General features: G+C 41.4%; 1 protein-coding gene, 3 long non-coding RNA genes and 1 other non-coding gene across 7 annotated transcripts; 1 reads left to right on the top strand and 4 right to left on the bottom strand.

Moving 5' to 3' along the window:
* Nucleotides 1-18,309: 18,309 nt before the first annotated feature.
* On the bottom strand, nucleotides 18,310-66,628 carry LOC140625648 (uncharacterized). Of its 2 annotated transcripts, XR_012024983.1 has the most exons (5): nucleotides 66,391-66,628; nucleotides 30,212-30,405; nucleotides 29,438-29,712; nucleotides 23,529-23,841; nucleotides 18,310-21,990 (listed from the first exon to the last, which is right to left on the bottom strand). It is a non-coding gene; the product is annotated as an uncharacterized lncRNA (long non-coding RNA). The 2 variants fall into 2 exon arrangements; XR_012024984.1 differs by lacking the exons at nucleotides 29,438-29,712; nucleotides 30,212-30,405; nucleotides 66,391-66,628 and adding an exon at nucleotides 25,510-25,648.
* On the bottom strand, nucleotides 35,276-35,379 carry LOC140625942 (small nucleolar RNA U13). Its single transcript, XR_012025206.1, has one exon. It is a non-coding gene; the product is annotated as a small nucleolar RNA U13 (small nucleolar RNA).
* Nucleotides 66,629-68,398: 1,770 nt separating the features above from the next.
* LOC140625649 (uncharacterized) lies at nucleotides 68,399-71,438 on the bottom strand. The gene is made up of 2 exons (XR_012024985.1): nucleotides 70,634-71,438; nucleotides 68,399-70,087 (listed from the first exon to the last, which is right to left on the bottom strand). It is a non-coding gene; the product is annotated as an uncharacterized lncRNA (long non-coding RNA).
* Nucleotides 71,439-72,615: 1,177 nt separating this feature from the next.
* Nucleotides 72,616-118,715, top strand: NAB1 (NGFI-A binding protein 1). 2 transcript variants are annotated; one of them, XM_072813103.1, is made up of 8 exons: nucleotides 72,616-72,752; nucleotides 82,690-83,527; nucleotides 96,323-96,456; nucleotides 99,235-99,286; nucleotides 110,252-110,341; nucleotides 111,960-112,119; nucleotides 114,076-114,189; nucleotides 116,205-118,715. In XM_072813103.1, the coding sequence occupies exons 2-8, from the start codon at nucleotides 82,709-82,711 to the stop codon at nucleotides 116,291-116,293; spliced, it is 1,458 nt and encodes a 485-aa protein (XP_072669204.1). In that variant the 5' UTR covers nucleotides 72,616-72,752; nucleotides 82,690-82,708; the 3' UTR covers nucleotides 116,294-118,715. The 2 variants fall into 2 exon arrangements, with proteins under 2 accessions (XP_072669204.1, XP_072669203.1); XM_072813102.1 differs by having other exon boundaries at nucleotides 111,957-112,119.
* Nucleotides 73,529-82,554, bottom strand: LOC140625651 (uncharacterized). Its single transcript, XR_012024988.1, has 2 exons — nucleotides 78,001-82,554; nucleotides 73,529-74,210 (listed from the first exon to the last, which is right to left on the bottom strand). It is a non-coding gene; the product is annotated as an uncharacterized lncRNA (long non-coding RNA).
* Nucleotides 118,716-126,697: the final 7,982 nt, after the last annotated feature.

The raw sequence follows: 126,697 nt of genomic DNA, 5'->3' as shown, positions 1-126,697 counted from the left end.
CAGTGGAAACAGATGCTCTTATCTTTTGTCCAAATTAAAACATTTTACTCACATTTTGAAGTGAATGAGTGTACCAATGAAACAATAGCTCCCTGGAATGTTTATTTGCCGTAACAGTGTCTGAGCTATAGCTGAAGCCAATAGGCACCCTGACAAGATTAATTGGCTGTGAATATGCTTGAACTATTCTGGAGCCAACACCAGAGATAAGGGCCGGCCCACTCGTCAGAGCCGTGCTAAGGACTCCCCACCCAGAAAGGCCAGCCTCTGCTACTCATGTGTGTGTGTTTCAAGATTTATTTATTTTAGAGGAAAGGAGACCAAGCAGGAGCAGGAAGGGCGGGGGGGGGGGGGGGGGGGGGGGCGGGGGGGGGGGGCGGGGGGGGGAGGGAGAGAGAATCTCAAGCAGACTCCATGCTCAGCACAGAGCCCAAGGAAGGGCTGGCTCGATCTCACGACCCTGAGATCACGACCAGAGCCAAAACCTAGAGTCGGACGCTCAACTGACTGCACCACCCCAGCACCCTTACCTATGTGTGTTTTTAAGGCTGCCAGAAAGGCTTTCCCCAAATCACCCTCACCTTTATGTTGCTATGCTTAAAATTCCAGCATTAATGAGTCATTCCTGAATCTTCTCAGTATTTATAGTATGAAGAATCAGAAATATGCTGGATTTTCTTCCATTCATGACAACTATTTTCATCTTTCCACAGAGTTCAGATTATATACTACATGTCGTGAACAGAGTCTATTCTGGAATATCACAAATCCACTCTTTAATAGGAAAAGTGAATATAATAGTGGGTTTCAATGAGTGCACAATTGAATTTGTGTTGGTATGGTTTGTTTTCTTTTGTTGTGTGGCTTTTTCAACATTATAATTGATGTGAACTCCTTAAAGGAAGGCTGAGACCATTTCTCCTTTTCATTAATCTCTCTGAGGTGTAGCACCATATCTGACATATAGTGGCACTCAGTTCATGACTGGAAAATTGCTTCCTGTCCCTAGTAATTTCTCTTGTCATCACTAAGACCTAGGGGCAATTTTATTGTACATTATTTTTTTTAAGATTTTATTTATTAAAAAAAAAGATTTTATTTATTTATTTGATAGAGAAAGCACACAAGCTGGGGGAGGGGTAGAGGGAGGAGCAGGCTCCCCACGGAGCAGGGAGCCTGACTAGAGGCTCAATAATCCCTGAGATCATGACCCCAGCCGAAGGCAGACCCTTAACTGACTGAGCCACCTAGGCACCCCATTCTACTTTATTTATTTATATGTTTAAGATTTTATTTATTTATCCATGAGAGACACACAGAGAGAGGCAGAAACATAGGCAGACGGAGAAGCAGGCTACTTGAGGGGAGCCTGAAGTGGGACTCGATCCCAGGACCCTGGGATCACTACCTGAGCCAAAGGCAGATGCTCAACCACTGAGCGACCCAGGTGCCCCCCATTTTACTTTATATATACCATTAACTTACTCTTTATTTTGAATATAACACTCTTTCCTTTAAATTTTCACAACACTGCCTCTGCTCTTTCATATATTCATCACCTTCTCTAGTATCATTTTTAATTTTAGAGCTCTTCACGGCTCATAAGGACTTTTAAGTTACAGCTCTCTATGATTTAATTGTATATCCTCACAAAAAGCAAGATTCCTTACATAAAAAGCTCCTTGCACAAAAAGATGCAAGCAAGGTGAAAACAATCAAGGAACATACACCTCCCTGCCCATCCTGCAGCCACAGTGGTGATACGATTGTCACTAAGTTTCTAATTGCTGGTTTCAAGCTAAAGATGGTAAATGACCCACCCCTAGGCATGTAGAGCCCAGAAGGGAGGACAGGAATAGATGAAATATCTATTTCAACAGATATTTGATGGAAAGAGAGTGATGAAGAATAAAATGTCCCAATGGGAGAGGAAAGCAAAATCAAAAGTGTGAAAATGGAGCATACTGAAGATAAGCCAGATATTTCACCTTGAAGAACCAGAAAGAGGCCGAGGACTTGAGGTGATGAGATTTGGTAGAGTGGGAGTGAATTGTCCCATGTAAAGCAGGAGATAAAATGAAAGCTGAAAAGGAAGTCAACTACTTACTTTGTACCCTCAGGCACAGAAAATCAGCAGCCACACTACTCCCAGGAGGAAATAGAAGGTTTATTTCCTCAGGCAAGGCATAAGTCTCAAAATTGAAAGTGCCCATAAGTATTCAGCACATCATTGAGAAGTGTCAACCACTGGGAATAAAGAATCCCAAAAGCTTCCAGAAAAAGAAAAACAAATGACTGTAAAGTAGGATTCAGTATGCATGAGACTTCTCAACTACAACGTTGGATTGGAAAAAAAAAAAAGAAAACAACGGAACAATGCCTTAAGAATTATGACGTATAATTTTTTTAAATCTCTAATGAAATATCCTGTCAAACTATCAAAGTTTGAGGACAGAATAAACACCTTGTCAGATACAGAAGAATTCAGAAAACTTACCTCTTCTGTATCGTTTGTAGGAAACTAATACAAGGAATGATATAGAAAAATAAAGGGAGGAAAACAAGAAAGAGAAAGGCATGTGATCTAAGAAACAGGGGATCCATCACACTTGAGATGAAAAGGGAACCCGCATGGTCGTTGTGAAGGTGATTTGGGTGCAGCAGCTCTTCAGAAGCTTAAAGAGCAACAAGTATCAGATTGATGCAAGAGGACAAAGGGCTGCAGGACAGATGCCTCCAAGAAAATGGAGAGATTTAAAGAATCTTTTATAAATATGGATGTATTAAGAGATTTACATTTCTGGAAGAGAATAGGGTAATTCTTTTTTTTTTTAAGTTTTTTTGTTTTAACTCCATTGTAGTTAACATACAGTGTTATATTAGTTTCAAGTGTGCTATCTAGTGATTCAACAATTATCTACATTAATCACTGCTCACCATAAGTGGTACCCTTTAATCCCCATCACCTATTTCACCCATTCCCCCTCCCCTCTGGTAACCATCAGTTTGTTCTCCATAGGTAAGAGCCTATTTCTTGGTTTATCTCTCTCTTTTTTCCTTTCTTAAATTCCACATGAGTTAAAAAAAAAATTCCACATGAGTGAAATCATATGGTATTTGTTTTTCTCTGATTGACTTATTTCACTTAGCATAATAATCTGTAGCTCCACCCACTTGCTATAAATGGCAAGATTTCATTCTTTATGGCTGAATAATATTCCATTGTGTGTGTGTATATATATGCCACTTCTTCATCCATTCATCTATCAATGGGCCCTTGGGCTACTTCCATAATTTGCTGTTGTACATAATATTGTTATAAACATGGGGGTGCATATGTCTCTTTGAATTAGTGTTTTTGTGGGGGGTAAATACCCAGTAATTACTGGAATGTAAGGTAGTTCTATTTTTAACTTTTTGAGGAAACTCCATACTGTTTTCCACAGTGGCTGCACCAGTTTACCTTCCCACCAACAGTGCACAAGAGTTTCTTTTTTCTCCACAATCTTGCCAAGACCTGTTGATTCTTGCATTGTTGATTTTAGTCATTCTGATGGGTATGAGATGATAACTTGTAGTTTTGATTTGCATGTCCCTGATGATGAGTGATGTTGAGCATCCTTTCATGTCTGTTGGCCATCTGGATGTTTTCTTTAGAGAAATGTTTGTTCATTTCTTCTGCCCACTCTTTAATTGCATTATTTGTTTTTTGGGAGTTGAGTTGTATAAGTTCTTTATATATATATATATATATATATATATATATCTTATATATAATTCTTATATAATTCTTTATATATATAATATATATATAGCCAAATATATATATATATATTTATTTAAAGATTTTATTTATTTATTTATTCATGAGAGAGAGAGAGGCAGAGACACAGGCAGAGGGAGAAGCAGGCTCCCTGTAGGGAGGCTGACGTGGGACTCAATCTCAGGTCTCCAGGACCACGTCCTGGGCCGAAGGCGGCGCTAAAACACTGAGCCACCCGGGCTGCCCTATATTTTGGATAATAACCCTTTTTCAGATATGTCTACTGGCAAATAGCTTTTCCCATTCCATAGGTTGCCTCTTAGTTTGGTTGATGTTCCTTCACTGTGCAGAGCTTTTTATTTTGATGTAGTCCCAATAGTTTATATTTGCTTTTATTTCCCTTACCTCAGGAGACACATCTAGAGAAATGTTGCTACAGCCCATGTCAGAGACATTACTGCCTGTGCTCCCTTCTAGGATTGTTATGGTTTCAGGTTTCACAGTTAGGTCTTTAATCCATTTTGAGTTGATTTTTGTGTATGGTATAAGAAAGTGGTCCAGTTTCATTCTTTTGCATGTTGCTGCTTAGTGTTCCGATACCATTTGTTGAAGAGACTGTTTCCCATTGCATATTCTTTCCTCCTCTGTTGAAGACTAACTGATGATATAATTATGGTTTTATTTCTGGATTTTCTATTCTGTTCCATTGATCTAGGTGTGGATTTTTGTGCCATTACCCTACTGTTTTTTTTTTTTTGTTTTTTGTTTTTTTCTTGTTGTTGGTTTTTTTTTTTTAGTATCACACTGTTTGGATTACTACAGCTTTGAAATATAACTTGAAGTCTAGAATTGTGATATATCTCATTTTGTTTTCCCTTTTCAAGATTGCTTTGGCTATAGAGGGTCTTTTGTGGTTCCATACAAATTTTAGGATTGTTTGTTCTACTTCTACGAAAAACACTGTTGGTATTTTGATGGGGAATGCATTGTATGTGTATAGATTGCTTTGAGTAGTATAAACATTTTAAAAATATCTGTTCTTCCAATCCATGAGCATGGAATGTCGCCATTTTTTTGTGTCATCTTCAACTTTTTTCATCAAAGTTTTATAGTCTTCAGAATAACAGTTCTTTCACCTCCTTGGTTAAGTTTATTTATGAGTATTTTATTATTCTTGGTGCAATTGTAAATGGAATTGTTTTCTAAATTTCTCTTTCTGTTGCTTCATTATTAGTGTATAGGAATGCAACAGATTTTTGTACATTGATTTTGTATCCTATGACTTTACTGAATTAATTCAATTATCAGTTCTGGTAAGTTTTTTGGTTGGAGTCTTTAGGGCTTTCTACATACAGTATCATATCATTTGCAGATTGCAAATGTTTTTCTTCTTCTTTACCAGTTTGGATGCTTTTTATTTCTTTTTGTTGTCTGACTGCTGTGGTTAGGAATTCTAGTACTATGTTGAATAAAAGTGTATATTATATCTTCATTATCCATCCATGTATTTACGGACACTTGGACTATCTTCCATAATTTTGCTTTTGTAAACAAGGCTGCAATAAAAAAATATAGAAGTGCATATTATCCTTTTGAATTAATATTTTTGTTTTCTTAAAGAATTACTTTTGATAGGTACATTAAAAAAATAAGCATTCAAATAAAATGAGGTAATCATCAATTATAGGAATTCCAATTTGTACCTAAAGAAGCAATATAATCATAGTAGGTTACATGCCTCAGCCTTAAATAATACTTATGTCATCTTGATCATGTAAAAACTAATCAATGATCTGAGAAAAACATTATAATATAACTATATTAGGAGAATTAGAGGAAAGCATAAGGGACTAAATCCATATCTTTCCTAGAAGAGAGTCACAGATAATATAGGAAGCTTTGAAAAATCAAGAAATAGCAGTAGAAATGTGGAGATAAGTACCAGATGAAATGGCTGAAAGAGTTGAGTGTGGTTGCTTTTAAGAATGGAAATAGAACCAGATCTTGCAGGTTAGAAGGGACAGAGGCTGCTTTTTTCTCCTGTAGACTCTGAAGAGATATTTAGCTATTAAAACTCTGTACATTTATAACTTAGATAAAAGTACACAAAATTTCAAAAAGAAAAATGATGATATAGTCATATTGTTTTTGAGATATGGAGGCAACCATCCTAAAAGCTAAGGAAAAGTTTGAAAGTGGTTTCCTTTGAAGGAGCAGAACTAGATTTTATTTTCACTGTAAGCCCTATTTGGTTTTTTAGACTTGTGAGGAGGCTACATTGACGAAATATTTTAAATAAAAACAATTCATTTGCAAGAATAATTCCAGGCATGTAGACACTTAGGAAGAATTTTGAATTTTAGCTCTGCTACTTGCTTAAGTTCCTAATTTTTAAAATCTGTAATGTCTTCCTTACAAAGGGTAAGGAATTCATGAGAAAACACATTTGGAAACTCCTGATAGATTGAAAATGATCAATAAACATTCCCTTTTCTCCTCTCACAGATAAAACCAAGTTTTCAATAGTATCAGCTCATTCTTTGAAACCTCTCTTTCCTGGACTCACAAGGACCCTTCCACTCACTACCCCTTGGATGCAAAAGAAATAGTGACATGTGCATAATTAAGCCATTTTTTAAAAATCCTAAGTGAAGAGGTGCCTGGATGGCTCAGTCGGTTAAGCCTCTGGCTCTTGATTTCAGGAGTCATGATTGATTTCAGCTCAGGTCATGATCTCAGGGTCATGTGACAGAGCCCCATGCCAGGCTCCACACTCAGTGGTTTCTCTCTGAGAATCTTAAGGTTCTCTCTCGCTCTCTCCCCCTCCTCATCCTCCCCCGCACACACTGTCTCTCTAAAAAAAAAAAAATAAAAAAAAAAATAAAAAAAAAGTAAAAGATCCTAAGTGAAATAAGAAATGCCCTTTGTGTAATCTGACTAATCTTACAATCCATCCATTATTTCAACAATAAAGTGCAATATATGGTTTACCCACTTTTCTGGAGCCCTAATGATTTTTGAATGGGTTGCAGATTCAAATTTTATCTAATAGTAAATAGAACCAATCTGTCCATTGTAGAATGACATTAAAGCTGGGCTGTGGTGAACAGATTAGGAGTGAAGGATCGAGAAAATGATCCTCATATTTCTTTGGGGTAGGCAGGGCTCCTGGGTCAGTAACCTCTGGCTAAGACTAGCCTAATCGTTTCATATAGTACAGTACAATTATTATGATTTTTCTTTGAAAGCCATGTCATGAAAAAGGTTGGGAAGTACTGCCTTAAACAGGTGCCATAAAAATACAATATAAGGATGGACAGTCATTTAGGTAGTCTTTTTTCAGTTGCTTCCTTATTAAGTTAGTAAGAGAAGTAGTTAAATTAACATGTCTTTAAATGATTTTCTGTTGCCCCCCCCAATTCTGAATGGAAATTACTTAACATTATTAGGTTTATGTAGGAGTTTGGATTATTAAATTTAGCTATAAGTAACTTACTAGAGACTTCCAAGATAGTCATTTAAACAATTAGATCTTTACTCTGTCCTGTAAAAAGAATTCTGTAGAAAGTTAGCCCAAGGCTAGCAAGGTGGCTTCATCATCATCAAAGATCTGGAGGCTTTTAGCTTTTGGTCTTACACTGTTAAGGCATGAATCTCAGCTCAGGGAGTACAAACAAGCACATCCACACTGCAAAAAGTAGGATGAAGGAGGAGAAGAAGAGTGTGCCTTTTTCCTTTTATGAAGACTTCCCAGAAGTTACTATCCTATTTCCATTTAGGTCTCATTGTGAGGACCTTAGTCACATGACCAACATAGCTGCAAGCATGGTTGCAAACTGATCTTTTAACTAGTTGGCAATACGTTGAGCTTAAAACGAGTTTTATGAGTTAGAGAAGAATGATTATTTGATAGGCAAATAACAGCCATCACATGTTTTAGTAACTGCCATGTAATTAATTTCAAACAAAAACCATCTGTCAAGTAGTTTTTTTTTTTTTTTTGTCAAGTAGTTATTTAATATATACTGCAAGAAAGGCTGACATAAGCATTAAGGAAGACTAATTAGCAAATTCATTATCTGAAGTCTTGATTACTTATTTTTTCTGGATTTAATAATTCATGATTAAACAGTGTAGCTGGGGATAAAAACGCAGATTCTGAAGTAGACTGCCCAGCTCCCATTTATTAGTTGTGTGACCTTGAGAAAATTGCTTAAGTGCTCCGTGTTTTTACCTAAAATGAAATCTTTTTCTTTAAAATTATACATAGTTATGACAATCTGATTCTCTATTAAGAATTTCCAGGTGTGCAATATTTTCTTGATCTTACATTTGCAGACACTTACAAAATGGTGATTCTTGGAGTGAGACCATAGGGTTTTACTTGAGTTAATAAATATTATATTGCATAGTAGTGTTAAAAAAGACAAAGGTGGGGCACCAGGGTAGCTCAGTTGGTTGAGCATCTGACTCTTAGTTTCAGTTCCGGTCATCCTCTTGGGATTGCTCCACACTGAGCACAGGGTCTACTGGAGATTCTCTCCCTCTAGCCCTCTTGCTCATGCTCTTTCTCTCTTAAATCAATCAATCTTTTAAAAAGAAAGAGAGAGAGAGAGAAAGGATTTAGGTATTGGTCAAATTGAGCCATATTTGGTTTGTCTCCTTTCTCCTCCCACTCTTTTTTTCTTTTTTAAGATTTTATTTATCTATTCATGAGAGACAGAGAGAGAGGCAGAGACACAGGCAGAGGGAGAAGCAGGCTCCAAGCAGGGAGCCTGATGTGGGACTCGATCCTGGGTCTCCAGGATCACGCCCCGGGCCAAAGGCAGCGCTAAACTGCTGAGCCACCCGGGCTGCCCTGAGCCACCTGGGCTGCCCTCTCCTCCCACTCTTACTTCTTCCTTTTAGTGGACTGTATTGATGATGGCCCACCCTGACAGCCCCATAGTCGGCTGGTCTCCTATTGCCACAGGCCTGTACAGATTCTTGCTATCCTTATTCCCACCACTACAGCATGCCTTGCCCAACTACAGTCCTTCCAAGTCATAGTCCCTAATAATTGCTGGTTGTTTAAAAGTATAAATTGCCCAGATTAGGGCAAAAATGTCATTTATATGGGTATCCCTATTATTTTCTGGGTTGTTTTTTTTGTCCCCAGATTTTCTTCAAACATTGCCACAAATATGAAAGGATCTATTTTCCTTTTATTTATTTTTTAAAATATTTTATTTATTTATTCATGAGAGACACAAAGAGAGAAGCAGAGACATAGGCAGAGCAGAGAGAGAAGCAGGCTCCATGCAGGAAGCCTGATGCTGGACTCAATCCCAAGACCCTGGGATCAGGACCTGAGCCAAAGGCAAATGCTCAACCACTGAAATACCCAGGTGTCCCCCCTATTTTCCTTTTAGAAAAACAATCTTTAAGTGAAATTTTGATGATTAGTTGCATTAAAACTATGCTAAAACACTTTCTCATCTTTTTTTAATAATAAAAGTATATTAAGGAAGTTTTAGAAAAATAAAAATTTCATATTTCCATTAACATATGGTTTTCATGTTTGGTCCTAAGACAACTGCTTCAGTGGGTGCCATTTCTTTTCTAGTAGGAAGGGATAAATAATCCATGGAGGGGGTTCCTGGGTCAGTTGGTTAAGCATCTGACTGTTGCTCTCAGGGTTGTGAGTTCAAGTCCCATGTTGAGCTCTACATTGGGCTCTATGTTGGGTGTGGAGTCTACTTTAAAAAAATAAATAAATGAGGCATGGAGAACATGTACCCCAGTACTTTTCTGGGTAAGAGTGAGAAACTGCATACATTCTTCCTGCTTCTATTCTATTGGCAAGAACCTACTCATATGGCGATACCTGGATTCAAGAGAGGCTGGGAAATGCAGTCCATAGCTGGGCGTCCCTCTGACAGGCTAAAATTAGAGGTGGGGTTCTATTACTAAAAAAAGGAAGGAGAAAACAAAGATGGAGCATATTAGTCTTTGTCACAAATTCATCACATACTTGCAATACAGTAAAAACAATTGTATTTTGCTTTTTACTTAACATTACATCAAAAGCTTTTTTTATAGGGATCCCTGGGTGGCGCAGCGGTTTGGCGCCTGCCTTTGGCTCAGGGCGCGATCCTGGAGACCCGGGATTGAATCCCACATCGGGCTCCTGGTGCATGGAACCTGCTTCTCCCTCCGCCTATGTCTCTGCCTCTCTCTCTCTCTCTCTCTCTCTCTCTCTCTGTGACTATCATAAATAAATAAAAATTTTAAAAAAATTTTTTAAAAGCTTTTTTATAAAAATTAATTAATTAATTAATTAATTTATTTATGAGAAACAGAGAGAGAGAGAGAGGCAGAGACACAGGCAGAGGGAGAAGCAGGCTCCATGCAGGGAGCCCGATGTGGGACTCAATCCCGGGTCTCCAGGATCACGCCCTGGGCTGAAGGCAGGTGCTAACCTGCTGAGCCACCCAGGCCGCCCTCAAAAGCTTTTTTTTTATGTCAGTACGTAATCTTCATAATTATAAAGCAACAAATGGCATAACAATTTATTGAATGTATAATCAATAAATTCTTTAACTCTTCCTATCAATGAAAATGTAGATTCTTTACAATTCTTCACTGTTATAAACAATGTCACAATAAATCTTTCCATGACTATGATTTCTTCATCTTATTGAGATGATTCCCTTAGGATGAATTCCCGGAACTAGGATTACCAGGTCAAAAGAGTGTGTGAACAGTCTATGATTCTTAATGTTTTCATTCCAAACTGGTTTCTGAGAAGGCAGTACCAATTTGTTCCCAAAGGAAATGCGCACATTTTTTTTCTATGAATGTGGAGAGAGAGACATAGTCACATATCCTTGGAGGTAGGATATTTTCAGTTTTGGCTGGAACGATCAGGAGACAATGGTTAGTGTTTTACCCAAAACATCATCCAGCAAGAAACTTGCAGAGCTGGGATTCAAACCTGGTGTACTTCTTCCCACTTTTATCTTTCTTCCTTGTCTTTGGAATTTTGGGGCATTATTTTATTATTATCATCATCACTATTTATAGCTCTGTGTGAGTTTCTCTACAATCTTTATGAAATTTGCATTTATTCCTGCAACAAAATCTCTATTTTCTTAAACTTGTTGCAAGAGAAACAGAAATTGACTCAAAGATTCAGTAGCTTACTATTCAAGCCCCTGCTGGTTCCCCAGAAGAAACCTCATGAACCCCAGTAACTTTTACATTTTTCTTGGCTTGATTTTACCTGAGAGTAGTTCCGACTTACGTGTTTATGAAAGGAAAAAAAAATGGTTTTAAAATTGGAATGAATGAGTCAGATTAGAATGAGTTAGATTAGATGAAGCAAATTCTAAAACCTAACATTTTTGGACTCTGTCTCTTTTTCTTTCAACAGCTTAAGATATAATTCACATACCACACAATTCAACCGTGTAAAGTTACAATTCAGTGGCATTGAGTATATTCACAGAGATGTGCATCCATCACCCCCATCAATTTTGGAATATTTTTATTATCTCGAAAAGAAACCCCACACCCCTTAGCTGGCACTCCCAAGCTCCCCTCCATCCCCGACTCCGCCCTCCAGCCCTAGGCAACTACTGATTTACTTCCTGGGCTCTTCCTCTTTTTACAGTGGCTCCCAAATGTCCGAATGTCCGAATGTCCGTTTCCCACCAGCTCCAACAAATGGTCCTTCTCTCCACCCATCTCAGCCCCACTCCCAACTCAGCAAAGCTGAGCTCAATTATCTTTAATTCCAAGCTCAAATTCTGAAGTATCTGGTCTAATAAACTAATTTTTTTTCTAAAACCCTTTTTGCTTTACTCTATTAAACTTAGAATTTCCTTGCAATGTAAAAATGTAAATCTTCATGACTTTATTATCCAGTTTGTGGAGCTTTCAAAAGCTTTTGTCTTTCGTTGTTGTCTTATGAGTCATTTCACAGCTTGTTAGTACCTCTAACTCTTTGCATGAAATGGTCAAGTAGAGATTAAATTAAAATTGCTCTCTTATATGACTCTGTTTTTTAAAAAGTGTTGGTTAGGAGAAAAGCAAAACTTGAAATTAATGGTTAAAAAGAGTATTAAGGAACATCTGTGAATTTTAGTGACTTATATTCACAATTACTATAGGGAATATGTGATTTACTTTTTATAAAGGTCATTGCCATGGCAAATTATTGACAACTTGTTGATTCAGGTTGTATTTATTACCATAAGACTCTTAAACTGTTTGAATCATAAGGATGAAAACAATGATTTCTAGAACTAGCACCAACTTCCAAGGTTTGTTGACGGAAAGTAGTCCTGATGCTGATACATTTTACTGATGTTAATAAAACAGGAAGCAAGAAAAGGAGGTTAAACATTGGCAGGATGGGAGGCGGGAGTTATTCCCGAGGAGGGAAGAAATTAATGAAACATGGGAATATGCTTACACACCCCTGGTGACAACATTTCTTCGACGTACTGAAACTAAAGGGAATTGGCTAGTTTAGGCGGGGGAGGGTCTGATTCTAGTCTCTACTTGGGCTGACTTGCTTTTTGTGTTCTGGGTACGTGTGGTGGCAGCAACCTCTTAGCCTCCGGTAACATCCATCCAGCGATAAACGTGAAGCCTGGACATGCGAGTGTGGTGGGCACATCCCAGAGACACGAGCTGCACTAGGGTGGTCGGGCAGGAGAGGCCACGCAGGGAGCAGGGTCGAAGGACAAGGACACTCAAAGGGCGGTAGCAGGTGCTTTATGAGCAAAGAGGACTCGACCTACCTTCCCTCTGCTCAGTGAGCTTTGCACAGTCTCGGTCTGCCCTTAGAAGGGCCCTGTTCTCACGGAGCTCACCTTCAGCCCAGGCTTATTCAGCAGCTACCACACCAGCGTCAGTCCCGGGCTAGCAACTGTGAGGGACACCACACATGGCAGGAGTCCCCGCCTCGGGACTGCGGGGAAGGTGCACCGTGTCTGGGAGGCAGAGTCCGTGTGTAGACCGCGACACGGGTGGGGAAAACGGGGACAGAGATGCAACGGGGTAGAGGCCTCGCGCCAGTAGCTTCCTGAGGCCGAATCTATGTGAGGACGTTGCTCTTTGGAAAGCAGAGATTCACTGATTTCCTTGTTTTGTTTTTTAACCTGGGAAAAAAATGATCAGAGCTGCTTCTGGCTATTTATTCATATATATGTGTGTGTGTGTAGATGCATCGCTCTATATATGTATGTATTTGTCCCTCTGATCTCATCCTTCCTGAGACGGTGCATGTTCAGTGAGGAAAGAACCGTATCCGTCCTGCTTAACACCCCGCGCGGTGTGGCAGGCTATGCTTAATATTTAGCTCATGTAAACAGCAGCTGTTATTAAAGATTCATGTGTTCTTAGAATGGGAGAAATAAAGGACCCCCATTGTTCTTAACATTTATTTAGCTAAACTAGAGAAAAATTCCCCTCTCCAAGGAAAAATAAGAAACCCAGGCAACGTGGCATATCATTTGCCTAGGAAGAGCACTTCTAAATCCCAGGGGAGCTGTCAGGTGCTCTGCATCACGGAAACACTATAAATCCCTATGTTCTATATTCCATTGATTCAGCAGTTTTTTCAATCTTACATCTGCAGGTAGATTCCAGGTGATTAACATATATTTAAACTGTCTAAGGCTCTGGTTAAACAGAATCAGTCATATTCCCATCTTTTACCGTCCTCTGTGTCATCTGTGGGTCTGGGCGTCCCCTGGCCCCAAGGCACTTGCCAGAAGGAGCAGGTCGCCAGGGATGCCCCATGGGTGCTCTGCGGGGAGAACATCTGCAGGGAGGACAGGGCAGCCCGGCCCAGAAGGAGGGAGGAGTGGTGGGGGCTACTCTAGAGCCAGCCTGGCTCTGCCGGGGCCTGGAGAGGGGAAACAAGGGTCCCTGTAGTTTCCAGACCCAGGGTGCACGGCCGCCGCTTTCCACCCTGTGGGCCGGGCTGGGGGAGAAGGCAGGCGGGCCACGCAGCTGCCCTCCCTCCTGCGAAGGCTCCAGACTACAGGGCTGCAGAGCAAGATCGCAGCACCGGCATTTCCCAGGCCCAGGCAGCAAAGTGGGGTGACCTGGGATCAGGTGAAGGAAAATCATAAAATAAAGGGAAACACAGGAGAAATGAGCCGAAGAGGACGTCGGGTGGTGGATACGGGGCTCAGGTGGGGGCGAGGCTGAGGGCCTGGGACAGAAACCTGGCAGTGCCTGGGTGTGTGTCTGAGAGATGGGTGGGTGTGTTTGCAGGGGAAGTTGTGGGGGCATGTGTGCATGCACAGTGTACGGTAGGGAGGGGTTTTATTGATGTAGGAGTGGGAGGGTGTGTGCAGCAGGGTGTGGAGTGCGGGGGTGGAGAGAAAAGGGTGAGGAGCAAGGAAGGACTTTTATGGAATGCCAGGAACACCCGATCCACAAAGGCAAACTGCCAGCTGCCAGACAGTCAAATCTCCTTTATGGGAAGGGATCAGCTCCCCGCAGTGGATTTTGTTTTTTTTCTTTTTTTTTTCTTTTTTTTTTTTTTTTCCGCAGTGGATTTTGGCCACAGAATGTGTGCCAGATGTTTGACCCATGAAGGGAGGAACATGGTTTCTGGGTTTTTACCACACCCTGATCCATGAGCTTTCCCAGGGACCAATGTTTTTGCTTGGGTATTATGATAGTGTTGGTTTTGGAGCAGCCTGGCTTGGCAGACAGTTGAGTGCACAGAACAGTAAATTAGAAAGAAATACTTTCTAGTCTTGATTTCATCATGTGCTTTTTTGATGGCCTTTGGAACCCTACTATAATATCTCTGGGCTTGGCTCCAGATTTTCCTTGTAACAAGGAAGACTGTATCAACCAGTTGAGGAAAATGTGATGTAGAATTAGTAATTGCAATGACTGAATAATTATAAAGACCAATGGATAACCAATTTTAATCCAGTAGGAAAAAGAATTTGTACCACTTAGAATTGTTCAAAACTAGAAGATACTGACATAGAAGGAAGTCTGTGTCATGTCATTAGAAGTCTCTAAACAGAGGAAAGATCACCAACTGTTGGGTGCGTAGGAACCCAGCAGCAAATAAGAGGTGTATCTGAGATACTCTGAAGAGTCATGCAAAAACTCTGAGATATTGTAATTCTAGAATTATACAGTACTTTAAGCAACACAGAATTATTTCAAACATTAAGGTGACTTGGATGTGAAATAACCAAGGTATTAAATGATCAACTGACAAAGACAATCCCTGTATCTTTAGACAGGCTGTAGGTATAGCCTAGAGACAGAGACTTTGAGGCCCAAGTCTTCCACAGTAGCCCCCAAATTAAATACAGAGAAGGCTATGCCATATGCCAAGAAGTGCTCAATAAAAACAGGCTAGAACTTTTTTTTAAAGATTTTATTTTATTTATTTATTTATTTATTTATTTATTTATTTATTTATTTGAGAGAGAGAGCAACCACATGTGATGCAGACTCAATGCTAAGTGCGGGGCCCTTGGGGTTGGGGGGCTCGAGATCATGACCTGAGCCGAAACCATGAGTCTGATGCTCAATGTATTGAGACACTCAGGCACCCAAGCAGGCTGGGACTCTTATCCATCATTCCTGAGTAGCCTCTGTTTCTATGGGCGATCCAGTCCACCTTCGAGTAGTACTGAAAGAAGGCTAGTAGTTCTCCTTTCGGTGATAAAAACTTTCAGATGTTCGCTGATCACCCAGTTGAGATGTGTGCTAGGTGCTTGGTGGAGAGACGGAACAGAAGTCTTCAGAGCTGCCTTAGCTTCCAAGTACTGTTGATAAGGTTGCTCAAAGGTTAATGTGCATTTTAATCACCTGGGGACCTAGTAAAATGCAGACTTTAATTCAGCAGGTCTGGGGGGAGTCCTAAGATTCTCTGTTTCTAAGAGATGCTGATGGTATTTGTCCAAAGACATCTCAAAGATGCAAGGCTGTAGAAGACGGCTATCCGGAATTCTAGGTACTCACATATTTTCTTGGGCAAGGGCACACAATGCATCAGAGGGACAAGATTCAATACCATCCCGTCGACAGAATTACAAAATCAATAGGATAAAAGGAGTGAAGCCTTGTGATGCCCTCTAAAAACCATACTTCGGCTCTTTTTACTGGCCCAAAATTCATTATGTGAGGAAGGATGAGATCTGTGTGGGCTAGACTGAGGTCTCCGTAGGTGGTGATAATATGACCTATAGGATAAATGCCAGTGACTTCTTGGGAATTCTACACTACACTGCCAAGTAGATGAAGTCGGACTTAGTCTGCTCTTACCAGTTTGTCTCTCTCTTAATCATCATTTGGTGTCACTCATATGGGGAATATAAAAAATAGTGAAAGGGATCATTGGGAAAAGGAGAGAAAATGAGTGGGAAATATCAGAAAGGGAGACAGAACATAAAGACTCCTAACTCTGGGAAACGAACTAGGGGTAGTTGAAGGGGAGGTGGGCGGGGGGATGGGGTGACTGGGTGACAGGCACTGAGGGGGGCACTTGGAGGGATGAGCACTGGATGTTATACCATATATGGCAAATCGAACTTCAATAATAAAATATGTATATACACATATAAAATAAAAAATAACATGACTTTCCCAAAATGGGAACTTGGGCCTTTTCTCTCAGGACTTTAACCTCAACTAATTTTCTTAATCTCCTATAAGGAATCAGAGGGTAAAGAATTGAAGGTGTGACCTTCCCAGGCAACTCTAGAATTTCAAGACACAAAAGGATAAGGTCTATCAGCAATATGTCAGACCCCATGGCAGGTATAAAAGTGTATTTTGATAGAGGGCTAATTTAAGCAGCCTTCTGCTTCCTCCCTGAGCCAACCTTGCGCAGGATGAAAGGAGGGGGGAAGTGGCCGTGTTAGGAGGAGTCCTGAGGACAGTCTCGTCCTAACTTAACAGGATTGAGAAGGTCATAGGGTGAAAGTCTTGGTCCAAAGGAAAAATATTTGAGGACGTGAATCAGCTAAGACGGTTAACCATTCTCTGAACGGTTACTTATTTTGCATCAATGAATGGGAAATAATTGGATTCCACCCTGTTTCTCACCTCAGATAGATAATAACTAATGTGATACCATATATTTTTTAAAGATGTTATTTATTTATTTGAGAGAGAGCGTGAGTAGGGGGAGGGTGGAGGAACAGGGGTAGTGGACTCCTCGCTGAGTAGGGAGCCTGATGCGGGGCCATGACCCTGAGGTCACGACCGGAGCCCAAGGCAGACGCTTCACCGACGGAGCCACCCCACGCCCCGTGCATCTTTACCTCTACCAGAAATGTAAGAATCATTTGCTTCAACCATTCACCACTTAGCTCTCTGGCAATACTGTCCATGCAGAACACGATTACAGTCCAAGAATTTCACAAAAAGTTCTCCAAGCAGGCAAAACAGATATCATTAAATTCACACGTGAGAGCTTATGAGGCCAAAGTTCTTAGTCTTCACATAATCAACGTCTCCCACTTAATGTCAGTAATTCATTACTGGAAATCAGATGTTCTATATAAACAAAGCTGATGGGAAGGCTATCGCTCATTATTTTAAATGGGAAAAATTATAACGTGTTACACATCAGCCCTTAGCCTCCAACAAATTTCTTCAAAGGTAATGAAAACAGTAAAATGTGTATAGTACATGTTATGATGTAAAGTGACTAAACTAGGTTTGCTGATCATCATAGTTTTTTTTTTTTTTAATTTATGATAGTCACACAGAGAGAGAGAGAGAGAGGCAGAGACACAGGCAGAGGGAGAAGCAGGCTCCATGCAGGGAGCCCGAGGCGGGACTCGATCCCGGGTCTCCAGGATCAGGCCCTGGGCTGAAGGCGGCGCTAAACCGCTGAGCCACCCGGGCTGCCCAAATTATTTTTATATATAAATGTATATGTATATATGTTCTATGAAGTTGGATATCAAAAACTAAGAGAGAACTCTACAAGAAAAATGTTAACTGGGGACGTGTTCGTGGCATACATCTAGTGGTACGCCGGCGTCTGCTTAGAGTGGTTCACAAGAACCAACTGTTAAATTTTCAGGAATTTAGCAAAGTGACTGATACCACATTGGTAGCTTAAAATTGGCCATGGTGGGACTATTTATACCACAAAAGTAGGCAAATGATAATCAGGGACTCCTCCCATTCCCATGAGAGCTGGTTGCTGAGCATTGACCAGCTGAGTTACCACTAAGACAGTCTATACAGTATTTCATCAAATGTAATAAGTGGGAACCCTGGGTGGCGCAGCGGTTTAGCGCCTGCCTTTGGCCCAGGGCGCGATCCTGGAGACCTGGGATCAAATCCCACGTCGGGCTCCTGGTGCATGGAGCCTGCTTCTCCCTCTGCCTATGTCTCTGCCTCTCTCTCTCTCTCTCTCTCTGTGTGACTATCATAAAAAAAAAAAATAAAAAAAAATGTAATAAGCTACCACTGGTTGTTGGGTGGATTCCAGGATTGTTGTAAGGATATGCTAGGTTATGTCATAGTAAAAATAATCCCCAAACATCACTGGCTTACACAATGAAAGTTTATTTCATGCTACAATGAGGGTCGCTCATAAGCAGATCAAGTCTCCATCACCTCCGTAAGAGGCTTCAGGGTTTACTGTGCAGAGAGAGAAATCATTTGAAAGTCAAGACCTGGTTTTTATATGCTCTGCTACCGAAATAACACAGGTCACTTTCTACTCATATCCCTCTGGCCAGATCTAGTCACATGCCACAACCACCTTTAAAAAGCACCTGGAAGTATAGGGAACAGATTACTTCAGCCCCCTCCCGCCCCGGGACAAGTCATATACACCATGACATTATACGTTTCTGAGGGAAAAAACCTACCAGCAATCAAACTATGACTTAAGGTTTTTCTTTTAACACAGAATGAGTTACTTGGACATAGATTTTTAAAAATCATTTATCAGGTAGCCCGGGTGGCTCAGCGGTTTAGCGCTGCCTTCGGCCCAGGGCGTGATCCTGGAGACCCGGGATCGAATCCTGCGTCGGGCTCCCTGCATGGAGCCTGCTGCTCCCTCTGCTGTGTCTCTGCCTCTCTTTCTGTGTCTCTCATGGATAAATAAATAAAATCTTTTAAAAAATCATTTATCATGCATAAAGGGTAAATCATTCAAAACAAATTGGAGTCTCTTAAATATTTATTATTTATTTATTTATTTATTTATTTATTTATTTATTTATTTATTTTAAAGATTTTATTTGTTTGAAAGAGAGCGAGAGCAAGAGAGAGAACATGACAGGCAGGGGAGGGGAGCAGAGGGAAAGGGAGGAGCAGACTCCCCAGTGAGGAGGGAGCCCAGCTCGGCTTGGGGCTCCATCCCAGGACCCTAGGTCATGACCCGAGCTGAAGGCAGATTTAACCAATTGAGCCACCCAGGCGCCCCGAAAACTTCTGCACATTTAGAAGCTGGCTCTTCTGAAGCACTTTGGATTCAGAGTCCTTGGTATCTCTATAGAGTATTAAACACTGTCACCAAGAACACAAATGAGGTGGCATTTCTTAAAAGAGTGCTCTATTCCTGTCCCTAATACTTGTTTGCAAACCACTGGCACCAATTATGCAAGTTTTAATTCTGGAACTTTATGGATCCTACTGGAAGTTGTTCATGGAAGTTTTCAGACAACAGGTTTATACTCCCACCTTAAATATCCTCAAATGACCTGTTGTCTGGAGCTTTGTCGTCCGGGTCAGCCTTGACAGGAACAACCGAGTCACTGTACTTCCAGCAAGCTTAGTTTTAGTCGACTAATTTCTCATGGATGCAGGCAATTGTGTCACAAATGCTGCTTGGCTGAGTGTGATTGTGAGAAGCTGTGGGTTGTAAGATGTGTCCTGATTTCAGAGATGTTGAAATATGAAAAATAAGATAAACAAAATAAGTGCATTTTAGAATCTATTAAATATCATACTTAGCTAAGGGGAGCTTGGACTAAAATTCAGCCTTAAAGATTTTTGAAAACTCGATGAGCAGAAAGAAGGAGAAAAGCTCAGTGAGTTCAAAGCTTTAAGAGTTTTTTTTTTCCTCTCAAGAGATGGCAGCTGGAATTCACTTCAGGGCAGAATGTTATTTTATTTGGAGAAAATAGTCAGAATGAGTCGTTTAGATGTTCAAACTTAAGCGAAGGCCTTGTTTTAAATTGGTGACTCTGAGTCGCTAAATATCTCTATATTCTAACTCAACGGCAAATGCCTGTTTTGTAATCTGCAGAACTGCATCTCTGCACCCTCGATTTCCCTTAGGTAAGCGTTTTCTTTAAAACATGGATTTAGACGATATTGAGCCTGAGAAGCATCACTTATTCACTTAGAGATTCGTGTGCATTCTTGTTCAGGAGCAAAATCTGGAGACTGCACGAAGGATGAGCATGCAAGACCTCGCGCGAGGACACAGACCACACAGAGGAGCTCGGCCCGACTGTTGAGGCCTGTGGGCAATATAAGGTTGAGTGATCCAGAATGTACTGAAGGTGCACCACCGTTTTGATGCATCACCCTACTGGGAACCACGGGACAAGCTCTGCTGCTCCGTCGTCTTAGGGAAAGCAGCAAGATACTGGGAACAAGAAGTGATGACTGGAGAAGTTGGCCTTGAACCGGAGGGAGGAAACATCTCCTTCCCATCTCTGGAGCTTGCCCGGGCTTGTGACTGGAGCTGTGGAGATCTCTGTCCTGCCTCTACCTGCAGCTGGGGTGAGCTGGGCGGGGTTGGGAACAAAAGAGGCATAAACTCAGAATGGGTCTGGGTCCCCCCTGGCTTCAGGGGTAGGCCCCTGTGCTTCTCTTCTGTTACTCCAACCTTCGGTCAAGCTTGTTAATAGTACAGCCTGGTCTCCAGCTGAGATGACAGGCTGCGGACCAGAGTGGGGCACTTTCCTCCGAAGTCAAAGAGGCGAGAGCAGCAGATTAGGAACGAAAGGGTTCTCCGCGGAAGCCCACTCACAGTCGTGGGAACAGAAGCCTGGAGTACAGGGAAGAAGATCAAAGATGCTAAAGTAAAGCACGAATACTCAAAGAAGTGCAAGGAATGAACACGATCGCTCCGAAGGACCGGTTACAGGAAAACAGTGCAGCCCATCCCATCGGACGCCCTGGCTCCTGAGGTATCCGCGTCTCACAGCCCAGGACGATATTGTGTGTTGGACGTGAAAACTCCAAGTTCTCAAATTAAGAGGTTAAGTTTGGCAAGCTCCATGTAAGATCACATCACGGTTCATGCCACCATCGAGAGAGACTTTTACACAATTTGTTAATGCAAAGAATATACTTAGGATATAGTAGCTTAACGCTCAGCTACTTGGAAAACTTGGGTGTTATGGATGTTGACTTTCTTGAGAAACCTGGACAGTCAGAGACTCGCTTATTCAATTCGTGGCAATGGCTCTGTAGGACATCAGTATTTTCCCTGAAAGCATTTGGAGACGTTCCCTGTGTGTTTCTAACAATGCTCTAACAGCTCATATGAATCTAACAAGCATGAATTTATCTGAATCTTTCTTTATCCTATTTATATTTGTGGACTACGCAACATCTTGAGGATAATGAGTTCCATATGTTTACTACCCACTGTATAAAGTAATGCCATCTTTTATTTATCTTTAAACTACTTTCATAGAATTTCAATGGGTGCCCTTGAGTTTTAGCATTCCAGGATTTGAGGATGTTCTCCTTCCAGGGCCGCAGCTCGCACAAATGGGGCTCTACGCAGATAAGAAAAAAGCGCCCCCTGTGGTGCTCAGTTTGGGAATGGGTGCGAATGGGTGCGAATGGGTGCGAATGGGTGCTCTGTCTTTTGGCTCCGTGTGGCCTCAGTCCAGGTTCATGGTTCAGTGAGTAGAACATGGCGGGCTTCAGGGCCAGTGTGGCCACCACCCGGCCCTCCTCCTCCCCACACGGCCGGGGCCCTGGCAACACCCGGCAGCGCTGGGCCTCCCCACACACATCCTCTAAGGGGTTGGCAGATTTGGGTAATAACCTCTCAGATGCTACCTTCCTTCCTGAGTACCTTCAGATGCTACTCAGAGGTATCTTGGTCTTCTCGTTTGCTCCCATGTCAGAGCTATTGACCCCGCTCAACTTTTCTTGGGATTGGGTCTCCAGCTGAGGAGCAGCACAGGCACTTCCCGCCTTCCCCTGGGGACCCCCTGGATCAGGTGAGAGTCGCAGGCTGGGCGCTGGGGTCGCTACAAGACAAAGGCCGGAGGAATAAGTCAATACAAATTCCATTTCCAGGGCACCTGCGTGGCTCAGGTGGTCACACGTCTGTCCTCAGCTCAGGTCATGATCCCAGGGTCCCGAGACTGAGTCCTGCATTGGGCTCCCTCACTGGGGAGCCTGCTTCTCCCTCTACCCCTCACCTCTCCTTGTGATCTCTCTCTATCTCTATCTCTCAAATAAAGAAATAAAATCTTTTTTAAAGACCCAAAAAATTCTACTTCTAGGGTTTCATATGGATAATTCAGAGATGATCATCTCATAATCATAGTTTAGATTAATTTGCCCTCACTGTCTGCTTGTTGCCCATATAGAGAGTTCCTGGAGACTTTTCCATTCCTTTTTTGGCGATGAGGTCTCTCCTCACTTCATCTGTATCAGCCCAGAGCTGTGCCACCTGTATCTGTCACTTTTTCAGATTTCATTCTCTATTTCCTTTCCAAAAATATATTCAAGTCCTAAGTAATACAAGAATTAGTAATAAGGATAATACAGCTTAAAAAAAAAAACCTCAAAACTGAAGACCATGAGTTTATTTCCCTTCTCCTTCAAACAAACAACCTCTTTAGACCAGTCGTCCAGTGCTTGACACTTGGTTGACACTCAATAAAAGAATGAATGACTAGATTCCCCTTAAAGTCAGTTTTGTGTTGGTTTCATTTGTTGTTCTATAGAAGCAACCTCTGCTGTCCACACTGGCAAGGCCCTCACTCCTTGTTCTACTCAGCGAACACTGGAACTTCAGTGACGCATGAGTTATGTAATTAAATCCTTCTAGTATGTTGGATATAGCACTTAGTCATCCAGTGAAATTTAATTTTCTAGCTTTCTTTCATTCCAGGTCTTCGTTCCCATATTTAAAATATATCACGCATTTCTAAAACTAACATTTCCATTTCAATTGTATCTGTAGATTAAATGCTTACCTATTTTCCCCACTTCTACTACAGAAGAGGTTTTCTGGGGAGAAACTTTTTTTTTTTTTTAAGATTTTATTTATTTATCCATGAGAGACACACAGAGCGAGAGGCAGAGACCCAGACAGAAGGAGAAGCAGGCTCCCTGCGGGGAGTCTATGCGGGACTTGATCCTGGGACCCCAGGGTCACACCCTGGGCCAAAGGCAGATGCTCCACCGCGGAGCGCCCCCCCCCCCACCCCGGGCGTCCCAACATGCCTTGATTTCTATTGTCCCTTCTACTCCTGAAATTCTTAGCTTCTTCCTCCTTTTGTGGGGATTTTTATTTTAACTTTTTGTAGCAGCTTGAAAACGCACTTATGTAATCATAAGCTCCCAACACCTCTCCACGTATATCATCCATAGAATGACATAAGCCATGGACTTCCTAGTCACGGGGTGTTTGAGTGTCGTTCCCATAGTGTTTGTTGCTGGAGATTTCTCTATCTGCCCCCTTGGGAGCAAAGCACTCACTTGCCCTTTGTTCCTTGAAAGGATGTTTATATAGCAAAAGCCTGGAAAGTGCGAGGTAGCGGGCATACTCACTGACCATTATGGAAAGTTCCGGCTCCCTGAGCTCAGGGTTCACCTCCTGCAACATAGCCTATTGCATGGGCTGACGTCGCCTCGTCTGTCCTCATCATCCTGTGGGGCTTGGGACTTGAGGAACTGATGCAAAAATGCCAGTGCTCTAGCTGTTGCTTTCGCTGAGCAATGACTCCTTCATCTCTGGTCTTTCTCCTCCATGTGTGACGCGGTGGCACACTAACGTGCTGGCTTGCAAGTAGGGCAAATGCCACACCCCGCGCAGTGCTTGACAGTTTTGGCAAAGCTGGTGGGGGTGCTGACAAAGGTACGGCTTCCTGGAAGAGAACAGAGGAGTGCCTCACAGGATTTGAGGGAAATCCATGGGAATCCCCAGTGAATGGGTTAAATGTTATGGCCAACTAGGAAGCAACTGTCTGTGTTTGTGTCTGATAATAACAAGGAATGAGCAAGGTGGCTGCAGGCTAAGTACCAGCAGGTAGTCTCAGAGACCATTTCCTGTCTAGTGCCTGCTTGCTGCTACCTCGCCTCTGGAGGGGGACACTTGCTCATCAATGGAGGTGCTAACCCCAGCCTCCTCCACTTGAACAGACAGTACTAAGATTTATCCTGGGTGGGCAGATGCCACCCCCTTGCAGACAAGCTACCTGGACATATATCCACACAGAGCATGAGAGGAAGGGAATTTGCTACGACCATGGGCAAAAACCAGACAAGCCATTAGAGCCACGCCTGGTCACTCGGGGGATGAGGGCTCGGGTTTGTAATGGTTATCAAGGGAGAATGTGACAGCTGTGCCTTCCTATAGCTCAAACCCTCATGCAATCTATAATGCTAAATCTAGACCCATGTGGAGATGACAATAGAAGGCCTCAGAATCTTTTTGCATTCAATCCTGGCTACTACAAGGGAACCTTGGCCTTCTTCGGGAGGTTTCTCTGAGACAGGAAAACACTTGTGGAAAACCACTTATGAAACACTGACTAGAATCCAGGCTCTTATTACTTTGGGTTGGGTTTATAATGTTGATGAATGAGAATGAGAAAATGATCTCTCTCTACCCTCTCTGACCTCAGCCACACTAAGGAGAAACCATTAGGGGTGAGGGCTGATGTTTTCTTATCCCACAAAGGAGGATTAAAGGCCATACACATCCATTTCAGTAAACCGGGGAACCTTGGAGTGAATTAAAACTTTTATGGCTCTGTTGGATACGAAAGCCTAAGTCACTATCCTACCTGCATGGGTGGAAGGAAAAGGCAAGCAGACTCACCTAATGGAGTTTGGATAGGGTTCCCAGTGGGGAAAGAAGACTAGCCTAATTTTGTGGTGGGGCCCTTTGAGCCAATTTAGTGTACTGTTGTTGCTGCTTCCCCATCTTAACGTCAAGAAGAATTGATGCTTGTACTTCTCTGTTCCCTAAGTCCTGAGAGAGGATTTTCCCCAACTGAGAAGAACCACGTGTAGAGAATGCTAATGTGACCCACAAGCATTTTCAGCGATGCCTAGGGAATTTAGGTACCCCTGGAGGAGCACTAAAAACATACTGGAGGCCTTGTCATGAGAATGAGACTGATCTTGCTCTTCGAGGGCCGGTGGCAAGATGGGCCACGTCTGTGAAGTGGGTTCAGCTGCAGTCACAGCAAATGGTACAGCTGGTGTAGTGGAAGCAACAACTGAATTCAGTTGCCCGCACGTGTGTCAGCATTTAGTGAGCGCCTCTACCCTCTGACGCCCTAGGCTAACGCCCTAGGCTTTCATTATATAATGTTCTGTCAACTGGCAAGTCAGATGGTTCAGTTCAACCACTGTGACTGCGGTATTATCATATCTCCATTATCAGAGGTTGAAAACCCTGACAAAATTCAGGGGCCTGCTGACTAAGTAGTTTCTTGAAACTGTGTGGGTGGATTCACATACTCAATTTTTCTGTCAGTCAAGGAAAAACTGCTATCTCTTTGACAACCTACCACCCGAAAGGATACCTGTATTGGATACTTTGAGCATTGGAGACAGCTGTGCTGCGTTTGGGGATTCTATTCTATACACGGGCTAACTTGCAAACCAACATCCTTCGAGTGGGGCCCGGATGAACAGGCCGCATCTGCAGCCACCTGGAGAGTCATAACACATTCTCTCAGTTGGGAACCCATAACTCTAATGACCCCTCTGAGTTACAAGTCGCTGTGACTGACAAATTTGTTAACTAGAGCCTCTAGCAAGAGGAGGCAGCCTCCACCCAGAGATGCTCCTTTAGGGTTTTAAAGTCATTACCTTCATGATACGATGATCAGGAAAACTCCCTTTAACAAATACCTACCAGCTTGCTACTGTGCTCTTATCAAAACTGAATGTCTGACCCATGGAGCCTTGTGATTCTCTGACATGAAAGTCCTAGTTTGGGGTGAGTCAACTCAGATTCAGTGATTAACAAAGGGGACAGGCCCAACAAGCCTCACTTGTCATGTGAAAATGGTATATTCAGGAGCATGACCAGCTTGGCCTCAACAGCTTCTAGGCTTTTACATATAAAAGTGCCTACTGTTTTGGGGGAAACTGTCCCCTACTAGGCCAGCTGAGGCAAAGTCATTGGCTCTACAGGGCCTTAATTCACAGCAGTTTCCCTCAATGCCTGGACTTGATGATGTCATTAGGCTGTAACCCGGTGTTGTTCACAGGACCGCCATGGTTGTTCATTTTCAGTGCCAGTGGTGCAAACCCAAAATAAATGGAGTTGCTCTACTCGTTGGGCTGAACTCAAGACTGTTCTTATAGCTCTGGACAATACTATCCCAGAAGAACTTTGCTATATTATTTATTTATTATTTATTCTTGGGCCATTGTCAATGGTTTAGCTATTCGATATGCCACTTAGAAGCTAAAGACTGGTAGATTAAAAACACCCCTCTTTGGGGCTGCAAACTGTGGAAATAGACTGGCTGCTGATAGAACTGTCTGGATTAAGCTCAGGCTAAGAGTCTGTTCTCTGCTGAGACTGAATGGATTCAAGTTGCTAAGGCTGTACTGCCCAGATTTCTACTATTCCTGCCTGGACCTGGACCCATCACCACACTAGACAGGGACGCACATCTACTCTCACAGAGGGGCATAAATTAAAGACCTAGGTCTGATGCAGAGGCTACAGCTGCATGCCAGACTTGGAACTCCTGCCAAAAGTTGACTCATTTGTCTTGTAACGAGGGAGGGCACACACCTGGGGCATCAACCCCACCCACATCTGGTAGAATGACTACATTTGACCTTTCATTTCCTCTCAGACCTATCCATAGAACCTTGCTTCTATGACAATTTTGCAGTCGATGGTGGGTGGTGTTTCTGTTCTAGTCTGGTCAACCAATTCTGGCCACACTGCTATGACCCCTGAAACCAATTCATGTCAAGTTTTTGAGTGTCTGGACCATTTGCTGTCTGACAATGGTGTGCCTTTTTATCACAAGCCATTCAACGGTGAGCTGATAGTCAAGGCATGCGATGGGCCTTCCATGCTCTCTGCCATCTTGCGTCTGGTATTGTTGAACCCTGGAATGGCCTCAATAACTGGCTCACTAATACCTCCGACTCTACCTCCTTCATCTCCTCCCAGTCCCCACACATTAGTGAGACAATTTGATCACTGAACACAACTCTCCCTGGAAGGAGATCATTTTCTCTCAGCTGCTTCCTGGGTAATGATTAGGATGCAAGGGGTAGGAAGTTATATAGTCCTAATATGAAAATTTAGGACTCTACTCTGGACATTCCTAGTTAAGATACTTTTACTTTTCTCCTAATGGCAACTCCAGGTCAGCCTGGTTGGTTTACCTACCCTTGCTATAAATGATAAACTGTCTTTTGTCTCTTATTTCTTATTTTCTCATTTCTTCTACTAGAATAAACATAATTATGGTAGGCTAACTTGTTGGCTTGCAAGTAGGGTACAGTATCAGACTATTCATCGTTCTTGACACTATCCCTACCTTGAACAGCAGTCTGCATTGTAAAACAACACTCACAGCACAGAACTCTAAAGAAATAATGCTTGCTTTTTACCTTTCTGCCTTGCGTTGTCAAACTGATAGTGATAACTGTTAAATGCTCTTATGGACTCAGCAAGATTCTGCTAAGAACATTTTGACAAAAAAAAAATGGAAACAAGTAGGATTCGGGGACTATTTGTTTCCTTTATATTATCACGCAGGGGAAAAAAACTGTGTCTTTTCTTTGCCAGTTGCCATCATATTTATCGAGTGCAAGGTATGATTATCTACGTGAGAGTGTGCTTCTTAATGACCTTTCCTCAGTGGTGACACAACGCGTACAACAAAGAATCTAATTGCAGTAAAGATTGTACGTGGCTCAGATCGGGGTTGCCTAATTGAATCTTTAATATCGGTGCTGATAGCCATGAGTATGTTTAAAGAATTTGTTGTGAAAGCTCCTCTTATGTTTACTATTGTGATTCAGCCTCCACGCTGTGAGATTAGGGTTCAGGAGGTTCCCGATACAGTAGGGATAATGCTAGCTCACGCCGGGTGCGTGTGTGCACACGTACTGCCCCTCAGAACACTTTGATGCACTCAAACCCAGGAAAAGTGAAAGGGCTGTTCTCTCATTTACTAAGAAAGGCTTCTGCAGTCACCATAAAGCACAACCTCAAAAGGGCTTTATGTTGGCATGTGACAGCTGCGATGCAGAGCGCTCCACATGGTTTCAGACATGTGTGATAGCTGTTGCTCACGGAAACTTCATGAAGCTTAGGGGTCTGGACACTGAAGATGGTGCAGAGATGGACTTGGAAATGATCATGAGCAAATGGACTGCGGTACGTTACTGCTGCGGGGGATTTGTGCCTGATTCGAGAAACATTTACCGAGTGCCCGCTGCGTGCGGGTGTTGTACTAGACAAAGAGTGCACGGACGCCAGTGTCTGTCCACGGAAAGCTGTCAGTCTGGTGGAGGCGCCATGAAAAGGCCTCTGCATCAGGAATTTAGGTGTAGATGTGTATGTGACACAGAGGGACCCAGAGGAGGAAAGGATTAATTCTGCCCGGGAAGAGAATGAGAAAGCGGAGAGAGGAAAGTGGTTTTGAGGAAAGTGGTCCCCGCTGTGTTGGGGGGCACCTGGCACCCCGCCCTGGGCCTGGATCCCTCGGAGGTGCAGCCAGGACGGGGCACTGGGCTGGGGGTCGCTCGGCCCTGGGGTGAACTTCAGCTCCACCCATCGCTAACCACTTGCTAGTTCTGTGGCTGAGCAAGAAGCTTAACTTTGCCAAATCTGGGGTACTGTCAAAATAGGGATGATAGTATTAATACACTTTTTGTGGTGTTGGTGGTGGAGGTGAGGTCCGGAGCTGACAGCCAAGAAAGAATTCTTTAGCCGTCTTTGGTGCAAAAAAGGGGATTTCATTAAAGCCTGGGGACAGGACCCAAGGGCAGAAAGAGCCGCTGCCCCAGGGGGGAGAGGGATGGTTGGTTCTCTACCTGGGAGCTGCGGGAGGTGGGAGTCTTTCTCCCACCTCCCGCAGCAAGCAGGTAGAGAACCTGCCCAAGAGGTAGAGAACGTGTCCAAGAGGACCTTCACGTGCTAAAGCCGCGCAGGATACTGGAGGCCTGGCTGTGTCGACCCAGGGTTGTTTTCCCTTCTAATGAGGCGTTAACTTTGAGCCGGTTGGGAGTTGCCCGAGGACTGTCACAGTATCTGCCCTGCCTGGGAGTCTGAGTCCTGGAGGGGACGGTGGTGTGGTGTCAGCTTGTGCTTTGTCCTCAGCTTGCCTCCTGCTCCCTCACCAGGATCCCACACTGAATTAGGATCAAAGGAGAAAAGCAATCTACAGTGTCCACAGAGTTAGTCTCCCTTCCCTCTCACTTTCAGGCCTTAGTCCCGCAGCAAGTGCTGTGGAAAAGCCCAATTACCAGTTCACCGGGAGTGATCACATGGTCGTTCTCGCAGGGACTTGCGGCAGATTCCAGAGTATCTTGGAGTTTGAAAACCAAATAACTGGGATGCTTGGGTGGCTCAGCGGTTGAGCATCTGCCTTCGGCTCAGGGCGCGATCCCATGGGCTCAGGGCGTGACCCCGGGGTCCTGGGATCGAGTCCCGCATCGGGCTCCCTGCATGGAGCCTGCTTCTCCCTCTGCCTGTGTCTCTGCCTCTCTCTCTGTGTCTCTCATGAATAAATAAATAAAATCTTAGAAAAAAAAGAAATAAAACCAAATAATTGAATATAAGAAGATGAGAAACAACAATAACAATACTTTTTACAGGTTACTTTACATAATTCTCTTTCGTAATTCTCTAAACAACCGTGTAAGGGAGGTCGTATTTCCCCCGTATTGGAGATTGTTCTCTTACCCACTTTAATATTTAATATTTAGTCTTACTTAATTCACTTTGTTTTGTGTATGCGTTACCCTTCAAAAGCTTGAGATAGGCTTTTTTTTTTTTTTTTAAATTAGTAAGGGTCCCAAATGGCGGTACCCAGCCAGCAGATGAGGATAGCTGACTGGAGCCACTCAGTACACACAGAACAAGGCCTCATGTATGAATTTGCTCAATTGGCTGAGAGTTTGGTGCATTTTCTATGTATGTGTAGTATATACATACTTCTTCATTAAGAGTAATGATTAATTTACATCAAAATGAACGTTTCTTTAAACTAATGGGAAAAGAAAACAAATCTATGTTACCTTTTGGTTTCTTTTTTATCAGCATATCACAAACTTAATGTTATGCAGAGCTCACAACTGGAATGTTCCTTTATCTCTCACCCGGAATCTTAGCTGGAGGTCAGAACTCTCCCAAGGGTTGGGTATGGCCCAGGGCTTTGGAGTAGATTTACAGTGTCAAAATAATTTTTCTGTCAGTTGGCTATGCTCTTTTCCTATATCAGATGAGAGGGCACCGAAGAGAAGACGTTAGCTTATCTTTTTAAAACCCCTGATCAACCCCAAAGTCATCTGCATGCCCTGGTTCTTCCTCTGCTGTCAGTCTGCTTTTGGCTTTCCCAGAGCTCCTCATATTACTTAGGGTATGGAATAAGCAGTTCTAACCAAGAGACTCTGAAACAGCATAGTTCTAAAAAAAAGTTTAGTTTTCTCTTGTGATATGGACTAAAGAGGAACACTGAGGCCGGCCAGAGGGCCGTCCCATGAGGTCTTTCAAGGAAGTCTGTCTCCTCATCTCGCTGCTCCACCACGCCCCGGGGGCACGTTCTCATGCCCCGGGGTCAAAGCTGGGTTGCTCCAGGCCTGAGGCTCAGCTGGAGGGAAGAGTAGAGAAAGCCTCAATGGCCTGAATTTAGTCACAAGGTCACTCCCAGTAGCCACGGAGCCCGAGAAATGTGGTTTAGGACCTAGTGGCCGCGTGCCTAGCCAGAGCTCCGAGCTCTGTTATGGTGGCTGCGGGACACTAGCTTAGGGACAGTCCGAAGGTCAGAGTTGAAAGAGGAGCAGCTGCGAGACAGAGCAGGCGGCTCCCCTCCCCTTTTCCGGGTCCCCCAGCTGGACATACTCTTCCATTTTAGTCTTTAGTGCGTGTCCCCCGCTATCGTCCCAGTGGGGCAGCCTCCAGCCGCATCCTCACTAGCGGGCCTCGCTGGCCTCCCTGCCTCTGCGCCTCCTCCTGCAGGCCCACCGTTGACAGCAGTCAGCAGGCTCCCTGTCCCTCCACCTGGAAGCCCCCGCAGCCTCCCCTGCCGAAGCCACCTGCACGGGCTGTGGCCTGGAAGTGCGTGGCCCTGCTGGCTTGGCTCACGTCCTTCTCTGCGCTCTGCCGGGCTCGGCCTCGTAGTCGTGCTGTCCCTTGAATATGCTGAACTTGCTCTCATCTTGTTCTTTCCTTCTTGCTGCTCCTTCTGCTTGAGGCCGGATCTTCATGGAGTCGGCTCCTTCTAAAATTCAGGCTTCAGCCTCTTTAGTGAGATCTTTCCTGAACATTCCAGTGAAAGCCCTCCTGTTGGAGTCACTATCTGTGACATCGCCCCAAATGTCTCCTTTGCAACATGCATCGTAGCCACTATTATTTATTATTTGTTTACATGTTTATAGTATGTTAGCACCAGGACATGGGCCTCTACCTGTTCACCGCTGTGTTCCAGAACTCCTAGCACGTGGCTATGAACACATAGCAGGCAGCCTGCGAATATCTGTTAGCGGACAGGCTTGATTTTTGTAAAATAGTAAAACTATTTATCTAATAGCCATTAGTTAGTACAGATACTTATGCATTGTAAGCATTCAGTAAATTTTTATTAAACGAATAGAGGGCAGCCCCGGTGGCTCAGCGGCTTAGCACTGCCTTCAGCACAGGGCGTGACTCCGGGGTCCCGGGATCAAGTCCCATGTCGGGCTCCCTGCGTGGAGCCTCTTCTCCCTCTGCCTGTGTCTCTGCCTCTCTCTCTCTCTATGTCTCTCATGAATAAATAAATAAAATCTTTAATAAAAATAAAATAAAATAAATGAATAGACCCTAACTACAAATCAAGTGAATCGGAGAGACAAGAAGGGCCATTTGAAAGGCTTTACATAAATATTTTCTTACATAAATATTTTGTTTTTAGTGAATATTTTTCTAAATATTAAAGAATTCAATAAGCTTCAAAAAATATACAGATAAGTATAAAGGAAAGTCTTACCACTGAAAGAAAATCATTGTTAACACCTTGGTAAATACTTACAAAGACTTTATTCCTATATGCGTGTACACACACAATTTTTAAAGATTGGTATACCATATACCAGCATATCTTTTCACTTTACTATACTTCTCAGCTATTACATTTTTTACAAATTCAAGGTTTGTGGCAACCCTGCATTGAGCAAGTCTATTGCCACCATTTTTCCAATAGCATTTGTTCACTTTATGTCCTCGTCACATCTTGGTAACTCTTGGAATATTTCAAACATTTTCATTAACTATAACAAGTATATGTCATGGTGGTCTGTGACCAATGATCTTTGATGTTACTATTATAATTCTTTTGGGGCACCATGAGCCATGCCTGTACGATAATGAACTTAACTGATGAATGTTGTGTGTGTTCTGACCGTTCCACTGACCAGCCGTTGCCCCCTCTCCTCGGCCAGGCTGCCCTACTCCCTGAGGCACAACAATACTGAAATCAGGCCAATCGATAACCCCATAGTGGCCTCTAAGTATTTAATTGAAAGGAAGAGTTGCACATTTCTCACTTTATATCAAAAGCTAGAAATTATTAGTCTTAATGAGGAAACTTAACAACAGAAGCTTAATGCCAAAAGCTGAGATAGGCTGAAAGCTAGGCCTCGTGTGCCAGTTGGCCAGGTTGTGAATGCAAAGGAAAAGTTCTTGAAGGAAATTAAAAGTGCCACTCCTGTGAACACATGAATAAGAAAGTGAAAGGGCCTTATTGCTAATATGGAAAAAGTTTTAGTGGTTTAGATGGAAGATCAAACCAGCCACAACACTCCCTTGAGCCAAAGCCTAATCAGGAGCAAGGCTCTAACTCTTTTCAATTCTATGAAGCCTGGGACAGGTGAGGAAGCTGCAAAAGAAAAGTTTGAAGCTAGCTCAGGTTGGTTCATGAGGTTTCAGGAAAGAAGCCACCTCCATAACATAAAAGGGCAAGGAAACAGCAAGTACTGATGTAGAAGTTGTGGCAAGTTATCCAGAAGATCCAGCTAAGATAACTGATAGAGGTGGTTACACTAAGCAACAGATTTTTTATGTAAACCGAACAGCCTTACGTTGGAGGAAGATGCCATCTGGGACTCGCATAGCCAGAGAAGAGAAGTCAGTGCTTGCCTTCAAAGGACAAAGGACAGGCTGACTGACTCTTGTTAGGGCTGTTGCAGCCGGTGACTTTAGGTTGACGCTGATGCTCACTGACCATACTGAAAATCCTAGGGCCATTAAGAACTACGCTAAATCTACTCTGTGTGCTCTATAATGGAACAACAGAGCCTGGATGTGGACACATCTGTTTACAACATAATTTACTGAATATTTTAAGCCCACTGTTGAGACCTACAGCTCAGAAAAAGATTCCTCTCCAAACCATTCTACTCATTAAAAATGTACCTGCTCACCCAAGAGCTAGGATAGGATGTACAACGAGATTAATGTTGCTCTCATGAGCCTGTTAACACAACTCCCATTCTTCATCCCACGGACCAAGGAGTAATTTCAACTTTCGAGTCTTATTATTTAAGAAATACATTTCATAAAGTTATAGCTACCATCGATAGTGATTCCTCTGATGGATCTGGGCAAAGTAAATTGAAAACTTTCTGGAAAGGATTCACCATCCTAGATGCCAGTAAGCACATTCATGATTCATGAGAAGTCAAAATATCAATATTAATAGGAGTTTAGAAGAAGTTGATTCCAACCCTCATGGGTGACTTTGAGGGGTTCAAGACCTGAGTTGAGAGAGTAACTGCAGATATGGTGGGAATACCAAAAGAACTGGAATCAGAGGTGAAGCCTGAAGATGGGATTGAATTGCTGCAATCTCATGATAAAACTTTATCGGATGAGGAGTTGCTTCTTATGAGCAAAGAGAGTAATTTTTGAGATAGAATCTACTCCTGGTGAAGATACTATAAAGGTTGTTGAGATGACAACAAAAGATTGAAAATACTCCATAAACTTAGTTGATAAAGCAGCGGTAGGGTTTGAGATGAATAACTCCAATTTGGAAGAAAGTTCTACTGTGGATACTGTGGATAAAAATGCTGTAAAACCACATCATAGGCTACAGAGAAATTGTGCATGAGAGGAAGAGTTGATCAATGCATCAAACTTCACTGTTGTCTTATTTTAAGAAATTTCCGGTTACCCCCAACTTCAGCAATCACCACCTTGATGAGCAGTCACCAACCTCAAGGCAAGAACTTCCAACAGCAAAATGGTTGCGACCCACTGAATGCACAGATGATGGGATGGTTGGCATTTTCTAACAATAAAGTATTTCTTTTTAATTTATTTATTTGAGAGAGAGCGCGATTATGAGCAGGGGTAGGGGTGGGACAGAGGGAGAGGGAGAGAAGCAGACTCCCTTAGAGCCCAGGCCAAGCTGGATCCCATGTCCCTAAGATCATGACTTGAGCCAAAATCAAGAGTCAGAAGCTTAACTGACTGAGCCACTCAGGTGTCCTCCAATAAAGTATTTTTTTTAAGTATATATATTGTTTTTTAAGACACAAGGCTATTGCACACTTAAGAGACAACAGTATAGTGTAAACATAACTTATATATATATTTATATATACATATATTTATATATATATATATACACATACACTGGAAAACCAAAAAATTCCATTTGACTTGCTTTATTGCAATAGTTGCTTTATAGAGGTGATCTGGATCCGAACTCATATCTCCAATGTATATTTATATGCAGTTTGTTTATTTTTAGTTGTGAGATGTATTTATTTTATTTTAATTTTGTAATTTAAGTATAGTTAACACACAGTGTTATGTTAGTTTCAGATGTACAAAACAATGATTCAACAATTCTCATCACGTTGAGTGTACTCTCAATCCCCTTTATCAGTGCTTATCACGGTTAAGTATATTGTCAATCCCCTTTATCTATCTCACCCATCCTCCTACCCACCTCCCCTCTGGCAATCACCAATTTGTTCTCTGCTCTTGAGTCTAGGTTTTTGTTTTGTTTTCCTTTGTCTCTGCTTATATGCAATTTAAACAGAAAACTTGCCAATATACTCACAAGAAAGAACGCTTATTTATTTATTTATTTATTTTTACAATGGACGGGTAATGTGCCCAGGACGTAACAAAGTTTGAGGGAGACACATGTCATACAACATCCAGAACGCCCAATCCTAATGCTTATGAACTACACGAGGTTTCAAAATCATGCTTAAAGTATGAGGATGTACATTAAGATAAATTAGATTGTGTGCTTTAGTTACGTTTCAGGTAGTGATTAGAGAAAGCACAGAGTAAGTTTTGCATGGACATATCTATTAGCTGGTAGACCCAAGCCCCATCCTAGGGGCTTTTTGCAGAGTGGGGAAAATATAATTCTCTAGAAAAGCATTCTGAGATGCTGCTTATTTTTATTTAGATCTAACTCTTCTCTTCCTTTCCACAGAAGAGCATTGATAGCTTTTCTTTTCATCTTTCCTAGCAAAAGTTGGCAAATATCACAGGAAGCAAACTATCAGGATTTATTTTTACTTTTACCACAAACGAATGCATAAGGCAAGCTCCCATGATGGAACTGTGTAGCTAAGGCTATGCTAGCAACATATCAGGGATGCTGTCTTTCTGGGAGGTGACGGAAAGCAAATAGATTTGGAAATCTGGTATACGAATGTCTATGAATATACAAATGACATTCATAGACCCAGAGATACCCATCTACCCATAAGTATATGGAGTTGGCATTGAGTCACTAAGCATAAAAAAATGTTGTGGGTGTTTACATCTTTTTAAAAAAAGGCATTATTTGCATTAAAAATATGTTTCCTAATTTCCAAAATAGTCTGTGTAAGAAGTTGGGAAATTTGGGTGAAAAGATACGAGTGGGGGAAGGAAAGTACTAGGAAAAAATTGGAAACATATGCGTGTGAACATCATGATCTTTCGTGTTTCCAGCTTTTTACGTATGTGGTTCTAGGTCTGACTTTGCCCAGCAACCAGTATGAGTTTGGCCAAGTCACTTCCCCTCCTTGGCCCTTTGTTTTTTTGTCACCAAAACAAAAGAGGAGAGAAAAAAAGCAAGAAGCCGGCCCTAGTGTATCGTGTAGCTCCCCTAAGCAGTACAGGACTGGCACTGGGTGAGCGTTCCCGTGAGTACAGTCATTGCGTTATTTTGCACAGGTGGATTATATGGGTTATGGCGATGTTTTTTTTCTTTTGCCTTTTTGTTTGTTGGTTTGAAGGGTGTTGGTAGGTCGTTTTGCTAAATGGAGCTTCACCTGCCTACCATTTCCCTGTGGCATCTCTACCAACGTGACCGACAGGCCAGGGCTGTCGGTTGTGTCTAAAGCCTCCGATGCTGGCTGAGGTTCTGTTGAGCCCAAGGCCTCCTCACGGGGGTTTACGATAGATGGTCACTGTTCACAAAAGGGGTGGCTGGTGACTTGGCCCCAGAGGCCTGTGGTGAGCTGTGGCCAGCGAGAAGGGGACTAGAAGAGGAAACGGCAGCCGCAGCAGGACTTTGAAGAGCGGAAAGGTACTTGCCATAAAGGACTGTGGTGTGTGAAAGCAAAAGGACGCCCAACTCCGCTAAAGCTTGGGAATACTGAAGACTTCAGTGGCGTCCCCAGACAACTCTTGAGAAGAGCACACGCAACCTGAAAACTTCCTCCTGCCCTGGACAAGGGCTTGGAAAGCGGGAGGGGAGGCCCGCAGCTAACCCAGCAGCCGCGCGGCGGACACTCCTGCGACACGGTTCCACCACCCAGGGCAGGAAGCAAGGCCGCACAGAGGTGACCGCACAGGGCCCAGAGTCCAGGCTGAGGCTCAGCCACAATCCTAAGACCTTAGAATGAAATCAACAATCCCGCTAATTGTTTATCACAATGGTTCCTTTAGAAACTTTACTTGAGGAGTTGGGGTGGAGCAAAGAATAAAAATATCCTTTCTGAGCTTGTCTCACATCTAGTTTGAAAGTAGAATTTCTTTACTGGAACTGCTGATCTGTGGAGCCACCAGTGTACGTGGGTTTCAAAGGGCCCTTAGAGTCCAAGGGCGGGTGTGCTGAGCCGGGGCAGGCCGCGCAGGGCCCCAGCGCCCCGTGTGCATCTCCGGGCCGGCCTCCCTCCGTCTCTATTCGTATTTTGGGTCCGTTAATTCTTTATTCTGGCGCCGGCCCACGTATTGTAGGACATTCAGTCGCATCCCTGGCCCCCCTGCCAGAAGCCAGCACCATTCTCCTCTCGCCTCACCTCCACCCCATCCTCTCCCCACAACCGAAAATGTGGCCCAATGTCTTCTGAGGGACAGAATCTCCCCTGGTTGAAAATCACTGCTTCCGGCTGAGATGAGGAGCTTTAGTGAGGGGGAGCGGAGGACAGAGGTTGAGGAACATGGGGCTTTTCTCCAGGATGCAGGTATTTATTCTCAAAGTTATTTCTATTTACGGAAATTACTCAAAGATGCTTTTCAGGAAGTACTTTGTTTCTATTCAAAATACTTTTTAGGAAGCTGATTTCATTCCAAGCAAGCCAAATATCACAAATATCATTTTAAACTGTGACTTATAACTGCTTTTCTACAGAATGTCTTAAGGGATTCAGGCATTTGCCTTGAAGAATGCTATCGACTCATTCACTGTTTGCCTAACTCGTGGCAGTGCCGGCCTTCCACTTGAAGTAGCATCAAATACTATTTTGCTTTTCCCCCCCAAACTTTGCAAACCACCTTGATACACTGCTGAAAATGCATACTAGCAGAATAAGCTATTTTTTCTGCAATTCTCAAAGAATCCATGTGGTCTACTTTGCTAGGAGAGCAATTATTTTTCATCTGAACCTAACTGAGGCATAGTTACCTAGTTCCACTTTACCATGTTGCCACACAGGCTTAAAATATTTTGCTACCAGCAGAACTGTAGTTTGCATACAACACTGAGCTTACTGGGTGACTTTATGACGGAAGCTCATAGCTGAAGACTGACTACGAATTAATATACCTTAGGGCGAAGCTTAAGGAATGCCTTTATTCAGTGTTTACATCTTTTTAAGACTTATTTATTTATTTGAGAGAGAGAGAGAGAGAGAGAGCAGGCAGGGGGCAGGGCAGAGGGAGAGGGAGAGAGAGAATCTTGAAGCCCAATTCCCACTGAGTGCAGAGCCTGAAGCAGTGCTTGATCCCGAGACCCTGAGATCATGACCTGAGTCAAAATCAAGAGTTGGGTGCTCAACTGACGGAGCCACCCAGGCACCCCTTCCTTCGGTGTTTATAGCTTATCTTGACTTGTATTTTACTCCCAAAGAATAGGAAAATAGAACAAATGGTGAGGGTTTTGTGTGTGTGTGTGTGTGCCTTTGGGTTTTGGTGGTAGCACTCCAGGACTTTCCTTCTACAATTTATTTCAACATGATTTATTGAACACTGACTGTAAGCAAGTCTTTATGCCGATTTTTAGTAATTTTATTTTTGCAGTAAAATCAGATGTATTTCTTTTAAAATTGTGCTGTAATGAGCCTTTTCTCTATCCTTTTGATGTCAGTGAAGATTAACTATGACAAAAGTTAATGTTTTCTCTATCTATAAATGCAAGACTAGAATCAAGGAATAGAAGAAATCTACAAAAGGTAGGTTAGGTTTTTTTTTTTTAACATATAATAAGATTAAAATATGTGGTAAGATTCTGTTTCTTGTCACTTTACTATTTGAAATCAAGTAGACAAAAAAACACTCTCAGACTAGACTTTTATTTTTATCTGGAGAGATGGCAGGCCCAGAACATCACAGTTTGAATACTTGAAACATCTGTAATTTCAGATGAGTTCTGGGAAAAATAAATACTTTCTGGCCTATAAACTGTCTGCCATATTTTTCCATATCTGCTACTGATTTATTATAATATGTTAAATATCAGTAAATAGGAATAGCATAAATATTACTGCATTTAAAGACTTTAGTTCTTACTTGCTTTTAGATTCTGTATCTTTTCTGTTAGGTGCTGGGTCTCTAATTTGGTGCTGGGTCTCTAATTTGGCGCTGATTTACTTGGCTGTGTGGGAGTTATGTAAAATTACCCAACTGATATAAGCCAGGTGTTCACAGCTCTTTATGCATCAGGGACCACACTGGAAGCTTTCCAAGAGTAGGTGTCTGTGACCTACATAGCAGCATGACAAAGATGGCACATGGACCTATTTTCAGTGTCCCTCAGCAAGCTGTCCCCTCAAACTCACTGACCTCCTTGAAGGTCCTCGCTTCCCTAATACCAGTCCCTCTCCCCAACCACTTGGGAGAGCTGTCTTTGGCAACAGTCAGATCCATGGCGCATTCCTGAACCCACACAGAGACTTTGCGGCAGCCCAATGGCTTCCACCCTCTCCCATGGCCCAGCACCATCTTCACACCTCTGCATCCTATACCTTCAGCTGGTCTGAATGGTACAAAGCACCTAGAACCCTAGAAAATTACTCTTCAAAGGCTTCTAACCTCAGCTCTAGATGTCACAGAAAACAATACATTTGCCATCTTTGGCAAAAAAAATGTTATTTTAAAAGCACATTCTCTCTTGCTTTTCCTCTCATTCTTTTCTATTTAGGTGCTTTCTAATTCTTGTTCTTTGATTATTCTTTTCAAAGAGGGAGAAGAAATAGGTTAAAAAGCAACCAGAAGATGGAGAAGGAAAAGAGACTCACTAGGGGAGGGTACCTGGGGAGGATTATCAGCATTCGTTTTAGGGCAAGACTGGTGCTGGGGGAACAAAAATTCCCTGCTTGGTATAGGAATGTATGGCAGCAGTCATGGAACCAAGTGGCTAGGACCTGAGCAATGTGTCCCTGGCTCTGCAGAGCAGCCAGCGTTCCTGCTCTCCTGCTGTTCACAGCTCTGGAGTCTTCCTGTGAAAGCTGCTCAGGAATGAGTTGAGGGAATACAAACAACTGTTACTGGTTGGTTGTGTCCCCCCACATCCAGGTAGGTTGAAGTCCTAACCCCCCCCCACCTCAGAATCCAATCTTATTTTGGAAATATGGTCATTGCAGACATAATTAGTTAAGATGAGGTCATTCTGCTGAGGCGGGTAATACAATATGATGAGGGTCCTTATAAAAAGGGGAAATTTGGGTGCAGAAGCATACAAGAATCCATGCAAAGATTGGAGGTTTGCTGCCATGAGCCAAGGGACTATCGGAAGCTAGAAGAGAAGCCTGGAATGATTTTTAGTGCCTTCAGAGGGATTAAAGCCCTACCAACAAATAAATACATAAAATCTTTAAAAGGGAGGGGAGAGGTGGTTCCTGGGTGGCTCAGTCAGGTAAGCGTCTGCCTTCAGCTCAGGCCATGATCCCGGGGTCCTGGGATGGAGCCCTGCGTGTGGCTCCAGGCTCAGTGGGGAGCCTGCCTCCTTCTCTCCCTCTGCCTGTCATTCCCCCTGCTTGTGCTCTCTCTTTGTCAAATAAATAAAATCTTTAAAGCCCTACCAACATCTTGATATTGGACTTCCTGTTTCCAGAATTATAAGACAATAGATTCTTGTTGTTCAAGCCGCTCAGTCTGTGGTAATTTGTTAAGACAGGCCAAGCAAACTACTATAATAAGGTGGCAATGATGGAGCTTTCCTGGTCTTGACTAGAATGTCCCTGCAGAGGTGCTGGTTTGATGAAGCAAAGAAGCTAAGCATGGTCTAATCCAAACATCTAAAGGAAACCTGTAAAAAATTTTTTAAAAATCTAAAAAAAGTAAAGGAAACCTATGTTTATCGATAATTGATGTGTATAGATAAGGACTCATGTATGAATAAAAACACATTGCAACAATTTCTAAGCAATTCCATGAAAATAGTACTTGCTAAAGCTTCCTGTTAACATCACTTACTCACTCGTGGGTTTCCTACATGTCAGAGGAGCTGTACCTCAGCTACAGGATAATTCCAGGAGCTGAGCCTCTAGGCCAACCTCCTTCTGCAATTCAACTCAACCAACATTTATTAACCCAAGTGCCAGGAATTCCAAGCAATGACAGTAGAATAAAACTTCAGACACAATTCTGGCCCTTATGTAGTTTGTTATATAGTAATTAATAACATCAGGCAAATTCTGCAAGAATCTTTCATTTATTTATTTATTTTGAATCTTTCATTTATTAGCCTCTATGGACTTTTCCCACTCACACTCAGGAGTGCCCAAGACTCATAGTCACAGGTGACAGAAACACAACTCAAGCTGGCTTGAAGCAACACACAAATAAAACCCTGAGCAATCCAAAGGTCCAAGTATGATTTGGTTAGTGTATTAGTCAAGGTTCTTCAGGGAAACAGAACCCACACGAGAGAAGGAAGGAGAGAAGGTAGGGGAGAGAGGGAGGGAGGGGAGGAGAAAAAAAACAGAGAGACATAAAAGAGAGAAAAGAGATTGTAAGAAATTTGCTCACACAATTGTGGGGCAATGTGTAGGGCAGACTGACAGGCTAGAAATTTAGGTATGACTTGACATTGCAGTCTTGAGTGTGCATTCTCCAGGGCAGCAGGCTGCAAACTCAGGCAGCGTCTCTGTGCTGTCGTCTTGAGAAGACGTCCTTATTGGAAAACCTGTCTTTGCGCTTAAGGTCTTCAAATGATTCCAGGAGGCTGCCCACATTGTGGAGGGTAACTGCTTTACCCAAACTCCAATTTAAATGTCAATCTCATCAGAAAATACCCTTATATACAAACATCGAGATTAGTGTTTGACCAAACGACTGGGCACCACAGCCTAGCCAAGGTGACACAGAGAGTTAGCCACTACAAGCAGTATGGAATCCAGAGAGTGCCCCCAAATCATCAGAAATCCACCCCTCCCCAATTTCCTCGATGAAGACTTTACGTGACCCATCTTCCAGTCCATGCCCTGGTGAACAAACAAGGTGGCTAAGGGAATGCAGTTCCCTTGACTGGGACCTAAAACAGGGTTGGGGGGGTTGTTGGGGGAAGAGGTGGAGGGGAGGTGGGTTGTGTTACTTAAGGGATGTCATGCAGTCATCCAGAGCCTTTCAATTAGAGGGATCCCACCAACCAACAGCAAGAGATAGGGGAGTGTCACTAGGAAAGAAAAGGAAACATTTTGTGCACAACCAGTCCTTGAGTCCTTAAAGGTGGGAAACAGAAGGGTGAAAGGAGAGGTCCTTTGGGGGAAATGAAGGGCTCTTGCTGGAATGTCCTATATGTTCGTGCGGCTGGAGGGTGGCAGTTATGCCAGTGGTCACCAGACCATACACAGCTGATGGGCTTACATCACATTAGCTTGGTTTAAATGACCTCTGAATCTCCTGAAATATTGCTTTGAAGAAAATTTATATTTTCTCATTGACTTAAAGTCAGTAATTTCTGTTCCTCTGAACACGGAATTGCTTTTAATTATAAATGCATGACATTTAAAATTATTTAAATACAAATATTTTTACACCAACGGGTGTGGAATGTGGGGTGTGGGATGTGGGGATGGAAGCAATGAATTTTTTCCTGTACAGAAACCCTGCTAGAAAAATATTTTCCCTTAGTCATCGTTACAAAAATCATCCCTCTCAGGGATGCTTGTTATTTAGAATTAAATGGAATTGGCATTTGGAGATTTTTGAATAATTTAGATGGACTTATTTCAGTGATTACATAATGGCTACAAATGGGTCAAGGCTCCCCTCAGTCATGTCAGGGAAGTAAGTAACCGATTGTTTCTATGGCCCCCGTTCCTCTGCCTTCCCCCCACCTTGGGCTTCCATCCCCACGGCTGCTCCCCACTTTTCTCACACTGGAAGCTCCCTAAGGAGAGGGATCACCTCCCCCTTGGTCTTCCTCCCGGGGTGGGGTGTGCTGACTTGCACTGAACATCGGCACCTGGGGACCCGGGTGTGCAGGAAGGGGGTCCTGTCCGCTCCCCCCAAGCACAGCTCCTCTACGCAAAGTCACCAATGTCACAGCAGCAGCAGCAGCTCTGGAGCTCCTGGAGGCAGCGGCAGCGGCTTCAACCAAACTCTTCCTGGCAGCTAATGCCTGTCATATACTGAAAGCCAACTCTAGGCAAAACCTGAAATATCTTTTATACATCCCCGCTATTCACCTTTTCTGAACTTCCCTTTTCTTATGTTTCTCTTTTCTTTATAATAAAATGAAGAAATGTGTTACGCCCTGAAAGGAAATCCAGGTCCGAGTAAGTAGATGGGATGGCCCTTCTGCTCATCGACAGGTGCCTCCTGTCTTCCCTCCATGTCTGATTTCTTCCTGGGGGGGCGGGTGGGAAAGAGGGGCCCAGAGATGGGGTCGTCCCGAAGAGTGCCGCTAGCAGGGCAATGATTTCAATCCACCGAGGGTGTCCAGCAGGGCCCGCTCTAAAACATGGCCAGGCTTTTATCCTACTCCTAACACCTACTTCTGGGACCTGAGCAGGCCCTGGATGGTGAGTCCGCTCTGAATCCACCTCGCCTTACCCCAGCACCTTACCCCTGCCACTCAGGGGGACAAGCTTTCTTTCCTTTGAACACAGGCCAGGCCCCTCCCCAGGTTTAACTGAACTCTTTTCTATCCCTGAGCTTTAACAAAAAGTACCAGGTGCCAGCTCAGCGCATGGATGGGAGGTGGTACACATTACTGCTGACCTGGACACAGCCCAGCCAGACAGGTGACCTGTGCCCATCGGAGAAGCCAGTTAATGTCCTCAAGGCCTAGCATTCAGTGGCCGAATCAGAAGCCTGGGTCTCTTCAGCAGTAAAGCCCGTGTCTTCTCCCAGATGGGTTTTAATGTCGTCTGGCATTCATTTGTTTAAAAATGGACAATTTCACTCTCCTGCCTCCCCAACCTGAAATCTTGGGTCACCTCTGACGAAGGTCTTTTGGGAATTTCACATTCCACGTGATCAGAACTGGAGGCCAAACCATCCCTACATTCCTGGTCTTTCGGTCAAGATAGCTACTGACACTAGAAACCTGGACCCCCTGACTACCCCCTTTTTGCTATTCTCTCTCTCTCTCTCTCTTTTTTTTAAATAACAAATTTATTTTTTATTGGTGTTCAATTTACCAACATACAGAATAACACCCAGTGCTCATCCCGTCAAGTGCCCCCCTCGGTGCCCGTCACCCATTTACCCCCACCCCCCGCCCTCCTCCCCTTCCACCACCCCTAGTTCGTTTCCCAGAGTTAGGAGTCTTTATGTTCTGTCTCCCTTTCTGATATTTCCCACACATTTCTTCTCCCTTCCCTTATATTCCCTTTCACTAGCTATTCTCTTGCTATTCTCTTTTTTTTTTTTTAAAGTGGGCCACCAAGTCCTATAGATTCTTCTCCCACATATACATACAAATACATATATTCTGCTGTAAAATCCTCCTTGACTTCTCTGGAAACCTTGGTCCCTCCGCACTTCCACTGCTGTCGATACCCTGATTGTCAGGAGTCAGGACACATGCCTCTGTACCCGGAGGGTCTGCTGACAGAGGACACGTCACCTCCCCCAGAGAGAGAGCTCTACGTTGGCAAAGATCTCATCTTGCCTGTGCTTGGGACACGGGATCGTTCGGGTTTCTGATACACGGTAGATCCTCAATAAATACCGGCGGGTGAATTTAATTGGAGTACATCTGAGGAACGAGGAGGTCACAGTGCTGATACTTGTGACGCAAATACCGCCTTAACAATCAAGCTGGGGCACGAGCAAAATACGTGAGATTTCCAAGTTTATCTTTTATGTCTGTGACTTCTTACGTCTGTTCCTTTTTCCTATCAGTAGCGGTCCCTCTCCTTTTTTAGATTCTCAGTGACCATTGACATTTCTGCTCTGTCCCTTTCCCCAACTCAGGAAGGAACCAGAATCATCATCACTTGTGTCACAACTGAAGTGACACTAGCTCCACCGCACACTAGCTGGGATCCTGAGTGAGTTCTTACCTTATCTGAAATTGTTTCCTCATTTATAACACAGATATGAAAATACCTGCCTCCTAGTGTTGCCATGGAAACTTAAAAAACCAAAAAACTCTAAGTAAAGAATTAGACATCCTAAGCACATAATAATGGCCCAATTAATGTTTAAAAGAAAAGTGCCTTATTTATACCAATGTGCTAATTCTCCCCGATATATTTACTTGAAAAATTGCTATTTAATTGTATAATGTATTATCTCTTATTAAAGAAATCTCTTTGTTCAACTAATATCTATTGAAACTTCCCCAGTGCCCGGCTTCACATCTGGGAACGCAGGAAAAAAGACTGGATCTCGGCCCTGGGAAGTGGAACTTGCCACTTCTGTGATAAGGTCAGCAGTGTGTAAGGACTTACACACGAAGTGTTTCCAGAGTTCAGAGGAAGGCCTGGGGCACAGCCTAGTGAGGGGTGCTGAGGGGAATTTCCCTAAGGGTTCCGCTAGGTCTGAAATCAGAGGAGGGCAAACTTGTCAAAGGAAACATGAACAAAGGGTCAGAAGTCACACTAGGTTTGACAAGAGAGGACAAATGACAAATCCTCTGGTTCAGCTGTAGCTTGGGTGTGTGTAGGAGGGGGCGGGGGAGTCGGAAGGATGAGGCTAGAAAAGACCAGAAGGCAGCCAAATCCTCGGGGGCAATAGCGAATAGGTGGGAAAGGTGTAGGCTGGGGTTCTTTGGCCCAGGAAATCTCAGCTATGTTTTGCGTACTGCAATCACTGGGAGCTTTTAAAAGGACTGAAGCCTAGGTCCCCAGACAATTACATAGAAACCACTATGGGAGGAACTGAAGCATCGTTTGTTTTCAAAGCTCCCCAAATGATTCTAATATGCAGCTGAATGTGAGAACTGCTATATAATCCAGTCTTCAAAATCACATCAATCCAAATTTGGCTGTGAAGGTAACAGTGTAATCATCATTGACCTCTAGAATGGGGGAGGAGAGGGAGGGAGCTGTATTTTAAAAAATTATTTAAAGTCTCATTGTGGTAAAATATACATAACGTAAAATTGACCATTTAAACAGTTTTCAAGTGTAAGTTCAGTGCCGCTAAGTACACTCACACTGTTGTACAACCATCACTACCCATCTCCAGAACTATTCTGTTATCTCAAAAAATGAAACTCTGTGCCCAGTAAACACTAGTTCCCCACACATTTGTCCCTCCCCCAGAGCTCTGGCAGCCACCATTCTACTTTCTGTCTGTAAATCTGACTACCCTGGGTACTTCATGGAAGTGGCACCATACAGTACCTGTCCTTCTGTGCCTGGCTTATTTCATTCAACATGATGTCCTCTAGGTTCACCCATGCGGTAGAATGTATCAAAATTTCCTTTCTTTTTAAGGTTCAATAATAATCCATTGCATGTGTATACCACATTTTTATCCATTCATCCATCAACAGAAACTTGGGTTGTTCCTACCTTTTGGCTGTTGTAAAAAAATTCTGCTATAAATTTATGGGTGTACAAATACCTATTTGAGCTCTTGTCACTTTTTTGAATTTTATTTTGGTAAATACCCGGAAATGGAATTGCTGGATCATATGGTGATTTTATTTTAAAAATTTTTAAGGAACTTCCATACTGTTTTCCACAGTATCTGCACCATATCACATTCCAATCAGCAATACACAAGGGTTTCAACTCCTCCACTTCTTTACCAATGCTTGTTATTTTATTTTGTGGGTGTTTGTTTTTAATAATAGCCATCCCAGAGGGTGTGAAATAGCATCTCATGGTTTTGATTTGCATTTCACTAATGATTGGTATATTGAACATTTTTATGTGTTTATTAGCCATTTGTATATCTTCTTCGGAAAAATGTCTAAGTATTTTCCAATTTTTAATTGGGTGTTTGTTTTTTGTAGAAGTTCTTTATATATTATGGATATAAATCCTTTATCAGGATATACAATTTGCAAACATTTTCTCCCATTTCATTGGTTGCCTTTTCACCCTGTTCACAGTATCCTTTGATGAACAAAAGTTTTTAATTCTGATGAAGTTCAATTCATCTATTTTTTTTCTTTTAAAGATTTTATTTAGCTATTCATTGGAGACACAGAGAAGCAGAAACATAGGCAAAGGGAGAAGCCCTGTGGGGAGACTGATGGCAGGACTCAATCCCATGACCCCAGGATGATGACCTGAGCCAAAAGGCAGACATTCAACCACTGAGCCACCCAGGTGCCCCCATCTATTTTTTTCTTGTGTTGCCTGTACTTTTAGTGTAATAACCCCTGGGTTTTACAGATGTGTACACAAAGTCCTGCAGGTTGGGCTTCTCTTCACAGAGAAGACTGAGATGGACGCTGGTATACAGAGTATATTAGGCAGAGCTCTTGGCATCACCACCTGTGGAAGGGAAGGGCAAAGGAGCATGGGGCTAGGGAGAAATTGGGCTGTGACAAAATCTCAAGGAAAGCGTCAACTGATCACCAGAGTGAATTCTAAAGTTGAGGAGGACCTCAGAGATGTCCCTCGTTTGGGTGAAGGGGATAGCCTTTATATTTGACCAGTCATTGGATAAGGGGTGATATCAGAAGGGGCTATGACCAAGGGTAAGGCAGTTCTCTTGAGCCCAGGCAACTCCAAAGAAGGCTAAGAACTGAGGACTATTGGCTCTGAGCACTCCCAGCATCTGGGGAAAGAGGCCTTTATTATTGGAAGGGGATCTGGGTGACATATCATATCATCTACTATATTCCCAAAGAGGCCTCCTCTTGCTTGCTTTGATGCTCCTGGCTCACCGACACTTTACTATCGTTTAGGGAGGCATAAGGTGACCAAGAATCCCCAGCCTATTATTGCTAGGCCCACCCTTTCCTTTCCATTCTTCACTCTTCATTTTTCAATTCCTAGTCTCTCTCTTCCTCACCTACAACATAGTAACATTACCGTTGTACTTCTACCGAAGACTGCAGTTTAATGTCATGGCCCAGAGTTCTTACCACCTCAAGCCTTTTACTACTCAAGATATAATGAGCAGGAATGGAAGTAGAAAGTAGTTGCTTAAATCCTGAAGTATGGGTGGATGGGATGAGGGAATAGAGAAATGCTGGGATCAAATACTTACACATAGAGAATCCCAGGATGGGAGCTCAGGTACTGAGGGGGTGGCAAGTGAATCAAATAAGCAAGTACAGGATAAGAAAATTAAAAAGAAAAAGGATGATAGCTAAATAATACTTGACATTAGGGACACAATAAACACTGATATTAGTTTTGGATGTTGAAAAAATGGCAAAATGGGAAGAAAAAAATTTAAAGTTAATATTTATGTCTAATTGTTATGCAGTACAATAATTCAGTATATAATAAAATGTGTTAAAACTTAAATGTGTTAAAATCCTATCTCAAATTGTATTTGATTAAACTCTTACATACAAATATGGGGCTTCATAAATTGTAGTTCACATTGTATGGAGGTCTGCTCACAAGCCCAAATCACTGGAGGGGATGCTCACTGCAATGCCTCCTCTTTTGCATGGAAGGAAACTATTTCGGGATCCTTCCCGCAGCCCGTTGCTCTCACAAATACAAAACCTATGTGCTGAGTTCCTAATCCTAAACTCGGAGACTTGTTTCTCATAAAAACTTCTCCTTAATAAATCTTATCTGTGTACTGTAACTATGTTTTATGACTTTTTCCTAAAAATAATTTTTAGAATATATGAATAATTAGATTTATGAACATTTCTATTCCTAGCCCCTAGGAAACCCACTCTTCAGTTTTAATTAAAGTCCACTCAAGACCGTTATGTCATCTGAAGTCAGTAAATCTTTTTTTTTTCTAAGTACTCCTGAGAAAGCATTATCTGTTTGGAAACGGTTTAGGGCAATCCAGATGGAGAAACAAAATGTAGATTTTATATTCTTCTTTTTCCTCCTGCACAGAATTTCCACTCGATCTCTATTTAATTTCTGAGTGTCATTTCCAATACTTGCTGTGACCCTATTTGTACTCCAGTCTACATCTTCAGACTAAGAGAACACAACATTTCTCTAGGGAAATTTACTCTGAATAAACCCCCAAATGCAAATTCTCTGGGAAATAACAAGATTATACATTCTTTAAAAACAAGTTTTTATATTTCCTTTATACTAGAGCCTCATTTCTCTTAGGACAGCCACGTGGGAATTGAATGATTTCTATAGTTGCATTACAGTTTTCTTTATCCTCATCACCATGATTATTGCTATTAAGTTTTGAGCCTACATTTTTATGATTCAATCTTGGAGATGGTTTTTAGAGTTTCATTATCATTTCCTTAATTGTTTCCGTTTTTCAGGCTTTTACTATGACATTAGCTATTGTCCCTTCTTTAAATTGCCTGAAAACCAGGATTTAAATTTTATTATCAAGTAGTTAAATGGAAAATCCCTCTCCTGGGATTCTTAGTGAGGCCACATGACAAGCTTCCCAGGATATGCTATCTCATCATAGAGCTAGGTTACAAGCTCAAGAACATAGAACTAGGTTAGAAAACCCAAGACTTGAGCAGGTTCTTCACTCTGCTCACAATTTTATCAGTGTGATAACTCATCAAGGCTTTAGCAAAATCATCTCGCCTTTCTGTTGCTTTGTTCCTGCTGTCTGCTTAGTGCAGTTCAAATCACAAAATCAGTCTTATCTCCTTTTGTCTATCAGTTCTTCACTCTTTGCCAGGTGTTCTAGGTAGTTCCTAGTTCTTATCATCGGTTTCTAGCAGTTCTTAGATTTTCCAAGCCAGAATGGAGCACTATAAACATATCTCTTAGGGAATCAATGGAACTTAATGAGAAACACCAAAACATCCCCACTGAGATTCAAAAAAGGTATAGAACTACTGTAATTTTTGTGTATCCTAATCCTTTCTTGTACCGTCACTCCTTTCCTCCAAGCGGAAGTTATTAGGAATAAATAATCTCATCTTCGACAAAAGAGATAATTCCCAATTACTAACTTCTAACTTACTCTATGATTGAGTTATAGTGTTGTCTGAAAACAAAGGAAGATTCTTTGTTTTTTTTTTTAAAGTTATTATCCCCATAATTCTTGCCTAAAATGTTGGGAGTTGGTGGAATGAAAATAAGCAAAGAATAATCTCTCTTCTATCAGAGTAGCAAAGCTGGTTCTTAATTCAAAGAATAGAATTGGTCTTGAGATTAAGACTAATAGCAACCCATTTGTTGCTTGGATCTGAATGCACATGAAATGGACTTAAAAATTTTTTTTAATGTTATGATTTGCTTTTCAGATTGTAGTTGTCATTACAAATAATGCAAGGCTGAACAAGTGTCAAACCTGGGATGTTTGCAGGGTCAGTTCCTGAAACATAAGACAGGCGGTATTTCTATTCTGCTATCTAAGGGAGAGGTTCAGGAGGCAGCCAAGGGCAGGACTGATTGGTCCCTGGGCATTACATAGAACTAGGAGCAAGCACTAAAAGTTGAGTGAGAGATGAATAATGGGCATTGGGGAAAATGGCAAGCTAAGAGGCAAAAGGAAGTTGGAAAACAGAGAATAGAAGTTAGAAAATAGAACAAAAAAGAAAGAAAAAAAGAAGAAAGAAAGAAAGAAAGAAAGAAGAAAGAAAGAAAGAAAAAAAGAAAGAAAGAAAGAAAGAAAGAAAGAAAGAAAGAAAGAAAGAAAAAAGAAAGAAAAGAAAGTAGAACCAAAGCCATTCAACTAATTCTGTCATTCTGTGTCTTCCTTGGGTGCTGTCATTACCTGGGCACTCAATCCTGCATTGGCTCTTGGACCTCAGCTTCTTTCTTTCTTTCTTTCTTTCTTTCTTTCTTTCTTTCTTTCTTTCTGATAGAGAGAGAGAGAGAGAGAGAGGCAGAGACACAGGCAGAGGGAGAAGCAGGCTCCATGCAGGGAGCCCGACGCGGGACTAAATCCCGGCACCCCAGGATCGCACCCTGGGCCAAAGGCAGGCGCTAAACCGCTGAGCCACCCAGGGATCCCCTGGACCTCAGCTTCTTAAAGGTACTACTTGGCGCCTGGCATCATTATCACCATCAAATCAGCACTTATTTTCCCAGGATGCAGAGCAAGTCTTAATTTACCAGATCCCCTGAAAACTAAACTCTTAGTTGGATTTGATAATATCTTTTATTTTCAGAAGTTTTTTGAGAAGGTTTTCTGATGTTGACACCTTTACTGACTTCCTACAGTTTATTTTATATAACATCCATGGCATATGTGTTATTGAAATTTGTGCACAAATGTACTGTATCCTTACAAGCATAAGAATAATGTGGAAAGAAGCTATTATATTAACCTACCACAACCATTTGTTTGCTTTCATGTTGTGGGAGACAAAAAAGAATGCTTGGAGGACAGGAAAAGAGAGAGACATAAAATTTCCTTTTGCAATACTCAGCCTTTTCCAGAAAAAAAAATACGATCTATCTCTAGTAGGCATTGTTTCCACATCTTATTACAATATTGAAAAGGACAAGAATTCCCCAAAGAACTTCTAGATCTCATTAGTGTTAGCAACTGAGCCCTGCCCATCAATGGAATTTAAAGAGAGTTATTGAGGGAACTTCCTGAACCTGATAAAGGTCATCTACAAAAAATTCAGAGCTAACATCATACATGATAGTGAAAGACTGGATGCTTTCCCCCTCAGATTAGGACAAGGATAAGGATATCCACTCTTGTCACTCTTGTTTGACACTGTACTGGAGGACGTAGATAGAGCACGTAGGCAAGGAAAAAAACAAAACAAAACCAGAAGGCATCATATTGGTAAGAAAAAAGTAAAACTCTCTATTTCTAGATAACATGATCATGTATATAGAAAATTCTAAGGAACAACTAAAAAATATTAGAATTAATAAACAGTGTTGAAGGTTGTAAGACATAAGACCAATATACAAGTATCAATGTATTTCAATATGCTAGCAATTAATAATATGAATGAAAGAAAATAATTTCATTTAAAGTAGCATCAAAGAGAATAAAATAGGAATAAATTTAACAAAATATATATAACATTTGTACACTGAAGACTCTACTCTAAAAAACATTGAAAGAAATTAAAGAAGATCTAAATAAATGGGAAGATGCTCCAGGTTCATCACCCCAAAAAGAAAATCATACAGGAATTTATCCTCATCACCATGAGACTAGAAGACTTGATATTGTTAAAATGGTGATACTCCCCAAATTGGTCTGCAGATTTCATATAGTACATACCAGAATTCCAGCTGGCTCTTTTTGCAGAAATTGTCTCACACTTCCCTGTTTCAAAATTTACTGCAAAGCCTTAGTAAACAAGACAGTGTAGTAGTGGCATAAAGATAAACATATAAATCAGTGGAATAAAATTGAGTCCAAAAATAAACCCTCACATTTACAGCCAGTTAGAGAGGCAGCCAAGACAATTCAAGGGGACAACTAGATATCTACATGCAGAAGAATGAAGTTGGATGCTGATCCTGAATTGTATAGAATAACTACCTCAAAATGGATCAAAGACCTAAATGTAAAAGCTAAAATTATAAAAGTCTTAGAAGAAAATATAGGAATAAAATTTTGTGACCTTGAATTAAGTTTCTCAGATATGACACCAAAAGCACAAAGCATCAGCAAGAGAAGATTAAATTGGACATCATCAAAATGAAAAACTTTGGTGCTGAATTTTAAGAAAATAAAAAGACAACCTATAAAATTAGACAAAATATTTGTAAATTGAACACCTGATAAGGGACTTGTACTAGACTACATAAGGAATTCTTAAAATTCAACAATAAGGGATCCCTGGGTGGCACAGCGGTTTGGCGCCTGCTTTTGGCCCAGGGCGCGATCCTGGAGACCCGGGATTGAATCCCACGTCAGGCTCCCGGTGCATGGAGCCTGCTTCTCTGCCTGTGTCTCTGCCTCTCTCTCTCTCTCTCTGTGTGTGTGACTATCATAAATAAATAAAAATTTAAAAAAAAATTCAACAATAAAAAGAGAAATGGCCCAATTAAAAATAGGGAACAGGCTTGAACAGATATTTCATCAAAGAAGATACACATGTCCAACAATCACATGTAAAAAATGCTAATCATCCTTAGTCATTAGGGAAATGTGAATCAAAACCACAATGAGATACTACCTCACACCTACTAGGATAGCTATCATCAAAAATTTGGATAATAACAAGTGTTGACAAGACATGGAGAAATTTGTACTCTTTTTCTTTGTTGGTGGGAATGTAAAATGACATAGTCACTTTGGAGGACAGTTTCAGTTTCTCAAAAAGTTAAATACAGAGTTACTGTTGACCTAGTAATTCTAGTTTTAGGTATATGTCCAAGAAAATTGAAAACATGTCCACAAAAAACTTGTATTTAGTATTATGGATACTAATATCCATAGCAGCATTATTCATTATAGCTAAAAAGGAGAAACAACCCAAATGTCCACCAATGGATGAACAGGCAAACAAAATGCAGTATATCCATACAATGGGATATTATTTGGCCATAAAAAGGAATACCAATGGGTGAAATTTGAAAGCATTATTCTGAGTGAAAGAAGGCAGCTAATAAAGGCTACATATGGGAAGATTCCTTTTATATAAAATGTCCAGAATCTATAGGGACATAGAGATCTATGGCAACCTCACAGACAGAAAATACATTGGTAGTTGCCAGGGCTTGGGATAGGGGGAATGAGGAGTGACTGTTAATGGATTCAGGGTTTCTTTTTGGGGTGATGAAAATATCCTGGAATCTGTGATCATTGTGCAACTTTGTGAATATACTGAAAACACTGAACTGCACACTTTGAAAGGGCACATTTTTTGGCATGTGAATTACAACTCAATAAACTTATAGGAAGGGAGGGAGGATAAAATGAAGAAAGAAAAATAAAGTGACCTGTATAGAAACTAATCTGCAATGGTTTATTTAGGTTAACATCATCCCTGACAACTTCAATGCTGTCAGGTGTTTGCATTTATTAGCTTGTGTTTAGTTGTGTTTGTTTCTTTCTCTCTTCTCTTCTTTTGAAGCTTCAATCCAAGTCATCCAGCTAAGTGGATTCTCAAGCACGTGTTTCCACATATCTGAGTCCATGGCCAAGTGATCCAGATTCAGGTAGGAAATTATGACCAAATTCATTTTAGTCATGGATTATCAGATAGGGGGCCTCTAGAGACCCAAATACGTCTCTTTTTCATGGTGACATAAAATTATTAAATTAATCATAGGTTCCTTTTAGTGCAAGGTTAATACCTGAAAATAATCAATTTAAAAGTTAAAATGAATAACAAATGTAATGAAACACACATTCAAATGTACCCTGAGAAATGCCCTTTTATATTATCATATTAAGAATATATTTTTTAAAAAAGAGCTGTACCTGTAGGTGTATAATGACTTTGCGTAGTTATGCAGCCCCCTTCTTTTGAATCGCTCAGAATGCTTTATAGCATTTACTTCAGCAATTGTCACAACATCCTTGTGGGTGGCAAGCGTTGTGCTAACAAGTACAGTACAACTGCAGGTCAGACAACCAAAGGACATGTAGTCATCACATGAGGTCTAGAGCACAGGGAGGTGTGAAATCCAGATGGTCCATCTAATAATGTCTCATCTACATCCAACCAAAGTGGCATTTCCTTGGACTCATACCCCTTTAACCAATGATGGTTCTGAGTTTCCGTTATTCTGTATATTCCAAGTGTGTCAGCCATATACTAAACAGATGGTCACTATCACACAATATGATTGCTTTTGCTGTTAATAAGAATCACATGGCTAACACTTCCTAAAAAAAAACTGGATTAGATATTGAAAATTGGGCCTCAGGGTTTTTGTTTGATTTCCTGTTTTATTTCCAGAAAATCATAGGAATATTCAAAATTTACAAGGAGTATTTTGAAATGGATTAATACCTACATTTGTTATATGTCAGACAATCTGGGAACGTTAGAAGGCTCTACGAAACAAGAAATGCTTTTTTGGGTAGCAAAAATTGAGAAACTAAGAGCACAGACAGTTACTTAACATTTTGGGCCTCGGTTTCCTCATTTGTAAAATAAAACTTTGGACTAACTGATCTCTTAGGTTCCCTGCAGCTATCTGACTCGGTGGTTATAATTTCCTGGTCATCTCAAAGCTTGGGCAGGGTCATGCGTGTAGGTACAGAATTCATCTTATTTACCAGTATATTCCTCATGCTTATTATTAGCATAGTGCTTGGCACATAGTACATGCTCAAAAATATTTTTTGAATTAGCAAATGTCTATGGTATTGTTTTATAAGATTTTCTTTGACTGTGAGGCACTACAGTTGAAATTAAAGTTATCATAACAACCTTTCTTGGGAATATATCTCCTGTATTGACCATGCGTTTTTATTTTTCCAGATTTCTTTTTTTTTCTCTCTCTCTCTCTTTTTGGGCTCCAGATTTCTTTCATTCCTAATGTACTGAGTGACCATTCACAAAAGGATATTACTAAGCTTTGAAGATTTCCAAAAACCTCTCGTGAGGGCATTTCTGTAAGTGTTCACGTGTTTTTCATTAACTTGAAAGGTTTATTTATACCTTCAGTATTTTTGGTATTTAAAAAATAATAACATATTTACATGGCCTCAACACTTATTTCATTGTTTTTTTCCTTAAAAGTATTTTTTTAAAAATCTTTTTTTCAACAATCTTTCCTGGTTTTATTTCCCGCATCACCATTAGTTAGCAGAGCGGACTTTCTTCTTTTGATTGCCAGTATTTGTCCAGAAAACTTAGAGGAGATGACCTATTTGTCTTTGATTTTTGCTTCCAAAGCATGCACCACTGAAGAATAGGAACTTCTTATAGAATGCATATGCTTTAGGGGCATCTGTCTCTAACTTGACAAAAATAAAATAATAAAGTTATGTGTTTCCTTCACACATTTAGAAGCCAGAAATAGATTCAGACGTACATTTTTCGATCTGTGTGCCAACCTAGTGAGCGGAGAGAAACCGCCTGCAGAGGAGGCCTCCCGCCCTGCCCCCGCCCCCGAGCTCTTCCTCCTCCTGGGCCAAGCTGTCCACACCCTGCCAGCTGCTCCCCTGCCAGCTGTACGCTCTCCTTGGGGGCTGTCACGCTGCCCGGTGGTGCTGGGTGTCATGGAAATCGCAGTCGCACAGTGTGGGAGCTCCGGCACTTTGGACTGGCTCCTTCTACGCCACTGAACGTTTGCTGATTATTGACTCCATTTTAGATTCTTCACATTTCACCATCCAAAAGGGCTTGGAGAAGGGACCGGGACCAGCAGACTCTGCTGCAATATCTTGCGGTCAGTCTCCTCAAAGCAGAGGTTAAGAAGAGAAGGTTCTAGGTGCCCAGAGAGACGGGGCTAGTGGGGAAGGCCGATGTGTTAGGCTCTTCACCCTTCAAGGAAGAAAATCGCAGAGATTCCTGAGAGTATAGAGCCCATCAGTATAACAGGGTTTTGGCTCACAATATATGCAGTGTGCATTCTTCCTTAGAAAATATAAAACCAGTTTTGTAATGCCTTTACCCCCAACCCTGCTATCTCACAAAATACTGGGTAAAGCGTGTAGCCCTGGCCTGAGCTGGGCAGATCAGTCACTCTCACTGGAGTTTGGAACTGAAACAGAAATGCTCATCTGTCTGTGCACTGGGGAGCTGTGGGGCCACGTGGGGCCATGTGGGGAGCAGTGTTTGGGGCTATGTGCACCGAGGCAGTGAAAACATCTGCGGAAAGAGAGTGGGAAAGAAAAATAAATTTACAGAGAGAAAAGCAGAGAGGAGAACAAGAGAGAGCATGCTTCCTGGCTTCCTACAGGCTTCCTGGATCTTAGGTCTAGTCCCTTAGGATACTGGGCTGCCTCCAACATTTGGCCTGAAGTTCACCTCTCTTATATGCAACAAAAAGCTTTTCCTAAGATACTGACTTCACAAGTGTTTTTGACAACAAAGCACAATCATAATCCTTTTATCAAGTTCAATTATCCAAACTCTCAAGAATCTGAACTACACTTAAGATCCCAGAAGTAATCATACCACATATCCAAGTAGTACAAGCTGTGTTTTTGGTCCAGAATGGTGCAGAGTATCACTCCTAGCGGTGCCTGACACTGCTAACTATCCTCTCCTCAAAAAACAGTAATTCACCATGTATCTACTGAGGGGCTGCTACATATTCTATATGGGGCCAAATGCTGAAGGTTTGAAGCCAAGACACAGCCTCTGCTTCCCAGGAGCCTTCAATCTAATGGAGAAGTTGGAGAAGTGGAATGTGCCATATTTTCCTGATGTAAAAAGAATTCAGCCTTCTCTAATACCGCTCTCAACGAAAACCTCAAGTGTTAAATGAGAAATAATAAAACTATGCAGATGTTATTTGTTTAGTAGTTCAAGAAGCCAAGTGTGAGCATTAGCTACAAAAATCTAAAAAATTTTGAAGGTATGACTAACGAATTCTTTTGAAGATTTTGGGTGAATGTTGTAGAGTTCTCGATGAAGAAGAAACAATGTCTTTCAAGATGCTTACGTATCTGAACCACTGAAGCAGATTACACACAATTTAACTTCTTTCTATTGGCTGCATCAATTTGATAAGATCATGTTGGATTTCTGACCGGCTTCCCTATGTAGGTAGTATAGCAAAGTCCTTATCGTCAAGGAAACAAATCTTACATAGATACTGTCAGAGATCAATTATAATGTCAACTGGATTTATAAGATTAAATCTTCTTATTAATATTTTACTACTTTGATTATGCATCAGATAATATGTTAATATGGTACTCAGAATAAGACTTCTGAAAGTAACTTTTATCTGACTACAAGTTAACACATATTTATTGCAGAATATTTAGATAATAGACTAATATGGTATGACTTAATCCACAAAACCATTTTATTGCTATAATAGAACTTTTATAGTTTTAATTTTTTAGATCCTTCCTTCCTCTATCAGCAGAAAGTCTAATACAGACTCTCCCCAGATTGTCTAAAGGGTCCAGGGATTTAGTCCAAAGGCGGATAAGGCTGAGTTATGTTTCCAGTACCAGGTCGAGGGAATTGGTCTAACCCTTTCAGTAATGCATATGCTGTGGGAATGCCCACGATGGTTCTGGCCATTGTCCAGATGTTGTGGGGTCTGACCTGGGCCTTTGCAGTTATAGCTCTCAGAGCCCCTCACATACTCACACACTGGGCCGAGATGGCTGTGCCCCAAGGAGCTTCCAGCTTAGCTGTGTGCCAGGCTTCCTCCAATAATGCCTCGGCCCTTGTGTTTAAGCCAGAACACTAACTTAGGTCTGCCTAGTTCTTTCTTCCTTTCTTCTTCCTCTTTTTTTTAAGTTGATTTTATTTTAAAGATTTTATTTATTTATTCATGAGAGACACAGGGAGAGAGCCAGAGACACAGGCAGAGGGAGAAGCAGGCTCCCTGTGGGGAGCCGGATGCAGGACTCCATCCCAGGACCTGGGGGTCACGACCTGAACCCAAGGCAGATGCTCAACCGGTGAGCCATCTGGGTGTCCCAGGTCTGCCCATTTCTAAAGATAATTTTATTTCAGGGTTTTGTTATTCTTCTCTAATAATGACCTTTAGCTAGGCTACCCTGATAAATCTCAAAAAGAGCAGGGATGAGTATTTGTCCCTGCTTTTACGGGCAAAGCTCCATACTCAAACTGTCTAATCATTTCATCAGGAATCAATTGTATGGTCACTGTAACATGTGGCAAACATGTGGTTACCATAGAATAAGTTGACAGTAAGTTGAGGGAATATTACAAGGAAAAAAGTCAAAAGTACCCATAATCCCAACCATAGGTAACCTCTGTCGTATCGAAGGATTCTTGTCCTAACTTCCCTTCCTAACCCCCCCTTGTGCCGCTCTCCCAAAGCCACTATTGACACAATAATTTGGACAAGTTGCTGCTCTTTGAACACTCCCTACTTTCTCTGCCCGCTGTGTCTCCTTCTCCTGGAATGCTTTCCTTACTGTTTCCCCCATTGACATCTACTTCTTTCGAGGCCCACATTGAATGTCTCTTCTCTCTGATCTCATCCTCTGGTGGAAGCTCCACCTACTCGGACCCACCCCAATCTGTACCTTTCTAGAGTCACGTATATTATGTCTCTGTATTGTTCTTATTTTTGCTCTCAAGTAAGAACTTTTTGTTTTTTTTTTTAAAGAACTTTGTTTTACTCAAATTTTCATGCTCCATGTCAACTATGGCAAGGCCTTCCTTGCAAATGGTGCATACTTGACAAGTATTTGTTGGAAATGTATGTATGCACAAGCTATAGAAGGAGGACATACCAACTTAGTCCGCCCAAGTTCTTTAACTTTATTAAAATCAAAATGGGGGGCAGCTCGGTGGCTCAGCGGTTTAGTGCTGCCTTCAGCCCAGGGCCTGATCCTGGAGACCCAGGATCAAGTCCCACATCGGGCTGCCTGCGTGGAGCCTGCTTCTCCCTCTGCCTGTGTCTCTGTCTCTCTCTGTGTGTCTCTCATGGGTGAATGAATAAAATCTTAAAAAAAAAATAAATCAAATCAAAATGATAAGTATCAAGTACCTACTATATGTAAGACACCAGGGATTTACTATTTCAAATTTTCCTAAAATTTGCATGGAAAAGTACAGATGTGAAAAATTATGAACATAATAAATACCCATATATCCATCACCCATAACAACCCCAACACTGGGGGTTGTTCTTTCCAGGCATTTATGTTTAAACATATTACACATTATTTATAATGTTTGTTTGCTGAATTGTTTAAGAATATTAGATTCTGATATAGAAAATCAGAGAAGTAAATGCATAAGGAAAAAGAATGAAACTAAGAATTGAAGCAAATAGTTTAAGAGGCAAGCAAAATTTGTAACATATGTTGAATAAGTTAATAGCCTATAAGATATGTTAGACATAGATAAAGTAAGTAGAGCATTTGTGTAATGAACATAATTAGGAAAGGATGGACAGAGTAAGAGACTCCTAAGAATAATAATACATGAAATATACGTGAGGCATGAATCATCAAGTATTCATGACACACTGAAGATACACGAGGAATACGGGGCATTCGCTATCAACAAGGTCTTACTTCAAGGCACCGTTGGCTCCTCATATCCTCTGTACAAGGAATGCAAAATAAAATCCATAGCTGTCCATCGGCTTACACGGAGCTACAGCTATCAGCCAGAGGCACTTGATTCTAAGCCTGTAGAGCAACTGTGTGTTTTGACTCCAGACTCCAGTTGACCCTTCTAAGTGTAGGGTCAACTTTGTTCAAAGTCTCAATTCTGGTCCTTGCAAGCATGCCCTTATCAAGGAAGATAGAAAGGACTGAGGAACAAGTAGTGTCATATTTCCACGTAGCCTACATCATGTTTTAAACTTATCTTTTCACCTTGCTCCTTGCTATGTGTTTTCAAATGATTTAATAAACCATATGATTTAAGCATCTCATTTTGGTCCATAAGCCTTCCTGTTTTGTGATCTCTTGGGTAGCTTACTTGTTACTGAACTTAAAGACTTCCATTGTGCAAAGCTAATTTCCCAGAAACAACAGTATTTACAAGTTTTAACCTGGATATACATGGCATCATATTGTACATACTCATCTGCAACTTGCTTTTTAACTCTCATATTTGTGAGAATGTTCCAGAGACACATGCAGATCTATTTATTTTCACACTATATCCACTATATGAATATATTACAATTTGTTCGTGAATTCTTCTGCTCATCTAATGTAGGTTGTTTCCAATTTTTTAAAAAGATTTATTTATTTATTCATGACAGAGAGAGAGAGAGGCAGAGACACAGGAGGAGGGAGAAGCAGGCTCCATGCTGGGAGCCCGACGCGGGACTCGATCCCAGGACTCCAGGATCACGCCCTGGGCCAAAGGCAGGCGCCAAACCGCTGAGCCACCCAGGGATCCCCCGTTTCCAATTTTTTACTATTGCTATCAAGACTGCCTTGGATATTCTTGGATGTATCTCCTTCAGCTCATAACTCCTTAGGATGATCTCAGAATATACCCAAGAGAGCAAATTTCTGGGTCAAAGAGTATGCATACCTTTAATTTGACTAAATATTGTCAATTGCTCTGCAAAGTGATTGCTTCAATTACACTCTTAACAGAAGTACATGGGTCCCTATGTTCTTAATCCTAGTCAACAGTTTGTATTGTCATACTTTAAATTTTTTTGCTAATCCAATGAACGGATGCACTCTGCTTACAAAGAAGTAATAACTGTGATAATAAAAAAAAACCCTTATGGTATTCCCTCACTTCAATTATGAGGAAAAAAATACGTGCAAATTTTGTCTCAGATTTTTGAACTTTCTCATTTTCTGTTTAAAGCTAAGTTTCCCCCTTTTCTTTCCAAATCCATGAACACAAAAGAAAAAAACAACCTAGCAGCAAAATTTGCCAATTTTTTTCCTGTAGGGGAGTAGGGCTGGGAAGAATATCGTGTTGGTTGCTTTATGTCACAAAAATATCGCTCTGATTATAAAGGAGTGCAGGAAAAAGAATTTCACGGTATCCATTCAAATCAGTCATCCCTAAGCACATGCCACAGTGATGCTGGGTCCGTAGCTGAACAAGTATTACTCATAAGCTGATAATGCATTCACTTACAAAATTCTAGAAGGTTGCCCCTTCCCCCACTAGATCACACGGGCTTCTTTGATGCCTTAATTTCAACTATTGTACGTTAATGTACTGGGGGTCAAAATTTTCCTATTTAAGAAAGCTCTCAAAAAAACTACATCTCAAAAAACATATTCAGTACTTAGAGTCAGCAGCGCCTTACTTGTCACACCCCTTTCGAAAGCACCGATGATTAGGACATAGGACCTGGAAGTTCTATCAGATACGAGATGGAGACCACCCTCAACATCTTCCTCTCTCTAAACTCGCGCTTTCAGACAGGCGAACCTTTGTTCTTAATTTCTTGCTTAAACCTTCTGGGTCACTCCCCAAAAGCTCTACCACTCTAAATGTGGTCTAGGAGTCCCTTTTGCCTTTGATCCTCTAACATAATTGTTTAAAAACTGCAGATTCATCAGCCCCAGCCCAGGCCTACTCAGTCAGAATACCTCAACCCTGGAATCGCGTTTTCTATAAATTACCTAGCTTGATTTTTTTTTTCTTTTTTGCAATTGAGAAATAACATACATTAAGTACTAAAAACAGAAATATGCAGTTCCATACATTATTACAAAGTGAATATTCACGTAAGGGCCTTGCCGGCGCCTCAGAAGACCCCCTTGGGGCGCCTGGGTGGGTCAGTCAGTTAAGCATATGACGCTTGGTTACAGCTCAGCTCATGATCTCAAGGTCTTGGGATCGAGTCCTGCATTGGCCTCCGTGCGCAGCGGGAAGCCTGCTTGGGATTCTCTCGTCCCCTCTCCCTCTGGGCCTCCCCCCACTCACATGTGTTCTTGCTCTCTCTCTCTCTCTCTCTCTAATAAATACATCTTTTTAAATAAAGAAGCCCCTGTTGCTCCCCTACCGGGGACCTCCTTCTGTAACTACTACCCTGATGTCCGGCACTGCCAGCTTGACTCCTACGGTCAGTGGAGCAAGAACTACAGTGACGGATAGATCCACGCTGCTCCGTGCACAGGGTTCGGTCAGACAGTGTCGTCCTCTGCATCCGCCCTCTTCACATGTCGTTCTCAAGTCAGTTGGAACCAGTTGTTTCATTTTACAATTACTGCCCTAAATCACGGCTCATGCTTCATACTGTTTCGCTGCCCCCATGACCTCTGGGGACTCCTGTACTTCCTGGGTCTTTCCAGTAAACTCATCCTTCAAGACCTGTGCACCTTCAAGACCTTCTAGGAAGCCTCATGCTGGTGGGCCCTGCCCACCCAAGGCAGAACCAATGCTTCTCCGCACTGTGTGACCAGGGCCTCTTGCATGTGGAGCAGCTACTCTTTCACAGGCCTAGTCCCCTTCCTACACCAGGAGTTAGAGCACAGACATTTTTTAATCCCCTCGAGCTTGTAGGCTTGGTGTGCGTGCCTCAGTAGGTGCTTAACTGTTGAGCAAATAAGTGACCTCCAGGTGTGAACGTTTGTGGAAAAGGAGCACACCACAGTCTAACTCCTCCAGGGAGATCCGGATCAGACCCCGTTCTTCCTTGTCGGGAAACAGACGTCAGGAGAATCCCGGGTGCCACAGGGAGGCGGGAGCAAGTGAAAGCAGTGGGATGAAATGCAAAGGGGGAGCGGAAGCTAGAGGGGCGCTGCCTGCAGAGCCTGCGAGTAAGGGGCAGTCGGAGCCCCGCAGGCGGCTGAGGGTGCCATGGGGAGGCAGGGGGACGCTCCTGCCCTACCTGAGTCCCCCCTTTCTTCTCAGGACTTCTGGTTGTTAGACTGTTGTGCTGCGGTGGGGGGGGGGGGGCCTGGGCTGTCAGGCTTCTTCACAAGGCCCCTTCCTGCCTCTAACTGGCCCAGACTGTCCACCTGCTTCTGAGTGTCCATCCTTGCTTGAGAAATGCCACCTCACGAGTAACCTGCCTTTTCCTGACCTTGGCATACGAGGAAGGTAGAGCATTCAGTTCTTCAAAACTCCTACCCATCCGCAGTATGTGTGAGTAGGAGTGTGGGGGGAAACGGGACACACAGAGGGGCCTTGTGTAACTGCCCTGGTGTCCGGAGGATCTGGATCGTAAGCATCTGGGCAGCCTGCCCCGGGAACCTTCGCAGCAATGTAAATAGTCCTTACACTAACGAACCTCAGCTGCTAGGCACACTGAGCGGTCAGAAGAGCAGGAATGAGAAGAAGGACTCCAAATTTATATAATTCAGAAAAGATACTGTAAAATAAAATTAAAATCTCTTTTTAAAAATTATTTTTATTTACTCATGAGAGACACAGAGAGAGACAGAGAGGCAGAGACACAGGCAGAGGGAGAAGCAGGCTCCCTGCGTGGATCCCCATGTGGGACTCGATCCTGGGACCCCAGGGTCATGACCTGAGCCGAAGGCAGATGTTTAAAATCTATCCAAAAGTCTGAAAAAGAGTCAATGCCATGGGTTAAGGGTAGGGGTGGCTTTAAGCTTGGAGGTGATCAAGACCAGCACAGAGCTAGCACTCTTGGCAGATGGCTGTGTCTGTGAAATGAAGGAAGATGGAGCCCTGCAAACTGTACTCTTGGAGACAGTGGGCTCCACTGTCCTCCCCTAAAGAACCCCAGTGGCCTCCAGCAGAGTCCCCAGCAGCACCGGACGAGCACTGTACACAGTGGGCAAACCGGGCAATGAGAGAGAGTGACATCAGAGGCTGCTCAGACAGCAAGTCTGCCATTCTGTGGATGCGGAAGCCCAAATGAAAGAAGTGAATACCACTCTTTGACTTACTGTACGAGAGCCCTGGGACCGTGTAAGTCTCGGTAGTATGGGCAGCCACAAGTAGACACATGCTCGGATGAGAAAAAACTGAAGAGATATGACTGTATTTGTAATAGGAGACTACAGCAGTTCAAGCAAGCTAAACCAGACCTCTGTATCCATCGGACACAGGCTAGACTCTCCAGACATAATTATACAGGACGGATTACATACAAAGAGCTCAATACATATTTGCTAAATAAGTTCCTGATTTTTGTCGCCCCCTCTTCAATTTCATTTTAATTTTTATTTCATTGTACCCTGCTTCTGAAGCAGAATCTTTGTTAAAAATGACATTTAAATTTCCCCTCTGATTTTCAAAGTAATGCATGTTTGTTGCTGAAATTTTTGGAAATTAAAAAAGCATAAAAAATAAAAATCATCTACAATACCAACACCCAGAGATAACTATGCTAACACTTGGTAAATTTTGTCCCCTCTTTATTTAGGTAGAGAGATAATGGATTGTTCTGCTCTATTTTGACTGGTAACATTATATCATGAGTATTTCCCAATATTCTTAAATATTAATTGAATATTTCCCACCATATTGATGTGATACCACTTAACTGATCCATTATTTTGCTTTTCAAATCTACAAAAATGTTGTGATAAATATCCCCTCAAGTGTTTTGTTTTTTAAGATTTTATTTATTCCTTCATGACAGACACAGAGAGAGGCATAGATACAGGCAGAGGGGAGGCAGGCTCCCTGCGGGGAGCCTGATGCGGGACTTGGTCCCGTGACCCTGGGGTCACACCCTGAGCCAAAGGCAGATGCTCAACCACAGAGCCCCCCAGGTATCCCTTCTTAAGTGTTTATAAACTTAGGATAATATCCTAGAAGTGAATCTGTTTGATCAAATAAAAAGAACACTTTGAAACTATTGGTTCGATTTTGCTAAATCGCCCTTCTAAAAAGTTGTTTACCTTTTTACCAGAAATCTGCGTAAGAACTGTTAACCTTACCAAGAGCAGGATGATATGGAAAACTCTATTTAAAGAGTATATTTTATAGCTGGGAACAGCTCTCACGTTGTCACTATTAGAGATGTTGTTTCAGTAGGAAATGAAAAAAAAAAAAAACAGCAATAGATAGAAAATGAGAAATTCCTTATTTTTTGATGACCCTGAATTATTGCCAATTCCGGGCAAGCTGATGGTCACAACGTAGGAATCTGGGTGTGCACAACAATACAATTCACGCTATAAAGCTGTGAAAATTACATGTGTACAGAACCACGTGTGACTTACTTTTATATCAATAGCTTTAAATCTCTCGGTGTTCAACACCCGCATTGCCCTTTCAAAGTGTCTGCTCCTACAAGGCAGTTAGTGTTGAGCAATCTGTTGTGACAAGTAGCCCCACTCGTTCACACGTTCAATTTACTGACGTTTGAATAGCGCATGGTGGATATTTTTTGAACCTGTTCTGCTTTTCTTTCCTGCTTCAGATACATACCTGATAACGCCCGCCCCCTCTCCCAATCCAACTGAAAGGTGACACGAGGCCCTCTTCAAGCCAAGAGAGCAGGAGAGCCACTGTGTCCCCGTCCCTTCTTCCCGAGGGTCTATCCCAAACTCTCCATCCCATTCCTGCCACTTGTCCCAGGCCAAGAGCACACGTCGGTGGAATTCACGTTACGACGATCTCTTCTCTGTCTCTTCATTTTGCCTCTTCGGGAGAGCCGCGTGCTTGGGGAGTTTTTCTTTGTCCGTTGTCTCTACTTCTCTCAGAATAGTTATGTCCGCTGTAGTCAGCTTCTCCTAAGGGCACATTTACTCTCTTTTCGTCTCTTCCTCTCCCTCTATTTTTTTCCAACTCATTTATTCAAGAAGGGCTCTCTACCTTGACAGGCTATTTCTATTCTCTTTCTCCTTTTATGTGCTAGAAAAAGCCACGCACCTTGGCTGACAAGTCACACACTTTCGGCAAGGAGAAAAACGCAATCTGTCATCCACCTTCCCGTGTCAGGCTCCACAGCAGTGCTCCAGCCGGTGGGCCTGGGCCTGCAGGAGGAGAGAAGCTCAGAGAAAGGCGGGAGCGTGGGGCGCGTTGGTGGCTCAGTTGGCAGAGCGTTGGCCTTCGGCTCAGATTATGATCCCAGGGTTCTGGGATCGAGTCCTGGATCACGCTCCTTGCTTAGCCGGGGGTGGGGGTGGAGGTGGGGGTGGGGGTGGGGGGTGGGGGGTTGTTGCTTCTCCCTCTATCCCTAACCCCTGCTCATGCCCTCTCTGTCTCACACACACTCTCTTTGTCAAAGAAATAAATAAAATCTGAAAGAGGGAGAGTGAGCATAGACTTGCTGTCAATTTTAGCCAACTGCGTAGAGAACAAAAGCCAAACATGGGACTGTGAGGAGCAAGAAAGCCCAGAGGAAGGTGTGCAAATGGAAGACGATCTGGATAAATTCCAGATAGAGCGAGCAGAGTATTTTTCACCTACTCTCCACCCTCTGCCTTGTGTAGTGGCTGAGAATCATCAGTGGCCAGGGTCTTGGTTCATTCAGGCTGCCGTAACAGAAATGCCACACGCGGAGTGGCTTGAACAGCAGACATTTATTTCTTCACAATCCAGAAGTCCAAGATCAAACTAGGAGCCCTGACAGATGATTTGGGGTCTTGTAAGGAACCACTTCCTGGTTCACAGATACTATCTTCTCGCTATGTCCTCACGTGTTAGAAGGGGCAAGAGAACTCTCTCGGGTCTCTTGAATAAGGATGTTCCCACTGATGAGGACTCTACCCTCAAGACCCACTTCCTGACAGTGGGGATTAGCATTTCCACCAATGATCCGGAGGGCGGGGGACACAAACATTCAGTTCATCACAGCCGGGCCTAAGCGGGCGGTAGTGAGCCTTGGTGAGGCCTCAGACAGTGTTAGGGAACGGCTAACTACACAAGTCCTGCACGCTGGATGCCAGAGGAGGAGAGAGGCGGGAAGGGAAGAGAAAGAGTAGCTGAGTTGTGACCCCTGCCGCCAGAGAGGACAAAGGAGGAAGCAAAACCAGGCCCAGTTCTTTCAAAAGTATCCAGAAATTATCTTTCGAAAGGCTTTTCAAAATTTTCTTTACAATCTCTTCTGTTTTAAACACAATTTTTTGGGCAGCCCGAGTGGCTCAGCAGTTTAGCGCCGCCTTTGGCCCAGGGTGTGATCCTGGAGACCTGGGATCGAGTCCCACGTCGGGCTCCCTGCGTGGAGCCTGCTTCTCCCTCTGCCTGTGTCTCTGCCTCTCTCTCTCTCTGTGTGTCTCCCATGAATAAATAAATAAGATCTTTAAAAAATAAAAAAATAAACACAAAATTTTAAAATACAACCAAAATTACTCTTCATTCAATTAAATGGTTATATTTACTGTTTAATATTATATTAGTATTTTTCTTTTGTTCATATTAGCAACGTAGAATGTAAATGTTGTTATCTGTAGAAATCAATTGTTTTTAAGATTTTATTTATTTGTAAGAAATGCACATGAGCAAGGAGAGGGGTTAACAAGAAAGGAAGAAGCGGACTCCCTTCTGAGCAGGGCTCCGAGGACCCCCTAGATCTGAGGACCCCCATGATCCCAGGATCATGACCTGAGCCTAAGGCAGAGGAAGGCAGATGACTAACCAACTGAGCCACCCAGGCACCCCTGTAGAAGTCAATTGTGTCAGATGAATTCCAAGATCCTATGCACCCCACCAAAGTCTGTAATTCTGTATCTTCACTTGCGTTTTATAAGCATTTGTAGTTCTGTGCCAGGAATCTATTTCATTCTCCCCCCCCTTTTTTCACCCCACTAGGGATGACGGTACAAGTTAAAATAATTAACTTATAAATAAGCTATTAGAACTAAACTAGTTGTATGTTGAATTTCTGCAAAGTATTTGAACTATTTTGAATATACACAAGAGGTTGAATTAGGTGAACATCATGAGCCTTTACAACTTAAAATTCTAGTGTCTTAAAATGCAATGTATGAAGATATGCCTATTTTTCTTTTAGAAGAGCAAGTAGCTTTAGTCATGAGTCTTGAAATGATCAGTTATTAAATATATTCTTCTTAGCTTACCTTTAAGAAGCTTATTTATAATTTCGGTATTTGAAAATATTCAAATCTCGATACACTTTAAAAATCTAGTCTGCAACACACATCCAAGGCTTTAAATTTCATATTGCAAAATAAAGGTAATTTTAATTACATTTCTGGTAATACGAATATTACACATGACTCGGTTAATTGTAGGGCCACCACCACATTGAGTGGAAAATTCGTTAAGTATAGAATTGTTCTGAGGCAATAATAGGAGAACTGGAGGACAGCACTACATTGTATCTTAAATCTTGTAGGTCATAAGCCATAATGTTATTCTTTCTCTCCTCTAAGAATATTTTAAATCTATTATGAATTCTTTTGTTTTGAATCACTGAGGCTTTTTAAAGTAAGAAATCTTTCTAAAAGTAATAAATAATGCTCTTACAGTGAAATTTTCACTCAGATGTCTGAACCACTATCAAATTTCTACTTTTCTTTCTTCTTTCTTTCTCTTCTTTCTTTCTCTTCTTTCTTTTTTTTTCTAAAACCCTTTTTAGTTTCACAGTGTGAAAAAGGTTTTGTCCAAAGAACTCCTTATTTCTGCAAATGTACTAATCACTGAAGTTTTTTTTTTTTAAGATTTTATTTACTTGAGATAGAGCACAACAGAGAGCACCAGGGGAGGAGGGGGGGTGCAGAAGCAAAGGGAGAAGCAGACTTCCACTGAGCAGGGAATCCAATGTGGGGCTCAATCTCAGGACCCTGAGATCATGACTGGAGCCGAAGGCACACAGACATTCAGCCAACTGAGCCACCGGGGCGCCCCTAAACTATTTTAAATAATAATATTTTTAAAGTCCTCTTAGACACACATGTATGTACCACATTCAAGAGATGTATAAGGGACACTTACAGGATGGAGTGGAATATGGAACAATCAGAACCTGTGATTGTCACTTTATGGGATGGAGTGTCTTCCCTTCACAAACCACCAGGGCCTGACAATGGGAAATAATTGTGTGTGCCCAGGGCATGGAATGGGGGTGGGAGGTAGCAGCCGGTTTTGGAGTGGGATGGGGGACAAAAGTGGTGAGGAGGTAAATAAGAATCATGCTTCTTCTTTATCTGAATTGTCTCAGATACAGACAAATACCTCAATTCTCGTGAGCAGCCATACTGACTGTAGTGCTGTCGTATAGACACTGCAGAGAAAACTGGATGCCTAAAAGCTTAAAAATTTATCTTTTCTTCATTTTCCTTCCTCCCACTACTTCCCCCAGCACCACAGTGTGTTTAAGGCAATGCAAAGTGGGCCAAAAATACCATTCTTAATGTGGGAAGAATATACTATCTAAACGTGCCCAGAAAACAAACAAGGGACTTTAGTGTTTAACTGTAGAAATACAGTAGTCCCAGATTTCACTTTCCGTGGTTTGAGCAGCCCAGGATCCTGGAGTAGACGATCCTCCTTCTGACATAGCATCATCAGGCCGATAGTGGGCCAACACCGTGGCAATGCCGAGACATTCACCTCACTTCATCTCATCACCATCAGAAGGGTTAGTACAGCACAATAGGATATTCTGAGAAAAAGAGTCACATATCTTTCATTATAGTATATTATTATAATTGTTCTACTTTATCATGAGCTATTGTTACTCTCTTACTATGGCTAATTTATAAATTTATCATAGATACATACAGGAAAAACATAATATATATAGGATTTGGTACTATTTGTGGTTCAAGACATTCACTGGAGGTGTTAAATGTGTCCCCCATGGAACTACTCTATCTAGTTACAAGGCAGAAAAAAAGAAAAAATATCTGCCCTAACTTATTTCCCTTTCAGCATTACGTTCAATACTGGCCAAACAAATACAGGCTCAGGAAGAGGATTTAATGGCCTTCAGGCCAATTCTGACAACAATTCTACTGGGAGACTCAATAGTCCAGGTTAAGATTGCTCATTTCACGACTTGTGAATCACTAATTGTACAAATTTATGGACGAAAGTTATTTTTCTTCCTAGCTGCTCAGAACCAACACATGTTTGCAAAACATCAAGATTTCAGAGAGAAATCGGAACTTTGCAGATTTCAATTGCTCGAAAATCTGTTAACCTGTACCTTTCCAAGAAATGGTCTTTATGCTATGATACTTTGTTGATGGTCTCTTTAGCAGAACAAGGTCCACAGCAGCAAAAACCATGACACTTAGGCTAAGACGACCTTCCAGTAGTGATTTCTTCAGTTGAAGGATTTGAGGAAGCAAGCGTTGCTTATTCACTTGATAACATCAACACGACGACTTCATACAGAACCTTTCCCTCACCCTGGAAAAAGGTTTAATTATATATACCCTGTCGTGGTATTACTCATTCTTTCAACATGTTTTTGAAAAAAAAAGAAAAAAAAAAAAGTCCAGTACTTTCATAAGGTCTTTTTCTTTCGATGTTATCATCCCATCCAGTGCTACAACATAAAGACGTGGTAGGGAAGAATTTTCCCATCTCAAAGGCGGCCTTGTGTGCCAGCAGCAGAGGAGGCCCCTCTGGGAGCCCGGCCAGGACGCGGCCCCGCTTCCTCTACAACTGGATCTTTAGATGTACGTGAAGACGGGATCCTACCTGCACCGGCGGTAGCTGCAGGTTTAGTAAACGCGTTCTGTCCTTGCAGAGCACGTTGCTCAAATTGGGGGACTGCTTTCATGTTCCCATTTTTGTAAAGAGAATAGATCCTAAAACAAATTTCCGATTTTTTTTCTTTCTTTCTTTTTTTTTTTTTTGCAATAGTTGAAGTGCATTTATGGAGGTTTCAAGACTTCCTTTGGGTAGAAAAGTTCATGCAAACGGAACTCCGACGTGCCCCGGCGCCCCGGGAGCTGGGCGTTCGGGTCCCGGGCCTGTTCTGCAGAGCGGAGGCGGTGCGGGAGGGTGGGAAGGGGCGCCCCCCGCCGGGGGGTCCCCGCGAACGGCTGCGCGGGGGTCCCCGGGGCCGCGGGTGGGGCGGCCCGCACCTGCCGCCCCCGCCGCCCCCGCGCAGCGCGCCCGGGACCCACGCGAGGGCCGCACCTGGCGCCTCCGCCCCCGCCGGCCCGAGCCGGGCGCCCCGCGCTTCCGCGGCGGCCTGGGGGCAGGGCAGGGCCGGGCCGGGCGGGCTCCGCTCCTGAAATACCAGCTCGGGGACCTCGGGGACCTCGGGGACCTCGCCAGTTGCATGAGAGAGATTTTTTTTTAATTGCAAATCTTCCCGGGGCGGCAGGCGGCTGGAGAGCAGGCCCGAGGCGGCGGCCCCCCCTCCCTCCTCCACCCTCCCCTCCTCCTCCCCCGTCCCCTCCTCCTCCCTCCCCCCTCCTCCTATTTCCCATCCCTCCCTCCCCCTCTTCCCCTCCCTCTCCTTTCCTGCCTCCCCTCCTCCTCCTCCCCATCCCTCCACACTCCCCTCCTCCCCCTCCTCCCCCTCCTCCCCTCCCCTCCCCTCCTGCCCGCCCCCGCCCGGGTCCTCCCAGCTGCCGGCGGGATGGGCCGCCCTCCGGATTCCGCGGCGGGGGCGGCGGCGAGGGGCCGAGCCCGGGCCCCGCCGCCCCCGCCCCCGCCCCGCGGCCCACGCCGGGATCTGCGTCACTCGGCCGCGCGTGGGCGGGAGCCGCAGCGGCGAATGTAGCAAGAGCGGAATCTCCCGATGTGACAGCGCGGGGGGGGCGGGGGCGGGGGCGGGGGGATGGGGAGGGGTGCGGCGCGGCGGGAGGAGCGGGACGGGGTGCGGCGGGAGGAGGGGGGCGGGGCGGGGGCGGGGAGGGGGAGGGCTGCCGCGCGCCGCGAGGACGGGGGGCGGCGGGGGGAGCGGGGCGGGGGCGGGGGCGGGGGCGGGGTGTAGCGCGCCCGGAGGAGCGGGGGAGAGGAGCGGGGGAGGGGAGCGGGGGCGGGGTGCGGCGCGGCGGGGGCGGGCGGGGAGGGGCGGGGGCGGGGGCGGGGGCGGGGAGGGGCCGCGGCCTCCGCCCGCGCTGGGGAGCCGGGCCGGCGCGGCGTTGGCGAGCTGAGCGCCGTCGGGGCCGGCGGCGGGGGCGGGGAGCCGGGAGAGCGCGCCCACCAGCGTCCCTTCCCCCCGATGGCGCGGGGGCGTCGGGGCCGCCGCAGCCGCCGGAGCGGGGAGAGCGGGCGGCCGCCACTCCGGAGTTGGCGCTGAGCGGCGCCGCCGGGAGACGGGCCGAGGCCGCCGAGGCCGCCGCAGCCGCGCCGCGGGCCGGGTACGTACCTGCTCGCGGGCCCAGGGTCGGGGCGCGGGGCGGCGTCCAGGCCGGAGGGGGCGGCCCCGGCGCGCGTGGGCGACCCGGGGGGGGCCGGGGCGCGGGGAGGGCGCGCGGGGCGCACGGGGCCGGGGCGCGCGGGGTCGGAGGCGGGCGGCGGGCCCTGGGCAGGCGGACTCCCGGGGCGCCCGCGGCCAGAGCCCCCCGCCCCCCCAGGCCGCCGGGGGCGGAAGCCGCGTCCCGCTGCAGGCGCTCGCGGACACCTGCCGGGCGCGCGGGGATGCTCGCTCGCCGGGGTCGCGTCTCAGGTGCGCGGGCTCGGGCCGGGGGCCTCAGGGTCGCAAGGCCGAGCCCTGAAACGACGCTCCCGGCGGCCTGGGTCCGGCTCGAAGGCCCCGGGACACGGAGCTTGGGCCGGAACGTGCGCGGACGGGCCCGCAGACCAAGTTTGCAGCAGGTGATAGGACCCCTCGACTCGCACGTGCCCCCCCCCCCCCCGCCCCTGGAGATGCGGCGGGCGTGGAAAATTGGGTGGGGGGGGGGGTAGCTGTCAATTTAAACTCTCCTCCGAAAGAGTTGACTCGGGTAACCTGTCACCACCAGTCGGCTCGTCTGCAAACTCCAGGAGTGCAAAGATCAGGAGCTGCGAGGGAAATTCTCAGATCTTGTTTAAAAATATTTTGGCACTTTTAATAGATGATATTAGATTGCATAGGAACAGAGGAACGGAATTTAAAATAGATTAGTCACGTAGGAAATGCTAGGCTGTTTTGTCGGAAAAGTGTGCACACAGGGAATTACGTTTTTAGATTTTTCACTTTTTTTTGAGAATTTTCTCTTGTAAAACGTACCAAATGATGACACATCGCGATTTATATGTGGGTTTCGAGAAGAAATATTGGAAAAGGATGCTTAGGATTTACTTACTTTATTTTGGGTGGAGGCTGATATTTTCCTGAAGACTTCAAAGAGCTGCTCTCAGTCTCAGTGCCAGTACAAGTGGCTCTTAGATTCAAGGGTATCCATTTTCCTCCGTTTTCCAGTATTGAGACATTTTAGTATTGTCCTTTAAACTTCAAAGTTATGTTGTCCTTACAGGTATTGATACACATATAAAGATTCTCTTAAGAATGTATGGCTGGCTGGCAAGGTCAGCCTTCATTATTCTTGTTTGGGTGTTGGATGCCGGAGAATTAGGTCTTGAAAGAAAATTTCAAGGAATCATTGGAAACTTTCTTGTTTTGATTTTACTAGTTTGGCATCTTGCAGGAAAGTTAATATGCCATCCTGGTATTGGAAACATTTCATATTCCTTGGCTCTGGTGATTCCCGGTTAATATGTGGATGAAGCAATGGTAATAAAAACATTGAGGCGTTGTAGATTTTTAAATTTTCTCTCACTTTGCCTGCTAACTGTGGATGTGATTAAAATGACAGAAATTCTTAGGAATGCCATACCTGAAAAAAAGGAAATTTAATGAGTTTATATGTCTAATAAATAATCTGATGTATTTAATAATGTACATCTTGTTCTTTTTCACAATTATGAATACAACTTAATTTCAAATTGAAAATTTTCCCTTTTTGTGACTACTAAATAACACCCATTGTCTACAGTGAAGTTCATGTATTTTCATCCCCCTGGTTGTTAGAAAATCTGTTAAAGCATTTGGTATTTTAATCACACTTTAAGGACATAATGGTTTATTAAAGATTTGGGGGGTTTGCACTTTGGATGCTTTGGAAGAAGAAATTAAATGTATTACAAAGTGGGAGAGACCTTTGAAGAATCTATTGTTTAAACTTTAAATATTTGAAGTAAAAGGGTAGTTGGATGGAAACAAATATGTCAGGTTTTTGTGTCTCTTGACCTAAACTCTAAGACTTGGGCCTCATCTGTTCGATTAGAAGTCTGTTTGTGTTGGTACAATTCATGTGCATTATGTATATAATGTTTTATGTTATTTTCGTGGAATTGAGCGTTTTATAATCTGTTTTGAACAGTTTAAGATCTCGCTAATGTTTAATTGTCTTGCATATGCGTTATTTCATTGTGGAGTTTATGAAATATATTAAGTAATAAATAATACCCTTTCAAGCATAGTAGAAGATTCTTAGCCCTTTTGTTTCGGATTTAGTTCTGTCTTTTCTGCTTCTTTCGTTCTTCTTAGTGGAATGAAGAATAGTACAGTTACGGTATTAAATGCAGATTTCCTTTTTGATCTGACATGTTCAAAACTAGTACAATAATGCAGAATATACTCTCTTATACTTGATAATGGAACGAGTGAGAAATCAGAAGTTGGTGCTGGAAAAAAATAGTGATCCTCATCTTGTCAATTTTCAGCTAAAACGTGGCATTAAGCTTTCAAATAGTTTGTCATTTCTCAATACCTTGTATTTAGGGGGCTGCACAGTTAGTTTGCACAGTATGTTAATTTAATTTTAAAGAGAAATTTCTGGAAAAAGCATGCATTCTACATGCTCAGATAACATGAATGCTTATTGAATGGCTTGACTGTTAGTTGACTGAAGACTTCCCAGCCATAGCCTATGAAGGTTATTTATTTATTTATTTATTTATTTTTAAAGATTTATTTATTTATTCATTCAGAGAGAGCGAGAGAGAGGCAGAGACACAGGCAGAGGGAGGAGCAGGCTCCATGCAGGAAGCCCGATGTGGGACTCGATCCCGGGTCTCCAGGATCACACCCCGGGCTGCAGGCGGCGCCAAACCTCTGCGCCACCGGGGCTGCCCTATTTTTTTTTTTTTTTTTTTTATGAAGGGGTCTGTAGGACATTTTTTCTCCGGTCTTTATTCAGAATTAAAAAAAAAAAAATCAATAGGAGGGAACGTTTAAGTTCCCCAGGTTACCATTAACGCATTAGGACTACATGTTTAGTTCATAGCTATGAAAATAATAAGATCCCAAATATTTTAAGATCGCTGAATGCTTACTAAGAAACGTGCCGAGGTGGATCACTTGGTGCTTGGAACATACACAGAGTTAGTGCCTAGGCCAACTCTGCGATCGAAGCCACAGTTAATTATTTTAGCTGGAGTTCCAGCACTAGGACCAAAGTTAGAGGAATTCACTTCCTAGACTTCAAGGCTCGTCTTTCCCTAAGCCACCCTCTGGCCTGGCATACGCCTTTTCCGTTTCAGCCCGTAGTGTACCCAGTGCACCCTCCTCACCAGGCCCTTAAACTTCAGGCCACAGTCTTCCAAACTTGATGGTGCTTCAGGGGCCTTAAATGCAGTCTCTGCCCCCAGGTCTCCTCTTCCTTCCTTACCATTTCCAGTCCCCGTCTTTCATTCCTGTAGCCGGCACTGGATCTGCAGCTAGATGTTAAGAGGAAAACTGTCTGGTGGAACTAATTCACCTTAATCTGTAAATGACTCATGAGCTGACTCTTCCCCAGTTCTTTCACATTTTGTGTAAGTCTGTAAGATGCTGCTGTTAATTTAGACAGTTCTAAAGTAAAAATTTCAGGCTGTGTTGGGAGGAAGGAATTTATAGTCCTTTGCATACAAAAGAAGTCCGATCTTACTGGGGTCCTGCCCCTGTTTCTCCTCACTCTGAGGAGTCTCCACTCCTTGCGTTGCCACAGACCTCATACAAGTGTGCACGTGCTGGGAGTGTGTTTCCTACCCCAGAATAGGAAGATTCAAGAGTAGTGATTACGAGTCCACTTGATATTTGTTATTTGAGGATAACTTATGTTGCATTTTAATTGACAGAGTCAAAGAGGGAAAAGACCTAGAATCTTTCATGACCTTTTGAAATGATGGTGTTGAGACTGGACTAACACAGGAAGTACTTATTAATTCCGGTGTTGGGAACACATCCTTAGATCTCTTGGAAAAATAGCTATGTTATGGGAATCCAAAGACAGCCTTATAAGAAAGAAGAATATTGAGGGTGAGAGAAGGTAAAAAATTATAGGGAAAGCAGTAATACTTAACCTACGTGATAGGTCATTGGGCACCAGTGTACGCAGAGAGCATAATGTGGAATATGAAGAGGCTGCTAATCAGATTCTTTCTCAAATGTTGGGTTTCATTCAACAGCAGCCTTTATAGAGATGTCACTGTACATTCAACACTTGGCTAGAAGTAAGGGGTAAAAGCTGAAATGAGACCCAGTTCCTCCCCTGAGGGAACTTATGACCTGTTGTACAGAGCCCGGTGAGGTTGCTTCTTTATTCCACGGCTCCTCATGTATGACACTTAGCATAGCGTTTATCACAGTGTTTGTCTGCCTATTTGTCTTCTTTCACCCTCACAACTCATTCTCCATGAAGGGTCCTCTTTCCTCCAGATCCCCAGGACTGGGTTAGTAACTGGCATATTTGAACAAGTGGGGGAAGAATGAGAGATCAAGTAGTGTAGGGTTCAGAGAAGGAAGAGGACACCTCGCCCAGGGAGTGTGGGCAAGGCTTTGTGGAGAAGGCCCGTGGAGGTGGGCCGGAGGGAGTATGGCTGGCACAGGGGCAGGGGAGTGGGAGGCACATTCAAGGAATGCCCGGTGTATCTGTTTGGCCTGAGAACAGGGACATACTAGGGACCAGAGAGAAGGCTGGGATACCTATATGAGTAGTTTGAATTTCTTTTTCTTTGCAATGGGGAAATTTGTAGAGGTGGGTAAAGAGCCACACCTGTACTTTAGGAAGATAAAGTTGGTATGGTAGTGTGGGATGATGTATCAAAGGCAAGGCAGCTGTTTTCAGAGTTGAAGCAGGAAGTAGGGAAATGTAGAATTAGGTGCTTTTGAGGCAGAGAAAGGAAAAGGGTGGTGTGGCTTAAGGAGATGAAGATTTGAGGAATGAAGAGGAAAGCACAAAGATCCAAGAGTAGTGGCGCAACTACAGAAGAGAGTTGGGAAGAGTGGATTTGGGAATCTGGAAGAAGGGAGGAAAATGGATGCTTGATTTTGGACTTAGAAAATTCGAGATTTTTGACAATCTCCAGGTGGTAGTTGAAATGAAAAATTAACAGAAAAACGATTTGTGCTGATGGTTCTCAAACTGGTCAGTTTTGAAGATCATTTTTTAAATTAAAAAATTACAAATGTTCATTGATAATTTTACTTTAGTGTTTGTTGATCGAGAATAGTATACTGTAATGACAACAGTTACTATGAATTGGGATGCCCTTTTAAAGAGTTTCTATTTTATTAAATCACTAGGTGTTTATTTACGTTCATTTGCAAAGTAGACCTGTGTGAGAGGCATGTTTCTTACTCACCAGCCAGTGCGTGCTGTGCATCTGCCAGTCACTGTGGCCTCCAGTCCAAGCTACAGACAGCAGTTTGGAGGTCAGTCTGCTGCTATATGTGATCGTTGGGAGTGGTATGGAAACCTGGGAGTGGTTGAGATCATCAAAGGAGAAAATGGAAAGACAACAGAAAAGAGATTTAATATGAAAGTTTAGAGAGCTTAGGGAAGTCAGGGAAGAGAGCATAATATGCCATTAGCCAAGTCCAGTAGTGAGCACTTCAGGGAGTTAGGGCAAGCTGCAGAGACGTTAGAGGGAGAGGTCAGTGATAACTCAGTAGGTACTTGAGAGTTTTGATAGAGTCATGGGCTCTAAGAAAGAAGCTTCTTGGAATGGATTGAGGCAGGGTTAAGGGATGCTGCTGCTTTCCCCTAGTGACTAGTAAAGGCCGTCTGTCCCGCACTGAATCCCCACATTACCAACTTGAAGAATGTCAAAGTTTTGCTTTTCATGGCCACACTGAGTGTTTCATTGTGGTTCAAGGACAAAATAAGAGTTGACTAGTCAAGTTTTCTGGTCCAAGCTAACCCCTTATTTCTTTGAGCGTGGTTTGAATCTGGCAGATGATTGATCCTCCCTTGTGAGGAGGCAAAGCGAGTTTTGATTTGCTTTATTTTTAAGGTTCTGGAACAATCATTACCATTTAAAATAGATTAATGAATAACAAATGACAACAAATGGCCTTAAACGAATCCATTGTTGTTTAATTCCCTGTCCTCTGGAACTGGAACTGACCGGGCTGAGCAAGGTTTAAGCTAGTGTGAGTGGAGATTGCTGTGTATAGGCAGCAGGCCTTTGATTGGATTTTGAATGCAGTAAAAATTAGTAACTGGTTTCTCTTAAACTGTGGAATTCACGGAAAGGTCAGACTCGGCGTGGTTGTCCCAGCATCCTGGAAAGGCCAGGTAGCAGTCGTTTTCAGCTGAGTAGATTTACTATACTGTTAGTTACCCGTTTATAGTGTTGTTAGGATCTCTTTCTATTTACTTCACATTGGAGAGCTTCAGCTAGAAGCTTGCTCCTGATTTATTTGACCTTCATGTTGAAGCATGAATAGATACAGCGTTTGTAAAAACAGAAAATCTCATCTTATAAGAATTTTCTTTTAAATCAAATCAAGTTAATGTATGAAGTGGTGGGTGTTTAAATGATCACAACAGGCTTTTGTAGGAAACTGAAACATTCTTCTAAAGCAAAAGCTTAAGGAGAAAACTCCTTTCCCAGCAGTAAGTGTGGGCCTTTAGAAGCCTCCTGGGACTCCAGCTAGCTCACATATTTATCTTTCATCTGGTATCTTGACTTTGGAAATGCACACTTGGTCCTATCAGTCATTACGGAGATAGTGTAATAATTACTACTTTCTTACTGGTACTGCTTTCTTACCACTTAGGAACTAGGCAACTTTCCTTTCTGGGTAAAGATGAGAAAGGATAAAAATATGAAATGAATATTTTCTAAAACTATTGACTGTGTTAGAAGAGTAAACTTAAGTTTGGGTCTTCAGTTCTCCTTTTCTTAAGTTTCCTTTTATGTTTGTCTAACATATTTTTTTTCTAATTGCTAATCAAAAAGCTTCAAAAGCTATTCCTACAGTCACTTTCTCACGTAGTCTTCTATTCCATAATTTTGGGGAGCGCAGATATCTAATGATATCTGCAGGTTTATAGCCCTCTTAAAACGATTGTGTGTGCAATGTGTGGTCTTGTGTGTGTGTGTGTGTGTGTGTATATATTTTTAATTCTTGAGTTGAAAGTGTTTGAAGCTATTGTATTAGGTGTATTATGGGAAAGAAAGTTTCCTTTTTTCTCCCTCAGACACTTTCTAGAAGTACTTTTACTTGGTATAATGCAGTTCAATACAGACTTTAAGTTGTGTCTGTAATTCCCAAGAGCTGTGTTTTTGTGGCTTAATGTCCAGCTGGATGATTCACACCCTCCCTGGAGAGTCTCCCTGGAGTGGGAGGACAAGTGGATCCTCTTGCGGGTGATTTAGAAGATGCAAGAATGTTTTTATCCAGAGGGGTAAAGTGGCATGAACCTGAAGGTAGACTTAAGGAATCTGAATGATTACAAAACATGTAGGAGTTTGTGGTGCCCAGAAGGTATACTAAATAGGAATCTTCTAGTGGAGTTTGCCAAACTTGCCAAATCATGGGAGCCTCCTAAGATACAACTCAGTGACCTGGGAAGTTGTATTTTTATTAGCACTCCAAGTGATGGTCCTGGATGTTAGCAGAAAGCTGCTGCTCCCCAGTTCAGTCTTTTTTTGTATCTTTTGGAAAGTCATCAAGTCACTAGGCAATATGCTTGTAATAAAATATAAAATAAAATAAAAAATATAAATATAGAAATATAAAAATATAAATATAAAATATAAATATATAAAATATAAAATAAAATTTAAAAAAACATAAAATTTGAGGTCACTAGTTGATCAAAGCAGATTGTGGGTGACACAGAGATTCCTGAAGATGGGGCTTCCCAGAAGTCAGTCCTTAGAGTAGTAGGGAGATGCATTCTCCTTGAATGGGAGGACTGAGACTAGAATTTTGATAGCATTCTGGTTGATGGCATAAAGCACAAGTCCCAGATTTGGGGATCTCCTGGCCTTTAAAGATATTCCTAATATTGCTCTGTTTGCCTTATCTCCCAGTTAAGTGTTGCTCTGTACTATTTTGAATTGAGAGTGGAGCTCCCATATTCCTCCAGTGTGCATATTCTTTTGCCCTTCTGTCCTTTTCTCCATAGAGGTCTACAGGGTCCTTTTTAATGCTAAAGGTACAAGTTGATTACAACACGTTTGTTTCTCTAAAATGGAAGTACTTGGCCAACTCCTCTTTGTATGTGGGAGGTCTCCAGGCAACTGTGAATAACTTCTAAAGGCTGCTAAGAGGTCAAGAAGTGCTTTGCCTGCTGTGTCTTTAAAAGCAGGCTCCTTGGTCTTGATTGGGCCCTAAAAGAATGTTTCTTCTTTGACTCTGTCTTGGGCTCTTAAACCCTCCTCTGTCACATGCTGTATCTCTGACCCTTACACCAAGATTCACCGAGATTTACCTCTGTTACTTTACACCCGGGGCAGATCTATTGAAGCACTCTCTCTACCTTACGCCATTTCCAGGTGCCATATATTTGAAAAAGAATCCCATCCTGATTTTTCCGTATCCCCAAAGCCTGTAGCCATTTTCTTAACTTCATCCCTTACACCTAAGTGATCACCAAATCTTGTCTTTTATTTGTTGAATTTTCCCTTTTTTTCTTCCGTTCTTAAATAGACCACCTCTTACCTCCAGTTCATGCTGAAATCCATTTTCCCCTGCCTGCCAAACTAATCTTGATATATATATATTTTTCTAAAATGGGAATTACTATACCAGTCTTGCAGAGCTGCTGCAAGAATGGACCGATCTTCCCTTACAATTGGGGGGATCCCTGGGTGGCGCAGCGGTTTAGCGCCTGCCTTTGGCCCAGGGCGCGATCCTGGAGACCCGGGATCGAATCCCACGTCGGGCTCCTGGTGCATGGAGCCTGCTTCTCCCTCTCCTTCTGCCTATGTCTCTGCCTCTCTCTCTCTCTCTGTATGACTATCATAAATAAATAAAAGTTAAAAAAAATTAAACAATTGGGGTTACGTTCCAATAAACCTGTCATACGTTAAAAAAAATGTCAGGAGTTGCGGTTAATGCACCTAACTTCATAGCTTAGCCTAGCCGGTCTTCAGTGCGCTCAGAACGCTTAGTTAGCTTACGTGTGGGCCAAATCACCTAACACAAGGCCTATTTTATAATAACGTGTCGAGTATCCTGTGTAATTTATGGAATACTGTTCTGAAAGTGAAGAACAACGGTTGGTACGGGGCAGGATGGTTGTAACCGCCTCGGTGGTTAGCCGCCTGGCCTCGTCGTGTGGCTGACTGGAAGCCGTGGTCACTGCTGCTGCCCGGCCTGACGAGAGAGCCGCGCTCCCCCAGGAAAGGATCCCAATTCAAAACGGTATGGTTTCTACGGAATCCTGGTGCTCCTGGGGCTCTCGCACCATCATAAGGTCGAAAAATCGGGCAGCCCGTCGGGCTCAGACGTTTAGCACCTGCCTTCGGCCTAGGGCGTGGCCCCGGGACCCTGGGATCCAGTCATGGAGCCTGCTTCTCCCTCTGCCTGAGTCTCTGCCTCTCTCTCTCTCTCTCTCTGTGGGTCTCTCATGAATAAGTAAATAAAATCTTTAAAAAAAAAAAAAAAAAGTTGAACCTGTAAGTTGGGGACCATTTGTAGGTGTAAAGTGTTCATCCGTATTGTCTGATGCAAAAGCAGCCTTCGGGTCGGGTTATGCTTCACCTGGCGTGTGTGCCGGTGCCCTGGAAGCCGTAAAGTCGGGGCCCTGTGAGCCCTGGTTTGGTGCTTAGGGGCTGCGTAACCAGCCGCGAGCCTGCAGGCAAGTCACTTGTTACTTTTTAGGTTTTTCGCCTTGAACCGGCAGCAGCTCTGCGGAGGCCTGGGCCTGAGCGGCGGCGAGTGCCGGGCCCTCGCGTGGGGGGGGGGCGGGGCTGGAGCGTCTCCTCGGCCTCCCCCCCGCCCCCCGCGCTGCACCGGGGAGTCCTGCGGTTGCCGGCCGGGGGTGGGGGTGGGGTGGGGTGCGGGGTGCTGAGCGTGCTGTCTCCTCCCCGCAGGTCCCGCGCTTCGCCGGGGATGGCCGCGGCCTTGCCCAGGACGCTGGGGGAGCTGCAGCTCTACCGCATACTGCAGAGGGCCAACCTGCTCTCGTACTTCGACGCCTTCATCCAGCAAGGCGGGGATGACGTGCAGCAGCTGTGCGAGGCCGGGGAGGAGGAGTTCCTGGAGATCATGGCGCTCGTGGGCATGGCCAGCAAGCCGCTGCACGTCAGGAGGCTGCAGAAGGCCCTGCGGGACTGGGTCACCAACCCCGGCCTCTTCAACCAGCCGCTGACGTCGCTGCCCGTGAGCAGCATCCCCGTGTACAAGGTGCCCGACGGCTCCGCGGCGTGGCTCGGGGTGCCCTGCGGCGGCCTCGACAGGGCCAGCGGCGCGCGCGAGCCCCACGCGCAGGCGCCCAAGTGCGCCGCGGCCACGTGCGTGCAGGGCGCGGGCCCCGGGCGGCCGGCGGCGCCGGGCGGCCTCGTGCTGCCGGCCGTGGGCGAGCCGCGGCTGTGGACGGGCCCGCGCGGCCCCGACAGCGAGCCCAGCCTGTCCCCCGGCGACCTGGGCTCCCCCGCGTCCCCGAGGGAGGGCGGCGAGGCGCTGGACGCGGCCGCCGCGCTCTCTGTGGCCGAGTGCGTGGAGCGCCTGGCCGCCACGCTGCCCCGCAGCGACCTGGGCGAGGTGCGGGAGCTGCTCCGGAGCAACAAGAAGCTGGCCAAGATGGTCGGCCACATCTTCGACATGAGCGCCGACGACCCGCACAAGGAGGAGGAGATCCGCAAGTACAGCGCCATCTACGGCCGCTTCGACTCCAAGAGGAAGGACGGGAAGCACCTGACGCTGCACGAGGTAAGGGCCCGCGCTCCCCGGCGGCGGCTCGGAGGTCTGAGGCGGGGCCGACGGGGTGCTGAGGCGGTGTCTGAGGTGCGGCTGTGCAGGGCTGGGGCGGGCCTGTGCGGGGGGGGGGGGAGGGGGGCTGAGGCGGGGCTGAGGCGGGGCTGTGCCGGGCCCAGGTGGTGTCTGAGGTGGGGCTGAGGCGGGACTGTGCTGGGGGGGGGGGGGTGTGCGGCGCGGGGCCAAGGTGGGGCCGAGGCGGGGCCGAGATGGGGCCGAGGTGGGGCCGTGCGGGTCCGTGCGGGTCCCAGGCGGTGTCTGAGGTGGGGCTGAGGCGGGACTGTGCTGGGGGGGGGGGGGTGTGCGGCGCGGGGGCCGAGGCGGGGCCGAGGTGGGGCCGAGGCGGGGCTGTGCGGGGGGGGGGGGGCGGGGCCGAGGTGGGGCTGAGGCAGGGCTGTGCGGGGCTGAGGCGGGGCTGTGCCGGGCCCAGGTGGTGTCTGAGGTGGGGCTGAGGCGGGACTGTGCTGAGGGGGGGTGTGCGGCGCGGGGCCGAGGTGGGGCCGAGGCGGGGCCGAGGTGGGGCCGTGCGGGTCCCAGGCGGTGTCTGAGGTGGGGCTGAGGCGGCGTCTGAGGCTGCGCAGGGCTGTGCAGGGGGGCGGGGGCTGAGGCGGCCTCTGAGGCTGGGCCGTTCGGCTCGAGGAGACTCCGCCCCGAGGGCCGCAACCCGGAACCTCCCCTCGGCGGGGCCGTGCAGCCTGCGCGTGGCGTGGTCGTGTGTGCGCCGGGCCCCGGGCGTGGAGCGCGGCAACCGCGGCGTGGGGCGACCTCTGCAAACCTGCCGGCCGCGGGCCCCAAGCCTTGCGGCAACGTGACGTGTCTTGGCACGTGACGCGGTGTGGGTTTGTTTGTTTTGTTTTTTTTGTCAGAGTCTTGACGGTGCGCTCCGGAATTTGTATCTATTTTATTGATTTTATTCATGAGAGACGGGGGGGGGGGGGGCAGAGGGAGCAGCAGGCCCCACACAGGGAGCCCCACGCGGGCCTCGATCCCAGGCGCTAAGCCGCTGAGCCCCCCCAGGCCGCCCTCGTTTGTTTTTCAATCAGGAAACAAACTGGGACTTGCAGTCGGACCATTCATTTAAAAAGCCCCTGGGGTCCCGGTGGCGTCAGCTGAGCCTGGATCTTGCCTCAGGTGAGGGTCTCAGGATCGAGAGATGCCTGCCCCCCCTAGGTGGGCTCCCTGCGGCCTGGAGCCGCCTTAGGACCCCCTCCCCGCCCCCCTTTAGGAAAATAAATAAGCATTTTTGTAGACATTTTTTGACCAAAAAAAAATTTTTGTGAAAAGTAACCGGCACCTGAAAGTAATTCTCAGCCAGCACAGTGAGACGGGGTCCGGTGAAGTGTTTTTTAGGGCTGGAGATGCTGTCGGCTTGACCTTTGACCTCGGAGTCCTCCACTGGGCGTTTGTAGGCCTCTGTCGAGAAACACTCTCCCTGAGTACAAGGCCGCGGGTCGGTCTCTCCTGGTCCGTCAGGACAAGCTCCAGTCGTTGGGCTGCGTTCCCGCCGTGGGGCGACCCTCCCGTCCCTCTCCCAGTAACTCCACCTTGGCGGCTGACCTGCGTGGCAGGCTGTCCCCGCCTCATGCTGTGGGCTTCTTGGGGGCAGAGATCTCTTCTTGTGCATTTTTATATCCTCAGAATCTAACACACCCTCCACATGCTTGGAAAACAAATGCATTTTTTTTTTTTAAGTTAAAAAGGCTATTTTATTGCAGAATTTCTTAGAGTGTTTATCCTGTAGAAATAAAGCCTGTGGAAGAAATAAATGTCCAGTTGACTGTAGCTTCCATGTAAGAACCTCGGATCTTCCCCTGGACGCTACTGCAACACAGAAGAGAACATACGCCTACTGCCAAAGATTCAGTTCTTACATGAGGATGTAAAGTAACGAAACCTATAAACTTTCAGATAGTTTTCTTTACGTATATAAGTAAGGGATCACATTTGGCACACTGTCCTCTGAATTTCCTCTTTTTTAAAAGAAATTTTAGCAGTATACTCCCAGTACAGTATACTGTCAGATAGCTTTCCAAGGGAATACAAATAGAGCTACCTTTTTTATTTCTGGGTTGCACTGTTTTCCATAATGTGAATGTGCCATTTTTAATTTATCTGAATCATTCACTTGGTGTCCTTAAGGCCTTTCTATTTTTTTGGATACTAGTGTACGGTGGTACCTGAACATTATATACGTGCTCCTCTACAGACAGACTTGTGCACGTTTACCTATGGAATAGATTCCAACATGTAAAATTACGGGACCAAAGAATATATATACATTTAATATTTTGGTCGATACTGCTCAATTGCATTCTAAAACCGCTTCTTCTATACTTTTATTATTACATACAAGCATCCATTTCTCCACACTCTTCCTAATACAGCATTTATCATTCTTTTTAATCTTTGCCAATCTAAGACATGACAAATTTTCATTGCTCAAATTTGCTTTCCTTACTGAGGATGAATGTCTTTTATATCTATAACAGACATCCAATTTTATGTCCTTACCCTTTGTTTTAATGTTGAGGTTGTTTTTCTTACCTGTAAAAAATTTGATTTGTTAGAACATTTTATATTTTAAGGATATTAACCTTTTGCCTTATGTTGTAAACATTTTCCCAGATTATCATTTGTCCCTTGACCTTTTGGACTCATTTGGCATGTGGAAGTTTAATTTTATGTAGTAATATTTATTTATTGATCTTACCGTATTGATTTCATTAGTCTAATTCTCTATTCCTTTACCAGTATAGGGTTACTTTAATGACTATAGCTGAATAATATATTTTGATATCTGGAAAGGCTGTAGTCTTGTTTTGTACCTTCTGTTTCTTTAGGTGGGTCATTTATTTCTCCTTTCAACGGAAATTTTTATTTATTTATTAAAAGATTGTGTTTGAGAGCAAGTGAGAGCACAAGCAAGGGGAGGTCCAGGGGGAGAGGGATGAGCAGACTCCCCACAGAGCAGGGGGCCAGATGTGGGGCTCACAATCCCAGGACCCCCCAAAATGAAATTTTTAATGCATAGGTTAAATTTCCCCCAAATTTCTATTGGTATTTTTATTACAAATTGCTTAAAGGTGTGGATTAATTTGGGAAAAACTGACATATTTACAGTAACAAAAACTCCCATACAGTAGTATAGTGTATATATTTAGATCTTTTATATTCCTCAGTAATTTTATAGTTCTTTATTCATATATCACATAGATTTTGCATATTTCTTATTAGGTTAAATACTGTGTAGTATATATATGCATGTTTAATGTCTATTACATATATTTAAGTTTATTTTAATACAGGATATGAAAATATATAAGATTTAAAGAGGATAAAATTGGGGGCACCTGGATGGCTCAGTCAGTTGGGCAGCTGCCTTTGGCTCAGGTCATGATCCTGGCGTCCTTGGCATCAAACTTCACATGGGGCTCCCTGCTTAGCAGGGGGTCTGCTTCTTCCACCTCCTGCTTTTGTGCTCTTGCTTGTTCTCTCCCTCTGTCCCTCTCAAATAAATAAAATCTTCAAAAGGGGTAGGGGGGATATAATTGTAAATTAAGTTTTTTCCACTTTTTCTCAAATTATTATCACTGGTTGATTTTTGTACATGAATCTTGTTTTCAGCAATTCCATTATCTCCTCTTTTTAAATATATGCTTTTAGATGTGAATGCATATTGGAGCTCAAAATAAGGAAATTGGTTAGTAAATGTCTTAAGTAACAGTGAATCTTTGATTTGATCTATTTCGGGCATATCCTTTTGCAATTGTTGTATGTATTGTTGCCGTACAATGACTGACTGACAAGAATTTAGGAATCGATCTAGAAAATACACTTAGCATTATAATTCAGATATACTTTGATGCTTTTCATGACCCCTGAATTAATAAGCAGAATCTACTAAAAGGCCATTATAGTGGTCATCAATAGAAAACAAAGGGCAAAACATGTTGGCAATTTTAGTTTCATGCTTTAATCTAGTTTCATATAATTTTTAAAATATAACAGATGAAATACAAAGATGAGTCAGTATTTTTATGAAAGTGTAAGTATGTTACAGAGATGACTTTAATAAACCAAATCAACCTCGCTTTTTTTCCCCTTTTTTAAGGCCTAACCTACTTTTAAAAAATAGAAAAATTATTTCACACTTGGCTTATGCTAAAGGGTTCTTTGCTTCTTTGGATAAATAGGTACAGATGGTATTTAGGTAATGAGATTATCATGAGTTTCCCAAAATAAGAGAACTCTCAAAATGAATGCTAGTAGGCTGAGATATGGGAGTGGGGGCTTTAGAATATGTGGCTTGTATTTTTGAAACTTAGACCACTTGTTATTTGTAACTAAAGTATGAATCTGGTCCAAAAGTAGAGTTTAGGATAGATGTTTATGAATCAGGACGCTTCATTCAAACTAGTAACCATTCAACAGCTTCATGGAAATTATGAAATCTTGAGATAATTAAAAGAAAGAAGGCACTACGTTAAATGCACCTTCTAGATATTATTTTATATTTTCTTACTTGACTATATAAAATGAGTAAATATATGAGTTTTTCTAAATTTCTAAGATTAAAGAACAATACAGATTTGTCTTCAATTTCCAAACAAGAAAATATAGGACTCATTGTTAATTCACTGTTAGTATTTGAGGATTTTCTTCATATACACCTTGTGGACACTGTTCTTTTGATCTTTCTTTCTTTCTTTTTTTTTTTTTTTTTTCAATCTTTCAAGACACATAGCTGTAATAAATAGGTTTGTGGATGAAAATTAAGAAGTTATCTACACCTGAAAACATTTTTTCAACTCTGACAAAGTACATAAAATTCTCTTTCTTGTATGCATTGTTGTACTTGTTTCCAAAGGTACTGTATGTCAGGCAGTAAAGAATTATGAAATTAATCATTGTTATAATAAACGCTTTTTTTTTTTTAAGCCAGTGAATCAGCCATGGTCTTAAGACCTGGCTGGGGGGCAGCCTGGGTGGTTCAGTGGTTTAGCGCTGCCTTCAGCCCAGGCTGTGATCCTGGAAACCCGGGATCGAGTCTCACATCGGGCTCCCTGTGTGGAGCCTGCTTTTCCCTCTGCCTGTGTCTCTGCCTCTCTCTCTGTGTGTCTCATGAATAAATAAATAAAATCTTAAAAAAAAAAAAAGACCTGGCTGGGTATGGCCTGGTGTATAGGGGTCAGACCATTAAGATAGTGTGAGTGGCTGGGCCTAAAACCACACTTATTTTTGGTGTGAGGCAGGTTCTAAGGAGCAAACCCCCAAAGTATTAGGAACAGGACCAGCAGGCAGGATGTTTCCTCTCTCCAAAGGTGTGTTATGTGGTAAGCTAGACAAGCAGCACGCGTTGTCTGATCTTTCATCAGTGAATGGATGAGGAGAGAGAAGCTAAAAGTTGGGAATAACAAGGAAGTGGAGAACGTAGGAGCTTGGAATATTCAGAAATATAAGCAGGTAGGGACTGCGGCATTATAGAATATGTGTCAAATAGCAACTTCCAACCAAAGAGTTCTGGAACTCAAAAGGTGCAAACAGGAGGATGTGGAATCAATCAGTGGGTGAGTTGTAGACTTCCTAGAAATCCTACAGGAACTGAAGTGCATGTGTTAACCAAGAGAAGGACCTGGGCTCACAGAATATGCCACTTTTAGGTCAGTTTTCCTTGTAGTGTTGAGAAGTCAAGGCTGAAGCTCTCAGAGGAGTCCAGCAGTCTTAGTTCTAAGAGGGGAGAACTGTTGAATCAGAGAATCCCATAGACCCGAACACATTATTAATAAGTTATGGTGCTTTATTCTAACCTTTTAGAATGCACAGATTTCAGCATCAAATACTAGAAATGTTGTGATTTTTGTTATTTTAAAAAATGGGTTATAGGATTATTAGTCTGTTTTTGAGTCAATCTTGGTAAGATGTGCATTTCATCTAAGTTTTCAAACTTACTATCGTAAAGTTATTTATAGTTTTTAAGACCTAACATGATTTGTACATGTATCTCTTATTTTTAAAGATGTATTTGCTTGAGAGAGTGCGTAAGCACGAGTAGGGGGGAGGGGCAGAGGGAGAAAATCTTCAGCACATTCCTACTTAGCACAGAGTGTGATGTAGGGCTCAATCCCCAAAACCATAAGATAAGGATCTGAGCCAAAACAAAGAGTTGGATGCTTAACTGACTGAGCCACCCAGGCGCGCCCCCCCCTTCTCTCTCTCTTTTTTTTTTTTTTTACCTGATCAATTTTGCCAGAGGTTTGTCTGTTTTATTTATCTTCTCAGGGGTCTGCAAACTATAGCCTGTGGGCCAAATGTTGCCCACCTCTGGATTTTGATGATAAGTTTGTATTAGAACACAGCCAGGCCAGTTTGTTGCTGTATTGCCCGAGGCTGCTGCTGAGCTAGAACTTCAGAGTTCAGTAGTTATAGCAAAGACAATTTGGCCTGTTAAGCCTAAAATATTTACTCTCTGATCTTTTACAGAAAAAGCTTTCCAACCCCTGATGTTTTTGAAGGAGGAACTTTAGGCTTAGCTGATATTCTTAGTTGTGCTGTGTGGATGTGTGTGTTCATTGATACTTTTCTTACAGTTCATTTTATTGTTCTTTTCTAACTTAAGTCAGGTGCTTATTGATTGTTGTGTTTTTTTTTTTAAGCTGTTTTTATTTATTTATTTATTTATTTTTAGCTGTTCTTTTTTAATGTAAGCAATCAAGGCTATAAATTCTCACTATATGTTGATTGAGTGTAATTCCCAGTGTTTTGGGATGGAGTTGTTTTTTTCCCCACAATTCTGATTACTTCTCTTTTTATGATTTATTGCCCATGATTTATTTGAAGTGTTTTTTAACTTCCAAGTATAAGGGCTTTTCTTAATTATTTTTCTAACGATTTTTAACTGAATTACATTGTGGTCAGAGCACATGGTTTGCATAATGCCAAGACTTTAAAATTTGTTGAGATTTTAGTTATGGCTCAGTATATGGTCAGTGTTTTCTATGTGTTTCTGCAGATAGAATGTTCTGTATGTGTCTGTTTTAACAAGCTTTTTCTAACAGCTTTTTTTGTCTGCTCTATCAGGAAGAGTTGTGTATGAAGATCAACTACTGTGATTATGGAGTTGTCCATTTCTCTTTGTAATTTGCAGTTACTGTATTAATCTTTAATAACCCATTTTGCTTCAATAGCCTGTTTTGATACTGATATAAGTACATGTGTTTTCTATTTGTTAGTAATTATGCTTGTTACATCTTTTTACCATCTTTTTTACTTTCAGTTTTTCTGAGTCCATTTTACATACATCTCTCATAAATAAAATGCCAGTAGTTGAATTATAAAAACTCTAGGCAAATTTTGTGTTTTAACTGGAACATTTGGCCTATTTATGGCTAATATTTTGAATTTATCTCCCTTATTTTATTTTGTATTAGTATCCCTGTCTTTAGATCTGATTTACTGTCTGGAATTAGTTTCTTTTAGCCTGAAGTACATGTAGAATATTCTTTATTTTATTTTATTTTTTTCTTCTTTATTTTATTTTAATTCAATTTGCCAACAGGAAGTTTAGCACCCAGTGCTCATCACATCACATGCCCTCAATGCCCGATATAGAATTTTCTTAATGAAGGCCTACTGATGGCAAAATCTGTCCTGTCCCAACCCGCTGAAAAATATCTTTATTTTGCCTTCATTCTTAATTGCTGTTCATTTTGGGTATCAAATTCTATATTTGTCAGTTATCTTATTAATTGAAGGTATTATCTTGGCTTTTGGTTTTCATTGTTGGGTTTACAAGTCAATGTTAACTGACTGTTGTCTGCTTTTGAAATCTTATGTTTGCTTCCACCCCAATTTTTTCTCTCTTGCTTTCTCAGTTTTTCTTGGTCTTTTTTCCTGTATTATCCTTTCATCATATTTTCAACTTTTTTTTATATTTCTCTAAAAGAAGTCTTTGAGGGTTTTATTCTGCTGTTATTTCTTTCTTTGTTCTGTTTTAAAAAAAATTTTTTTTTTATTTCTACTGGTTTTTACTTTTGATGCCTTATTTCTTTGGATGTTTTATGATTTCTGTCTATAACTCCTATTTCCTGGAACTGTGGGAATGTTTTGAGGCCTAGGAAGAAGATGGATTCTCTTAGAGATTATTTGCTTTTGCTTCTACCAGGCGCCTGACTTCTGCACAATACAACTCAAAAACCCTGTGAAAGAAATCCTCAGCCCACTTAGTGTGAATTAGGGTTGAAAATCATGTGAGGGCTGATTTGGGGTTTATGAAATCTCAAGGGAGTATCTTGTTTTCTCCTACTCCGTAACAGGGTTTAAGACAGGTAATTTCCCTTGAATTCTCCTGGGAGTACAAGTGTATTTCTAATTCAGGCTTACAGTGGGTATGTAGTAGTTTGGGATTTTAGCTTTGTGGAAGGAGGCGGGCTTAGACTCTTCACCTTTGGTAGATCTTGGGTTTTTTCCTCCTATTCGCTTTCCATATTAACCAGCCCTGTGAGGTTGTGAAGTCTGGAGCTCAGGGCCATCTGGTTTTAGCAACTGTCCTCAACTTACTCCTTTGGAGATACCATCTTGATTCATTTTAGCCAGAATAGTCCTTAACTGTTGTCTTGCCGTCTTATTGATGCTTTTAAGATATTTTTCCCTTCCCAATTTTATCCAGCGTTTTTAGTTGTTTTCTGTGAGAAAGCCAGTCATTCCCTCCATATGCTGGAAAGGAAAGCCTTGATTGCCTTTTGAGCCTCCCTGTCACACAGCATTCTTATTGCATTTTTATGCTAACAAGACTAAATGGAAAGTCACAATCATTTGATTGTTAAAGATTTTAACTACCGTAAAGAAAACTTTAAGTCTAGTTATAACTTATAGAAAGCTAACTTTAAGAACTATTTAACATAAAAATATGAAAGGAATTTTGATATTTTTAGCCACAAAAAGGAGGACTAGGAGGAAGTAAGCCAATTAGAATATTTTATATTTTTAACAAAACTGGAAACAGAGGCATCTGTGTGGTTCAGTTGGTTAAGCATCTGACTCTTGGTCTCAGCTCAGGTCTTGATCTCAGGGTCAAATTCAAGCCCCATCTTGGGTTCCATACTGGGGATGGAGCCTACTTATAAAAAATAAAAAACCCAGAAATTTAGAATTTTTTCTTTAAAAAAAAAAAAATCTTAAATAGGCTCCCACACTGGGGCTCAAACTCATGGGCCCTGGGATCAAGACTCACTCCACCACTGAGCCAGCCAGGTGCCCCTAGAAACTCACAATTTTTTTTTCCAAAGATTTTTACTTATTCACAAGAGACACAGAGAAAGAGGCAGAGACACAGGCCAGAGGGAGAAGCAGGCTCCCTGTGGGGAACCTGATGTGGGACTCCATCCCAAGACCCCAGGATCATGACCTGAGCCAAAGGCAGACACTCAACCACTGAGCCACCCAGGTGCCCCAAAACTTAGAATTTTTAGAAAGCTAGTATGGTACTGCAGTAACTACTGTATTAGAGTATTTGTATAATTTTTTTAAAAATCTTCATAATAGTTACTGATTTAATTTTTAACAATTTGGAGCATGAAATACAGAAAACACATTTTTGAGGGAGAACCCTGATAAGTCAGCTGCTTATTGCAACTTGGGGTGAGCTATAGTTATTTTTGCAGCCTCAGTTTTAATACCAGAAGTTTCCCTAAGGGCTTGGAGAGCTTAGTCTACTTTTTTGATGTTTGGAAGCCTGAATACAGTAACAAAGGCTGTGTTTTGGGTTTCTGGTAGGATGATGGAAGGAATACTAGAACACTATTTTTCGGTTTACGTTGAGTCTTTTCTGTGGTTGTGCAAAAGGGAACACCTCTGAAATGTCCGTTAAAATACCTTACTGACAATCTGAAGTTCTCCATGCTAATTTTAGGGTATGAGTACAAGAAAGAAAAGGCTACATAAAAAGGTGCTTGAGAAGGTCTTCAAGGTCATTGTAGCTACTGTTAAGCTGAAATTGAAATTTATTTAGAAAATCATTCTTTAAAGTACATTTCAGGGCAGCCCCGGTGGTTTAGCGGTTTAGCGCCGCCTTCAGCCCAGGGCGTGATCCTGGAGTCCCGGGATCGAGACCCACGTCGGGCTCCCCGCATGGAGCCTGCTTCTCCCTCTGCCTGTGTCTCTGTCTCTCTGTCTCTAATAAATAAATAAATCTTAAAAAAAAAATAAATAAATACATTTCACTTTTAGCTCCAGTAACATTGTGCCTTTCAAAAGCACTTAGAGATTGGGATCCCTGGGTGGCGCAGCGGTTTGGCGCCTGCCTTTGACACAGGGCACGATCCTGGAGACCCGGGATCGAGTCCCACGTCGGGCTCCCGGTGCATGGAGCCTGCTTCTCCCTCTGCCTATGTCTCTGCCTCTCTCTCTCTCTCTCTATCATAAATAAAAAAAAAAAAAAAAAAAAAAAAGCACTTAGAGATTGATCTATTGATGATTCTTTAGGAAAAGGAGAGAGGACTGAAAATACATTGTTCCTCTTATGCTTTCATATTCAGTTGTGGGTTTAAAATAGAAGCCCTGGGTTTATTTTAACCTTGTCTGTAGCAAGATTATTTGAGAATTAGCCACTATAAATTACAGGTAGAAATCTGAAAAGGGGGATGTTAGATATATGATGATATCATATAATACATTTTAAATGGTTTCAGTAGTTAAGTGGAAAAAATAAAACTATTAGGATAAATTAGAGGAGAACCTTTATATTTTATTAGGGTGAGAAGGGAGTTTCTGTGCATGGCACCCAAGACAAAAACTGTAAGACTAATGATAAACTATGAAAAAGAAAACTGCTGCATATATAGAGTTAGTGCTCCTAATGCATAAAGAATTCATAAAGTCCATAAGAAACAAAATGGTGCAATAGAAGAAACAGGCAACTGCCATGAACAAGCAGATTTTAAAATAATTTAAAAATATAAGAAAAAGGTTGAGTTTTATAGTCAAGGAAATATAAATTATAACCATATATTACTGAAAATACATAAGATTTCTAAAGCTTTTAAGATAAAATAATCAGTGTTGCTTGATTCTGGATAATGGATCTTCATATAATTGTTGGTAGTGTTATGATTCGGAGCAATTTTCCTGGAGAGTAACTTGGTGAAATACATGAATCTTTTATAAGTTAGTGTGTTCTGTGACCTAACAAGTCTATTCTTAGGAGTTTATTCCAAGAAAATAATTCAATATGTGTGCAAAGACACAGTTAAGAATGTTCTTTGCAGCTTTCTTTGTAGCACATGATAAATGAGGGCAGTTTTAATGTTCAGAGTGAGGTTGATTTAAATAATATATTACTCTTTCCTACAATGAACTATTATATCTAGATGGTAAAAATGGTAGTGTAAAGAATATTTAAACTCATATTTCAGTCAACAAATATTTATTGAGCAACCCATGTCGGATACTGATGCACACAAGCCAAGTTTCTACCTTAACACATGATAAAAGTAAAAAATACAGCATACATAAGTAAAAAAGGCAATTGCAAACTATATTCACATGTATGTTTCTATGTACATAGAGATATTAGAATAATATACATTAAAAATATTAACAGATGGAAGGCTTGCATTCTGCATTTCTTTGCTTTTTTTGCTTCTCTGTACTTCTGAAAATTTTAAATACAGAACATTTTTGGGAACCATGTGGGATGCCTGGGTAGGGAGAAAGTAAATACTTGTTTTTTTTATGAAAGGAAAATAACTAATACTGAAGAACAACTTTGTGCCAGGTGTGTCTCTTCATTTATTTCTTGTTAGTCCCTTGAGGTAGTTCCCGTTTTGTTATCCTATTTTTGCCTCTGAGAACACTGAGGCTCAGAAGTTTTTACATGCCAGAGTCACACAGATGGTAAATGATGGAGCAAGACTCCCCTCAGCTCTGTCTGCCATCAAATCCCTTTCTCTTTTTGCTGTTAATCATGCCTAGAACGAGTATGTTTCTTATTTTTAAAAAAACAATGGCAATTCCCTACATCTATTTAAATTGGCAAAATTATGTGAAAAAAACCTTTTCTGATTTATTAAACAATTCAGATTTTGAATATCAGATAACTTGCTATTTTGAATTCCAGTACAAGGTGCTCTGTCAAGTAGCAACTCTATTCCATTATTTAATACTTAAATAAAAGAGTGGAATTAGATGAAATTTAAAGAATTAGTGACTCCAAGACTTTGATTTTCCTTTATAGTTCTATTTTACAATAACCCCCTTTTTTAAATCTAATTTGATAAATATTTAACTCAAATCATCAAATTTTTATTCCTTCCTATGAATTTTCAAGTCAGTTCACCTTGAAAAAAAAAGTATCTGTCAGACCATGTGTACTCACTTTTAGTTAGGGAAGTATTACCAACAAACATACCAAATCTTTGACTTTTCATAAAACAGATACAGAACATTTTTTACTTTATTTTTATTTTGCTTATTTTCAATAAACTCATACCTAAACAAAAATAAATTAAGCATATAAATAAAACCAAGATGACTATTTTGGTTAATTTGAGTTCTGAGAGATGGTAGGCGATGTGATTTTTCTTCTGAAATTAGGCATTAGGACTAATAAGGAATAAAGAAAGACACACCCTGATTTTCATAAACTATGATCCCATTCTATAATTATGTGACATTTTTATATCCTTAAGTGAAATGTTTTTCATATTGATGAAATAAAGATGTTTATAAGCTTTAAATTTTGTTTTGGATACACAGCTCACTGTTAATGAAGCGGCTGCTCAGCTCTGTGTGAAGGATAATGCCCTGCTGACAAGAAGAGATGAACTGTTTGCCCTGGCGAGGCAGATTTCTCGAGAAGTCACCTACAAATATACCTACAGAACCACCAAGTAAGTGTGTAACTGACAGTATCGCTTGATAGAAGTAGAACTTACAACACTACCCACTGTTAGAATATAATAAGCATTTTTCAAAAGTAGAAGTGTGATGTGATTGATGATGGTTCTGTAAAATTTTAAAGAGTGAAGGGACTTTTCAAAACATTGCTAATGTGGTTTTTGTTGTTTTGTTTAATTTTCTTTTCTTTCTTTTGAAAGACAGTTCCCTAGCACTACAGCATTGTTCTGGTGGTGGTTGTAAACCTTCTTCTCACACAGAAGCTTTGGTTTTGAGTGTGATGATGGGATTTAGTTAGTCAGCATGTATAGATTTATTTGTATACCCACTAACTATATGAACTTGTTGAACTCTTTGAGGAAGCAAAGTGGTTCCTTTTGCAAGTTGTTTGCAATCTAATGAAGTTAGTTCAATAGATGAAAAGACTCCATTGACCCGTGTTTAAGGGAAAATTGGAAGATGCCAGATTACATGGACTATGGACATGTGTTTGAAATATGGAAGTGGAATATGGAATATTTGAAGTAAAAAACCTACATGTTGAAAAGCAGTGGTGATTTTAAAGTTTACTATAAATACATCTTATTCCTCATCTCATCTTCACTTAAATCCTAAGCCAAATTGTGTATTACTATTTTGATTTTGTTCTCTTCTTCCACATGGACCCTGATTTCTAGTTTGTTGTCAGTTGTGTGTCCCACTGCTTCTCCGAGAAGATGCAGATGACCCTTTGCATTAGAGTCATTGAATGTGTGTTGAAAAGACACATCCTGAGTACCCTCCCCAGCCCTAATAACTCACAATTTCTGGGGACGGAGTCTTGCAATCCAAATTTTCACAAGTGTCCCAAATTATTCTGTTCCTATTGAAGTTTGGAAAGCCACTGTTGAGGCCTTTGCTGTCATCATGATTTCCCCTAACTCATAGCAGCTTCCTGGGCCACCCTGCCTAAAGGGTCCACATATTTACAAACTGCCACAAAGTAAAAATATGCAGATTAAATGAACAGGCTCAGAATATACAGCAATATTATGGAATTATTTATAATATTTTTTTAAGTTAGGTAATCAGGAGCTGATGAAGTGATTTTTTAAATTTTTTTCACTCTATTACACATTTTCTGACTGGTTTCTTTAAATAATCTAATCAAAGTTATACATATACATGATTTAAGGAGACATATAGTACACAGAGCTTATAATGAAACTCAGCAGTTTCCCCACTCCACCCTTTTCCCCTTCTGAATACCACACCCCAGAGGCAACTGCTTTCAACAATTTTTAGCTGTTTCTTGTAGTATTTACATTTATGTACTTTTTAAGTTAAGTATATTTTTAAATATGTAATAACGTGTTTACATAATTTAGAAGCCAAAGCTCTGTGAATACATAATATAAAAAGTTACATTCCTCTTCTGGTCTCTTTTTAACTTCTTCTCCTCAATGTAAATAGTTTTACTAGTTTCTTTTTCATCTTTCCAATGTATGTTTATACATTTGCAGATAAAAATATGTTTTCTCATTTTTACCTTTTTTCCAAAAAACAATAGGTAGTATTTATGCACTTATTCTGTATTTTGCTTTTAACTTATCTTGGAGATCTCGTCATAGAGAGATACATACACACCTTGCTCACTATTTTTTACAGCTGCATGGTATTGTACTGTGTGGATTATTATGATTTTTTAAAAAATATTATTTATTTGAGAGAGGGAGCAAGCATGAGCAGGGGGAGGGGCAGAGGCAAGGGAGAGAAACAGGGATTCCCCATGTGAGGCTCGATCCCAGAACCCTGGGATCATGACCTGAGCTGAAGGCAGATGCTTAACAAACTGAGCCACCAGGTGCCCCCAGCATGGTTTATTTAACCAGTCTTCTGTTGGTGGATACTTGAGTTATTTCTAGTCTTTTATCATTATAAATAGCACCATAATAAATAACACCATACGTATTGTGTTGATTCTGAAATGTACTTTTTTTGACATTTTAACATCTTTTGAGGGATAACTTATAATTGATAGCTTATTACAGTTTAATTGGCAGTAGTATTTCATATATCTGTAGGTATCTTTGGGATAGAGTCCCAGCAGAGGGATCTCTAGGTCAAGGGAAAGTGGATCTGTACTTTCACTAGGCAGACAAAATGCATTTTAATCCTACATAGCCCTGGGATGCCCGGGTGGCTCAGCGGTTGAGCATCTGCCTTCAGCTCAGGGTGTAATCCCGGGGTCCCAGGATCAAGTCCCACATCGGGCTCCCTGCAGGGAGCCTGCTTCTCCCTCTGCCTGTGTCTCTGCCTCTCTCTCTGTGTGTCTCATGAATAAATAAATAAAATCTTTAAAAATATGTATACACACACACACCCACATAATCTTACATAACCCTAAGCATTCATCTTAAATGGCCACTTTGGTCATTTTATTCTGAAGTGTTCCTACTGATCCATAAAAAGATAATCATGCAATACAATCCTCCTTGATTTTTTTTTCCTTTTTCATTATGTGATCATCACTGCATGTTTATTGAGTATTTTCTTTGTAGGGAATTCTTAGATAGTAGGTCTTTTAAAATGTTTAATTGTGTCTGCATATTTCCTTAATGTTAAGTAGAAATAATGAAAAGTCTCTTTTGTTATGTCAGTGTTCATTATGAATGTCTTACTTTCTGGTATGAGGGTTTCAGGGCTATATGGGTGGAAGTTTATAGATTGAGATGTCTTTAGAATAAGACTTGTTACCTTCTCAAGTTTTTCTCTTTTCCCATTCCATCCAGGTCAAAATGTGGAGAAAGAGATGAATTGTCCCCAAAAAGAATTAAAGTGGAGGTAAGATTATGCATTATATTTTCTTATGCTAATAATGTTTACTTACTAGTTCAAACTGGAAAAGGATGTTCCATAAACAAATGAAAAAGGTGAATTGTGGAATCTTTAAAACAATATAGAATTGTGTTGCCTTGAGGTATCTAATTTGAAGTAGGATACTAAAGAAATTCTTAGAAGGAAACAGTAATGAGATTGATGTCCAGTCAGTTTATCACAGGTTGATTTGTCAATAGGTTTTTCTTACAGATTTAAGATTTTGCTGGTTAAATGATTTGTTTTATGATCTTATATCATTAGTCATCAAATACATTCAGAGGAGCTAGAGGGCGGAGGGGAAGGGAGGCAAGAAGACTCTCCACTGAGCTGGGACCCCAAGCTTGGACTTGGGCTTGATCCCAGGACACTGAGATCATGACCCGAGCTGAAATCAGGAGTCAGATGCTAAACCAGCAGAGCCACCCAGGTGCCCTGAGGCTGTCCTGATTGTAGGCCTCCAAGAGGTAAAGTGGGAGTTGAGCAACAACAAAAAAAGTGCTTTTCTTAGGGCTGTCAGAACTGTAGAATGGTTTCAGAAGTACTGTTCCTTAATTTGGATTGAACGTTTTTTTAAAAGGCCAGTCTGCAGCAAGCAGTGTAGAAATTTGAAGTTTGACAGCTCCTTCCTTTTTTTTCTTGGGCAAGGGGATGAAGGTCCTTATTACTCTCTTAGTCATCTGTTATTTAATTTCAAGTTAGAGCAAATAAGCTATGTTTGACTATCCTAAACTCTTCTCATTTTAATGAAGCGTCTGTGTGGACTAATCTTTCAGTCATACCGAAGTCACAATGCTCTTTTAAAAACATAAATCCCTTTCTCACTTAAATCTTTCCAATGGCTTACTACTATACCTAGTGTAAAATCTACACTTTTCCCCAAGACATCTAAGACCTAACATGATTGGACTCTAACCTTGTATCTCTAACCTCATCTCCTACCACACTTCCCCCTTCTTACTGTGTCTCAGCTACACTGACCCACTTTCTGTTGCTGGAATATGCCACACTCATTTGTGCCTCAGCGCTTACTGTTTGTTGCCCTGCCTAGATCTTCCCATGGCTTCAGCTCATAGCCGAGAGTTTCCTTGACTTCCACGCCTCTCTTTGTAAAAGGGCACCCTTACCTCAAAATCAGCTTTAGGCTCATTCTCCTGGTTTGTTGTGTTTTCATAGTACTTAACTGGTATCTGAAATTATATATATTTGTTTTTATTATAAGTCTGCCCCATTAGATAAGACTCCAGCTCTTACCTGTCCACTACTTTATAGTCAGATTTGATAATAGTGCCTTGTACTTAATAGGCACTTAATAAAATCTGTTGGGTGAAATAATCAATGGCTATGATGAAGCATCTTTGACTTCTTGAAAACTTTAGCCTAAAGCAGTGGTTTTCAAAGAAGAGAAGACTTTTGTCCAAAAAAGGCCACACTTTAAAAAATTGTGCTTATATTTTTATTTTTAATCAACCTCACTGTTAGCTCTTTGTAATGTTTAAGATGGGTTAACCTCAGATATTATGCAAAAAACTTGCTGAAATTATCCAAAAGGCCATTAGAAGATAATCTAACTAGTGACGTAGTTTCCATCCTGTTGCATCCCAAGATCATGAACAAGAGAGGATCCCAGTGACTCTGCCCCTGAAGGGATGGCAGGTGAACATAGACACCGCTAAGAAGGCATGTGCCATTGAAGGATTTAGAGGAAAGACGGTATAAAATGTGCCTACAGACCAGGAAAAGTAGTCACCTGCTAGCCTACAAATTCTGTCCACCTCTCTTTCTGTCCACCATTGGCTCTCTGTGTGACCTGGACTCGCACTCTTGTCACATTTAGGCCCTGGTTTCCTTTGTTGTCTGTGTTCAGAGATCACTGTTGTACATTGAAATTTGAGATCATGAGTCTCATGGCCTGTTTGAGCTGTCATTTTTTTTCTTGTTAGGCTGTATTGGTAAGTCTTTCTGACCTTCTCATTGGCCCTTATCTGAAATTTAAGCAAAGTGTTTTTTGTATCCAGTCATAACGTTTTGAGTTTCCTTTTAGTAGCTCAGAATGTTGGGTTACTAGCATTAGATGTCACCTTTAAATATGTTCCACTAGAGATAATTGAATGATGGTTCTATTTGGTTAGTTTATTGTTTTTTTTTTTTTTTTTTTTAAATATTTTTTCTTTATTTATTTATGATAGTCACACAGGGAGAGAGAGAGAGAGAGAGAGGCAGAGACATAGGCAGAGGGAGAAGCAGGCTCCATGCACCGGGAGCCCGAGGTGGGATTCGATCCCGGGTCTCCAGGATCGCGCCCTGGGCCAAAGGCAGGCGCCAAACCGCTGCGCCACCCAGGGATCCCTGGTTAGTTTATTGTTTTACTAGCGTTCACAAAGCCACTTGAACAGTTCTGGACTTAGAATTAAGATAATCGCTGTTTCCTTTTTCTGTGAATAACAGTTTTAACCATTCCTAAATAAGACAAGTGTGATTCATCAACTCAGGCTACTTTAAACGCTCTTATAGACACTAAATTCTTGATTTTTGTTTCCCAGAAATAAATAGGGATTTGAGCTTTGAATTTAGGACAGTAGTTTACTTCTTTTGCTGGTTTGTTCTAAATGTTTTGTTTTTGCTTGTTTTTTTAAAAGCACTCATGTATGGTTGGGCAACAGTATCTTCAGAGTATGTGTGTGTTATGCATATGTGTTCCTACACATGTAGCCAGTGTAATCCTTTGCAAAATATACAGTATTGGCATCAATCCTTGTTTAAGTTCTCTGGTGTACTCTAATTCAGATCGAGATACCAGAGCTACTCATTCGGTTCTGGAAGCTGATTCTGAAGCAGGTAGTGAGTGGTGTGTAGGATTGTAAACTCCCTTAATGACATTTCATCAAGTATTAGTGCATTGTTTATACCTCCTTTCTATGTGGCTCCCAGCGAGGGGGGGAGAATTCCTGGCAAGAGGAGAGATTAAAGGAGGCTCTGTTGAGGGGATAAAAGAAGGGTAGAGTTCCAGAAGGTAAAGGTGTGGGGTCGAGGGGCATCACAGAGATACACTAGCATGGGCAGAGACAGAGCTAAGAAAATAACTACACATATTCAGAGAACAATGAGACCAGTTTGTTCGGAATTTATAACTGATACCAAGGACTTCATAAGTAAAACTAGAAGGATTTTAGAATTCTTTGAACATCCTGTTTCTTATTTCATTTGAATTACTAATTCTCCATTAAAAGAAAATCCTATAAAGATAAGCTTAATGCATTATAAATTATAGCAGATTACTAATTACTAGGCCCAAATTAATGAGAATTTTTCTTTCATTTTCATTTTTCTTTTTCTAAAATCCATGATAATAACCAATTAACACACATGCCAAGTTACTGACTTTTTTTATCTCAAAAAAAATTAGTTTTTCTAGTGAACAAAAAGAAATGTAATATCCAGTAGACAAAATAGAAATCACATAAAAAATAGACATGTAAGGGAAAGAAACATTTTCTTGCATGCCATTACCAGTACATTAGGACACTCATAAAACTAGCATTTTGTTCAAGCTTGGTAAGATGTTTTCTTCTTGCTAAATGCTGTGATTTTCTGATCTGTTTGTGGAAGGTTAGGTAGAAGTTTTAAAATCCTTGTGTGAGTTCTTTTTTTCCCCTCTTATTGTGTAGTAGGCTGTTTCCTTTTAAGGATAGTTAGCTATTTTTTTGTTTTTGTTGTTATCATTTAATATAGGATACGGATTGTAGTGAAGTACTCGGAATAATCTGTTGTCCTTAAATAGCATTCCTTTCTATAGGGAATATTAGATATTAAAAACCACAAGAGATTTTGAACCTTCTATAATTCTGAGAATAATGCAGTAGACATGGAGGAAGAAGCCTGCTAGCTTGGAAAGGCCTTAGGGTAACCCATCATTTGGAATGAAGCCTCTAAGGAAGGCACCTTTTCAACCTTTTATGTTAGTAAGTGAGGTTTGGGGGTATTTCTCCTGTCCCGGCTGGATAAATAGCTTGCCCACCTGGAATGCAACCCTTTGTATGGATCCACTTTCAGCTAAAATGGAAATGAATTATGTTTATTGCTTGCTTTTTCTTCAGAGACCTCAAATCTAGCTCTGGGAAACTTGTGAAAAATAACTTTTTTATTGAATCTGTTAATGCATGTCCCTGCTAGGCATTTGAAATTCATTATCACAAACCTTCTTGTTTATCCTTATGTGGAAGCTTTATGATTTCCATTTATAGCCAAAGAAACACCAAGAAAGTCTCAGTAACTTGCTCAAGTTGCCACATTGCTATCTAGTGGCAGAGCCAGGGCTTCAAATCTGGGTCTGACTCCTAAACTGCAAAGCAATACTACCTTCCTGGGTGCTGATGAGCATTCACAAAGCACCTTCCGTGTAAAAAGCACTGTTAGGATTAGAAGGCCGAGTGTGTGCAGAATTGGTAGTCTTTAAAGAGGGGGGAAGGAGTGGCATTTACCAGTTTCTATTTCAAGGAGGCATACCCAAACATTATTAAGTTTTGAGTGGAAAATTTAACAATATAAATTACAAAATGTATTTAAATTTAAGACATTGCCATTTGACAGACAGTTTAGGATGAAGAAAAGCACTGTTGGAAAGAGAGTGAGTCAAGAAAAATTAGTTTGACTTATTTATATTGTACCTATGACAATGCATTTAAGACAACTTGACAGCTAGTTAAAGGAGATGAAAAACCAACACCCGAAGTCCCTGGTACTCTTGTCTTTTAAAAACATTAATTAAAAGTGGATTCAGTTGATAGCCTTTCTTTTTCATTAAGAACATAGCGTGTTGTACGAACAAATCCTGTCATTACCTCCAGTGTTGTAAGTAATATCTTGGAAGAGAGGAAGAATATGTAAGAGCACCTGTCTTGGGACTGGCCACGGGAGCTGACTAAATGGGCTGTTAGTGTTCAGATCTCATCTGTAGAATTTCTTCGTTCACTGAAATTGCTGAAGACTAGGCAAAGAGATGGGAGGTGACAGCATTCTTGATCCTGTGTGGGCTGGGAGTGCAAAGCAATCAGAGATAACTGGATGAAAGAAACGCGGTTTGTTAATAGAGACCAGAAAGTCAGAGAATTGGGGCTTGAAGAAGAAAGACTTAGAGGAAACATCTGCTAGCAGTTCCAGTGGGATGGGGGTGGAAGGAGGAGGCAGGGGGAGGGAAGAGGGTCAGAACATCCACCTACGCTGTTACTAAGTTTGTTGAAAGAAAGCTGGTCTAATTTGATGTAGACTCTTCCCCTCTGGATCAGAAAAACAGAAGCATTACAATCTGCTATTCATATAGAAAGTGTGAGTAAAAAAAAAAAAAGAAAGAAAGAAAAAAAAGAAAATGCACGTGTGAGGCTGAGAACATCTGGTGGAACAAACCATTTTAAAGACAGCTAAGCAGTGGCTTTAAAGTAGCTTGCTGATATTTGGTGGCAAGGTTGAGGAGGAATGGGGGTGGAGACCAATGGGATGAGAGTAATTAGGTCATGAACAGCATCCCACCCTGTGTCTTTTATTTTCTCAGTGCTCAGAATCAGAGTCTCCCCAGTATGGGAACACTATGATTAATGGCAGTAGCCAAGAATATGACATGAAGATAAATTGCTCATAGCAATGGTACAGCTGGTTCTGGAGAAAAACGCTTGAGAGACATATAACAAAAGTCCTGCACCAAACATCATGTGAAAGAGACCAGTTTCTTGGGAATGTTCTCACTCTTGTTTCTAAGCCATATATTTTGGAGTACCTGAAAATGTAGCTCCTCAGTCCTGTAGTTTCCCATAATGAACTATCAGAGACTGTGGGAGCAAATCAGAATGACTAATGTACTCCAGTCTCAGAGAGACCACTGATTACTTGGATATTGTCGTTTATTGCTTATTGCATGTTTTTACTTCTCTTTATTAACAAAGGAGCAGTGTCTTATTTCCCAAAATTTTTCACATGTAGAGTTTGAAGTCCTCCCCTTCCAGCTTTTCCATATTCTCATGGTTGAATAATCTGGACAATGGTGCCATCATATGTTTGTATAGCAGTGTGTACTTTGCCAAGAGTTACCATTTGCATTACTTCATTTAATCCCCACAAATCTCCACTGGGTGGATAAAGCAGATGGTTTCATCTCCATCTAAAACTTGGGAACAGGGTCCCTGGGTGGCGCAGCGGTTTGGCGCCTGCCTTTGGCCCAGGGCACGATCCTGGAGACCCAGGATCGAATCCCACGTCGGGCTCCCGGTGCATGGAGCCTGCTTCTCCCTCTGCCTATGTCTCTGCCTCTCTCTCTCTCTCTGTGTGACTATCATGAATTTAAAAACAAAAAACAAAAAAAACTTGGGAACAACGGAAATAAGGAGGTTAACTTTCCTGCCTGGTATCACACATCTAGTTCTCAACACAAGACTAGAACAGCACTGGAATATTGGAGGTTCTGGCCTGGGCACACTCCACCCAGGGCATGTTGAGAAGCCGGAACTGTATATTGTCCCCCTCACATTCATATTGGGCTTTAAGAAACGCAGATCTGGTTTGTTTCTTCCCCGAGACCTTCAGTGGCTTCTCTCTGATTTTAGGACAAAATCTACAGGTTTTTTTGTTTTTTTTTTTGTTTTGTTTTGTTTTAATCTACAGTTCTTAACATGGCTTTCAAGGCCTTACAGAATTTGGCCCTGCGTATCCAACTTCTCTCACCACTCCTTTCTCAGTGTATTCCCTTGTTAGCTATATTAAATATTGTCTGGCTTCCCAAGTGTGTTGTCCTGTTCTTTTTGCCTCCAGGCTTTTCTTTTCTTTGTTTCTCTCTCTTTCTCTTTTCTTTCTTTTTTCTTTTCTTTTCTTTCTTTTCTTTTCTTTTCTTTTCTTTCTTTTCTTTTCTTTCTTTTCTTTTCTTTTCTTTCTTTTCTTTTCTTTTTTCTTTTCTTTTCTTTTCTTTTCTTTTCTTTTCTTCTTTCTTTCTCTTTCTTTCTTTCTTTCTTTTTCTTTCTTTCTTCTTTCTTTTAAAGGTTTTTTATTTATTCATGAGAGTCACAGAGAGAGAGGCAGAGACACAGGCAGAGGCAGAAGCAGGCTCCACGCAGGGAGCCCGACGTGGGACTCGATCCCAGGACCCCAGTATCACGCCCTGAGCCAAAGGCAAACGCTCAACCACTGAGCCACCCAGCTGTCCGCCTCCAGGCTTTTCTATAAGCTTCTGTCTTTGCCTAGGGTTCTCTTTCAAGTCTTAGCCTAGACATCATGCCCTCTCAGAAGACTTCCCTGACACAGTGTCCTCCACTATGTTCTGGATCTCTTTGTCCTTTTCTCTCAGGAGTCATTGAATCCCTAGCATTGAGTACAAAGTCTAGAACTTATTAGGCAAACGAGGGATTTTTGATTAATGAATAAACAAGTGTTTCCAAATTTCCGTTGTTCTTTCCACTAAAACAGTTCCTATCAAAATAGTATTGCTGATTTTATTGTTTAATACCCAAGATTTCTTATACCGTGTAAGTAATCTCTAAGATGTCTATACTATGTAAATATCCCTAACGTTTATCTTATTCCCCCTGTATCATAGAGATGCAGCAAGTCACTCATAGCATGCTATTTTACTGTGATTAAATCTGGTAGCATTTTGCTGAAGGAGAGATGGGTGGGGGAATGGGGTAACTGGGGGACAGGCAGTGAGGAGGCACTTGATGGGATGAGCACTGGGTGTTATGATATATGTTGGCAAATTGAATTTAAATTTTAAAAAGTAAAAAAATAAAAATCTGGTAGCATTTAAGGGGAACTTAATAAATATCAGTAGCAAACATCTATGGGGTAATATCTATGTGCCAGTCGTTGAGCTAAGTGTTCTTCATGAATTTTTTGGTTTCTTAGAATGGTTCTAAAGTTAGCTGAGTAGACACAAAAAGATGAAATAGTCTTTCTAGTATCAAAGTAAGTAAGTAGTAGAATTGAGTTTTGAACTCATTGTAAATCTAAATCAGTTCAGCTTATGAAAATCAGAGCTGTAAAGGATGTGATGTGCCTCTGTTTACGGCAGTGAATTTCATAAATGTGGTAACTCTGTGATTTTATACTTTGAGCAGAGGCTTTGAAGCCAGTGTCTGTAGCTGTAAAATGAAAGGAATCTAGGGCTGTGGTAGACATTAAATGAGATAGTATGTGTAAAATACAGAAACATAGTTGGAACTGGTGGTGTGGGGTAGTCACCTGGAAAGTGATAGCTTCTCTTGTTTTCCAGATCTTCTCCTAGCTTCCCTCATTGAATTTCCCTCGTTGAACAACCCCAACAGATAGGTGCTCTTAACGCAAAAGAGAGATTGCTAAAGAGAAAGTTAGATTTGTAGGTCTAAATAAGTTCTTAGAGGAAAATGGAATGACGAAACAAGTGTACTTTTGACTTGGATTTAGATTGTATCCACTTGTATAAAGTTCATTCTAGCTCAGTCAATGATTATATTACATACATTCCTCTGAGCCCAGAGTCCTTGGTTTTTGTGGGGTCCTGGAAAGGCAACTATTTTCATTACTTTAAAAATGCTGATTGTCTGTTGACCCACCATGGAGCTCTCTGAACTATCTCAAGATGTCAAATTTATTTGCCCTTGACTCTATTTCATTGCATGTCTTTGAATTTAAAAATGGCAAATTATTAAGAAATGAAATTTTTAGATGAAATCTTTGAAAACACGAGATCTACAGTGGAGAAATAAGACCCTGATGGAGAAAAACTTTTGAATCAGTATCTCTTATTTCATATAAGATAAGATATTATGTTATTATTACATCTCTTTCTGCTATGTTACTATAAGAATTTTGGTTTTTAATGATTTACTCTTTGCTACAAATAATTAGCTCATGAAACTAAGGGTGAAATATTTTGGAGATCAATGACCATTTCGGTGAGGAGTTCTTTAGTAGCTTTTAGTAAAGTTACTAAAACCATGCTGTTGTGATGTTTGTAGATTATAAATTCACGTGGAGCAATAAATGAGAAAAAAAAAGCTGGAAAAAAGTAGTAGGTGGATTGGCACACTATATATATATAGTATACAGTGAAAATCATTTAAGTTGATGTATTGTCCAGGGGGAGAGTGCCCCCAAGTTAGTTCTGTTTAATAGACGTTCTGTTTCCTATGTATTGATACACTTACTTAGCAGTGATTACATGCTATAGGCAATGTCTCATCTGCTCCTCACAACAACCCTAACAGATAGGTGATCTTATCTGTATTTCTTTTAAAGATTTTATTAATTTGTTTGTTTCTGAGAGAGAAAGAGCAAGTGCACGCACAAGTAGCAGAGAGAGGGAGAGAGCCAATGCAGGGCTCCATCCCAGGACCCTGGGATCATAACCTGAGCTGAAGGCAGATGCTTAACTGACTGAGCCACCCAAGTGTCCGTCTCTATTTTTTATATGATAGAAGCTAAGGTTCTGGAAGGTGGAGTTACTCCTCCAGTGTTATATCGCGAATAAGTGATAGAATTGGAACATGGAAAGCAGAGCTTTCTTCAAGATTTATTTATTTCAGAAAGAGTGTATGTGTGAGCAAAGGGGTGCAGGGTGAACAGGGGGAGGGAGGGAGAGAATCCTGAAGCAGATTCCCCACTGAGCAAGGAGCCTGACATGGTGCCTCATTGCAGGACCTTGAACTTGTGACCTGAGCTGAAATCAGGAGTCAGCTTCTTAACCAACTGTGCCAACCCAGGCGCCCTGAGTGCAGGTCATTCTGATTCAGTTCCCATTGCCTGTCAATGAAATGCTGAAGGAGAAATGACACATCAGCAGAATTCTTTAGAAATTCAGGTTGGGATTATTGGGTAGCGCTTTGAAGAAAATTTTCATTGGTTCTTTATCCCATTATATAAAACAGAATAAATTTCTGATGGGTGGTTAGAGAGTTAAATTTAAAAAACAAAGCAAACAATGAAATAAAGCTTTAGAAAAATTAGAGGGGCAGATCCCTGGGTGTCTCAGCAGTTTGGCGCCTGCCTTTGGCCCAGGGAGTGATCCTGGAGTCCCGGGATCGAGTCCCACGTCGGGCTCACTGCATGGAGCCTGCTTCTCCCTCTGCCTGTGTCTCTGCCTCTCTTTCTGTCTCTCTATGTCTATCATAAATAAATAAATAAATAAATAAATAAATAAATAAATAAATCTATCTTTTAAAAAAAGAAAGAAAAATTAGAGGGTAGGTTTGAGTATCAAATCTCTAAAGCAGGATACCTTTTTGAAGCTTATAATGATAGAAGAATTTATAAATATATATAACTACAGTATATAAAAGTTTTAAAAATTTTGAATCTCATTACAAAAATATGAATTGGCAAAAATGAAGAAAACAACACCACCCAGTCCTGGCAAGAAAAACTTAGGGTTTGATTAACTAGTAAAGGCCCTTGGGGGAAGTAGTGAATGAAAAATGTTCATAAAAATGTTCATCCCTTTGCAGTAATTGAACTTCTAGGAATCGACTGTATTGGGTAATCTAAGCTACGGAAAATGCTATTTCTATGAAAATATTTTTGGAGTGTTTTTCAATCTAAGAATAAGAAAAAGAATCTAAACATCTGATTGAATATAGTGATTATCACTAATTGAACCACTAGGTGAAATGCTATATGAAATGTTATATAACCATTATTATTCACAAATGCTTGTGAAGTCTGTATTCCAGTGATGTATAAGTCTTACTATCTTTCTCATTTGTATTATTGTGAGGTTACAGCTGTAGAAATAGGGTAATTGTAGATAAAAGACTGAAAAGAAGTATTATACATTAAAATCTTAATCATGAAAAAAAAATCTTAATCATGATTACTTGGGTAGTAGGATTAACGTGGTTTTCTTTGCCCTGTTTTCTGAGTTGTTGATATTTTATTTACAAACTCTAAGTAAAAAAGGACTTATTCTTTGACCCATAGGATGGATTTCCAGATTTCCAGGACTCTATGCAAACACTCTTCCAGCAAGCTAAAGCTAAGAGTGAAGAACTCGCTGCTCTTGGTTCACAGGTAATGTAAACCACCAGTTAACATTCCATATTATTTATCTGTAGATTGAAAAATAAATGACTTCTTCAGCTAGAGTCCATTTTAAGCATCCAAGGACTGGATTTGTGTTGTTTTTGAAATGTCATTTGATCCACAGCTGTATCAACAAGATAGCAATAATAACGTAATGAGTAAAATCTGATACAGTGATACTTATTCTTTGTAGTTTTATAGGAAGAAAGACAGATTCTCTACTTAAGAAAACTTAAAAGAAGCGATTTGCTACCAGGAAAATAGCCATGTTGACTATGGCTGTGTGTAATACAACTCTGGATACAGTAGTACTAGTTCTCAATAAAACATTAATCATCAACATTGTAGCTATGGCTAAATCATTTTGATTCATGTATGAGAAAAAATAGTTACGTTTAATAGGTAGCTTCAGGCACTTTTTGCTATTATTTAATTGTCCTGTGCTGAAATTAACATTTAAAAAAGTCATTTCTGCAAATGCCACCTTTTAGAAAGCACCATAGGTTTTATGCCTGTGGATCTTCCAGCTAGTGATTGCTCTTGGCCAACTCAGTAGTGCCAAGTTTTGTTACTTCTTCTGAAGACAATGAAAAATACATTTCCTCCTTGGAAATCTTGCTGAAATTTTATCAATTAATTAGTAATAAGTTCAAATGAATTGAAGTTACAAGCTCCTTTTGATCTGGTTTATGTGCATTCAGAAAAATAGTATAAGATTTTATCCTCTTCTGTGAATTAATACTTTTCATTTATTGTTTTTTTTCTATTGTGAATTGAGATTTTTTTGTAACTAATTTTATATAGCTACTTCCTTATACTATTCTTCTATGTGGCATGGCAGTGATTCATATCTGCATTTTGACTATTAACGTCCTTGGCAAAATAACACAAATGCACTGCTTTGAACATCATATAAAAGTAATTTAAAGCAATACATAAAGAAAGAACTTATAAAACACATGCAAAGATGAATTTCTATTTACTTGTGTATTTTAAGCGTGTCTTTTTATGATTGGTTGGGAAATACTGCAGTTTCATTCCATGATGAAGGGGAAGAGTCTTGTTGGCACTGGTGTTTTTCCTGCATAATTTGCATTGTTTAATTTTGGTGGGAGGTGTGTTTGTCTTGTTCTTCTAGACAGCCATTTTACACCTTTCCTCCCCCAACATACTGTCATCATATCAGAGTAGATATAGTGCCAAATCCTAAAATAAAAATGCCAAGATCTCACCCTGTGTGTTAGAAGCAGTTTATAGCAGATGTTGCTGTTGCTCTGAGGTTCCTTTTAAAAAAAAAATATTTTAAAGGACTCAGTACTTGGGGAAACAAAGCTAAGGTTATTTTGCCTTTGAGCTGAAATGGAATTCTCTTTAAAGGATGTGCAGGAAGATTTTTTTTCTTTTGCACAGATTCCAACATTTTATGTTTTAACATGATAGAGACATCTAAGCATATTTATGGAACGTGTATACCACATGAAGTGTGAACTAATTTAATGAATACTAAATATATTTGCCTGGAGTCTGAAATAGGCATCTTTAAACCATTAAAAAAAATGTAGAATGTTTTAGTTACTGATTTTATTTTTGCTTTACTTACTAGCAGCCTGAAAAGGTGATGGCAAAGCAGATGGAGTTCCTTTGCACCCCAGCTGGCTATGAGAGACTGCAGCATGCTGAGAGAAGACTCTCTGCAGGACTTTACAGGCAAACCTCAGAAGAGCACAGCCCTAATGGTGTGACTTCTGATAATTCTGATGGACAAGGTATATCTTAGAGTGACCTACATTTTGAGAGCCAGTTACTATGTGCACTTTAAAGAGAAACAAAAGTTAGCTTATTTTTAAATACTGATATTTTATAGATTGTTATACATTCTTTATAAAAATTAGTTTTTAAATTGTCTTTTTCAAAAGAAAAATTTGATCCTGCAGATTTAATTAGCAGAGTTTGGTTTATATGTTTGTGTTTTACCTCATCCCTAAATTAGCTGACATACACAGTTGACACTTATTTTGTAAAGGGTGAGTGGGAATGGGACGTGTAAACAGTGTAGATCCTTCTCCCCAAAGAAACTGATTCCATGGGAGACATTTATCATTTTTTAAAAGATCACAATTTCAAAAAAAAAAAAAAAAAAAAGATCACAATTTCGTATTTTCTTAGACTTCACAAACAAATTTTTCTATGATGTTTATAATATTTGGTTTCTAAGAGAGTACAGTAAGTACTTCTAAAGTACTATGACAAGAATACAGAGATTTGTAGAGATATTATAGGAATGGAAGAGACTTGAAGAAATTTTATGTGCTTTCAGGCTTTAGATTGGCCTACATTCCCTATGAAGATATTTTATGTGGGACATTGGAAATTGTTCTCTTGAATTCTTAAGTTTAGAAAGCTATGATTGATGAATATTTTCATCGTTTAAAAAAACTATTTTCATTTTTTTTTGTATTCACCCATGAAGAAAATCTCAAATCATCATCATTTACTCATAGTATCTCTTGTGTGCCAGGTGCTCTTCTAGGCACCAAAGATGCATCAGTGGCTTGGAGCTTACACCCTAATGGAGGAAAATGTACAATATATAATATAGAAGTATATCCTCTAGTTCCAAGTAATGATACATGTTTGAAAAAAAAAATGTTGTTTTACATATTATTATTATTATTATTATTATTTTAAGATTTTATTTATTTATTCATGAGACACACAGAGAGAGCCAGAGACACAGGCAGAGGGAGAAGCAGGCTCCATGTGGGGAGCCCAGCCCGATGTGGGACTCGATCCCAGGACTCCAGGATCATGCCCTGGGCCTAGGGCAGATATTCAACCGCTGAGCCATCCAGGCATCCCGATGTTTTACATATTATTGTTATACTTTTCTAGAGAGTGGCTGCCATTGTCAAAAAAAAAAAAAAAAAAAAGATTTCTAAGTGAGAACACCATCTTAACAAGCATTTTCTAAGTGTTGGATAAAATATATCAGCAGATCAGAGTGCTGGAGGAGAAGAGCATTCTTCCTTTTTAAAAATATTACAGAAACTGTTTAGTTGAGCTCTTGTTTAACTTCTCTAGTCATCCTTGACGGTTATGACTTAAAAGAGTTAAGCAAAACCAAAATTAAAGATTGGATGACTTTAATTCGTGAAACCAGGATAATGCAGTTTGGGGTGGCAGTCAGCTGAGTATGTAGATTTAGGTTCATGAGAGAGATGATTTGGCGTGTAAAACATTTTACCATATCTGTGCTAATTCTGTTTTAATGGATTTGCTATAAGTTTTGTTCTTGCTGTTTAGGATTAGGCAATTGTTTGAAGCCATCTCTGTCTTGATATTTGTTATTATGTGGTTAATGACATGTCTTGGTAAAATAATTGCACTGGTAGTAAGAGAATGCCTTACAGAGGGGATGAGGATGTTACCATATGCCAGAATTGGAGTACTTACTGGAAATCTGTCTTTAGTTTACGTATCCCTCTTAAAAAACGTCCTGATAGAATTGTAAAACCTTGGAACTAGCATGAATTGCCATTTCCCTTCTCAATTATTATTTAAAATATTCCTCTAGCTATTATTTAAATTCTTCGGTACCTGTTGCCTTTCCTTACTCCTTCCCTAAGGAGTGTTTAGGAAATTTGTGAAAACATATTTTTAAGAAAAACCAATAGTGTGTTTTTAATATTATTCATATTGGGTTTTTTCTTCCTTTTCATTAGGAGAAAGACCTTTGAATCTCCGAATGCCTAATTTACAGAACAGACAACCGCATCATTTTGTGGTGGATGGAGAGCTGAGTAGACTTTACTCCAGTGAGGCAAAGTCCCAGTCAGGTAAGAAAATGGGATGTGATGAGAGACAGTAACACTTGAATAAAACATCTTTAAATTCTACTTTCCAATCTTCCACATCTCCACCACCCCTCTGCGTCCCCTCCCCCCAGCCAAGAAAAAGTCATTACTAACAATGCTACTAGTCAGTTTTTCTCCCCTTGGAAATAAGATTGCCCTAATAATAGCCAGTCGTTTTTAGAACATAGTATTCCAAAGATTTGACAGGGGAAACTCATAAAGGTTGATACAGTTTTGATTATCTATTACACAAATGGTGACTTTTATACAGATTTTTAGAAATTTATTTATTTATTCATTCATTCATTCATTCATTCATTCATTCATGAGAGACAGAGAGAGAGGCAGAGGCACAGGCAGAGGGAGAAGCAGGCTCCTTGCCGGGAGCCCGACGTGGGACTTGATCCCGGGACTCCAGGTTCACGGCCTGGGCTGAAGGCGGCGCTAAACCACTGAGCTGCCCTTATACAGAATTTTATTTATTTATTTATTTATTTATTTATTTATTTATTTATTTATTTATTTATTTATTTCAGAATTTTAAACCAAATAATCCATGGCTGATTTGAGTTATGCTGTTGCCTTTTTCCAGCCTTTCATACTATGAAATTGATGGATTATGTGTTTGCTCTCCCACTAAGAAACCTTGTATACCAAAATCTAAACTTTTCTTGCAGATGCATGTTGGGGATGATATTTATATTTCAGAATAAACTGAACTCCATAAAAGGATAAGCTCTTCTTTTATTATAGTTAGATGTCTGCCTATTTTTCCCCAAGAGAAAGTGAGTTAGACACTAAGTAGTAGAGACCAGCACCATTTGAAAGTATCTAGTATCATTCCGTCTTTGAGTTAAAGTGAGTAACTTTAGGAGTCACTTGAAGTCTGTTGCTTTGTCTGTAAAACAGACATAATTTCTCCTGCATAGAGTAGTTATAAGCATTGAACAGGGTAGCATATATGAATTGCCTGGCTGATAGGAATTCAGTAAATGGTAGCTACTTTTTTTTTATACTCTTGCTAAATTTAAAATCCACTTTTGCATAGAGTGAGTAAATTCATAAATTGAACTGATTTCAGATAAGGCTTTATTTAGTTTTGGTTACACTTCTAGAATCCTTTTCAAAGTGTGTTTTGTGTATAGGTATCTGTCTTCCAGTATTTCACATAGAAACTACATTTTGTTGTTATTCTGTAGTGTTTTCGTGAGGTTGAGATAACTATATACACATAACCCAAGGAATGATTCCTTATGAAAGTAGTCTTATCCCTGTTTCTCCCACCCTAATGTATCATGGATAGAACTTTTAAACACAGTTCCATGTTTAAATATGGAAGATGTTTTCTTTTTATTTTTTTAAGATTTTATTTATTTATTCATGAAAGACAGAGAAGCAGAGACATAGGCAGAGGGAGAAGCAGGCTCCCTTCAGGGAGCCTGATGGGGGACTTGATCCCAGGACTCCAGGATCACGCCCTGCGCTCAACCACTGAGCCACCCAGGCGTCCCGGAAGATGTTTTCTGTCTCATTTTTTCATTGATAGTAATTAAATATTTTAGCTAGTAACTTTGTTGTATATGCATGACCAGTTTTAGTTTACATGGTTTTTTATCATGTTGAACTAAGCATTAAATAAAAATATGGTCTATGTGCTAAGTGGCTTTTTGTGTCTTTCAGAATTTGACTCTCATGCCACCTTATATAGGTACTATCCCCCATTTTATAGATGAAGAAAGATACTAAGGCCTAGAGAGGTGTGTAAGTTGCCTAGAGATGTATATAGCTACTAATTGGCAGAGATGGAATTTAAATCCAGAATCCAAGCTCTTAACTGCAACTCTGTAAACACAAAATTTTTGTATGGAATCGCAGAATTATGAATAGTTGATACTGTTCTATGGAGTTTAGGGGTTTGTTTCATAAGTTGGAATTTGTTTTTTTGTGATTCATTGATTTAAAGTATTTGCACTCTTTGTGTTTCCATTTTTATGCAGAGAATCTTGGGATTTTAAAAGACTACCCTCACTCAGCTTTTACTTTAGAAAAGAAAGTCATCAAAACAGAGCCTGAAGATTCAAGATAGCTGTGATTCTCCCACTATTCTCTGGAAATGGCATTCGATTTAAGGATAATGCTCCATCATAGAAATAAGCCTTAATAACCAACGTTGCCTCATTCAGCTCAAACAGATTCATAGCCAAAGCATAAGGACTGATACGGTAGTCTGCGGAAACCAGGAAGACAAAACAACAGCCACAAAAGAGAAAATTGAGAGAATGTTGCAGTCTGTAACAGAAATATTGATCCATTCACATTCCTGTGTAAGTCATTTTATGTAGAAAAGCTTACAAATTAATATTGTAAGCATTCATTATTTAAGAATGTACAATGTATTTGTCTAATTTATAGAAGTAAAATCTAGATGTGGAGGCCTTTTGGTCCAATAAATGTGGAAACAGTTTATTTTACTTGAAATTTCACTGTCTACTTTTAAGTGTGTTTAGCATAAAATTATATGTTAGTTTAGAATCTTTGCAGTCATAAAGAAAGTTTAAGTGATGTAGTTATTGGCAGGGTTGCAGTGACTTTGGAAAAATGGAAAGCAAATGCTCAACTTAAACCAAGGAAAATATTGTGGATTTAATATTTGATAAAACTGATTTTGTTTAACGGGAAATGTGTCATTTTTAGTCGTAAAATGTCACTTTTGCTGGCTTAGTCAGGCACATTTATGCAATTAATAAATACTAAAGTAAAGTTAAAAAGATGAGCAATAGAGTAGAAATCTCTTACTTAGTTGACTCAGAATGCTTATATCATTATATCATAAAAATAGGAAGCTACTACTTGGACAAAGAACTTGAAACAACTGAACTGATGTGCAAAAGCCGTGACTTAAATATTGCTATTTAAGAAGGTGTTGAATGGATTAAGACATATGTAAGTTAACCCCAAATGTGAAAAGGATGGTGACTGTTAAAAAGGCTCTAATAATATAATAGAGTGAGAACCATTTTATAGGTTGAAATTCTTCTTTATGTCCTGGATGGAATCAGAGAAAGTCGGGGCTCGCCCAGACCATACAGGTGTGGACAATCACTACCCCACATTTGCAGGCATAATTCTGAGGAGGTTTAGTTGACACCTGGATTCGTTATTTATTTCACAACCTTGTATGCCTTTCATATATGTGTATGCAGTTTTTTCTTAAGATCCATTTTAGCTTGAAAGTATGTTTTCATCCCTTCCCCCTATTTAATTAATAGGCTGTGTGCATATTTGGGGGTGTGTGTGTGACTAAATGTTAATAATGTCCTTGCATACTTATGAGAATTACACATTGGAATCCATGGTTTAAAAAAAAAATACTATTTCTGCCAATTTACATTTTTTCTTTTGGTTTAAGAGAAGATATTTGACAGCTTACCTACTTCCTCCAGATTCATCTAAACCCAGGTATTGCTGAGAACAGCATACTGAACTGGAATATGTGGTTTTTTGGTTTTTAGTTCTGCTCTAGGTCATAACTGCGTAAAAAAAAATATTAAGTCATAATTTGTTATACTAAAATTCATCAGCCACATGTTAGATGAAATGTCTGGACTGTAGTCTCTGATCACTGTCACATATATAATTGCTTTTTCATTTTGATTTGTAGACTAGCTTTACGGTAGAAACACCAGTAAACAACTTTTATACTATTGAAAGGCTCTTTTTCCTACCTAAATGTTTTAATTGTACCATAGTGTTTTGCCCACTGAAGAAGCTTTTTATGGACCTTGCAACTTTGTTGCTAGCTTGAGGTTGATTATTGTGGTTGTATTGTTCACTGTGTGTAGAAATAGTATGAGTACAATTTAAATAGATTGTTCAGTTTTTAATATTAGCCATAGAACTGGTTAGTATCTCAGTAGTTTCATGAAACGTTTCCTGTATTCTAATCTATTTTGAGAAATTTTGTGGGTTTTTTTTAATTGTGTCTTACAGTTCAAGTTTGTAGATTTTAATAAGCAACAATTTTTAAAGATGCGGTAATCTTCCAGTTAATATTTATCTGTCTTTCATGGACCCACACACTGCATCTGCATCTTTAAATCCATAAATAAGTTTCCTTAAGTATCATACTTTCCTGGTCTTTCAAGCGTAATGATAAGGGGGAAGCACAAGAAAAATTTCAGTAGAATACAGTTTTTATTTTGTAAACACTAATGTATTAAATTTGCTATACATTGAAGCAAATAATATATATTTTTATTTGAATTGTATATATGAATTGGATGTTATAACTAGTTGATTTTTTTCATTGTGTTAGAGGTATTTTCACTGAACAAGGTCAATTGGTTACCTCAGTATTACAGCCAATATAGTCCAAGGGACCATTTCTCCCCAAGTCTGTGTTGTACTTTATTATGTGAAGTCTGCGTTTCTGTGACTCTTAAATCTGTTGGTGAGGTGGGACGAGTGCACTTGCTTCCTGTGGCAATAAAGATTTTCTGTGCCTCACACATTTATGTGTATAGAACTTTCTGCAAAGCACTTTTCACAGTAAGTAATACTAGCCCCCCCCCACCCCGCCCCGCCTCCCCTCAATGGTTATTAGGGCTAGGCTATGGTGTAAGGGGCCAGGCCCAGGACTTATGTCTGAAGTCAGGATGAAACATTATTATCAGCTACCTTCATTTCTAGAAAGTTATTTGGCAAACAGGTACTCTGTTGACTCTGGCCTTGATGGGGGATACGGTTTGGTTTGGTTTGTGTCATTCTCACATGAGAGAGGTTCACAAAGACATTGTAAAAGTGACCCACCATATCTAACCAACTAAATTAATAAAAGGAGGAACGTTAGGATTTAACATTTATCATATACTAATATTTTTAAAGTGTTAATGTGATTTGGCCTCAGTATTACCACTAATGATAAGATACTGAGCTCACCTAGGATAGAGATTAGCAGAAGCTTTGCAATGAAGGTGGTTTTCTTTTGTTTTGTTTTGTTTTTTGAGAGAGTGAAGTCGAGAGAGAGAGAGAGAGAGAGAGAGAGAGAGAGAGAGAAAACGCTGGGGAGAGGTGAGGGAGGAGCAGAGGGAGAGAATTTCAAGCAGGCCTCACCCCCAGTGTGGAGCCTGATGAGAGTTCAGGCTCGGCCTCACCACCTGAGATCACACAACTCGAGCTGAAATCAACAGTTGAATGCTTTAACCCACCAAGCCACCCAAGCACCCCTGCAGTGAAGTTAATCGATGAGTTTAGTAGATGAACTGAGGGCTTCACTGGTCCCTACACTGTGCTAGACGGTGGGATGCAGGGGGGGACCACAGAGGAAGCAAGGCGTGATCCTTGTCCCTTGTGAATCCCATACCTAGTTGAATGGGAACTAATACCACTCAGATAAAATGCAGATCCCAATGTGTTACAGAGTTGGAATGAATAAGGAGCTGACATGTAAGTGTATCCTGTGTACTTAGTAGGTATTTTACAGGTGAAAGAAAACATTCCGTGATTGAGATGCAGAAGAGATCAGCCAGGTCTAGGATAGTTCACAGAAAGGGGTGAGATGTGCTCGAAAGCCATTGTGGTGTGAATGTTTTTTAGACTTTGAGACTACTTAGACAAAAAAAAAAAAAAAGTTGTTTTTGATGCTGAATGCCAGTTAGATCTGCTTAGATCAGGATAAGAATTCTTTTTTGACAGTCCCACTGAACCTACAAAAGGCAGGGGGGACGTGTGCTTTTTCTTGCCCTTAATTAGTAAAACCACTTGGAAAAAGCTTTAGGATTTGGTGATTATGAGGCTCCTCGCACCTAGTGTACCTTACACTAGTTACAGGTGGTGGTATTACAACCTACATAAGCGTGCAAGGAATTTTCTCACATATAGTCTGTTCACTTGGTTACTCAAATGTTAAGGTATTACTGACACATTTGACCTCTTTTGCTTGTATTCTTGTAACTTCACTTAATACTGACTGCACTGAGTCTTCAAAAGAAAATCAACCGACATATTAACCTAATGAAACTAGGAGGAGGTCTATCTTTTATAGGAAATGAATTTGGTTGGTAAACAGCTAAAGTTAGAATTGAGTAAATGTTTTGTTTGTAACAGGTTACAGCATATAACCATATATGGTAGCTGCTACTTAACTAAAAACCACCTTATGGTCCAGCTGTGTGCATGGGTGTTGTTTCAGGGAATCTAAGCTTTATTCATTATTATCTGTGGGTGTCCTCATAAATGAGATTCTCACATGGGCCTCCAAAATTAATAAAAGAATGATCCAATGTCCAGAAATATATTTTTATTGTGAATGTTTAATCTTAAACCAGAAACCTTACCGTTAACTATTTCCTGATTGACTCTGTAAGATGATTCTTATTTTACATAGAATTGATCAAAAGCTAAATGCTAGAGCTAGGGTTTTTTTTTTTTTCCTCAATATATTTATTCTCTAAGTTTTTATAATAAAAAATTTCAAACAAAAGAAGTTTTTAAGAGAAGTACAATGAATAACCATATTCCTAACACTTAGATTTAATAATTATTAACAGTTTCTGTATTTGCTTTACCTATTTATATATATTTTTTTCTGAATCATTTTAAAATAAGCAGAAGACATCATGCAGTCTTTACCCCTATACATTTCACATGCTATCCTCTGAGAATATGGGCATTGTCCTATATAATATCATGTGTGTGCAGTTTGTATGTTTGTCATAGGTGGTGCAGCATTGATAGGTTAATACTGTGTATTTTTTCCATTTTATACATGTATTATAATTGGTTAAATTAGTTTCTTTAGATACTATAAACATCAGGTACGCTGGTAACTTTCATCTTCTGAGATTTTTGTAGGGCCAGGGCTTTTCTTACTTTTTTGAGTAGGCAATGGTTCAAGCTTTAAAACCTCTGACTTCGTGTCTGCCGACCTGTGAAAATTAAAAAAAAGTAAATACCTTGAAGGTCTTTTTATCTTTTGTATGCAGAAAAAGCTAATCAGAACTTTATTATTTTTTTTTAGAACTTTATTTTTTAATTTGAACTTGTAAATCTTTCTCTAAGTTTAACAAATTTTAACAAACACTTTTAAGGGAACTATGAACAATGATAGGTTCTTTTTACAGAATTGGTTAACTAAGCTCCTTTATTTCTTTATTTCATATTCTCCCTGTCTTTTAAAGGCCACAAAATTTTCAAGTATGAAAACAACACAACATCCTATTGAATTCTAGGTCTCCTGGTTGTATCTATTTGGTCACAATTTCCAAGGTATTTTTCTGACAGCTAAATTACTTCCAACATATCACTCCAGTAATGTTAAAGGTTTAGTCTTTACAAATTCATCTTCAATTAAAAGGAATTTTTATAGCAATTGGTTAAAACTCTCAAGGAACATCAGAAATGAATCAGATAAAATCCTAGTCTTGGGGTTTTTTCAACATAAATATGAAATGTTTAATTATGATCCTTTTTCTTTTTTTTTTAAGATTTTATTTATTCATAGAGATAGAGAGAGAGGCAGAGACACAGGCAGAGGGAGAAGCAGGCTCCATGCAGGGAGCCCGACGTGGGACTCGATCCAGGGTCTCTCCAGGATCATGCCCTGGGCTGCAGGCGGCGCTAAACCTCTGCACCACCGGGGCTGCCCTTATGATCCTTTTTCTATTTTATTTTTTCCCCATGTTATTATCGCCTGGTTCCAGACACTTCAGTGAGAAATTTTCTCTATTTAATTATTTTACTTTATTGTGCAACTGCTGTCTATTTAAGTTTTCCAGTGCAACTTCTCCAAAACATTGACTTCTTCACAAACTCAGAGTTAATTGAGTGCTGCCATCAAACATGTTGAAAATGCAGATGAAATAAATAGAACACTTGTTCGAGACAAGTTGGTAGTGCCACACAAGTGTTAACCTCAGCTGAGAATTTTCCTCATCAATTTATGAAAAGTGGCAAAGTTTGTGAGTGTCCTGGCAGTCCGAGCAATTTGGTAAACAGCCTAGTTTAGCTGTGGGTGAGCACCAATGATGGTGTAAGTTAGATTGTGCTTCATATTTACGCATTCTGAAACTTTATGAGTCATCTTTGCATTAAAAGTTTGCACCTCATAAATTTGTGTTTAAAGTGCCATGTTCAACACCCACACAAAATCCTAAGCAAGCAGGACCATTCTCTTATAACTGTCACAGATACCCTCTGCTGACAGGTCACTTGGGCTCAAGTATGTAGGAAGATAATTAAGTAGTACATACGTAGGTGGAGTCTTACCGGTAACTGGCTCAGCAGAAGCGTTTTAAAATTTTTCTGAGACTACGTACCACGTACCACTTTCAACTGTGAACTGTTAAACCAGACACCTGTGGTCTAGTCCCATACCCTGCTACTGATTATCCTTCCCAGAAGACAGTGATTTCTTTGGTAGCACAGTCTTATACTGTAGGGCCATTCAGAATATCCTCATTTTAGTTATGGGTTTTTCTTTTTTTTTTTAGATTTTATTTATTCATGAGAAACAGAAAGGCAGAGACACAGGCAGAGGGAGAAGCAGGCTCCATGCAGGGAGTTCGACGCAGGACTCCATCCAGGACCCCGGGGTCACGCCGTGGGCCGAAGGCAGGTGCTCAACCACTGAGCCACCCAGGGATCCCCTAGTTAGGTTTTTTAGAACACACTCTTTCTGCCTTCAGGTTCCCAATGACATAATGTAAGGATGTTTTCCACCAAAAGTTAAAATGGACTAGGTTGTCCTTTTTCTTTCTGAAGTCAGCCAGTTTTTCTGTCGTCAGAATGTGTCCATATATTTATTGGGTGGATTTTTTTGTATGCATTGGCTCTCAGAGTGGACCACATACATCTTTGATTTTTTTTTTTTTTTTTTGATGAGAAGACAAGACAACTTGTATGATGAGAAAAATATAGGTAGGTACTTAACTCCAACTGTTACTATTAAAAAGGCATTTTGCACTTATTTTAAAAATTAGCATTTCAAGGTGAGATAGATTTGAGGTTACCTAATTTCAACTGTTAGTATTAAAAAAGCATTTTGCAGTTATTTTAAAAATTAGAATTTCAAGGTGAGATAGACTTGAGGTTACCTAATTTATTCTGAGAATAAAAAATTAATATGTTGTAATATTTAAAGGTGAGTAGAAAGATCTCATTTCCCAAGACCTTAAACAGGAGAAATAAATCACTTTCTCCTATGTCCCCTTATTAAAAAGACAACTAGTTCTGCTTTGTAAAGCAAATGATCTAAAACAAGCTTATTTAATCTAGCAGTTGTGTTACTGCCATGTATCAAATTTACCATTTCCCAGCATTGGACCAACTGCCCTACATTTAATCCTCTGCAAGTCCAGGAGGTTATTGTTAACCCATTTTGCAGATCACGCTGCTAGGAAGTAGTAACCTGGGCCAGTCTGTCTGATGGCAAAGTCCACATGTGCCCCCATCCTGCCACATTTCCTTTGAACCAAGTGGCTGGCCTGTGCTATTCTAAGCCTTTTGCTTTCTAGAACAATAAACACTTTAAAATGCGGATGAAACTTCACTAAACACATAAACAACTAGGCTATGAGTATTGATCAGCTCTTTAGTTGTTAGTGGTGTCTAGATTCCAGCAGAAGCTTCCTAGAAGTGAATATCAAGCTATTCTGAAGGCAGGTATTTAAGCAGAGAAGTAAAAGGACGTTGCACTGCCTTGGGACAGGCCCAGATCGGGTAGTGGGAAAATCACATTCAGGTACCATTAGGAAATGTAAGGGACTAGAGCAAAGAATTCAAGCAAAAATTTAATTAGATTTAATTAGAGATGAAACCTCTAGAAAAGAGAATGCCCATTAAATGAAATCTTTTGAAACTCGTATGACATTCTCACTTAATTTGAAAAGTAACTAGAAGCTTTTCAGGAGGGTAGTTAAATAGTCCGAAAAAATGTTTGGAACACAAAAAGTAAAACAAATGGGATCCTTAAAAAATAAGGCGTTCCAAGGAGCCCCCAAGGGGCCAATTCTGGCTCTGAGGTATGGAAGGAGTGACAGGTACTGTTGCAGGTGTCTGACATTCAGGTGGCCAAAGTGAGCAATGAGAATAAGGACCGAAGTGAACAAGAACGAAGGCCGCCCAGTCACGCAATAATTCATTCTTAGCAAACATTTGTTAAGTCGTGTGCCTACAAATAACCAGGCACAATGTTAGGAGCTAGGAACACAAAGATCTTAAGACATTGTCCCTGCCCTTGTGGGGCACTTACTATCCAGGAGAGCAAGATAGCGATCGAGACCATTGATGATAAAGTGGCAGGACCTGTTAACAGACCAAACTAAATGTCTGGCTCCTGCTAAAGGAACTTATTGACCAAGTAGATGAAAAATATCTATGACTCTGGGAAAAGGAGGGAATAGTAGTGTCACTTTTCCAAAAAAGAATTTAGGAAAGAAAGAGTTTGGTGTTCGATGACATTTTCTTCCCCACACGTTCTGTTTTGGAATTGTTGATATATGTGAGTAGGACTGCCATGCAAGCGATAAATATAAACAAAGGTAATGCAGAAAGTCCAAGCTGAGGTTAAGGATTCTTGAGAATTTGAAGTTGTTTTCCTAGAAGACTCCACCAAGAGCAAAGCTTGTTATAGAAAACTGATAATCCACAAATAAACCTTAACACCATGATGGAAGGTTAAGGTGTATTTTTGGTATGTTGTTGAAAGGAAGAAGAAACAGGGGATTCAGTGAAAGAAACAAATTAGATTTAGAACCAGGGTTCATTTGACTTCATTCATATCTCCAAATTTCACCCACAAATTATTAATTACAAAGAGAAAAAGCTAATTTTACAATTGTGAAATCTAGTGTATTCTTTGCCGAACTGAGTGAAAAAAATTCTAGAAATAGCACTTAAAGCTTGCAGTTGTGACCTAATTAATCCTTTTTTATCATTACAGTTGTGACCTAATTAATCCTTTTCACACCCTGCAAATTTGGAATTATTTTCCTTGTTTTATGAAAGAAAAAACTGCTCCAAGAGGTGTAGGAACTCATTGATACCTAGAGAAGGAATCTGTTTACAGGTAATGATTGCTTCTGCTTGGGTTTCTGTCCTTAACAAGGAAGGAAAATTAGACTGTACATTTAAAAAATGCAGGTTGCCTCCAGCTCCTCTATGCAAGCCAATGTGAGAGCTCTATTGAAACAATTATGGAAGGGTTGGGAAAGAAGCAGCATGGGCACTGATGCTTAAGATAAATTCAAGATCCAATATGTAAGTATTGTACTTCTTAAATCAAAGGTAAAAAAAAAACCTCAAAGGTAAAAAAAAAAAAAAAAACCTCAAGGGTTTTCTAAATACAACAAAAATGACCATCATTGACATTTTTTAGGCACATCTAAGGACATAAGAACACATAATAAATTAAGGTATAATTCTTATTCCAAACATTTATGACCTAAACAGTGTTATTCTGAACAAATGCAGGGAGTAAGAACCACACCTGTTCTCTACTGTCACTCAAGGGCATGAGGACAAAACACGGATGTCACTGTGGGCCGTGGTGGCAGCTGCTTCCACGGTGAGCTCTGTTTGACGTGAATTTGAAGCCCTCACTTGGTCTTAGTGGAGCTATTTAGGATTTACCTGGAAACAAAAGCCGAGACACTGAAAACTCTAGAGCTCAGGTCAAGACTGGCGTCATAGATTTGGGAGTTACTGGTGTCTCACAAATTCTGGTTGCAGCCATGAGAGTGGATGAGAGAAGGAACATAGAAGATAGTGAAAGATAATCGCAGGAACTCTTGGTGCATATGGAGCCGCTGGAATGACCAGAGCCACCAAAGAGAACCCCGAGCCAACAGCAGAACTAAGAGGATACTGTCCTAGGGGCCACCGGGTAGAGGTCAGCCGTCGTGGCGGATTAGACAGGAGTCCCGTCGCTGAGAACGGGTTGAATTTGACTCTTGAGAAGCTGGTCACTGTTGACCTCTCAGTGCCACGAAGCAGGCTAATTGGGGGGATTAATGGATGCAACCCTTTATAATGCAATCCAAGTAAAACGCAACATGCTACTTAAACAGAGTATGAAGTTTACCAGCTGGCCAGATACAGGCGTTTACTCAGATGGCAGGATCGCCGGTTCCTTGATAAACGCCGCGTCCTTCCCTCGTCACAGAGACTTAGATTTACTTCAAGCTGTTTGCCACAGCCAAGCGTCCTGTGCACACAGAGTGCAGTGCCCCTGGGACCCGAAAGCTTCTATCCCCAGCTCTCGCCCAGAGTCTCCATCTCAAAAGGCTGAAGTAGAAATCTGGAACAACTCATTGGGAACCCCAAACTTCACAGCAGAACAGATTTGTGTACAAGAAAACATTTGTTTTCTTTTTTCTATGTGTTTCATTCAGCAAAATAACATTTTAACAGTAAAATACTGATGAATCTCAATCAACCCATGATGCCAGGCCACCATCACAATCATCTGGCTATTTATAATAATCTTGTGTTT

The sequence above is a fragment of the Canis lupus genome, chromosome 36, assembly GCF_048164855.1.
Source record: "Canis lupus baileyi chromosome 36, mCanLup2.hap1, whole genome shotgun sequence".
In the NCBI taxonomy this organism is placed as follows: Eukaryota; Metazoa; Chordata; class Mammalia; order Carnivora; family Canidae; genus Canis; species Canis lupus.
The sequence above is the reverse complement of the archived record's forward strand: the minus strand, read 5'-3'. Positions and strand labels throughout refer to the sequence as shown.

Coding starts and splice junctions, on each gene's coding strand:
- NAB1 (XM_072813102.1), top strand. CDS start 82,709: ATGGCCGCGGCCTTGCCCAGGACGCTGGGGGAGCTGCAGCTCTACCGC. Junction 99,287..110,251: donor CAAAAAGAATTAAAGTGGAG/GTAAGATTATGC, acceptor TTTGACCCATAG/GATGGATTTCCAGATTTCCA. Junction 110,342..111,956: donor TCGCTGCTCTTGGTTCACAG/GTAATGTAAACC, acceptor TTTACTTACTAG/CAGCCTGAAAAGGTGATGGC.